The sequence below is a fragment of the Eleutherodactylus coqui genome, chromosome 5 (assembly GCF_035609145.1).
Source record: "Eleutherodactylus coqui strain aEleCoq1 chromosome 5, aEleCoq1.hap1, whole genome shotgun sequence".
NCBI classification, from domain to species: Eukaryota; Metazoa; Chordata; class Amphibia; order Anura; family Eleutherodactylidae; genus Eleutherodactylus; species Eleutherodactylus coqui.
The window spans coordinates 134,560,440-134,704,618 of record NC_089841.1 but is presented as its reverse complement, the minus strand read 5'-3'; the positions used below and the strand labels follow the sequence as shown (position 1 = coordinate 134,704,618).

At 45.8% G+C, this 144,179-nt stretch overlaps 1 protein-coding gene across 1 annotated transcript; it reads left to right on the top strand.

Moving 5' to 3' along the window:
- Positions 1-69,286: 69,286 nt before the first annotated feature.
- On the top strand, positions 69,287-128,018 carry HSPB8 (heat shock protein family B (small) member 8). Its single transcript, XM_066603198.1, has 3 exons — positions 69,287-70,098; positions 97,058-97,121; positions 127,021-128,018. The coding sequence occupies exons 1-3, from the start codon at positions 69,720-69,722 to the stop codon at positions 127,178-127,180; spliced, it is 603 nt and encodes a 200-aa protein (XP_066459295.1). The 5' UTR covers positions 69,287-69,719; the 3' UTR covers positions 127,181-128,018.
- The last annotated feature ends 16,161 nt before the right edge of the window (positions 128,019-144,179 follow it).

Here is a 144,179-nt window from a genome sequence, read left to right as displayed (position 1 = left end):
CTATGTGTTGGATATATTGTATAGGACTAAACAATTATTCAATGTAAACAGTAATATGAACAAATGTTTGTACGGCTATTGGAGCTTTTAATTTTAATTTTGTATCACTGTACAAAGCTAAAAACCATATTGTGTTCTAAAATCTCCTGTAGTGTTTCATTTGTTAATATGTCAACAGCATTGGAAATAAAGCATTCATATGATAAGATATGGGATCTGTCTGATTAATTGTGAACGGAGCAATGTTTAACCAAGCAAGTAACCTTGTTTTGGAGAGGTTCTATATAGTTTACTTTAGATTTTCTAACATAAGGATTAACTTTATTAAGGCCGCCTGCACACGGACAGGTAGGTTTCCGTATGCTGGAGCCTGCAGCAAAATCTGGCTCTGACCGCGGCCGGCGGCCCTGCGGGTCTGGTTTCTCCTGTATTGCAGATGACTGCATCGGCTTGCCATCGGTCTTGCACAATACAGATTTCCTACTGAGTACCTACACTAATATGTCCATTGGCTTCCATTGATGGCTGTCGGGCGTATTAGTGCCTGACAGCCGTCCCAGAAACTATCGCTCCTGTGCTTTTACATAGGTGCATTAGTGGTTCTGTGAATTAGAACAGAGCGGGTCTTGAATTGTTCCAGCCCTCACGCCTCAGTCATTCACAGATGAGGGACTCCTGTTTACACGGCCCAACAGTCACTTGGTTTTTAGGTGAGATAAAAACCAAGTGACTCTACAAATGAGCGATTTGTAAACGGGACGACTATTGCCCAAATTTGCTGTTTCCAATAATAATTCAGGTGTTCAAGGAGAACTTTGCTTCTAGCTGCTCCCTTAACTAGCTGCAAGTAAGGGGGGTAGGCAGAATCTTCCTATTTATCCCAACATGTTCTCATCTCTAATCTTGAAAGGGCAGCTACTGTACCATTGCACTTAGTCATCTCAGACAGGAACACCTTTGAATGAAAATGTAGTAGAAGATTGACCACAATAAAAAGACCACATTTCTTCTAGTCTGCTTTTTATTTTTTCCTTGTTACTTCACTCTTAGGATACATCTATGCTTATTGCTTAACCCAGACGTGCTTAAAGTCACTTATTGTTGATTTTCCAACCACCTTTGCTGAAATTTGTTCCAATTATCTACTACTCATAGTAACATAGTATGTAAGGCCGAAAAAAAGACATATGTCCATCCAGTTCAGCCTATTCCCCCCCCCCCCCCCCCCCTCCAATGTTGATCCAGGGGAATGCAAAAAAAAGCCCCAATAAGGTAGAAGTCCTTCCTGATCCCACTCTGGAAATCAGAATAATCCCTGGATCAGCAATCCTTCTGAAGTAATCAATGACTATAACATATAATATTGTATCGCCCCAGAAAGGCGTTCCGGCCCCTCGTGTACTCTGTTATTGAATTTGTCATCCCCACGTCCTCAAGTAAAGAGTTCCTTTTATTAAAATAATATTTTCTGACATTGTTTCTGATCAGGTTGATGTAGCAATGCAGATGGACCAGTGTTCTTACATCGGATTATTGTATTGTACCTGAAGGAAACTACACTTAGCAAAATGAAACTCAACTGACCATCTTCTATGTAGATACAGGGCCAAAGAATGCTGGGAGATTACTGCACCTCTGGCTCAGTTATGTATTTGTACATGTACTAGATTTATATAGACTAATTTTGTAAGTAAACTCTAAAATTGTGTTCAAAGGGGTAGCCTTTTAATTATGCGCACATTATTCACTATATTAGTAAAGAATGTGGTAGTTGGGAAGATACTCTCTGCCAAGAAACTGATCAAACATTACATTGTCAAATTGATGAATGATTTCCAGTATCTCCAGAACTGTCAATCCACTTAATACATCATTTTTCACATCCATGCCTGGAGGTAAGGGGGGAAAGCTTATTTTTTTCTCTACTATAAAAACAATTACAAAGTGTTAGTGAATTACAGCAGACCTAAAGACTTTAGATGAAGATCAAGTAACAAATAAACTTTGTAGCACCAGTGTGTGATATATGGAAAAAATCTAATATTAGTGACCACCCATATGGGCTTTCATGTCCTGGGTGTCTAGGCTTTATTCTACAGGGCTGTGAAAATACGTTAGCCCTGTAGAATAAAGCTTGTGTGGGGGGAGTGTGACAGCTCCCTGCTATCAGCTATTGTAGGTAGTCAACAGCTTGGAGCTGTTCCATGACGTGATGTTGCTCCACAGACCTTTCCCCAGCTTCTGCACATGCGCCAGCCAGGAAATGGCAGGCACATGCGCAGAAGCTGGGGAGCGCCCAGAAAATTCAAAATCTTCTTGCAAAAGAGAGATAGTCTCCCTGCTCCTTGAGAGACCAGAGCAGTGACCGGAGGCCACGGTGAGCGGTCCCCAGTCACATAATTGGCGTTATCAAATGGATAATGGCTATCATGTAAAAGTTTTAAAAAATTGTTTTAAAAGTTAGGGCTCTATCTCCCCTCACCGATTTGATCAGTGAAGGGAGATGAAACTTCTTATTGGAGGCCTCTGAATTTCTGCCCCAATGCAATCATCCTCCACGAAGTTAAAATCTCATTGCTCCATGGCTACCAAAGGTAGCCAAGAGCCTGGAGCAGCGACCGTAGGCCCCCGGTGAGTGGTCACCAGTCATGTGATCACCCTTATCCAGTGGTATAAAAAGGTAGCGATCTACCTTATTCAGATCGCTACCTATAATGCCTACGTAATTTACAAGAAGTCCCAGGGAATGTTAACCTTCCTGTAGTTCCAGGAGCAGCTCGTTAAGCGTCTTCTGTGTGAGACCACCGCACCTCCGCAAGCTTACAAATCTGAGGTGGTGCGAAGGCTCATAGAGCGCCACTTTTTACTCCCTATCCCTGCCACTGAGGTCAATGCCCCCCCGCCCCCTTCAAAAAAAGTGTCAGGTTTGCATCAAGCATGGGAGGAAGAGGGATACCCGCTTTTACTGCCCCATGTGCCAATCCCAACCAGTTTCTGTAATTACCCCTGTCTTTGGACATACCACACAGTTTTACATTATTACTTTTATCTAATATTTAGGGAATGACAAAAAAAAGGTGGTGAAAAAAATGAAATTATATTTATTTTTCACCTGATTTATAATAATTTTTACAAAAAAATGTGGGGTCATAATGCTCAGTACACACCTGCAAGTCATATGTGTCCTGTAAGAAAAAAAAAGTTTTTAAAATGACACAATTGATTGAGATCAATTCGTTAAGGGGTCTAGTTTTCATAATGGGGTCATTTGTGAGGCTTCTCTATTGTTTTGCTAGCTTAAAGGCTCTACAAGTGTGTAATAAGGATTGAAGCACCTTCAAGAGGGTTATCCATTTTGAGGTTCAAATCCTCATTTTCATGTGCACTATAGAAAAGAAACCAGTCTTTAAAATGACATATTTGCAAAAATATAAAATTTTATTTTTTCTCCTCTAAATTGCATTAAGGGTGGGATCACACGAGCGTGTTTTTGTGTGTACTTAGGTGCGTACATACATGCGCACCCCTAGGTACGAGCAAAAACACGAGTGAACACAGCTGCGTGCTTGTTGTCAATGGAGCCGCGGCTGCTGCCAGCGGCTCCATTGAAAACAATGCGTGCATTCCCTATGGTGCACGCATGTCCTATCTTTGCAGGCAGGCACCTGCAAAGTACAGATATGTGCAAACACCATAGGGAATGCAGAGTTGTAAATACAAGCGTGTTTTTGTGTGTGCGCATGCACACACAAAAACACGCCCGTGTGAACCCACCCTAACTCCTGAAAAAAAAACTGTGAGTTCAAAATAGTCATGACACCCCTTAGTAAATATTGCAATGCGGGAAGGGTCATCATTAGAGATGAGCGAACGTACTCGTCCGAGCTTGATACTCGTTCGAGTATTAGCGTGTTCGAGATGCTCGTTACTCGTGACGAGCACCACGCGATGTTCGAGTTACTTTCAGTTTCATCTCTGAGACGTTAGCGCGCTTTTCTAGCCAATAGAAAGACAGGGAAGGCATTACAACTTCCCCCTGCGACGTTCAAGCCCTATACCACCCCCCTGCAGTGAGTGGCTGGCGAGATCAGGTGTCACCCGAGTATAAAAATCGTCCCCTCCCGCGGCTCGCCACAGATGCGTTCTGACATAGAGGAGGGAAAGTGGTATCTTGGTGGAGCTACTATAGGGAGAGTGTTAGGAGTATTTTAGGCTTCAAGAACCCCAACGGTCCTTCTTAGGGCCACATCTAACCGTGTGCAGTACTGTGGAGGCTGCTTTTTGCAGTGTTGCACTTTTTTTTTTTTTTGGTATATCGGCCGTGCAGAGCATTGCGCCCTGCAGTAATACTCCAGGGCCAGAAGCGCTTAGGCAGGGACAGAAGACATATTGATTGAATATAGGCAGTGGGCCTTTGCAAAAAAATTTGGGGAATAAAAGCTATTTGGGCTGCCTGTCACTGTCCTCAGTGTTCTGGGTCTGTGCTGGGTGTAGTAGTTCTCCAAATTCATACGCAGCCAGCTAAGTGTTACAGCAGGCTTGCGCAAAATTATTTCCTGGCTCTGTCTGGGCTGTGAAATCACCGCTATATTGCAGTTCACAGTGCAACACTCTGCAGTTCTTTGACATACTCCAGGGCCAGAAGCGCTTAGGCAGGGACAGAAGACATATTGATTGAATATAGGCAGTGGGCCTTTGCAAAAAAATTTGGGGAAAAAAATCTATTTGGGCTGCCTGTGACTGTCCTCAGTGTTCTGGGTCAGTGCTGGGTGTAGTAGTTCTCCAAATTCATACGCAGCCAGCTAAGTGTTACAGCAGGCTTGCGCAAAATTATTTCCTGGCTCTGTCTGGGCTGTGAAATCACCGCTGTGTTGCAGTTCACAGTGCAACACTCTGCAGTTCTTTGACATACTCCAGAGCCAGAAGAGCTTAGGCAGGGACAGAAGACATATTGATTGAATATAGGCAGTGGGCCTTTGCAAAAAAATTTGGGGAAAAAAATCTATTTGGGCTGCCTGTGACTGTCTTCAGTGTTCTGGGTCTGTGCTGGGTGTAGTAGTTCTCCAAATTCATACGCAGCCAGCTAAGTGTTACAGCAGGCTTGCGCAAAATTATTTCCTGGCATTCGGTAAGCGAAGTCAGCCTCCAACCACAGGCCAATAAGCGGCACATTTAATTACAGCGTTCTGTTTCTGCATTACTGGTAATACAGCATGCTGAGGGGTAGGGGTAGGCCTAGAGGACGTGGACGCGGCCGAGGACGCGGAGGCCCAAGTCAGGGTGTGGGCACAGGCCGAGCTCCTGATCTAGGTGTATCGCAGCCGACTGCTGCGGGATTAGCAGAGAGGCACGTTTCTGGCGTCCCCACATTCATCGCACAATTAATGGGTCCACGCGGTAGACCTTTATTAGAAAATGAGCAGTGTGAGCAGGTCCTGTCGTGGATGGCAGAAAGTGCTTCCAGCAATCTATCGTCCACCCACAGTTCTGCGCCGTCCACTGCTGGAACTCAGAATCCTCTGGCTGCTGCTCCTCCTTCCTCCCAGCCTCCTCACTCCATTACAATGAGACATTCTGAGGAGCCAGCAGACTCCCAGGAACTGTTCTCGGGCCCCTGCTCAGATTGGGCAGCAGTGGTTCCTCTCCCACCAGAGGAGTTTATCGTGACTGATGCCCAACCATTGGAAAGTTCCCGGGGTCCGGGGGATGAGGCTGGGGACTTCCGGCAACTGTCTCAAGACCTTTCAGTGGGTGAGGAGGACGATGACGATGAGACACAGTTGTCTATCAGTGAGGTAGTAGTAAGGGCAGTAAGTCCGAGGGAGGAGCGTACAGAGGATTCGGAGGAAGAGCAGCAGGACAATGAGGTGACTGACCCCACCTGGTTTGCTACGCCTACTAAGGACAGGTCTTCAGAGGGGGAGGCAAGGGCAGCAGCAGGGCAGGTTGCAAGAGGCAGTGCGGTGTCCAGGGGTAGAGGCAGGGCCAGACCGAATAATCCACCAACTGTTTCCCAAAGCGCCCCCTCACGCCATGCCACCCTGCAGAGGCCGAGGTGCTCAAAGGTCTGGCAGTTTTTCACTGAGAGTGCAGACGACCGACGAACAGTGGTGTGCAACTTTTGTCGCGCCAAGATCAGCCGGGGAGCCACCACCACCAGCCTCACCACCACCAGCATGCGCAGACATATGATGGCCAAGCACCCCACAAGGTGGGACAAAGGCCATTCACCGCCTCCGGTTTGCACCGCTGCCTCTCCCCCTGTGCCCCAACCTGCCACTGAGATCCAACCCCCCTCTCAGGGCACAGGCACTACCGTCTCCTGGCCTGCACCCACACCCTCACCTCCGCTGTCCTTGGCCCCATCCACCAATGTCTGCCAGCGCACCGTCCAGCCGTCGCTAGCGCAAGTGCTTGAGCGCAAGCGCAAGTACGCCGCCACACACCCGCACGCTCAAGCGTTAAACGTGCACATAGCCAAATTTATCAGCCTGGAGATGCTGCCGTATAGGGTTGTGGAAACGGAGTCCTTCAAAAGTATGATGGCGGCGGTGGCCCCGCGCTACTCAGTTCCCAGTCGCCACTACTTTTCCCGATGTGCTGTCCCAGCCCTGCACGACCACGTCTCCCGCAACATTGTACGCGCCCTCACCAACGCAGTTACTGGCAAGGTCCACTTAACAACGGACACGTGGACAAGCACAGGCGGGCAGGGCCACTATATCTCCCTGACGGCACATTGGGTGAATTTAGTGGAGGCTGGGACCGAGTCAGAGCCTGGGACCGCTCACGTCCTACCCACCCCCAGAATTGCGGGCCCCAGCTCGGTGGTGGTATCTGTGGCGGTGTATGCTTCCTCCACTAAAGCACCCTCCTCCTCCAACGCAACCTCTGTCTCGCAATCAAGATGTGTCAGCAGCAGCAGCACGTCGCCAGCAGTCGGTGTCGCGCGGCGTGGCAGCACAGCGGTGGGCAAGCGTCAGCAGGCCGTGCTGAAACTACTCAGCTTAGGAGATAAGAGGCACACGGCCCACGAACTGCTGCAGGGTCTGACAGAGCAGACCGACCGCTGGCTTGCGCCGCTGAGCCTCCAACCGGGCATGGTCGTGTGTGACAACGGCCGTAACCTGGTAGCGGCTCTGCAGCTCGGCAGCCTCACGCACGTGCCATGCCTGGCCCACGTCTTTAATTTGGTGGTTCAGCGCTTTCTAAAAAGCTACCCACGCTTGTCAGACCTGCTCGGAAAGGTGCGCCGTCTCTGCGCACATTTCCGCAAGTCCCACACGGACGCTGCCACCCTGCGCACCCTGCAACATCGGTTTAATCTGCCAGTGCACCGACTGCTGTGTGACGTGCCCACACGGTGGAACTCTACGCTCCACATGTTGGCCAGGCTCTATGAGCAGCATAGAGCTATAGTGGAATACCAACTCCAACATGGGCGGCGCAGTGGGAGTCAGCCTCCTCAATTCTTTTCAGAAGAGTGGGCCTGGTTGGCAGACATCTGCCAGGCCCTTGGAAAGTTTGAGGAGTCTACCCAGGTGGTGAGCGGCGATGCTGCAATCATTAGCGTCAGCATTCCTCTGCTATGCCTCTTGAGAAGTTCCCTGCAAAGCATAAAGGCAGACGCTTTGCGCTCGGAAACAGAGCCGGGGGAAGACAGTATGTCGCTGGATAGTCAGAGCACCCTCCTGTCTATATCTCAGTGCAGTGAGGAGGAGGTGGAGGAGGGGGAGGATGAGGAGGAGGGGGAGGAGACAGCTTGGCCCACTGCTGAGGGTACACATGCTGCTTGCCTGTCATCCTTTCAGCGTGTATGGCCTGAGGAGGAGGAGGAGGAGGAGGATCCTGAAAGTGATCTTCCTAGTGAGGACAGCCATGTGTTGCGTACAGGTACCCTGGCACACATGGCTGACTTCATGTTAGGATGCCTTTCTCGTGACCCTCGCGTTACATGCATTCTGGCCACTACAGATTACTGGGTGTACACACTGCTTGACCCACGGTATAAGGAGAACCTTTCCACTCTCATACCCAAAGAGGAAAGGTGATCGAGAGTGATGCTATACCACAGGACCCTGGCGGACAAACTGATGGTAAAATTCCCATACGACAGCGCTAGTGGCCGAAGGCGCAGTTCCGAGGGCCAGGTAGCAGGGGAGGCGCGGAGATCAGGCAGCATGTACAGCACAGGCAGGGCAACACTCTCTAAGGCCCTTGACTGCTTTATGGCTCCCCAGCAAGACTGTGTCACCGCTCCCCAGTCACTGCTGAGTCGGCGGGAGCACTGTAAAAGGATGGTGAGGGAGTACGTAGCCGATCGCAGGACCGTCCTCGGTGACGCCTCTGCCCCCTACAACTACTGGGTGTCGAAGCTGGACACGTGGCCTGAACTCGCGCTGTATGCCCTGGAGGTGCTTGCTTGTCCTGCGGCTAGCAACTTGCGGGGAGGATGTTTAGTGCGGCTGGGGGAATCATCACAGATAAGCGTACCCGCCTGTCAACCGACAGTGCTGACAGGCTTAAACTCATCAAGATGAACAAAGCCTGGATTTCCCCAGACTTCTCTTCTCCACCAGCGGACAGCAGCGATACCTAAGCAATACGTAGGCTGCACCCGCGGATGGAAGCATCGTTCTCTATCCCTATCAAAAACGGGGACCTTTTTGCTTCATCAATCTGTGTATAATATTCCTCCTCCTGCTCCTCCTCCTGAAACCTCACATAATCACGCCGAACGGGAAATTTTTCTTAGGCCCACAAGGCTCAGTCATATCATTTTTGTAAACAATTTTTATACGTTTCAATGCTCATTAAAGCGTTGAAACTTTCACCTCAACCAATTTTTATTTTAACTGGGCTGCCTCCAGGCCTAGTTACCAATTAAGCCACATTAACCAAAGCGATTAATGGGTTTCACCTGCCCTCTTGGTTGGGCATGGGCAATTTTTCTGATGTACATTAGTACTGTTGGTACACCAATTTTTGGGGGCCCTCGCCTACAGTGTAATCAAATTAATTTTTAGCCCACCTGCATTACAGCTGACGTTACATCAGCTGTGTTGGGCACTGCAATGGGATATATTTATGTACCGCCGGTGGCTTCCTGGCACCCACCCATGCTGTGGGTCCACAGGGAGTTGTAACTGCATGTCTCCACTTCTAAAGAACCCCAGTCTGACTGGGGCATGCAGTGTGGGCCGAAGCCCACCTGCATTAAACATGACATTACCTCAGCTGTGATGGGAAATGCAATGGGATATATTTATGTACCGCCGGTGGCTTCCTGGCACCCACCCATGCTGTGGGTCCACAGGGAGTTCTAACTGCATGTGTCCACTTCTGAAGAACCCCAGTCTGACTGGGGCATGCAGTGTGGGCCGAAGCCCACCTGCATTAAACATGACATTACCTCAGCTGTGATGGGCAATGCAATGGGATATATTTATGTACCGCCGATGGCTTCCTGGCACCCGCCCATGCTGTCGGTCCACAGGGACTTCACAATAGGGAGTTGTACCTGCCTGTGTCTATGAATTAAAAACCCCGGTCAGGTTGGGGCATGCAGTGTGGGCCGAAGCCCACCTGCATTTAATCTGACGTTAGCTCTGCTGTCCAGGGCACTGCAATGGGATACATTTATGTACAGCCAGTGGGTTCCAGGGAGCCACCCATGCTGTGGGTGCACACGGAATTCCCATTGCGGAGTTGTACCTGCCTGTGACTATTTATAAAAAACCGCGGTCTGACTGGGGCATGCAGACACCTTGACAGAATGAATAGTGTGTGGCACATAGGTTCCACATTGCTATGCCCACGTGTGCAGCTCCAGATGGAGGTGGCACAGGATTGGATTTCTCATTGCTTCTGTACAGCATTGTGGACTATCTCCCCGCCCCTTTTAAAGAGGGTCGCTGCCTAGCCGTGCCAACCCTCTGCAGTGTGTGCCTGCTTTTCCTCTGGCAGACGCACTTATAAATAGACATGAGGGTGACGTGGCATGAGGGCAGCTAAAGGCTGGGCAGGGACAGTTTGGTGTGCGCTGTGGACACTGGGTCGTGCGGGGGGGTTGGGCAGCATGTAACCCAGGAGAAGTGGCAGCGGAGTGTCATGCAGGCAGTGATTGTGCTTTGTTGGAGGTAGTGTGGTGCTTAGCTAAAGTATGCATTGCTAATGAGGGCTTTTCAGAAGTAAAAGTTGTTGGGAGGGGGGGGGCACTCTTGCCGCTATTGTGGCTTAATAGTGGGACCTGGGAACTTGAGATGCAGCCCAACATGTAGCCCCTCGCCTGCCCTATCTGTTGCTGTGTCGTTCCCATCACTTTCTTGAATTGCCCAGATTTTCACAAATGAAAACCTTAGCGAGCATCGGCGATATACAAAAATGCTCGGGTCGCCCATTGACTTCAATGGGGTTCGTTACTCGAAACGAACCCTCGAGCATCGCGAAAAGTTCGTCTCAAGTAACGAGCACCCGAGCATTTTGGTGCTCGCTCATCTCTAGTCATCATAATTTTCCACCAGAGCACCATATAAGTACCAATCAAAATACACTGTAACATGTGGATGGTTTATGGCACAGCAGATGACAGATGCAGATCATTGCACAATAAACAATGATATGTACATTATGCAGCATGTTACGTAGCACTCTATAGGACAGTATGTATACTTTAGGCAACCCTGCAGTCCTGGATGTCCTTTTGATGTGCCTGCCTGTAGACTTCTATATGTTCAAGGACTTTCAGAGACAGAGGTCAGATTAGTTAGTTATTTTATTGTTGTGTAGTGAAAAGAACCTTTTGGCATCCCTCTCCCAGAAAGATCTTGGAACTAACTAGAATGCCTCTGTGCATTGCACTGCATGCCACACTTCCTCCTCAACCAGCTCTCAATCCTCTGCTCATAGGACTCATGAACACACCCATCCCCTTTTTAAAGGGCCAGCATGTTCTCGCTAATCCAGTACCTCACCAATTATCTTTCACCTCTGGCTATATTAGGCGAGCTCCCTCCATGTTTTTCGGCTTTGCAATGCTTCTTTCAGGTGTGTGATATCCATCCCAGTATCAGTTCTGACAGTATCGGCCATCGTGTCCTTTGGGGGCCAGGTCTTCTTTTGCCACTGATCTCTCCAAGCATTATAGATTTTTCTAGCAACTCTGCTCGCATTACATGGTCCAAATCTGTGAGTCTGAGCTCGGCCATCTGCCCCTCCAGAGATATATCAGGTCTTATACGATTCAGGACTTCTCTGTAACTCTTGCCGTCCAGGGCATACGCCGCAGCTTTCACCAGCACCACAGCAGTGACCGTTAACGGGCTTTAACCTGATGCACTCACCTTTTTACGGGCGGCTGCATCAGAAGTCTAGCACGGGTTGGATAAACAGCCTCACACATTCTCAAACTGCGGGACCAGAGAAAGCTCCAATCCTCACTGTTTAACCCCTTAAGGACACGGCCTATTTTGGGCTTAAGGACGCAGCGATTTTTGGGGGATTTTCATCTCCATTTTTCAAAAGCCATAACTTTTTTACTTTTGTGTCGAGATGGCCGTATCAGGGCTTGTTTTTTGCGTGGCGAACTGTAGTTTTTGATGGTGTCATTTTTGGGTACATAGACTATATTGTAAAACTTTTATTATTTTTTAATGATAACAGAGAGAGAAAACGCATCAATTCTGCCATAGATTTTTGGGTGTTTTTTTTTACAGCGTTAATCATGAAGTATAAGTGATACGATATATTGTTTCTGCGGGTCGGTACGATTACAACGATACCAAAATTCTTATATTTCTCCGATGCACCCCAGCTGCTGCAGCAGGAGGCTGGCTATGACTGACAGCCGGTTCCCGCTGCGGAATAGCGCGAGATCAGTCATGATCTCGCGCTATTCCTATCACGTAAGGGTATGTCATTTTGCGAGAAGTACCCCGCTCCCATGACGTACCCTTACGTCATGGGGAGGGAAGGGGTTAACCTGGCATGTAAAAGGTTGACAGAGGGAGGGGCTCCTTCTCTCACCCATTGGACCCCCACAATGTGATTGTGGGATCCTGATGGCTTACTATGCCACCCAGATGCTTGAATACAGCCTCCAGGTCTGCTAGATATGGTGGCCTATGTGGCTCAGCCTCTAGCTGAGTTACATATGCTTTATAATACTGAAGTATAGTAGTATTTTATAAGAATGATAACATTTGGGACAATAATAAAAAGTTTAAAAAGTATATGAAAAAAGTAATAAAAGTAAAAACGCTCAAACTTTATTATGTAAAAAAATACATTTTATAGACACACATACCGGTATACTATATAAATATATATACGTATGTCTCACAAATCTGGTATTGCCGTATTTCTAATGACCCTACATGGTGCACGGCATGAAAAAAAAAATACAAAACACCTGGTGAAAATAGCTAATCATGCCTATCTTACCTTACGAAAACCGAAACAGAAAGTGATCAAAATGTCACATGGATCAACAAATGGCACGATTAAAAAGTACAACCTACAAAAAAATCCCCTCTCACAGCACAATTGACAAAAAAAATAAAAATGTAGGGGGTTTTAAATGCAGCAATAATGTTTTTCTGTTTTTTTTGAAAATGTGAAAAAAATTGCAAGAAAACCTAAATACATTTTGCATAGGTGTAATTGTTATGGTGTGCAGAATTAATTTAACATATTATTTATACTGCACAGTGAATGCTGTTAAAAGTTAAAAAAAACTTGCAGATTTTGTTAATCTTGCCTCTAGAAAAAAATTCAATAAAAAGCAATCAAAATGTTATATGATACCAAAAATTGGATAAATGCAGACTAGAGTTTATCACACAAAAAACAAGCCCTTATAGAGCCCTGTCGATTGAAATGTAAAAATGCTACGGCTCTTGTAATGTTGTGACACAAAAGTAAATCTTTAAAAAAATAGTTTTTAGTGTACAAAAAAAGCAAACCATAAAAGAACTGTATAAACATGGTATCGCCACTAGAGATGAGCAAGCATACTCGCTAAGGACAATTGCTTGAGCGAGCATTGTCCTTAGCAAGTATCTCCCCACTCAGAAGAAAAGGTTCGGGTGGCGGCGTGGGTGACAGGTGAGTTGCGGCGGTGAGCAGGGGGGAGCGGGGGGGGGGAGTGAGGGAGAGAGAGATCTCCCCTCCGTTCCTCCCCGCTCTCCCCCGCAGCTCCCCGCCCGCCGCCGGCAGCCGAATCTTTTCTTCCAAGCGGGCAGGTAGTCGCTAAGGGCAACGCTCGATCGAGTAATTGCCCTTAGCGAGTATGCTCGCTCATCTCTAATCACCAGAATCGTGCTGACCCAGTAAATAAGGTTATCACATTTTTTCTTTTGCACACTGAACGCTGTAAAACGAAATCCAAAAAACAAATGGCAGAATTTCTCTTTTTCCCCCAATGCCCCTAAAAAGAAATTAGTAGGACAATAAACAATAAATTATTTGTACCCAAAAATGATGCTATTAAAAAATACAACTTGACCCTCAAAAAAAAGCCTCATATGGCTATGCCAACGAAAAAAATTAAACAGTTATGGATCCTGAAATGCGACAATGAAAAAAACAGCACAAACAGGTCTCATCACTAAGAGGTTAAAGACGTTATACAAAAATTCAAAAACATGTCTGCTTTTATCCAAAAATAGTGCCACCCTTATCAATAGCTTGTGTATAGTATTGCATTTGAACCCCCTTCACTTCAATGGAGTTGAGCTGTAATACCAGGCGTGACCCATGAACAGGTACAGCGCTGTTTCTGAAAGAAGGCAGCCATCTTTTTCTATTCCCATTCAGTCCTGTGTTTAGAACTTTGTTTTTCATTCCAGTTCCTATCATATAGGCAATCTTTTCTTGCTGGCATTTGCTTATTGTATTGTGTTCCCCCTAAATCTCTTACTATAATAAAATGCCAAGGAAACTTGTTATGGAAGAAGAGTTTATAAAGACATAAAAAGACGGTATTTACAGGGCAATATGCGCCGTGGAGCTCAGTGTGTCGCTTTTAGACAATTTACACATACAGTTATACACTTAATCATCTTGTTAGAAGCAATCTTGAGCAAACAGCTTGACAATCCATCAAAACGCAGATTTATTTCCTTTTTTATGGGATATACGTTTTGATAAGTATCAATGCTGTTCTAAATTCAGTTTCAAGTTGTTCCTAGAAATGGCTCATGACAATTCCTTTAGGGCACCAGATCACTGATTAGACTGGAATGCGTTTTCTGCAGATCTTACTTACAGGTCCTTATCTTGACAAGATGTGTTGGTGCTGCTGAGATATAACACACCAGGCTCCTTATTTTCATTTTACTGTATTTGAAAGGTAAAATGCAATCCTGCATATAGTCAACCAACTCTTGAATAGGGAACATGTGTCAGTAATAATAAGATTCTTCATTAGTGAAAATCAGAAAAATAATCTTTGCAGTAGTGGACTCCTATTTAATTGTACTTGTTAGCCTGGCAGCTCTTAGCTTGGGGCTGATGAGCTCAAGGTCAAGAAAGCTTGCTTGGTCACATAAATAGGTTTCTGTGGGAAGTATTACATTGATGACAGATAATGAATGATGTGTCTCATCACTTTTACTTGAGGCCCAATTAGAGGTTAAACGAAGAATATTCAGTTTATTAGGAGTTCACTTGGATAAAGACTTTCCAAAATGTTGGAAAGTACTTGTAAATGGTCAGATATGTAAATGTGTCTACTGTTACCTTATCCCAAGTTTGAATAACGACTGCAATTTCTCCTGAAACCAATTTAATACAATGTTGTGACATGCTAACTAAACTCTTAAATTCTGCAATATATAACGCATCCACAGAGTGCCCACAATAGACCCATACAGCACTGTGCAAAAGTTTTAGGCAACTGCGGAAATAAATGTTACAAAGTAAGAATGCTTCCCAAACTAGAAGTGTCAAATAACAAAATGTAAAGTGAATGAACCAAAGAGAAATGTAAATCGAATCAATATTTGGTGTAACTGCTCTTTGTCTTCACCATCAGTTCTTCTAGGTACACTTGCACACCATTTTTGAAGGGAGGTTGTTCCAAAGATCTTGAAAAAATAACCACTGATTGTTTGTGGGTGTAGTCTTGCTCAAATCCTTCGGTCTCTTCATGTAATCAAAAATTTCCTTGACCGGCACTTTTGACTCACGTGGATAACAACCATATAATTGCAAATAAAGAATCCCGGCACTCACTGCTGCCCTTTCAAATCTTTATTACATATTAGAAATCTTAAACAAGTATAACAAGGAGGTATTTCAGCCCAACCAGCCTTTCTCAACTATCATGTAACATTGTATTCCCATTCCATATATTCTATATATACATATATACAGTCCCTAACCTCCGAACGTCTCTTACTCATGACGTCCCTCAGGAACTGACAAAGTGCAACATTTAAATGTGAAAATCTTCAAATATAACCTCCTCCATAACAATGGTAATTCATCTGCAAAATAAAAGGATATAAAAGCCTTGCTTTTAAATTCGTGCAGCATGTGAAAACAGTGTCCTACAATATATCTATAGCTAGAGGGATGAATATACACTCCTGACTGGACACACAGATCACCAAACACACCAAAAGACAAACCAAACAAAGAAAAGGGGAAACCTGACCCTACACCTACTAAGTAGGGGAACCCTGCCTAAAAGCAGGGCAATTGTCCCAACAAGGACGGCCCCACACAGGAACTAAGGTTAATCCGACTCACCATAAGAGGAAATAGGGAGAGAGGCAGAAAATAAGTAATATAATGAGAGAGACACTCAGGAAGACAGATAGAAAGAAAATTGATGCTTTGGAACTATGGTACTGGAGAAGAATGCTGCGTATACTAAGGTTGGCAATGGTCACCAACAAGATGGTCCTAGAGCGCAACAAACCAAAAATATCGCTAGGGGACAAAATCACCAAAGAGCATCTCTCATACTTTGGACATATAATTCGAGATAATTTTCTGGAAACAACATTGATGCTCGGCACAGTTAGTGAGTCACGAAGAAGAGGGTGACAAAGAACACGCTGGCTCGACGCCATCAAGGTGGATACAAACATGCACATAGAAGAACTGAAAGAAGCGGTCAAGGATAGGAAAACATGGAGAACGGTGATCCATAAAGTGCCAAAATTTGTCCTCAACTGAATGGATCACCATTATATATATATATATATATATATATATATAAAAGAATCTTCCACAATCAGCAGATATTCGAGTGTTGCAGCAGCAAACTTAGCTAGCCACGAGATTTAGATAAGGAAGGGAACAGAGCTGATTCAGACACAGCACAATTCAGACAGCGCCCACTTCAGACACGGGCGCCCACATACCTTAGGCTTAGGATGCTTTTACATGGGACGCATTCTTGGCAGCAGATGCCTGACAGGGCCTTCCTGGCGATAGTTGTTCATATGCTTTTACACAGGAACGAGTAGTGAGTGGAGGGGAACTGGATTGGGGATTGTTCTAGCCCACCCGCCTCCATTCATAGTAGGCAGGCAGTTCATAAGTGAATGACATCCTATTGACATGGAACGATCCATCATTCAGTTTTCTGCATGCAGACACTGTACGACGGACGAGAAGTGAACGATAGCTTGCATTTACACTGACTGATAATCATTCAGATACTCGATAGATTGCAGGAATCTAAATGATAATCTATGTAAAATCACCTTAAGGGCTCCTTTAGACAGACATGTGCAATTGTGCATGCTTCAGCGCAATGCACTTACATCATGAATGAGGCGCTTTTTACTGTATTTTTTTGTGCATACAGGGCATGTTCATATGGGCGAGGGACCCCTGCTCATGGTGATTTCAAAGGCTAAATCTTCTAAGGCCATATTTCCAACGCATATTATGCATGCAATGTACGTGCATGTAATACAAGGTGAACAGAGTCAATGAAAGTACATTCATTTTCATTGATCCATTTACATTTGCATATATACATTGTGTATAATACGCACGTGAAAAAGAACGCAGCATGTTACGTACATACAGCCCAGTTGTTCTCTATGACTTGCGCATTCAATGCCATACATACACAATACATTGCGTATGTGTGGTGTCGCAACTCTGCTATGAGACAGAGCAGGGAATTAAAAATAAAGAAGAAACTAGTCACACTGCGCACACTGGCATAACTATCGGGGATGCGGTTGCATCCGGGCCCAGGAGCCTTACAGGGCCCATATGTCTTCTCTTCTCCATATGGGAAGCCTAGTGCTATGAATAAAGCATTATAGTTGGAGCCTTGTTGTAGGTTTTGCATTAGGGCCCAGGAGCTTCAAGTTACGCCTCTGACTGCGCATGACAGCTTGCGTGAGATACGCTGTGATGCACAGTGAACAATTGCTGCCATACGCAGCGATAGCCAGCTCACCATCGGCTCACACAGCGGTAAAACGCTGCATTTTACATATATGCTCGTGGGAATGAGTCCTAACTGTAAACGTATATTTTCAAATTATGTCTTTAATATGCTGCATTGTTTCTCCCACATAGAGGAGCCCTCATGGACATTTAATTAAACAAATTACATTAAATTAATCACATGTAAAATGACCTTTTTCTTTGAAAGCCTGACTCGTGTGTGGGTGAAAAAAATATTCCCCTTTCATCACATTGATGTGAGTACTGACTGCTATGCAAACAGGAAAAAGTTCCACTCCTCCTGGCAGATAAAAAAGACTATCGTGATATCTTCCATTCACTTCCCAAATCCACTCACAATAGATAATTGCTCAGATTACCTGACTTTTTATTACAGATGAAGGGATGCTGGGCAAATTCCCCAACCAGCGGATAAGCTCTTTGCAATGTGGAGCTAAAATGTACTATGACAAATAACTCGACTATGGTCTGTTTCCTTGATACTATGGCTATTAAGGATACTTTGGAGGATTTAACAATGGATTTATTTAGAAAGTAGCCAGACAGAAACAGTGTTTTGCATTATGAAAGCTCACATCCATTCACTTTAAAAGAGGCTATTCCTCGGTCCCAGTTCCAGAGGGCTTGTAGAATAGTATGAGACTCAGACAAGAGAATAGAAAGATTGAAGGAAATGGAAAATAATCTTTTAAAAGGAGAGAATATGCTGGAGAACTATTGAGGGAAATACAGAAGGATCTATTTGAGAGTAAAGAGAAAAGATCTACTGTGGGACACATCTCTTTTGTTCGGAAGTAGCACCCCTTAAATGTCAAATACATCAGCAGGGAGTGCCGCTATTCTTTCATTGGAATCTTCCTGTAATCCCAGACAGAATCAATGATGTTGAGATCAGGTCTCTGTGGGGGCCAAATCATCACTTCCAGGACTCCTTGTTCTTCTTTATGTTGAAAATAGTGAAGTTAGTACCTAATAACATTGGTTGTATATTTGGGGTTTCCAAAGGCAGAATAAATTTGGAGCCAATCAGATGCCTCCCTGATGGTATTTGCTTGATGGATAAGTATCGGCCTTGAGGACCCATTAACCCCTTTTGTGGCATGCCCGAAAATCTCCGGAGCTTGCTGCACTGACCATGCAGTTAAACCCAGGAAGATTTCCGTGGACAGCTCTAGTGCTGAAATGCTGCCCGGACACACAGTTATTGTGTCACTGTATACATTTGCCACTTTGAATTACCTCAAAAAAATCTCCAGGGCTTGCTGCGCTGACATAGTAATAATAAACCTGTCAGTGAAGGGGTTAATCCGGCCCAATTCTCCAACTCTATTTGCTGAAATGCAGCCCAAACTTGCAAGGAATCTCCACCAAGCATCACTGTTGCCTCTAGAAACTGTGCTTTCACTTTTGGCATTCACACCCAGCTGCCTTTCGTCTGGCGGAGGTGCAGCAACAGTTCGGGGTCCCACCCAACTGTCTCATTTTAGCTTGCTTTGGGGAAGCGACCAAAATGGTCAGTCATGATGACACAACGATCAGTATGACCATCTCTGTTGACTGCCTGCTGGAACATATGCAACAGGGTCTCAGGGAATATATATCCTCTGTAGAATATGTGACCCTAAGAACAGAACACATTTATAAAGGCATATGAACAGGATGCAGCTTCTTTCTTAGTCCTGTGCTCAACTTAAAAGTGGCCTCTGGTTACACTTGCGCCTATGTTGTATATGGCTAGGTCTTGTGATGCAGGCATCCAATGAAACTGCTGCCCACATGCAAGATTGAGGATACTTTTGCTGACATCATCAAGGAACATTGTCTGCTGACTGGCTGCACTTTGACTTCTGTAGCAGGCATTTGGGGAAATCTGATTTTCACACAATTTTACCCCAAAATCATGAAAGACTTTCCCAATACAATTTGGTGAAAATCGGGCCAATTTCTCTGCCCAGCTGATTAAGGCAAGCAACACAACATCAGAAATTTTCAGAACTATAATTATTCCCCCAAAATAGTGCCAAACAGATAGCATGCCTGAAAACAATGGTGGCAGAGAGATAGTTCCAAATAGATACCTCCATAGAGAAATAATGGTCTTCGCGGCGCCCACAAACTGTAATAATTTTCCTCCTAGTTCCACACAGAAATAGTGTCCTCTATCCTTCCAGAGAGTAATACATTTTCTTTTGTTACCCTTTATACAGGGGAGGGCTGGGCCAGGGGCAGAGGGGCTCATCCTTGGAAGTACATTTAGGGCATCTCCTCCGACCCCCACTGACCTGGATCTAACATGGCACAGCATTCACTAGGATTCAGCTGTAAACTGTTTCTGCCTCCACAACGCCAGTGCCACTAGCGGATTATAATACTGACAGTTTTGGCCCATGGCGCCCAAACACATACATCACATGACCTTGAATTTAACTACAGCTGCCTCAGATCCTCTGTGACAGGCCACACTGATATCTGATTTGGGGAAGGAGAGCCAACGTAGGTGGTCCTTCTGGCAGCGGGTCCTCTCCTGTTACAAAAAAGAAGCTGTATGACCTCCCATCTGTTCTTTTCCTCCAACCACAGGCCATCTAGGCTCTATGATGAATAAAGGTATCGCCATTGGAATGCATAAACATTGTGAGTGTATACTATATATATATATATAGATATATAGATATATATAGATATATATAATTCATTTGTATGTTTGTGTATATATATATATATATATATATATATATATATATATATATATATATATATAGTAAGGCTGTGAAGCTAAAAGGCACTTAAACCAGGGTTGAGAAGGTCCTTCACCACAGCCTTAGCTAGCCAACTCCATAGGGAGAGCACAGCAAGGAGTGCTGCTCATGTCCTGCAGGAAGTGCAGTGGCCCAGTGTGGGGCCCATCCATAATGCTTTATGTCTGTCTCTTGTCAGTGTCTTATTTGTGATGTGCATCAGATTCATGTGTATTCAATGTTTGCAGAACTGAAAGGGTTAATGTCTGGTATGTCCTGTCTTGTCTGGAGAAGTATCATTTTGTATGTAACATTTGTAATCATGTAATGTTGCTTGTTATATGGGTTTGCAAGAGGCAGTGCAAGTAGATTAGGAGTAGTTCAGATGGGGTTCAGAAGTAGTTCAGAAGTAGTCCATAGTGGTACAGAAGAAGAACAGAAAGAGAATAGGAGGAGAGCAGACTGGAGTGTGATTTGGTTGGTTGAGTAGTGAAGAGACATGGAGAAGGCTGAGAGATGGTGTTCGGTTTCCGCTTGGGCCTACCTTTCAGGAGCAACTTCCCATCACGACTACCAGCAAGAGTGTGTGTGCCCGGACGTAGAGAAGCTGTGCAATAACCACGTGCTCAGTCCAGAGAAATAGAGGAGCCGCCGGAGAGCGAGAGCAAATAGCGAATGAGTGTCAGGAGAGAGCGAGAGTAAGAGAGTTACTAGAAGAGTCTATTGCTTACAGATAGCTAGGACTGTAGAGTTATGAGTACCCCGTGAATCCTCCCTGCATTATCACTCTGAGAATTGTTTGGATTGTTATCGTTGATTATGTTGATGTAAAGGGACAGAACTAGAGATGAGCGAGCACCAAAATGCTCGGGTGCTCGTTACTCGAGACGAACTTTTCGCGATGCTCGAGGGTTCGTTTCGAATAACAAACCCCATTGAAGTCAATGGGCGACCCGAGCATTTTTGTATATCGCCGATGCTCGCTAAGGTTTTCGTTTGTGAAAATCGGGGCAATACAAGAAAGTGATGGGAACGACACAGCAACGGATAGGGCAGGCGAGGGGCTACATGTTGGGCTGCATCTCAAGTTCCCAGGTCCCACTATAAAGCCACAATAGCGGCAAGAGTGGGCCCCCCCCCAACAACTTTGACTTCTGAAAAGCCCTCATTAGCAATGCATACCTTAGCTAAGCACCACACTACCTCCAACAAAGCACAATCACTGCTGCCTGCATGACACTCCGCTGCCACTTCTCCTGGGTTACATGCTGACCAAACCCCCCCCCCACGACCCAGTGTCCACAGCGCACACCAAACTGTCCCTGCCCAGCCTTCAGCTGCCCTCATGCCACGCCACCCTCATGTCTATTTATAAGTGCGTCTGCCAGAGGAAAAGCAGGCACACACTGCAGAGGGTTGGCACGGCTAGGCAGCGACCCTCTTTAAAAAGGGCGGGGCGATAGCCCACAATGCTGTACAGAAGCAATGAGAAATGCAATCCTGTGCCACCTCCATCTGGAGCTGCACACGTGGGCATAGCAATGGGGAACCTATGTGCCACACACTATTCATTCTGTCAAGGTGTCTGCATGCCCCAGTCAGACCGCGTTTTTTTATAAATAGTCACAGGCAGGTACAACTCCGCAATGGGAATTCCGTGTGCACCCACAGCATGGGTGGCTCCCTGGAACCCACCGGCGGTAGATAAATATATCCCATTGCATTGCCCATCACAGCTGAGGTAATAAATTCATGTTTAATGCAGGTGGGCTTCGGCCCACACTGCATGCCCCAGTCAGACTGGGGTTCTTTAGAAGTGAACACATGTAGTTACAACTCCCTGTGGACCCACAGCATGGGTGGGTGCCAGGAAGCCACCGGCGGTAGATAAATATATCCCATTGCATTGCCCATCACAGCTGAGGTAATAAATTCATGTTTAATGCAGGTGGGCTTCTGCCCACACTGCATGCCCCAGTCAGACTGGGATTCTTTAGAAGTGGACACATGCAGTTACAACTCCCTGTGGACCCACAGCATGGGTGGCTCCCTGGAACCCACCGGCGGTACATAAATATATCCCATTGCATTGCCCAACACAGCTGATGTTACGTGAGCTGTAATGCAGGTGGGCAAAAAATTAATTTGATTACACTGTAGGCGAGGGCCCCCAAAAACTGGTGTACCAACAGTACTAATGTACCTGAGAAAAATTGCCCATGCCCAACCAAGAGGGCAGGTGAAACCCATTAATCGCTTTGGTTAATGTGTGGCTTAATTGGAAACTAGGCCTGGAGGCAGCCCAGTAAAAATAAAAATTGGTTGAGGTGAAAGTTTCAACGCTTTAATGAGCATTGAAACGTATAAAAATTGTTTAGAAAAATTATATGACTGAGCCATGTGGGCCTAAGAAAAATTGCCCGTTCGGCATGATTATGTGAGGTTTCAGGAGGAGGAGCAGGCGGAGGAGGAGGAATATTATACACAGATAGATGAAGCAAAAAGGTCCCTGTTTTGGATGGTGATAGAGAACGATGCTTCCATCCGCGGGTGCAGCCTACGTATTGTTTAGGTATCGCTGCTGTCCGCTGGTGGAGAAGAGAAGTCTGGGGAAATCCAGGCTTTGTTCATCTTGATGAGTGTAAGCCTGTCGGCACTGTCGGTTGACAGGTGTGTACGCTTATCCGTGATGATTCCCCCAGCCACACTAAACATACTCTCTGACAAGACGCTAACCGCAGGACAAGCAAGCACCTCCAGGGCATACAGCGCGAGTTCAGGCCACGTATCCAGCTTCGACACCCAGTAGTTGTAGGGGCAGAGGCGTCACCGAGGATGTTCGTGCGATCGGCTACGTACTCCCTCACCATCCTTTTACAGTACTCCCGCCAACTCAGCCTTGACTGGGGACCGGTGACACAGTCTTGCTGGGGAGCCATAAAGCTGTCAAAGGCCTTAGAGAGTGTTCCCCTGCCTGCGCTGTACATGCTGCCTGAACTCTGCGCCTCCCCTGCTACCTGGGCCGCGGAAATGCGCCTTCGGCCACTAGCGCTGTCGGATGGGAAGTTTACCATCAGTTTGTCCACCAGCGCCCTGTGGTATAGCATCATTCTCGAACCCCTTTCCTCTTCGGGAATGAGAGTGGAAAGGCTCTCCTTATACCGTGGGTCGAGCAGTGTGTACAGCCAGTAATCCGTAGTGGCCAGAATGCGTGTAACGCGAGGGTCACGAGAAAGGCATCCTAACATGAAGTCAGCCATGTGTGCCAGGGTACCTGTATGCAACACATGGCTGTCCTCACTCGGAAGATCACTTTCAGGATCCTCCTCCTCCTCCTCCTCCTCCTCCTCCTCCTCTGGCCATACACGCTGAAAGGATGACAGGCAAGCAGCATCTGTCCCCTCAGCAGTGTGCCAAGCTGTCTCTTCCCCCTCCTCCTCATGCTCCTCCCCCTCCTCCTCAACGCGCTGAGATATAGACATGAGGTTGCTCTGACTATCCAGCGACATACTGTCTTCCCCCGGCTCCGTTTGCGATTCCAAAGCGTCTGCCTTTATGCTTTGCAGGGAACTTCTCAAGAGGCATAGCAGAGGAATGGTGACGCTAATGATTGCAGCATCCCCGCTCAGCATCTGGGTAGACTCCTCAAAGTTTCCAAGGACCTGGCAGATGTCTGCCAACCAGGCCCACTCTTCTGTAAATAATTGAGGAGGCTGACTCCCACTACGCTGCCCATGTTGGAGTTGGTATTCCACAATAGCTCTATGCTGCTCATAGAGCCTGGCCAACATGTGGAGCGTAGAGTTCCACTGTGTGGGCACGTCGCACAGCAATCGGTGCAGTGGCAGATGAAACCGATGTTGCAGTGTCCGCAGGGTGGCAGCGTGCGTGTGGGACTTGCGGAAGTGTGCGCAGAGCTGGCGCACCTTTCCGAGCAGGTCTGACAAGTGTGGGTAGCTTTTCAGAAAGCGCTGAACCACCAAATTAAAGACATGGGCCAGGCATGGCACGTGCGTGAGTCTGCCGAGCTGCAGAGCCGCCACCAGGTTACGGCCGTTGTCACACATGACCATGCCCGGTTGGAGGCTCAGCGGCGCAAGCCAGCGGTCGGTCTGCTCTGTCAGACCCTGCAGCAGTTCGTGGGCCGTCTGACTCTTCTCTCCTAAGCTGAGTAGTTTCAGCACGGCCTGCTGACGCTTGCCCACCGCTGTGCTGCCACGCCGCGTGACACCGACTGCTGGCGACGTGCTGCTGCTGACACATCTTGATTGCGAGACAGAGGTTGCGTAGGAGGAGGAGGAGGAGGAGGAGGGTGGTTTAGTGGAGGAAGCATACACCGCCGTAGATACCACCACCGAGCTGGGGCACGCAATTCGGGGTGTGGGTAGGACGTGAGCGGTCCCAGGCTCTGACTCTGTCCCAGCCTCCACTAAATTCACCCAATGTGCCGTCAGGGAGATATAGTGGCCCTGCCCGCCTGTGCTTGTCCACGTGTCGGTTGTTAAGTGGACCTTGGCAGTAACCGCGTTGGTGAGGGCGCGTACAATGTTGCGTGAGACGTGGTCGTGCAGGCCTGGGACGGCACATCGGGAAAAGTAGTGGCGACTGGAAACCGAGTAGCGCGGGGCCGCCGCCGCCATCATGCTTTTGAAAGCCTCCGTTTCCACAAGCCTATACGGCAGCATCTCCAGGCTGATCAATTTGGCAATGTGCACGTTTAACGCTTGAGCGTGCGGGTGCGTGGCGGCGTACTTGCGCTCGCGCTCAAACAGTGGCGCTAGCGACGTCTGGACGCTGCGCTGAGAGACATTGCTGGATGGGGCCGAGGACAGCGGAGGTGAGGGTGTGGGTGCAGGCCAGGAGACGGTAGTGCCTGTGCCCTGAGAGGGGGGTTGGATGTCAGTGGCAGGTTGGGGCACAGGGGGAGAGGCAGTGGTGCAAACCGGAGGCGGTGAACGGCCTTCGTCCCACCTTGTGGGGTGCTTGGCCATCATATGCCTGCGCATGCTGGTGGTGGTGCCTCCCCAGCTGATCTTGGCGCGACAAAGGTTGCACACCACTGTTCGTCGGTCGTCAGGCGTCTCTGTGAAAAACTGCCACACCGTAGAGCACCTTGACCTCTGCAGGGTGGCATGGCGCGAGGGGGCGCTTTGTGAAACAGTTGGTGGATTATTCGGTCTGGCCCTGCCTCTACCCCTGGCCACCGCACTGGCTCGGCCTGTGCCCACACCCTGACTTGGGCCTCCGCGTCCTCGCCCGCATCCACGTCCTCTAGGCCTACCCCTACCCCTCAGCATGCTATATTACCAGTAGTGCAGAAACAGAACTCTGTAATTAAATGTGCCGCTTATTGGCCTGTGGTTGGAGGCTGACTTCGCTTACGGAACGCCAGGAAATAATTTTGCGCAAGCCTGCTGTAACACTTAGCTGGCTGCGTATGATTTTGTTGTAGAACTACTACACCCAGCACACACAGACCCAGAACACTGAGCACAGTGACAGGCAGGCCAAATAGATTTTTTGCCCAATATTTTTTAGAAAAGGCCCACTGCCTATATTCAATCAATAATATGTCTTCTGTCCCTGCCTCCACATTTCTGTCCCTAGGGTATGTCACAGAACTGCAGAGTGTTGCACTGTTAACTGCAACACAGCGGTGATTTCAGAGCCCAGACAGAGCCAGGAAATAATTTTGCGCAAGCCTGCTGTAACACTTAGCTGGCTGCGTATGATTTTGTTGTAGAACTACTACACCCAGCACACACAGACCCAGAACACTGAGCACAGTGACAGGCAGGCCAAATAGATTTTTTGCCCAATATTTTTTAGAAAAGGCCCACTGCCTATATTCAATCAATAATATGTCTTCTGTCCCTGCCTCCACACTTCTGTCCCTAGGGTATGTCACAGAACTGCAGAGTGTTGCACTGTTAACTGCAACACAGCGGTGATTTCAGAGCCCAGACAGAGCCAGGAAATAATTTGGCGCAAGCCTGCTGTAACACTTAGCTGGCTGCGTATGATTTTGTTGTAGAACTACTACACCCAGCACACACAGACCCAGAACACTGAGCACAGTGACAGGCAGGCCAAATAGATTTTTTGCCCAATATTTTTTAGAAAAGGCCCACTGCCTATATTCAATCAATAATATGTCTTCTGTCCCTGCCTCCACACTTCTGTCCCTAGGGTATGTCACAGAACTGCAGAGTGTTGCACTGTTAACTGCAACACAGCGGTGATTTCAGAGCCCAGACAGAGCCAGGAAATTATTTGGCGCAAGCCTGCTGTAACACTTAGCTGGCTGCGTATGATTTTGTTGTAGAACTACTACACCCAGCACACACAGACCCAGAACACTGAGCACAGTGACAGGCAGGCCAAATAGATTTTTTGCCCAATATTTTTTAGAAAAGGCCCACTGCCTATATTCAATCAATAATATGTTTTCTGTCCCTGCCTCCACACTTCTGTCCCTGGAGTATTACTGCAGGGCGCAATGCTCTGCACGGCGGATATACCAAAAAGAAAAAAATGTGCAACACTGCAAAAAGCAGCCTCCACAGTACTGCACACAGTTAGATGTGGCCCTAAGAAGGACCGTTGGGGTTCTTGAAGCCTAAAATACTCCTAACGCTCTCCCTGCCTAAGCACTTCTGTCCCTGGAGTATTACTGCAGGGCGCAATGCTCTGCACGGCCGATATACCAAAAAAAAAAAAAAAGTGCAACACTGCAAAAAGCAGACTCCACAGTACTGCACACGGTTAGATGTGGCCCTAAGAAGGACCGTTGGGGTTCTTGAAGCCTATAATAACTCCTAACACTCTCCCTATAGCAGCTCCAACACGATAGCACTTTCCCTCAGCTATGTCAGAACGCATCTGTGGCGAGCCGCGGGAGGGGCCGATTTTTATACTCGGGTGACACCTGATCTCGCCAGCCACTCACTGCAGGGAGGTGGTATAGAGCTTGAACGTCACAGGGGGAAGTTGTAATGCCTTCCCTGTCTTTCAATTGGCCAGAAAAGTGCGCTAACGTCTCAGAGATGAAAGTGAAAGTAACTCGAACATCGCGTGGTACTCGTCACGAGTAACGAGCATCTCGAACACGCTAATACTCGAACGAGTATCAAGCTCGGACGAGTACGTTCGCTCATCTCTAGACAGAACCAAACGTTCCTGGTTCTTGCTCAAGAAAAGGTACTCTGTGTGTTTCATCATCAAGCTTCACCACAGAGGATGTAATGTTGGCGTGACCAGAGTTCAGGTAACCCCGGTTCCTGATTTTTTACAGGAACTGCCAGCGGTAACAAGGTCAGGTCCCTAGCTATCCTTAGAGAAGAGACGGTAGAGCCCCGTGACAAGGTTAATATCTCTCTACCTTGCTGTCGGCCTGCTCCTCAGACGCTGCAGACACATGAGAAACAAGACCAGTTAGAGAGAGACAGGTTTTTCCCAGAGGACTGGCATCTAGAAGTGCTATATGTTTCCTGCTGTGAGCAGGTGAAAAAAAACAGCAGTTGGAGACAGATAGATGGTCTATGCCAAGAAGACTGGATTGAGCTTAGTGAGAGCCAGAGTGCTGAGAAGGGACCTCAGTAACTGTCTTGTCTATTCTTAGGCCTCATTCAAACAAGCGTTGTTTTGCATGCACCTATATGTGAGCAAAAAAGCGCATCTATTAGAACCATTGGTTTCCTATGGTGTGTTCACATGTCCGTCTTTTGCAGGCATGCGAATTTGCACACCTGCAAAAGACAGAGCATCCACGTGCTGGGAAGGTCCATGCTGCACAGGAGTAAAGAATCCCCTGCCCCAGCTGTGACAGCTGTGGCAAAGGAACGCGATGTTCTCCCATTGCTTTCAATCAGACACAGCCCTTTCAGAAAGAGCTTCAGTACAGTTCACGGAAACAAGCTGTAAGACGTGCCCAGCCCCGACAGCGGCAGAGAGGTGAGTATAATTTTTTTTATTTTTTTATACAAGCTAGGGATGATTTTCAGGGAAGAGCTTATATTTGAAGCCCTTTCCCAAAAATCACTGCAGACGTTACCGGCATTCCATTGCTTTCAATGGGCATAGAGCTTTGTTCATGCATTTTTTTGCACATCCGTGCAGCATTGTTTTTTGCGTGCATACACGCGTGCAAAAAACGCTTGTGTGAACGAGGCCTTAGTGTGTAGTTAGGGTTCAATAAGTGAGGTAGTGCCCAATGTATAGGTTAGGCTGTTTGCTGTTTTCATAGCTGCAGTCATTGCAAAACTGGATAAATCCATTTCCATTAACATCTATGCAGTTTATTTGGCACTCGGCAGCAGACAATACCCCTATAGAGTCCAGGGAGCTGCTACCTTTAATGTTAAATTACCTCCAAGTATCACAATGTGTGTGTGTAAAAGCGCCTCTATGTGATGGCTTAAACACATGATTGCGTGATTTCAATGGTTTCATTTTCACTATTGGGATTCTCGCGTGTGTATGTTTTTTTTATTATAAATGTAGAAATTATTTTTTTTAAGTTTTAATCTTCTTTTTTAGAAATACATCAATTATGTCTACATTTTTTAAGTCCCCTAAGGGGACTTGAACTTGTGATCATTTGTTTGCGTATATAATATATTGCAATACTTCAATATTGCAGTATATTGTATTTCAGCAGGCCTTCTATAAACATGGCAGCCTTGGGGGCATTCACAAGGCCCTAGTCTGCCATGACACCTGAATGGCATTCATCAATCTTATCACAGGGGGAAGGATAACTATCAGGACTTCCAAACACCAATCAGGCAATGTAAATGCTATTATTTGACAGCAGCATTTAAATGGTTAACAGCCAAGGTCACAGTGAATCCCAATTGTCGCTGTTGTAGCCGGGTGCAAATGAGACAACCATATTAAAAGTAAGCCACTATGTGAACTCTGTTGTGTATTCTCTTCACCCCACCCCCCCACCCCCATTCCACATAGCTCAGGTCATAAAAATAAATGCAAGTGAGCAATGAGTAAGTATTTAGAATATCAGAAGACTCTGCACATATTTGTTGTGACACGGCTTTTCCGCAAACATTTCAAGTGATTCATCTGAGTATGCCAATGATTCCTGTCCAATATTGGTTAGTATTACGTCTGAGGGTTATCACCCCCTGACTGCTATAAATATCATGTGTAGAAATAAATTCTGCTACACTGCTCGGACATGCCCCCAAGACAAAGACACAAATGTTAGCTGCACTGTGGCTCCGTGTTATATTGTTATTTGTTCATGAGTAGAATTATTCTTAGTTGAACTCTTATAATATTTTATAGACTGGGAAACAATGGTGAATCCCTTCAGTAAATGCACTAAGCTGCTCATCCATCACACCCATTCCCCAGCTCAGTTTTATACAATTTGTTACCCTATTGCTGCCTGAGGCTGCTTTCACACGGCTGAGAAACTCAGGTAAGATTTGTGCATTCCGAGAATATGAACCCCATTCTTTTGAATGGAGTCATATACACAAGCAATATTTCTGATCGCTTTCCCCAGAATGCATCACCCTTTGATTTTAATAGGACCTTGAATGTTTTGCATGGCTCTCGCATGCCGTGCAATGTGCATGCGAGTGTGTTGTGAGGTTTCCCATTGAAATCAATGGGAAATATTTCCGATCCTCCATCGCATGTCAAACTCACACAAGAAGATCAGAATTTCACCAATGTGATGCAAGGCGTTTTTGCCTGAAAATCGTCTCGATCCGCAGTTAAAAAGCAGGTTGTAAAGCGCGATATCAGGCTGAGTCTCTTACCTGTGTGTAGGAAACCTGACAGTCAAGATTTCTAGATGCAAGTAAATTTTCTCCTATACACCAGGAAACTAACCCACTCATGGGGAAAGTTTTTTTAAATGTTATATATTTTTTTTAATCATTTTAACATCCCATAAGGGACTTGTACGTGCAATCATATATATATATATATATATATATATATATATATATATATATCCCTTATACAGTGTAATGCATTACAAAGCTATTGCATAATCCTGTATTACAGGCGGTCTATTAACCCCATATACTGGCAGCAGGCCAGTAGTTCTCACATTGTGACTAGAGATGAGCGAGTATACTCGCTAAAGGCATTTGCTCGAGCGAGCATTGCCTTTAGCGAGTATCTTCCCCGCTCGAGACTGCAGGTTCTGGAGCCGGCGCGGGGGAGCCGTGAGTAGCGGCTGTCAGCAGGAGGGAGCGGGGGGGGGGGGGGGGAGAGGGAGAGAGAAATCTCCCCTCCGTTCTACCCCGCTCTCCCCCGCAGCTCCGTGCCCGCTGCCGGCACCCGAACCTGCAGTTTAGAGCGGGCAGGTACTCGCTAAAGGCAATGCTCGCTCGAGCAATTGCCTTTAGCGAGTATACTCGCTTATCTATAATTGCGACGTCCATTTACTTTGCACACTCAGGGCTTAATGAGATGGGTGCATGCGCTAATATGCTCGCCACTACGGAGTGTATTAGCACATGAACTGGGTTTTTTTTTTTACTATTCACACATACACATTCACATATATGCATATTCAGAGAAAAAACACATGGGTGCATGTGCTAATATGCTCACCGCTCTATGTAGCATAATAGCGCATGAACTGGGGTTTATTTTCTCTTCATTTTTACTATTCAAAGTCCAAGCTAGTGCGCGTGAGTTTGAAAAAAAGAATGGGAAGATAATAATTTAAAAAACCACAAATGTGGTATCAACGGATTTGCAGTGCTCCGTTCTATAAAATTCTTATGTTATTTATCCTCCTGCATGGTGAACGCCGTTAAAAAAACCCCAGAAAAACACTGCAAAAAAATTGCTGATTTTGACCACAATGCATCATAAAAAAATTTATAAAAAGCAATCAAAAAGTTGTATGCACCCCAAAATGGTACAAATGAAAACGTCAATTCATTCCTCAAAAATTAAGCCCTTAATACGGCGATGGAAATTTTTTCTTTCTATGAACGTGGTAAAATAGAAAAAAATACAAATTTGGTATTGCTGGAATCATAATCAATGGGGCCAGTTGCAGTGTCATGAAAAAAATATACAGAATCACTTACATAAGTAAAAGTTATTACTACTTAAAGTGACACATGGCAGATTTGAAAAATGGGTCAGGAAGGCCACAACTGACTGCAGGGAGTAGGGGTTAGAAACATGTCACAGGCTTGTTTTAATAGGCAAGCACTCAGGGCAGCCCTTGGGGCTTTCAGAAGTCCCTAGGCTGCTATGACACCTGAACAGCATCCTCAGTGGGATATTCTGGACATGTAAATCCCACTGTCAGAATTGACTGTGGCATTAAAAGGGTTAACAGCCACAATCAGAGTTATCTCCGATCATGGCTGTTTCAGGCGAGTGTAGGCTGTCAAAGACTTACTTTACAGTGAGATAGTATAGGTTCTGACGGACGCGGTGTGGCCTTGCCGTCGGCCCATCAGCTTATGCATCTTGGCCAAAATGCTAAACTAACACCCGCATTTTATTAGTGTGTATCAATATTTCCTTTATGCAGTTTGCTATAGACTTCTGGGGGAGCCCAAGATGTCAGCCAGTTTGGCCCACTGTTGAGATACAGGGCAACCCACTGTTATGTCAGTGTGAGTTGTAATCCTGTATTGTGGGGCGCACCCATCTATTGGCTGGCTTCTGTGGTATCGTTCACATTGCAGATTTAGTTGCATTGCATGCAGTCGCTCCTCCCCAATCTGGCCTAGGTTGAGTGGGTGGCTGCATATAGGTCTGCAGTGGACAGTTTAGCTCCTCTGGCTTATAGTCTGGCTTGCTGCATATTGTTAGGTTCTACAGCCATTGTGTCTACCCTACGGCCATTGTGCAGGCACAAAAGCAGGCGATTGTGCCTGCTCTGCACCTCACCAGGTATTGCATTTTTGGCTCTTTTCCAGTGAAATAGGTTGTTAAAGACAACCGATACCCACCATGTGGGAAGTGGGTTTGCCTCCCAAGCCAGTTGCATACATAGCATATACTGTGAATGTCTATATACGTCCTAAGTGTATGGGGTATATGCAGTTAAGACATAAATAGCTGTATGTGTGTCATAAAGAGGTACACAGAAATATATGATACAGCAAATGAAACACAAAAAACTTTTGAATCAGTGCGATCATTTAAGTGATCAGGGTGGTACTGACCCTTCAGAGTACAAAAGAATCCTGTGCTCTGAAATAACAACGGGCCCCATAGATCCATCAGGAAACAATCCCATTGCAGCTGAATTTGGAGTAAATTCCTTACCCCTAAGGTCAATTTCCAACGGGTTGATTTCCAAATGTTCTTATTAATTAGCATGTTCTGTGTGTACAATGATTACAACACTGCTTCCTCTAAAACCCACCTCTTGCCAAGGACACAGAAGGGTAGAGAGGCAGAGAGACTTAAATGGCGCACTGAGCGCTGAGATTAGCCCTCTCTTTAGTGCCCTGTTTAGGAGGCTCTGCCAACTTAGTGACATGTGGGTGATGAGCCAGTGCTTCACCACCTGATGACTGCGTAGAATATGATGCCAGAGATCGAGAAGCTTTACACCAGTTCAGTCTAAAAACAATGCTTTACTGTATGTACAATAAAGAATAATATAGCAATAACATACAACAGTACTATTTAGATACAATTCAAACAGTTTACTAACATTCAATTAGTGGTATAACTCAGACAGTACCCTGCAAATATTGTGTCCTTGATATTGTGCATGCAATATAGAATTTTCACAATTAGTGGTTTACCCTGGCCAACATGAATAGCTCCAAAGATGCAGTTTGAAAATAGGAGTCTCACAAAAATCATTGTGATTTGGGCTGGCTATTCTGACTCCCATTAAAGTCAATGAGAGTGAAAATTCGGTTCAGTAATTTTCCCTCCAGAAGGTCCCCAATGCAGCCACCCCGCCCCCTCTTAGCCACCCAAATTGCATGGGAATATAGCCACACATTTGGGGAACACTATGCTCCTCCTAAAAATTGGTAAAATAGTATACAGTAGTGTAGGGGTCAATTGTAGCACAGGGGTGTCACTAAAAACAAAAGAAGGCCCACATAAGGGTCTCCTAGGTCAAAAATTGTGCCAAAGAAGATAGCAGGTGTGCTGCTTGTTTTAAAAGCAATTTCACAAATTTTACAGGAAGAAATTCTGCAAGATGAACACAACACTCAAGCACAGGCTTGCTCCAAGGAACAAAAATTTCGCCATGTAAAACAGCAAGTATGCTGTTTATTTAAAAGCAATGTCATAAAATTTACAAGGAGATATTCTGCCAGGTGAAGACTACACACAAGCATAAGCCCACTCAAAGGAAAAGCTGTAGAGCTACCAAACATTTTGCTACACAAGACAGCAGGTGTGCTGCTTGATTTAAAAGCAATGTTATAAAGTTTACAAAGGACAAATTCTACCAGGTGAACAGAACGGTCAAGCACGGGCCTTCTAAAAGGAACAGCTGTGGAGCTGTTTCTTGTGCTAAAAAAAAATTTCATTTTGAGGGAAAGAGAAAACATAGTAGAAGCAGGAGGAGAGCACCAACATCAGCAGCTTCAGCACCTTGAGGGCACAGCACAGCTGTGCTGAACACCCTTTTTGACAGCACACTGGCAGCAGGGCAGGCAAGCACCTTTAAAGCATGTTGTGCAAGCTGTGGCCTCTTGTCCAGCTTAGACACTCAGAAGTCGAAGGAGCCAATGCTCCTTTTGAGTACATCCATATGGGAGCTGACATACTCTTGCACCATCATGGACAACTGCTGCCTGTGACTGTCAGTACTACCCAGTCTGTCTGAAAGTACTGCATTTTGAGGTCCTTCTCCACTGCTGGAATGAGATTGTAGGAAACATCAAGGTCGGTGGCCACCCAGTAATGATCTGATGTTTTGATATGGGCTGTGCAATGGTCCTTCTGCAATCACTGCAGTATAAAAGCACTTATATGCCTCAAAGTGCCTAAAAGTGATGGCCCACATTCCTTGCGGTCAGGCCTAAGAGTGTCCTCTGACTGGTCCTGCCAACCAATTAGAATAGTTTAAGTTAGTGATGGATGGAAGGAACATTGCTTAGCCTTCTCCCCTGCCTCTGGACTAATATTATCCACCTCCTCTTTCTTCTCTTCTTCTTCCGCTGTAATTCTCCCATGGGTGGGAAACATGTTGTAGAAGATCCCCCCCCCCCTCCTTTCTTGTCCAAAATCACCCTCCCTGCAGAGTAATAGCAGAGTGGGAGTTGATCTTAGCCACTGCTATCTTAGCCTCTGCAACATATGCAATGTGGAATTCCACCATGTAGGCACGGCACAGATGAGCCTGGACTATCTCTGCAACTCCGCCAGATGAAAGGAGGCTGGGTGTGAATTCCGTAAGTGTGAGCACAGTTTCCTGGCCTTTTCCAACACTGGATGTAAACCTGTGTAATTGTTTAGGAAGTGCTGCACTACCAGGTTCATTACATTGGCCAGGCAAGGTACATATGTGAGATTGCAGAGGCAAAGAGCTGCCAGCAGGTTGGCCCCATTGTCACACACAACCTTGCCTGGCATCACATTGTACAGGGTCAGCCACATGTTAGCCTGGGCCTACAGAGCCATCAACAGCTCTTTGGGCGTGTTGTTCCACTCCCTTAGACATATGAGTTTTAGGACAGCCAGCATGCTGGCATTTACCACATTCACCGCAGTATGGATGTTGGATTTTGTCACAAATGGATACATGTGCCAATTTGGAGGGTGTTGAACGGTGGTATGAAGAGGTGGAGCAGGAGTAGGAGGAGAGGGGTGAGGAGGGGACAGACAAGAATGAATGTCCGACAACTCTTGGGGTTACCATGAAATGTGGACCCGCTGGAATATGGTGTAGATGTCAATGTCAGTGAAGGTGGTGGTGGTAGTGGCGGCTTAACTTCTGCTCTCAGTTTCCCACTCCTGTCTCTGAAGCCTGTAGCCCAATTTTAAATTGCAGAGAAGAGGCTGAAGTTCGTATGCTACTGCCACTGCACAAAACTGCCCCTCTGTGCTTAGAGCTTATTGCATGGACAGGGAGGGAGATGGAGGAAGAGACAGTTACAGCAGCTGTAGAGGGAGCAGGGTGAGCCTGATTCTCTGCCCTCTGGCCTAGGTGGACTCTCTAAGGCAGTGGGTGGTGGGAGTTGATGTGACTGTTCTTATATGTTGTGTTGAGGTTGTTTATGTTATTGCCACGTTTTAAATGCTTACTACAGATCTTACAGGTGATCACTCTACTGCCATCATGTGCAGTTTCAAAAAAATATCCAGGTCTGATGTTGCTGTGACTAGTAGTATCTGAGGGTGGTGGCACTGTCTTTTTGTGCCCTGTGAGGTGCTATGATGACTCTCTCTGCCTCTTCATGTTAGATCGAGTACTTGATTCTCTTCCATTTTCTCTTCCTCATCCCCCTAAATGCACATTGCCTGTGGAGGGCTGACCACATGCACTGACCCACCCTAATCTTACTCTTTGGAGTAAAAAAAATGGTTGGGCATCAGTGCATTCAGTGTCTTGGTCTTCTTCATTTAGTTGTTTGGAATGACACTGAATGAGCAAACAACTCCTCAGACTAATCCATGTGGGGAATTTGGCATGGGGTGAAGCAGAGGTGGGATGCTCATGTCTGACTGCTGCAGCCTGACTGCTGTGTGCCTACAACTGGGAGGAAGAGTTGATGGTGGTACTTGAGGCATGTTGTGTCATCCACTCTACACCAGTTCTGTGTGCTGCAGACATGATGCACGGGCAGAACCAATTCTAAGGAATGGCAGTGGGCTTGCCTCACCCCCTGCAAAACGCAGAGCTGTTGCTTCAGTGGAAGCTGCTTGAAGTGCCAACTTGGCTTGTCCTCTACCACCACCAACATATCCCCTGCCCCTTACTTTCTTCATGTTTCTTTTTTATTTATTTAGGTTTTTTTGTTAAACTTTTATTGTAGTTTTATTCAACTTATGAGCTAACTTTGTAGTTTGCAGAAAACCACTGCTAGCTGCGTACGGCCTGCAAATAATTCATAGTGGCCCCACTAGTGACTTTGAATGATGTCTAAGGCCACTGACAAGCAATGTGTGTGTTTGCTATGCCCTTGTTTGTTTGTTTTTTTTGTTTTATATTAACAAAAAAAGCACTTCCAAATAAATAAACCGGAATCCCTGGGAGGCCTGATATGTGAGAACAGAAGGCCACAGAGTATAGCTTGTATCTTTGTGAGCTGTCCCAAAAACCCCACTGCTAACTGCATTTGGTCTACAAATAATTGGTCGTGGCCCGAACTTTGAATGATGCTTGAGGCCACAAACAGAGAACTGCAATATTCTCCACTCCAAAGCAATGGGATGAAACTGAAAGGGAGGAGACACAGATTAGATATTAGAAAAAACTTTCTGACACTGAGGGTGATCAATGAGTGGAACAGGTTACCACGGGAGGTGGTGAGTTCTCCTTCAATGGAAGTCTTGAAACGGAGGTTGGACAGACATCTGTCTGGGATGATTTAGTGAATGCTGCATTGAGTAGGGGGTTGGACCCGATGACCCTGGAGGTCCCTTCCAACTCTACCATTCTAGGATTCTATGAAAGCGTATTTTATTTGTCTGCTTTGCTACTATATACGTTGACAGCAGCAGAAATATACCCTCTCCCCCTGTTTATATAGGCATATAAATTTGATGCAGCTTCTTTCTCTGGTCCCTCCAATATAAAGGTGGTATATAAGCTTTCACATCAGCAGCAATATATGCTCTGCAGAATATCTGTCCCTAACAACAGACCAAATGTTATGTAAGCATATAAACATGATGCAAATTCTCTGTCCTGCACTCAACAGTACGATGGCTGCTGGTTACACTGTGCCTATGTTATATATGGCTAGGTCATGTCATGCAGGTGTCCAATGAGACTGCTGCCCATATGCAAGATGGACACATTTGGTGACATCAGCCAGGATCCCTGGCTGCTGATTGGCTGCACGCTGATCTCCGCAGCAGGTATTATGGGAAATTTGATTTTCCCGCAATCTTTGCCAAATATTGGTTCTGAGTAACCCGATTCGATCTTGTGAAAATCGGGACGATTTTATCACTTGGTCAATCAAGATTAGCATTTAACGTCGTAAGTAACCATACTACCCTTTTTAAATTTTAATAGCAATATTAGCTACTGAAGCAACATAAACAACTTTATGTAATAAACAATGAAACACTTTCATAATGTGGTATGTGTGATATCTCAAGTTGCATGTCACTGACTAACTCCAAATAAAGGCTTCCATTTTTTGACCCTTTGTTATGTACAGAAAAGTTTTTCTCCAATGTGTAAATGTGTGAAGTGGTTAAATGGCAGCTGTCATTCTATAGTTTAGTACAGATACTTTTGGCTGTGACTATAATGAGGCCTCCGGGGCAATTAATATGACAGTTTTATCTAATCACAGAACAGGGATTTCACTAATGTTTTGTGATTCAAACCATTTAACCTATAAAGCTCCATTATTCTCTAGCTGGTGATATTTGCCAGTCCCTTGGTTACCTTTTATTTTGTTCTTAGCTCTGAACGATTACAGGTCACAATATAATGAAGTTGCTGTCATTATAAAAGAATGAAGATAGTTTTATTAATTCTCCATGTACAAACAAAAATGAAGCACAAGTCAAAGGGATATTCCCATTGTGAATAGATACAGGTGACTAATGATCTTCACAAGTTAAAAAAAACTATTCTTTGTATAAGGTCACTAGAATTCGAACTGCAAGTTCAACACAATGCATTTTGTATTAATCATGATCATGATGATAAATGACAGATTGGTCTTGCTTTCTTCACATGACTAACTCAATGATACAAGAATAGTACAATGGTACAGTATGGGAGGGTGTTGCTCTGGATATGGGAACACAATGAAGCGTTATTCTACTGCGAGTTCTTTGATATCTTATGAATTCTCCAATATATTACCAATAAATCATTATAGCCCCTAGGGTAGATAATCCATCACCAGGAGAATGTCTTCTTGTTCCTTTATGATATAGTACATTGATAGCTTTATAGCGTTACTAATAGATCCACCTGTTTTAACGAGCCACTTAAGCCAAAAAAACATTTTTCCATCCCTGCACCCCTCATCTGATTGCCTGTCACATTTTGGAGGTCTCCTGTGACCTGCAGTCACTTCCATGTAGTGCAGCTCCCGTCTGATACTTTCCAAGCACCATCCTACTTTTTAGATTTCCCCCTGCTTTCTTTTCCGCTATGTTGTGCTAATAATCCCAAGATGTATCGACACAGCATCACATGACCAACTTGAGCCAGTACCACCGAGGTTTCTTCTGGTGCAATAAATGGGCAATCTGCCACTGGCAGCATTCCATGTTTGGAGTTTAACACTAATAAATGTAAGCTTATGCACATGGGCAGGGAAATGCATGTCACCATTACATACTAAATTGGAAACCACTGGGGAAAACTTTCTTAACTGTAAGCTTAACTAGAGCAACATGTGCCAGGCAGTTGCTGCCAAGGCAAAAAGGGGTGCATCAAAAGGGGCCTAGAGGCATATGATGAGGACATTAACAGATTTGGAATCAGGAAGGGATTTTTTCCCTTAGGGTGCATTCACACGAACGTATATCGGCTCGGTTTTCATGCCGAGCCGATATACGTCGTCCTCGTGTGCAGGGGGGGAGGATGGAAGAGCCAGGAACAGGAACTGAGCTCCCGCCCCCTCTCTGCCTCCTCTCCGCCCCTCTGCACTATTTGCAACGGGGAGAGGCGGGACAGGGGAGGGGCTAATTCGCGGCCCTTAGCCCCACCCGTCCCGCCCTTTCTCATTGCAAATAGTGAAGAGGGGCGGAGAGGAGGCAGAGAAGGGGCGGGAGCTCAGTTCATGCTCCTGGCTCTTCCATCCTCCCCCCCCCCCCTGCACACGAGGACAACGTATATCGGCTCGGCATAAAAACCGAGCCGATATACGTTCGTGGGAATTCACCCTTAAATGGGGAAAATTGGCTGCTACCTCATTAGGGTTTTTAGCCTTCCTCTGGATCAACATTAGGTGGTGGGGGGGGGGGGGGTTATAGGCTAAATTGGATGAATATATGTTTTTCTTCAGCCTAACATAGTATATTAATATGGGAAACACATGCTAACCTAGGCTTCCGTGCATTTATTAAAGTTGTTCCTATAGTTAGTTCTGAGAAGTGTGGGCTGAATGGTTAACCAAAAGTAAGTTGCAATAAGTACATATTTTAGTGAAGGCTTCTGCGCAGGCTGTGTGCTAAAATGCTGTCAGGAATGTGTAAACTTTTGTATACTGAAAGGTATGGTGTGCTGAGTGAGAGTAGCTAACACGCTTCCTCAGGAAGATAGCAAAAGGAATCTGGATGTAGAATCCCAGCAGCTGCCAGTAGCAGTGAAAGTAGGGGGGGGGGGAAGCCTTGCGTGTATACTAAGCGGAACTATTTAGTAGCACATTACGGAATTCTAGCCAGATTGGGCAAATATGGAGGAGGTCTGATTTGACACTTGCCTTGCTGCTGCCACGCTAGAGAGAACAATGTGTTATGTTGTATATTGTAAATAAACATATTGAATTCCAGGGGTTTTGACATACGAGTGTTTTGGGTTAAGGGCTTCGTCATGAAACGAATTACACTTTTAACCAAGGCACCAGTGTATTTAATAATTTCTTTCTACCGTATGCTTAGTGCCCTTTACCTACACTAAATATAGTGGAGACAATATTGCAGTCAATGATGAGACAAGAACAAAGATGCATCACTAAATGCACGTAATGGCGATATACAACAGTGATGGTGTCAAGATCTCAAAAAATGCATGACATGTGACAAATGAGTGAAGGTCGCCTGGTTAGAAAAGGTTTATAGCATCTGACCAAAAAATTAGCATTCAATGCCAAAGATGTAGAAGAACCACGGGCTCTAACTAAAGGGGAGGCATCCCTGAGTGGCAAGGGAAGAACACAAGGTTCAATACTACCGTGTTTCCCGGAAAATAAGACACTGTTTTATAATCATTTTTGCCTCAAAAGAGGCACAGTGTCTTATTTTCAGGGGTGTCTAATAATACTCACCTATTGCTGGCATTCCGATCCTTGCGCTGGCCTCCATCGCTGCTGCACGCTGCCGCGTCCTCCTTCAAGCCAATAGAGCAGTTCTTCCTGGAAGCAGGGCTTGAATACCCTGCCTACAGGAAGCTAATGCTCTGATTGGGTAATAGAGTGCCACGTTAGCCCATGAGAGCTGGTGCTTGATTAAACAATTACATCATTGAATAGCTGGGATTGGTTAATCCAGCGCCGGATTTTATTGGCTGAGGCGGCACTGGATTAACCAATCAGAGCATTAGCTTCCTAGAGACAGGGTATAGAAGCCCCGCTTCCAGGAAGAACTGCTCTGTCAGCTTGAAAGAGGACCCAGCAGCCTGCAGCAGCTACGGAGACCAGCGCAAGGACCGGAAGGCTGGCGGTAGGTCAGTATTGTCTTTTTTTTTAAACACGTAGCCTAGCTAGGGGTTATTTTTGGGTGAGGGCTTATATTTCAAGCCTTCCCCGAAAATCAGGGTAGGTCTTACTATCGGGGAAACACGGTAGCATACCTTGTGTTTTGTATATAATTAATTAAAAAACTAAGCCCCCATAACCTAAACAGGAAAAATAGAAGACACAATAAAGAAAAATAGAATAGAAGTATAGTTCCATGTAGATGGGGGTGATGTGTATCCTCCTCCTTTAATAGATGAACAGAAGTAATTCCAAAGTGATATTCATAGACTCCAATCTTCCCCAGCTCAAACACGATGAAACTGGACCAATAGGTTTCCAATTCCTCAAATAAAGACTTGAAGTTTATTTAACATAGGGAAGCAATGTTATGTTTATTTAACATGGGAAGCAAAATGAGTATTGATGAGCCAGTCTAGGAGCAAAGGAAGATATTAATCTTTGGGCATAAATCCAAAACAGCCTGCGGACTTCATCCACTTCAAATTTATACTTAAAACCTACAATCTCGCCCTCCATCATGCCAAACCAGTCTATTTCACCTCCCTCATCTCCTCACTATCCCACAACCCCAAAAGACTTTTTGACACTTTCTATTCCCTCCTCTGCCCCAAAAAACAGGTCCCCATGATGGACCTCAGTGCCACAGAGCTAGCCACGCATTTCAAAGAAAAAAATTGTACTCGAACCAATGACTAGTGACCCTCTCCCCTCACCCCTCCTCCAGTCCCTCTCCTCAGCTGTCATCACCCACCTCACCACTATCTTCAACCTCTCCCTGTCCTCTGGTATTTTGCCAACTACTGACCTATCCCTAACCTCCCCTTTATCTCCACACTACTTGAACACCTGGTCTATTCCTGCCTTACCAACTTTCTCTCTGACAAATCTCGCCCCCCTCCAGTCCGGTTTCCGCCCCCTCTCCTCAACTATAACACCCTCATAAAAATGTCTAATGACCTGATAATGGCCAAGTCAAGGGGCGACTACTCCCTACTAATCCTCCTTGACCTGTCCGCTGAATTTGACACTGTCGACTATAACCTTCTTCTTGCTATGCTCCACTCTATTGGCCTAAAGGACACTGCTCTCTCCTAGTTCTCCTCCTATCTCTTTTTCAGCATCCCTTTCGCAGGCTCTAACTCCTCTCCTCTTCCTTTCACTGTCAGGTTCCCCAAGGGCTCAGTCCTTGGCCCCCTACTCTTCTCTATCTCCACAGCCCCAATTGGGCTAACCATTCACAGATTTGGCCTCCAACATCACCTCTATACTGATGACACCCAGCTATACATTTCCTCCCGTGACATCTCTACACCTTTCCTCCAAAACAGCTCCAATTGTCTGTCCGCTGTCTATATCACCATGTCCTCCCTTTTTTTCAAACTTAGGCTCTCAAAATTGACCTTCTCATTTTTCCACCCTATACCAATTGACCTCTCTCCAACATCTTCATATCAATAGCTGGAACTACCATATTCCCCAGAAAGCACGCCTGCTGCCTAGGGATCACACTGGACTCTCACTTCTCTTTCACCCCCCGCATCCAATCTCTGGCCTGAACCTGCACCTCAGGAACATTGCAAAAATCTGGCTGTTCCTGACCACAGACACACTAAAGACTCTTGTTGTTGCCCTCTTCCATTCCAGACTCGACTATTGCAACTCTCTACTAATTCCCCACACCAGACTCTCCCCTCTCCAATCCATACTAAATGAGGCAGCTAGACTCATCTTCCTATCCAGCCAGTTCTCAGACACTTCTACACTATGCCAGTCGCTGCACTGGCTGCCCATGTATTAAAGAACTCAATTTAAACTCCACACTCTCCATAGTGCCACACCACCGAACATCACCTCCCTCCTGTCCATACATCCCCCATCCCCCACACTTCCCTCTGCCAACGCAGTCAGACTAGACGTCCCCCTAATACGAACATCACATGCTCGCTTCCAGGACTTCGCCAGAGCAGCACTGACCCTATGGAACACTCTACCCCAAGATATCCGGACAATCCTTGACGCAAAGAATTTCAGACGTGCCCTAAAGACCTACCTCTTCAAAGAAGCATACCAACTCTCCTAATATGGTCCTCGCCCTCAAATGATGCCCTCCTGTACCACCCCACCCTGCCCTGATTGAGCTTCCTCATGCATCAAAGCACTGCGAAATAAGTTGGTGCTAAAGATTACTATTATTATTTTTTATAAAAGCCTGTGAACCCCATTTTCTCATTGAGCCCATGGAGGCTCAATTTTTCTAACCCTTAAAGGCTCCTGCATACGAGCAATAAGCACAAATATGCTCTCTCCTGCGCAACTTATTTTCGCAATGAACTTTGTTTATTACACACGTAACAGTATATATATTTTTTTTCAGTTCACAATAGCTGCACATTTGTGCACAGTTAAAACTCCACTAGCAATACATCATTCTATCATCATTGACCCAGCCCCCCAGGTTTGTGAGAGAGTAGCTGAGGTTGGAGACTTGTCTTCTGATGACGAGAATGTTCTTTTGCCTTGGTTGCTGTCGCACAGATTTGGGCTATCATGTGAGATGTGGAAGTTGTTCCTAGAAGGAGGAGTCGGCAGTTCTGGGTTCATCCTCTGGTTTCGCAGCATGCGCTTCAGGGGCATTTCCATACCCTTTGTGCTGACTTGAGGTGCCATCTGGAAAAGTTCTTTGATTTTTCTCATTTGGCTATCCAGCAGTTGGATAAACTTGTTGGGGAGCTGCGATCCGGACTTACATACAGCAACACTAACATGCATCGGTGTGTATCCGCTGAGGAAAGACTCCTGGTTACCGTGAGGTAATTTGTTTGTTAAGCTTCCATGATTTTTTGTTTTACCTTTTCGGAAAGGACGTTGCAAACTTTCAGCTCCATTGTTTCTGCAGGTTCCTGTCCACTGGGAATTTGTATGCTTCCACGCAGTTCGACATACTATTGGGGCAATACACCATTTCTGGAATTCTCAGGAAGACCTTTGATATCCTTTGACTGCATCTGGTGCCTTTAGTGATGGCTCCACCCTCTCATCTAGATTGGTTGGACATTGCCGAGGGATTCCAGGATATTGCTCAGTTTCTGAACTGTTTTGGGGCGCTGGGCAGGAAACACATCCGTGTTGAAAGCCGTTGCACTCAGGGTCCTGGTATTTGAATTACAAGCAGTACTTCTCGGCAGTGCTGTTAGTGATAGTTACTATCGATTTAGACTGGTAGATATCAAGGCGTATGGAAGTGCTGCCGATGCTTGCATTTTCAGCACTTCCAGAATTGGGCAGAGACTTTTGGCCCGAACAGCTCTCCCTGCAAGAACAACAGGACCTTCCTGGCTCTTCAAGTCCACCTGCACCATTTGTCTTTGTGGTCGACGAGGAATTTGGCCTGACTAATCATGTCCTGGGTCCCTTCACTTGCAGGAACCTGAACACCAGGAAGCAGGTGTTTAATTACAGACTCACACATGCCAGGCGTTTGGTGGAGTGTCCCTTTGGGATTCTCACCAACAAGTGGAGAGTTTTCCATAGTGCACCACAGCTGAAACCTGGCAACGTGTGCCATAATTAGAGCCTGCCTGGTCCCGCACAACTTTGGCTGGGACAACGGTTCTGGTTGGAATGCAGAAGAGACTCTACCTCCATCTCTCCCAGCTGAAGTTGTTGATGACCCCATGCTGCATCACAGACCAGCAGCATTAGCTCACCAAGTCAAGGATATCTTTGCGGCTATTGCCTGACTCGTCAAAGAGCAGTTCCGCGGCAGATTGACTATATGCGATGAAGCAGATGAACTGGTCTCTTCAAACAGCATCATTTTTTGTAAGCCAGCAGTGCTTCATTTTTTGGTGTAGATAGATACCCATAGTTAGGGACTCGCAAGACAATGAGCACCTTTGCCATGGGTTGTGAGTTTAAATTAATTTAGCAATAGTAATACATGCTTGGATTTGAGAAAATTCCCTTATTGCTTTTGAAGCCCAATTCAAGATGTGAGCATTATTGCCAAATTAATAACCAATTCCTTGTTAAAGGTGTGTTTTAAAAATGCCCCTTATTAGTTTCTTTTGAAATTGCTTGCTGGCCCCTTTTGCTAACAGTAACAAACCTTATGTTGTGTGACACAAAATGTGCTAGCCAGTAAAGTCAAATCAAGCGGTGACTTTCACCTCATTGCAAAGGCGAAGGCAAACTGTTTAAACAACCTTTATAGGTAGCAGACATTGTAGGAACCGAGTTTGGAAAACGTAGTGTTTAAAAGCAGCGTTAGACCCTTAAACAACCATTTCTAAGGGGGACAATGTATGCCTACTGCAACAAAAGGGAAACACTTGACTTATTCCTACTGTCAAAATGCACCTGTTAGATTATTTTGTAGAAAGAGCAAATACCATGCATTTTTCACAGAATACATTTTTATATTTGTATATGAAAAAATGTATATTCTATTCATGTATCACACCAAAAATAAGGAACTACAGGAAACTGCATAATATTTACAGATCCCGTCTAAAGGGCTCACTCTCTTGTGGCTCAGTAGGATCGTGCCATTGGCTTCGCCCCTGACTGCAAGAACCAGCCTGTTGGGGGTCATCATGGTGAGAGGGGGGATTTGGGTGTAGGGGCACAGAGGGGATTATTGCACAGCTCAGACCTAGGAAACTGGTCATAGGCTCTATCGTAAAAAGTCTGAGACCCATGGCCAGTTTCATACCCCATGTATTGAGGATAATGTTATGGAGGTGGAGGGGCCTGGACTTAGGGAGGTTGGGGTGGAGGTACAAGCCCTATTCCACCCCCCTGCAGTGAGTGGCTGGTGAGATTAAGTGACCGCCGAGTACTTAAAGCGGTCCCGCCCGCGGCTCGCCTCAGACACACACTGGGAGAGATTAGGGAAAGTGCTGCTGCTGCTATAGGGAGAGTGTTAGTGTATGATCCTGTCCTCAAGAACACCCAACGGTCCTTCTTAGGGCCACATCAGTCAGCCTCCCCAATTCTTTACTGAGGAGTGGGTCTGGATGGCAGACATCTGCCAAGTCCTCGGAAACTTTGAGGAGTCTACCCAGATGGTGAGCGGCGATGCAATCATTAGCGTTACCATCCCGCTGCTATGCCTGCTGAGAAGTTCGCTGCAAGGCATAAAGGCCGACGCTTTGCGGTTGGAACAGGAGACCGTGGATGACAGTATGTCACTTGATAGCCAGACCACCCTCATGTCTATATCTCAGTGCGTATTGGAGGAGGGGGAGGAGGAGCAGGAGGAGGGGGAAGAGACAGCTGGGCACACTGCAGAGGGTACCCATGCTGCTTGCCTCTCATCTGTTCAGCATGTATGGGCTGTGGAGGAGGAGGAGGATCCTGAAAGTCATCTTGCTAGCGAGGACAGCCATGTCTTGCGTACTGGCACCCTGGCACACATGGCTGACTTCATGTTAGGCTGCCTTTCTCGTGACCCTCGCGTTAGACGCATTCTGGCCTACACAGATTACTGGGTGTACACCCTTCTCAACCCACGTTACAAGGAGAACCTTTCCACTCTCATTCCAGAAGAGGAAAGGAGTACGAGGGTGATGCAATACCACAGGGCCCTGGTGGACAAAGTGATGCTAAACTTCCCATCTGACAGCGCTAGCGGCAGAAGGCATAGTTCCGAGGGCCAAGTAGCAGGGGAGTCGCGGAGATCAGGCAGGGGAACACTCTCCAAGGCCTTTGCCAGCTTTATCGCTCCCTAACAAGACTGTGTTACCACTCCCTAGTCAAGGCTGAGTCGGAGGGAGCACTGTAAAAAGATGGTGAGGGAGTACGTAGCCAATCGTATTACTGTCCTCCGTGATGCCTCTGCTCCATAGAACTATAGGGTGTCAAAGCTGGACACGTGGCACAAACTTGCGCTGTATGCCCTCGAGGTGCTGGCTTGCCCTGCCGCTAGCGTCTTGTCAGAGAGGGTGTTTAGTGCAGCTGGGGGAATCATCACGGACAAGCGTACCCGCCTGTCAACTGCCAGTGCTGACATGCTTACACTCATAAAGATGAACAAAGCCTGGATTTCCCCAGACTTCTCTTCTCCACTGGCAGAGAGCAGCGGAACCTAAAGATTCTTTTCGCTGCAACCGCAGATAAAAGCACTCTTCAGAAGAGATGAGCGAGCACCAAAATGCTCGGGTGCTCGTTACTCGGGACGAAATTATCGCGATGCTCGAGGGTTCGTTTCGAATAACGAACCCCATTGAAGTCAATGGGCGACCCGAGCATTTTTGTATTTCGCCGATGCTTGCTAAGGTTTTCATGTGTGAAAATCTGGACAACTCAAGAAAGTGATGGGAACGACACAGCAACGGATAGGGCAGGCGAGGGGCTACATGTTGGGCTGCATCTCAAGTTCACAGGTCCCACTATTAAGCCACAATACCGGCAAGAGTGCCCCCCCCCCCCCCTCCCAACAACTTTTACTTCTGAAAAGCCCTCATTAGCAATGCATACCTTAGCTAAGCACCACACTACCTCCAACAAAGCACAATCACTGCCTGCATGACACTCCGCTGCCACTTCTCCTGGGTTACATGCTGCCCAACCCCCCCCACCATGACCCAGTGTCCACAGCGCACACCAAACTGTCCCTGCCCAGCCTTCAGCTGCCCTCATGCCACGCCACCCTCATGTCTATTTATAAGTGCGTCTGCCACAGGAAAAGCAGGCACACACTGCAGAGGGTTGGCACGGCTAGGCAGCGACCCTCTTTAAGAGGGGTGGGACGATAGCCCACAATGCTGTACAGAAGCAATGAGAAATCCAATCCTGTGCCACCGCCATCAGGAGCTGCACACGTGGGCATAGCAATGGGGAACTTATGTGCCACACACTATTCATTCTGTCAAGGTGTCTGCATGCCCCAGTCAGACCGGGCTTTTTAATTCATAGACACAGGCAGGTACAACTCCCTATTGTGAAGTCCCTGTGGACTGACAGCATGGGTGGCTCCCTGGAACCCACCGGCGGTACATAAAAATATCCCATTGCATTGCCCAACACAGCTGAGGTAGTAATGTCGTGCTTAATGCAGGTGGGCTTCGGCCCACACTGCATGCCCCAGTCAGACTGGGGTTCTTTAGAAGTGGAAACAGATGCATTTATAATTCCCTGTGGACCCACAGCATGGGTGGCTCCCTGGAACCCACCGGCGGTACATAAAAATATCCCATTGCATTGCCCAACACAGCTGAGGTAGTAATGTTGTGCTTAATGCAGGTGGGCTTCGGCCCACACTGCATGCCCCAGTCTGACTGGGGTTCTTTAGAAGTGGAAACAGATGCATTTATAATTCTCTGTGGACCCACAGCATGGGTGGGTGCCGGGAAGCCACCAGCGGTACATAAAAATATCCCATTGCATTGCCCAACACAGCTGAGGTAGTAATGTTGTGCTTAATGCAGGTGGGCTTCGGCCCACACTGCATGCCCCAGTCTGACTGGGGTTCTTTAGAAGTGGAAACAGATGCATTTATAATTCTCTGTGGACCCACAGCATGGGTGGGTGCCAGGAAGCCACCAGCGGTACATAAATATATCCCATTGCAGTGCCCTACTCAGCAGAGCTAACGTCAGATACAATACAGGTGGGCTTCGGCCCACACTGCATGCCCCAGTCTGACTGGTAATATGTACCTTAACAGTAACCTCGTTGGTGGTAATGTGGTGGTGACTGCGGACCTGGTAGCGCGGTTTAATGTAGTTGGTTTTCGGAATGTGGCCAGGATTAAGTGGGCCGTGGCGGGGGGATGGTGGTGGTGCTCTCTTGTTGTGTCGTTAAAGGTGAAATTCTTGGACTGCCACCAGACGGACCAATGCAACGGTATTTGCCGAGAATGTTTTCATTGTTGGAGGAGGAGGGGGATGTTTTGGAGGCACTATGTGTCCTCTACACGTGTCCGTTGTTATATGCACCTTAACAGTAACAGCGTTGGTGGGAAATGGCCTCGCCGCCATCATGTCTTTGTGAAGCCTCTGTTTCCACACCCCAGTGACATACCATTAGCAGCGGTATAGGCAGAGCCCAGAATTATTAACATTTCAGCGGTAGCATTAGGGACAGGCCCCACTAACATATCACTAGCAGCAGTATAGGGGGAGCGCAGTCAAAGTTCCATTTCAGTAATAGTAGCACTCAAGACAGGCCCCAGTAACATTCCCATTGCAGCAGTTTAGGGAGATAACAGTCTCTTTCACATTTCAGTAGCCTTAGTATAGAAAAGGCCCCAGTTACATTTATGTAGCTAAAGTGTAGGCCAACCACACACACCTTTCTGTACCATGAGTGCAGGCGAAGAACATAGAAATTACTATGATTACACTGTAGGTGAGGGCCCAAAAAAATTGGTGTACCAACAGTACTAATGTACCTCAGAAAAAATTGGCCATGCCCAACCAAAATTATATGAGTGAGCCTTGTGGCCCTAAGAAAAATTGCCCGTTCGGCGTGATTACGTGAGGTTTCAGGAGGAGGAGCAGGAGGAGGAGGAGGAGGAATATTATACACAGATTGATGAAGCAGAAATGTCCCCGTTTTGGATGGTGAGAGAGAACGATGCTTCCATCCGCGGGTGCAGCCTACGTATTGCTTAGGTATTGCTGCTGTCCGCTGGTGGAGAAGAGAAGTCTGGGGAAATCCAGGCTTTGTTCATCTTGATGAGTGTTAGCCTGTCGGCACTGTCGGTTGACAGGTGGGTACGCTTATCTGTGATGATTCCCCCAGCCGCACTAAACACGCTCTCTGACAAGACGCTAGCCGCAGGACAAGCAAGCACCTCCAGGGCATACAGCGCGAGTTCAGGCCACGTGTCCAGCTTCGACACCCAGTAGTTGTAGGTGGCAGAGGCGTCAGGGAGGATGGTCGTGCGATCGGCTACGTACTCCCTCACCATCCTTTTACAGTGCTCCTGCCGACTCAGCCTTGACTGGGGAGCGGTGACACAGTCTTGCTGGGGAGCCATAAAGCTGTCCAGGGCCTTAAAGACTGTTGTACTGCCTGTGCTGTATATGCTGCTCGATCTCCGCACCTCCCCTGCTACCTGGCCCTCGGAACTGCGCCTTCTGCCACTAGCGCTGTCGGATGGGAATTTTACCATCAGCTTGTCCGCCAGGGTCCTGTGGTATAGCAACACTCTCGAACCCCTTTCCTCTTCGGGTATGAGAGTGGAAAGGTTCTCCTTATACCGTGGGTCGAGCAGTGTGTACACCCAGTAATCCGTAGTGGCCAGAATGCGTGCAACGCGAGGGTCACGAGAAAGGCATCCTAACATGAAGTCAGCCATGTGTGCCAGGGTACCTGTACGCAACACATGGCTGTCTTCACTAGGAAGATCACTTTCAGGATCCTCCTCCTCCTCCTCCTCCTCCCCCTCCTCCTCAGGCCATACACGCTGAAAGGATGACAGGCAAGCAGCATGGGTACCGTCAGCAGTGGGCCAAGCTGTCTCTTCCCCCTCCTCCTCATCCTCCTTATGCTCCTCCTCCTCCTCCTGAACACGCTGAGATATAGACAGGAGGGTGCTCTGACTATCCAGCGACATACTGTCTTCCCCCGGCTCTGTTTCCGAGCGCAAAGCGTCTGCCTTTATGCTTTGCAGGGAACTTCTCAAGATGCATAGCAGAGGAATGGTGATGCTAATGATTGCAGCATCGCCGCTCACCACCTGGGTAGACTGCTCAAAGTTTCGAAGGACCTGGCAGATGTCTGCCAACCAGGCCGACTCTTCTGAAAATAATTGAGGAGGCTGACTTCCACTGCGCGGCCCATGTTGGAGTTGGTATTCCACTATAGCTCTACGCTGCTCATAGAGCCTGGCCAACATGTGGAGCGTAGAGTTCCACCGTGTGGGCACGTCGCACAGCAGTCGGTGCACTGGCAGATTAAACCGATGTTGCAGGGTGCGCAGGGTGGCAGCGTCCGTGTGGGACTTGCGGAAATGTGCGCAGAGCCGGCGCACCTTTCCAAGCAGGTCTGACAAGCGTGGGTAGCTTTTCAGAAAGCGCTGAACCACCAAATTAAAGACGTGGGCCAGGCATGGCACGTGCGTGAGGCTGCCGAGCTGCAGAGCCGCCACCAGGTTACGGCCGTTGTCACACACGACCATGCCCGGTTGGAGGCTCAGCGGAGCAAGCCAGCGGTCGGTCTGCTCTGTCAGACCCTGCAGCAGTTCGTGGGCTGTGTGCCTCTTATCTCCTAAGCTGAGTAGTTTCAGCACGGCCTGCTGACGCTTGCCCACCGCTGTGCTGCCACGACTCGCGACACCGACTGCTGGCGACGCGCTGCTGCTGCTGACACATCTTGATTGCGAGACAAAGGTTGCGTTGGAGGAGGAGGAGGAGGAGGAGGGTGCTTTAGTGGAGGAAGCATACACCGCCGCAGATACCACCACCGAGCTGGGGCCCGCAATTCTGGGGGTGGGTAGGACGTGAGCGGTCCCAGGCTCTGACTCTGTCCCAGCCTCCACTAAATTCACCCAATGTGCCGTCAGGGAGATGTAGTGGCCCTGCCCACCTGTGCTTGTCCACGTGTCCGTTGTTAAGTGGACTTTGCCAGTAACCGCGTTGGTGAGGGCGCGTACAATGTTGCGGGAGACGTGGTCATGCAGGGCTGGGACGGCACATCGGGAAAAGTAGTGGCGACTGGGAACTGAGTAGCGCGGGGCCGCCGCCGCCATCATACTTTTGAAGGACTCCGTTTCCACAACCCTATACGGCAGCATCTCAAGGCTGATAAATTTGGCTATGTGGACGGTTAACGCTTGAGCGTGCGGGTGCGTGGCAGCATACTTGCGCTTGCGCTCCAACACTTGCGCTAGCGACGGCTGGACGGTGCGGTGCGAGACATTGCTGGATTGGGCCGAGGACAGCGGAGGTGAGGGTGTGGGTGCAGGCCAGGAGACGGTAGTGCCTGTGTCCTCAGAGGGGGGTTGGATCTCAGTGGCAGGTTGGGGCACAGGGGGAGAGGCAGCGGTGCAAACCGGAGGCGGTGAACGGCCTTCGTCCCACCTTGTGGGGTGCTTGGCCATCATATGTCTGCGCATGCTGGTGGGGGTGAGGCTGTTGGTGGTGGCTCCCCGGCTGATCTTGGCCCGACAAAGGTTGCACACCACTGTTGGTCGGTCGTCAGGTGTCTCTGTGAAAAACTGCCAGACCTTAGAGCACCTCGGCCTCTGCAGGGTGGCATGGCGCGAGGGTGCGCTTTGGGAAACAGTTGGTGGATTATTCGGTCTGGCCCTGCCTCTACCCCTGGCCACCGCACTGCCTCTTGCAACCTGCCCTGCTGCTGCCCTTGCCTCCCCCTCTGAAGACCTGTCCTGATAGGCGTTGCAAACCAGGTGGGGTCAGTCACCTCATCGTCCTGCTGCTCTTCCTCAGAATCCTCTGTGCGCTCCTTCCTCGGACTTACTGCCCTTACTACTACCTCACTGCAAGACAACTGTGTCTCATCGTCATCGTCCTCCTCACCCACTGAAAGGTCTTGAGATAGTTGCCGGAAGTCCCCAGCCTCATCCCCCGGACCCCGGGAACTTTCCAATGGTTGGGCATCAGTGACGATAAACTCCTCTGGTGGGAGAGGAACCACTGCTGCCCAATCTGAGCAGGGGCCCGAGAACAGTTCCTGGGAGTCTTCCCGCTCCTCAGAATGTCTCATTTTCATGGAGTGAGGAGGCTGGGAGGAAGGAGGAGCAGCAGACAGAGGATTCGGATTTGCAGCAGTGGACGGCGCAGAACTGTGGGTGGACGATAGGTTGCTTGAAGCACTTTCTGCCATCCATGACAGGACCTGCTCACACTGCTCATTTTCTAATAAAGGTCTCCCGCGTGGACCCATTAATTGTGCGATGAATGTGGGGACGCCAGAAACGTGCCTCTCTCGTAATCGCGCAGCAGTCGGCTGCGATACACCTGGATCAGGAGTTCGGCCTGTGCCCACACCCTAACTTGGCCCTCCGCGTCCTCGGCCGCATCCACGTCCTCTAGGCCTACCCCTACCCCTCAGCATGCTGTATTACCAGTGATTTGATTTCCCAGGCAGGAAATAAATTGTCGCAAGCCTGCTGTTAAACGTAGCTGGCTGCGTATGATTTCTTTACGTTCTCCACCCACCACACACGTACCCAGAACGCTGAGGACTGTCAGAGGCAGGCCAAATAGAATGTTTTCCCTTTTTTTTCAAGGAAAGGCCCACTGCGTATATTCAATCAATAATAAATATGTCTTCTGGCCCTGCAAATGTGTCACAGAACTGCAGGGTTGCAGAGTTATTAACTACAGCAGAGCGGTGATTTCCCAGGCAGGAAATAAATTGGCGCAAGCCTGCTGAACGTAGCTGGCTGCGTATGATTTATTTACGTTCTGCACCCACCACACACGTACCCAGAACGCTGAGGACTGTCAGAGGCAGGCCAAATAGAATGTTTTCCCTTTTTTTTCAAGGAAAGGCCCACTGCATATATTCAATCAATAATAAATATGTCTTCTGGCCCTGCAAATGTGTCACAGAACTGCAGAGTTGCAGAGTTATTAACTACAGCAGAGCGGTGATTTTTCCCAGGCAGGAAATAAATTGGCGCAAGCCTGCTGTTAAACGTAGCTGGCTGCGTATGATTTATTTACGTTCTGCACCCATCACACACGTACCCAGAACGCTGAGGACTGTCAGAGGCAGGCCAAATAGAATGTTTTCCCTTTTTTTTCAAGGAAAGGCCCACTGCGTATATTCAATCAATAATAAATATGTCTTCTGGCCCTGCAAATGTGTCACAGAACTGCAGAGTTGCAGAGTTATTAACTACAGCAGAGCGGTGATTTTTCCCAGGCAGGAAATAAACTGGCGCAAGCCTGCTGTTAAACGTAGCTGGCTGCGTATGATTTCTTTACGTTCTCCACCCACCACACACGTACCCAGAACGCTGAGGACTGTCAGAGGCAGGCCAAATAGAATGTTTTCCCTTTTTTTTCAAGGAAAGGCCCACTGCGTATATTCAATCAATAATAAATATGTCTTCTGGCCCTGCAAATGTGTCACAGAACTGCAGGGTTGCAGAGTTATTAACTACAGCAGAGCGGTGATTTCCCAGGCAGGAAATAAATTGGCGCAAGCCTGCTGAACGTAGCTGGCTGCGTATGATTTATTTACGTTCTGCACCCACCACACACGTACCCAGAACGCTGAGGACTGTCAGAGGCAGGCCAAATAGAATGTTTTCCCTTTTTTTTCAAGGAAAGGCCCACTGCATATATTCAATCAATAATAAATATGTCTTCTGGCCCTGCAAATGTGTCACAGAACTGCAGAGTTGCAGAGTTATTAACTACAGCAGAGCGGTGATTTTTCCCAGGCAGGAAATAAACTGGCGCAAGCCTGCTGTTAAACATAGCTGGCTGCGTATGATTTCTTTACGTTCTCCACCCACCACACACGTACCCAGAACGCTGAGGACTGTCAGAGGCAGGCCAAATAGAATGTTTTCCCTTTTTTTCAAGGAAAGGCCCACTGCGTATATTCAATCAATAATAAATATGTCTTCTGGCCCTGCAAATGTGTCACAGAACTGCAGTGTTGCAGAGTTATTAACTACAGCAGAGCGGTGATTTCCCAGGCAGGAAATAAATTGGCGCAAGCCTGCAGGCCAAATAGAATGTTTTCCCTTTTTTTTCAAGGAAAGGCCCACTGCGTATATTCAATCAATAATAAATATGTCTTCTGGCCCTGCAAATGTGTCACAGAACTGCAGGGTTGCAGAGTTATTAACTACAGCAGAGCGGTGATTTCCCAGGCAGGAAATAAATTGGCGCAAGCCTGCTGAACGTAGCTGGCTGCGTATGATTTCTTTACGTTCTCCACCCACCACACACGTACCCAGAACGCTGAGGACTGTCAGAGGCAGGCCAAATAGAATGTTTTCCCTTTTTTTCAAGGAAAGGCCCACTGCGTATATTCAATCAATAATAAATATGTCTTCTGGCCCTGCAAATGTGTCACAGAACTGCAGTGTTGCAGAGTTATTAACTACAGCAGAGCGGTGATTTCCCAGGCAGGAAATAAATTGGCGCAAGCCTGCAGGCCAAATAGAATGTTTTCACTTTTTTTTCAAGGAAAGGCCCACTGCGTATATTCAATCAATAATAAATATGTCTTCCGGCCCTGCAAATGTGTCACAGAACTGCAGGGTTGCAGAGTTATTAACTACAGCAGAGCGGTGATTTTTCCCAGGCAGGAAATAAATTGGCGCAAGCCTGCTGTTAAACGTAGCTGGCTGCGTATGATTTCTTTACGTTCTCCACCCACCACACACGTACCCAGAACGCTGAGGACTGTCAGAGGCAGGCCAAATAGAATGTTTTCCCTTTTTTTTCAAGGAAAGGCCCACTGCGTATATTCAATCAATAATAAATATGTCTTCTGGCCCTGCAAATGTGTCACAGAACTGCAGGGTTGCAGAGTTATTAACTACAGCAGAGCAGTGATTTTTCCCAGGCAGGAAATAAATTGGCGCAAGCCTGCTGTTAAACGTAGCTGGCTGCGTATGATTTCTTTACGTTCTCCACCCACCACACACGTACCCAGAACGCTGAGGACTGTCAGAGGCAGGCCAAATAGAATGTTTCCCTTTTTTTTTAAAGAAAAGGCCCACTGACTATATCAATCAATAATATATGTCTTCTGGCCCTGCCTACACAATTCTGTCCCTGTAGTATTACTGCAGGGCGCAATGCTCTGCACAGCCGATTTAAAAAAAAAAAAAAAATATGCAACACTGCTAACAGCAGCCTGCACAGTACTGTACACGGTTAAATGTGGCCCTAAGAAGGACCGTTGGGGTTCTTGAAGCCTACACTCACTCCTAACACTCTCCCTGCCTAACCACCACTTCTGTCCCTGTAGTATTACTGCAGGGCGCAATGCTCTACACAGCCGATTTTGAAAAAAAAAAAAAGGGCAACACTGCTAACAGCAGCCTCCACACTACTGCACACGGATAGATGTGGCCCTAAGAAGGACCGTTGGGGTTCTTGAAGCCTACACTCACTCCTAACACTCTCCCTGCCTAACCACCACTTCTGTCCCTGTAGTATTACTGCAGGGCGCAATGCTCTGCACAGCCGATTTTGAAAAAAAAACAAAATGGGCAACACTGCTAACAGCAGCCTCCACACTACTGCACACGGATAGATGTGGCCCTAGAAAGGACCGTTGGGGTTCTTGAAGCCTACACTCACTCCTAACACTCTCCCTACAGCAGCTCCGGCACCAGCAGCACTTTCCCTCAGCTAACTCACAATACATCTGAGGCGAGCCGCGGGAGGGGCCGACTTTTATACTCGGGTGACATCTGATCTCCCCAGCCACTCACAGCAGGGGGGTGGTATAGGGCTTGAACGTCACAGGGGGAAGTTGTAATGCCTTCCCTGTCTTTCAATTGGCCAGAAAAGCTCGCTAACGTCTCAGAGATGAAAGTGAAAGTAACCCGAACACCGCGTGGTGCTCGTTACGAGTAACAAGCATCCCGAACACCCTAATATTCGCCCGAGCATCAAGCTCGGACGAGTACGTTCGCTCATCTCTAACTCTTCTCTATCACCGGAAAAACGGGGCATTTAGCTTTGTCAATCTGTCTCTGATATTAGTCCTCCTCCTGCTACTCCTCCTCCAGAAACAACAAGTCATCGCACTGAACTGCCAATTTTTCTGCAGCCCAAAAGGCTCATCTAACAATGTTTTTACAATTTTTAAAAGTTTCAAAAGTATTGAAACTTTAACATGAACCAAATTTTCACAGGACTGCCTCCAGGCTCTGTTACAAATTAAGCAACAGCGAGCTGTATCTTTCAAAAAATATTTATGGGTTTCACTTGCCCTCTCAGTTGATAAATTTTTCAGAGGTACACTTGTACTCTTGGTACACTAATTTTTCGGGCCCACGCCTACACTCTTATCCAACTAATTTTTCCGGCCTTCGCCTACACTCATGGTACCCCAATGTTTCACAGGTTGGCCTATACTATTACTACAGAAATTTTACTGGGGTCTGCCTGCCTATACTTCTGCTACAAGATTGTTACTGGGGTCTGCCTATACGACTTCCACGTAAATGTTACAGGGGTCTGCCTATACTGCTGCTACAAAAATGTTACAGGGGTCTTCCTATACTTCTGCCACGTAAATGTTACAGGGGTCTGCCTATACTTCTGCCACGTAAATGTTACAGGGGGCTGCCTATACTGCTGCTACAAGAATGTTACTGAGGTCTGCTTATACTGCTGCCACATAAATGTTACAGGGGTCTGCCTATACTTCTGCCACGTAAATGTTACATGGGTCTGCCTATACTGCTGCTCCATACAGGTTACAGGGATCTGCCTATACTGCTGCCACTTAAATGTTACAGGGGTCTGCCTATACTTCTGCTACAAGAATGTTACTGGGGTCTGCCTATACTGCTGCTACAAAAATGTTACTGAGGTCTGCCTATACTTCTGCCACATAATTGTTACAGGGGTCTGCCTATACTTCTACTACAGAAATGATGCTGGGGTCTGCCTATACTGCTGCTACAGAACTGATACTGGGGTCTGCCTATACTGCTGCTACATAAATGTTACTGTGGTCTGCCTATACTTCTGCCACGTAAATGTTACAGAGGTCTGCCTATACTGCTGCTACAAGAATGTTACTGGGGTCTGCCTATACTGCTGCTACATAAATGTTACTGGGGTCTGCCTATACTTCTGCCATGTAAATGTTACAGGGGTCTGCCTATACTGCTGCTACAAGAATGTTACTAGGGTCTGCCTATACTTCTGCCACGTAAATGTTACAGGGGTCTGCCTATACTGCTGCTCCATAAATGTTACAGGGGTCTGCCTATACTGCTACCACTTAAATGTTATAGGGGTCTGCCTATACTGCTGCTACAAGAATGTTACTGGGGTCTGCCTATACTGCTGCTACATAAATGTTACTGGGGTCTGCCTATACTTCTGCCATGTAAATGTTACAGGGGTCTGCCTATACTGCTGCTACAAGAATGTTACTAGGGTCTGCCTATACTTCTGCCACGTAAATGTTACAGGGGTCTGCCTATACTGCTGCTCCATAAATGTTACAGGGGTCTGCCTATACTGCTACCACTTAAATGTTATAGGGGTCTGCCTATACTTCTGCTACAAGAATGTTAGTGGGGTCTGCCTATACTGCTGCCACGTAAATGTTACAGGGGTCTGCCTATACTTCTGCTACAAGAATGTTACTGGGGTCTGCCTATACTGTTGCCACTTAAATGTTACAGGGGTCTGCCTATACTTCTGCCATGTAAATGTTTCAGGGGTCTGCCTTTACTTCTACTACAGAAATGATGCTGGGGTTTGCCTATACTGCTGCTACAAGAATGTTACTGGGGTCTGCCTATACTGCTGCCACGTAAATGTTACAGGGGTCTGCCTATACTTCTGCTACAAGAATGTTACTGGGGTCTGCCTATACTGTTGCCACTTAAATGTTACAGGGGTCTGCCTATACTTCTGCCATGTAAATGTTTCAGGGGTCTGCCTTTACTTCTACTACAGAAATGATGCTGGGGTTTGCCTATACTGCTGCTACAAGAATGTTACTGGGGTCTGCCTATACTGCTGCCACGGTAATGTTACAGGGGTCTGCCTATACTTCTGCCACGTAAATGTTACAGGGGTCTGCCTATACTGCTGCTACAAGAATGTTACTGGGGTCTGCTTATACTTCTGCCAAGTTAATGTTACAGGGGTCTGCCTATACTTCTGCCACGTAAATGTTACTGGGGTCTGCCTATACTGCTGCTACATAAATGTTACAGGGGTCTGCCAATACTTCTGCCACGTAAATGTTACAGGGGTCTGCCTATACTGCTGCTACAGAAATGTTACAGGAGTCTGCCTATACTGTTGCCACTTAAATGTTACAGGGGTCTGCCTATACTTCTACTAAAGAAATGTTACAGGGGTCTGCCTATACTACTGCAACCGAAATGTTACTGGGGTCTGCTTATACCTTTGCTACTGGAATGTTACAGGGGTCTGTTTATACTATGGGTGCACACAAACTTCCCATCGCGTTTTTTTACCTATCTGGCCCCAAAACACTCACTGACTAGGGCATGAATTGTGGTCCCAGGCCAATATGTATTTTCTCTAGTTTTACCACAGTACTCTGTGAAACTCGTTTGGGCCACTGAAGAGGAGGGTTACTGCCTTAATGAAATGTTCACAGCTGTACTAGCATCGGAGTCCGCTCGATGCCCGCGTTTGCTGAGGGTGTGTTCAGTGGCCTATGTCCTCGGCCGAGTGAAAGTCTGCCATGTTTGGGCACTGTAATTTCTTCATGTTTATTACTTTCTTTTGGTTCCTTCTGCTCGCCTATGCTGTGGGTGCACAAAGACTTCCCATTGCGGTGTTTTACCTGTCTGGCACTAAGTCACTGACTGACTTGGGTAGGGTGCAGAGTGCAGATGGCTCTCCCCTTGCGGTGTCGATTGAGCTATCCAACACCAACACAGAATAAATAGTGTGAGGGGACTCGGATTGCCCATTGCTATGTAACTCGCGGCACATTGGGTACCACAGTGTGTTTGCTGGAACCAAGCCGTACCAAGGGCCTGCTCACATACTTCCCACACAGGCTACAGTGGGTCCTGGTCATGGTTTCTTGGCCTTGTAAGGCCACCTCCTCCTCCTGCTTGGGGTCAGGGGATCAGCACTGGGCATCATGTATTTGCCCTCAGTTATCTGATACACTGGTTTGGGCCAAAGAAGAGGAGCGTTACTGCATTAATGAGATGTTCAATGCTGTGCTAGCATCGAAGTCCGCTTCATGCCCGTGATTGCTGAGGGTGTGGGCCGAGGCCTATGTCCCGGGGGAATTGCAACTACGCCAGGTTGGGCCTGTGGAACTTTTTCCTGGCTAATCCAGTCTTTGGAGCAGTGAAAGAAAACGTAACTGATTTAATGAGCCCGTTGCATGTGAACTAGCATCGAAGTCCGCTTCATGCCTACGATTGCTGAAGCTGTTGGCCGAGGCCTATGTCCCGGGGGAACTGCAACTGCGCCAGGTTGGGCCTGTGGAACTTTTTCCTGGCTAATCCAGTCTTTGGAGCAGTGAAAGAAAACGTAACTGATTTACTGAGCCCGTCGCAGATAAACTAGCATCGAAGTCCGCTTCATGCCTACAATTGCTGAAGCTGTTGGCTGAGGCCTATGTCCCGGGGAAACTGCAACTGTTCCAGGTTGGGCCTGTGGAACTTTTTCCTGGCTAATCTTGTCTTTGGAGTGGTGAAAGAAAACGTAACTGATTTAATGAGACCTTCACAGGTGTACTAGCATCGAAGTCCGCTTCATGCCTACGATTGCTAAAGCTGTTGGCCGAGGCCTATGTCCTTGGTGCAGTGTAAGTCTGCCATGTTTGGCCACTCTGATTTCTTTATTGTTCATGACTTGGGTTGCCTAGGACCCACCTATGGTGTGGGTGCACACAGACTTACCATCGCGGTGTTTGACCTGTCTGGCACAAAGACACTGACTGACTTGCGTAGGGGGCAGAGTGCAGATGGCTTTCCCCTTGCGGTGTCGATTGAGCTATCCCACACCAAGACAGAATGAATACTGTGTGGGCACATAGATTCCCCATAGCTATGTAACTCATGCCCATGTTTGCAGCTCCTGACGGAGGTTGGCACTTTATTGGAATGAAAATCGAACGTCAATTTCTCATTGATACTCAACTGTATTGTGGGCTATCGTCCCCCCCCCCTTTTAAAGAGGGTCGTTACCTGGCCCTGCCAACCCTCTGCAGTGTGTGCCTCCTGTTCCTCTTCATGGCAGACGCACTTATAAATAGACATGAGGGTGGTGTGGCTATGAAGCGAGCGTGTGGCATGAGGGCAGCTGAAGGCTGCGCAGGGACACTTTTGTGTGCGTAGTGGACGCTGGGTCGTGTGGGGGATTGGGCAGCATGTAGCCCTGTAGAAGAGGCAGCGGTGTGACCCACAGGCAGTGATTGTGCTTAGTTGGAGGTAGTGTGGTGCTTAACTAAGATGTGCCTTGCTAATAAGGGTTTGTCCGAAGTAAAAATTGTTAGGGGGGGGGGGGCTCACTCTTGCCGCTATTGTGGCTTAATAGTGAGACCTGGGAGCCTGAGATGCAGCCCTGCATGCAGCCCCTGCCCTGCCCTATCCGTTTCTGTGGCGTTTCCATGACTTTCGCATGTTTTCCAGATTTTCACAAGTGAAAACCTAAGCGGAGCTTCGGTCATATACAAAAATGCTCGAGTCGCCCATTAACTTCAATGGGGTTCGTTACTTGAAACGAGCTCTCGAGCATCGCGGAAAGTTCGACTCGAGCAACAAGCACCTGAGCATTTTGGTGCTCGCTCATCTCTAGTCACAATTGCTGCCACAATTGTGTGTATTTTATGTGGTGGCCACAGGCACAATAAATGTGCCACTGTGTGACCATACACGTCCGCCAAGTCCTCCCTTCGCCTGGATTGCATGTAGTCTATTACGCTCTGGTCATCCTGCAATCCCGGAAGGAGGTTGGCAGCAGGGACACATATCTTTCCCTGAGGGTCCCTTGGAATGACCCATGATGTGGAGGGCTGTGATGCCGCCTCTGCACCATCCTGGCACTCAGGGTGATAAGGTGGCAGCTGGCTCAGCAACCTCAGGTTCCTCCTGTAGTTCTTCCAGGAAGTTATCTGAACTCCTTTAGCAATAAACAAGAAACAATATAAGCAATATACGTTTGGAACAATGGCTGGGCTGTTGACAAAGTGATACACAGGTGACACAGATACTTCTACTAGTAATTATTAGGAAAACATAGTACCAGTGTTTTTGGTGGTGCAATGCACCACTTACTAATCTATAATAGGGAAAGGGATTGGAGTTGTAAGCACATGGCTGCTGTTTTAGGACCTGTGATGACGTCACCGTCATTGCAGCTCTAGGGTGTTTGATAGATAATAGATAGCTTTGCTACATGCACATCACACACAAACATAGCTCTTCTGCATGCACATGACACACACACAGCTCTGGTATATGCATGTCATGTACACAGCTCTGCTACATGCAGGTCACACACAAACACAACTTTGCTACATGCATGCCACACAGAAACACAGCTCTGCTACATGCACATCACACACACACACAGCTCTGCTACAGGCATGTCACACACACAGCTTTGCTATACGCACGTCACACACAAACAGCTCTGCTACACGCACGTCACATACGCAGAGCTCTGCTACATGCACGTCACACACACAGCTCTGCTACACACACATCTCACACACACGCAGCACAGTATGTGCGCGTTTCACACCATGTTCTGCTACACTCGTGTGTTATACACACAGCTCGGCACGGCAGAGTCCTGCAGTCACCCAATCCAAGGTTTTTAGTAAAGTGAAGGACCTGTGATGATGTCGCAGTCATGTGATCAAGGCCGGAAGTCAAAGCCCAGGTGACTGATCACATGACGGTGACATCATCACAGGTATTGTCATCACATGGCTGCTCTCAGGCTCTGCATGTTATATGCTGTAATAATAATAATAATAATAATAATCTTTATTTGTATAGCGCCAACATATTCCGCAGCGCTTACATAGACAGGGGAAATACAGAAAGACAAAAGTACAAAAAATTACAGAACCACGGTTACAATCGTAATCAGCTGATGGAAACAATAGGGGTGAGGGTCCTGCTCCAACGAGCTTACATACTACAAGTAATGGGGTGATACAGAAGGTAAAATGGCTGGAGGTGTGCACAGTATCGCGTGCTGGAGAGTGAGGGATGCTATATACAGACAACAGTCAGACATTTAGCTATGCGACGGCAGGATCAATATGACTACAGGAGCAGTTTATGACGGCTAGCAGGGATTGCAGTCAGTAGGTCAGGGAACATGTTATCAGGCGGTGTACAGAAGGGTTTGTTTAGGGAATGCGGTATGCATCCCTGAAGAGGTGCGTCTTTAGAGCACGCCTGAAGTTTTTCGAGTCCTGGATTGCCCGGATGTTCTTTGGTAGTGCGTTCCAGAGGACCGGTGCTGCTCTGGAGAAGTCTTGGAGGCGGGAGTGAGAAGTTCGAATTAGAGGGGTGTGCAGTCTAGTTTTGTTTGCCGAGCGGAGAGCCCGGGCTGGGTGATGGATTGAGATGAGGGAGGCGATATAGGGTGGCGCTGTACTGTGGAGGGCTTTGTGGATGAAGGTAATAAGTTTAAATTGAATTCTGTATTTAACTGGCAGCCAGTGCAGTGACTGGCACAGGGCAGAGGCATCTGAGTAGCGGCTGGACAGTAATATGAGCCTGGCTGCCGCATTCAGGATGGATTGGAGAGGGTAGAGTCTGGTGCAGGGGAGGCCGACCAGCAAGGAGTTGCAATAGTCGAGCCGTGAGTGGATGAGGGCAACAACAAGCGTTTTCAGCGTGTCTATGGTGAGAAAGGAGCGGATTCTTGAGATGTTCTTTAGGTGCAGCCGACATGTTCGGGCCACTGACTGGATGTAGGGAGTAAATGAGAGATCTGAGTCGAATATGACCCCAAGGCAGCGGGCATGTTGTCTAGGAGTTATGGTGACGCCACACACTGAGATGGAGATGTCAGGAGGAGGTCGGTTGGTGGAAGGAGGAAACACCAGTAAGTCAGTTTTAGAGAGGTTTAGTTTTAGGTAGAGAGAGGACATGGTGTTAGAGACAGCAGACAGACAGTTGGTGATGTTTTGGAGGAAAGGTGCAGAGATGTCACGGGAAGAGGTGTATAACTGGGTGTCATCAGCATAGAGGTGGTAATGGAGGCCAAAGCTCCTGATGGTTTGTCCAACAGGGGCTGTGTAGAGAGAGAAAAGGAGGGGGCCAAGGACCGAGCCTTGGGGGACCCCAACAGCAAGGGGAAGAGAAGGAGAGGTAGAGCCAGCAAAGGAGACACTGAAAAAGCGGTCAGATAGGTAGGAGGAGAACCAGGAGAGAGCAGTGTCCTTTAGGCCGATGTCCTGTAGAACCTGCGATAATATCACCAGGGTGTGATCATGGGCGAAGCATGAGAAGCACTCACTCACGGACAACTGGTCATTAGCACTTTGACTAGTAATTATTAGGACATTATAGTTACCAGTGTTTCTGGTGGCACTTCACACACACAGCAGCTTGATTACCACACATCACACACATAGTTTGCCGGCTCCCACAGCAGTGACATCACCACAGGTCCTTTAGCCTATTGGATCTCCGTGGTGGTGGTAGGTCAATGTGTTCTGTGAGGACTGCTGAGTTGTGTAGGAAATTATAGAACTAGTGTTTCTGGTGGCACAATGTGCCACACAGCTCAGCTACATAGTACATGCATACACACAGCTCTACTACACCCCACACATCACGCAGACAGCTTGGATCCTCCTATAGCAGTGACATCACCACAGGTCCTTCAGCCCACTGAATCTCTGTGGTGGCGGTAGGTCGGTGTCTTCTGTCAGAACTGCTGAGTTGTGTCTTCTGAAATAATAACGGCTTAGTTGTATTCTCATTTTGTTATTTTTGTCCTCCCCCTTCCAAGAGCTCTAACTGTGTTGTTCTTCTGTCCGTCAGACTCTGTGTTTTATATATGTTGTAGGACCTTCGATGGCGTCACCAGGGGGTGGAGCGATGACGTTACCATGGGTGGAACATAAGAATCACTCACACACATACATACAGACAAGTGGTCATTAGTAGTTTGATTATGTAAAGAAGACCAAGCAAGTATCATGCAGCTTATGCGGATGCAATTTAGTGAATGCGTTACACTTATGTGGCTTTTTTTAAACCTTAAGCAATGGGACTTTCTATGACACATTAAGGGCCAGCATACTGTGTATTGGGACAAATAATGTAACCATATAAACTATTTAACAAGTCACAAGGATAAGCAACGGAAACTGGAACAAGTGGAACTATATATTACTATGAGGATAAACACTGTTTTTAAACAATACTATTATTACACAAACAGCTACATCAAAGAAGTGCTGTATTTTACATTGTCAACTAAAACACTTGCTCAAAAGGAAAACACTTACGGGTCCATCTCTACCACATGCTTCATAAAATGCAGAAGGCACTGGTATTAGTACGGCTTTTTAGATGGGACTCTAGAGGCGTTCCTCTGCTAGACAAGGGACTCTTGACGATACTGGTCAAGGGCCGTCCACCAACTTGTCTTGACTTCAGCCAGTATATGGTTACATAAAATAAAGATAGTAGTAGATAATATACTACTAAGGCATGCTAGCTAGCCCCCTTTAAAAAGAGTGCTGGACATATGAGCAATGTAAGCAATGTTGCAATTACAGGTGGCTCAATAATTTAATGCTTTTGCATGAGGCAACACTAAATTATAGCCACACAGTTACAAAGTAAAGCATACAAAAAAAGGAGTGCCAGGCTAGGCTTATAAATATATGTTTGCCTTGCACATGTCCGGCTGGAGTCAGAAGTAGTCGGTATAAAACCAATAATGCCCTCAGACGCTAGGTCAGGAGGATCTGAGTTTACTCACACGGTAGAGGGGAGGTAGATCAGCTGGTGGCTAAAAAACACTCTCATCAGAAGTAGATAAACATGTTTCATAGACACAAACATGACAAATGTAACCCAAAATGTTTAACTTACAATACTGTTTGATTTGCTGGGAAGTGGCTGCTGTCCAACGCTCCCCAAAAATACCCGAGCCACCTCCTGCCAACAGCTGTCCCTATAGAGCTTCTCTTTGTACTGGGCACAGAAGGTGTCCCAGAGTGCCGGCTTCTGCTTAACCAAATGGATGAGCCTCTCCATTTCCACTCTGCACACTGAGACGTTTCAATGCAGTCTCCAAAATGTCTGCCGTGCCTTTCCTGCAATTATCAGCAAACTTTACAGGTGGTTGCGTAATTTCACTGTTTTCCATGCATGCTCGTTCTTAGTTTGTGCACATTTACAAGCCCCCGTAGACTCCTATGGGGCCTTTGGTGTGCAATTAGTTGGTTTAGTGCATTGGGAGTTGGGGGGGCAAATTGCAAAATATACCAATATTTATGCAGCAACGCATAAATGCCTCCCCACTAGTTATTGTAGGTATTAATCAAGCTTACGATTAAACTGGCTGGTCGAGTATGTGTTGACAATAGATTCAATGTGTTGGAATTCTGAGCCCTTTGGTAAACTCAAAAAATAACACAATGGGGGTACCCCCTCGCCTTGAATCATTTTATAAGGGCTCCTGCCTCACTCATAAAGTCCTCTTTGGCGCTGCAATTCCTCTGAAGCCTTAAAAAGTGTCCCACTGATACTGCACTTTTCAAGTGTTTGGGATGAAAATAGAATAATGGAATAAGTTGTTGGCAGCAGTCTTCTCACACAACAGGGTGGTAGGAATTCTGTCCCCATTAACCATCAACATAATGTCCAAGAAGTCTACTGTGTTGGTCAAAATCTGCAGGGTTAGAAAGATAGACCAGGGGTTATCAGTGTGAGATTGAACAAACTCACAACACTGCTCCTCAGTACCACGCCAAATCAGAAAAATATCATCAATATACCGTAGCTAATGAATGGTATGTCGACAATAGGCATGGGATGGGTACATACACGTCACCTCCCACAACCCATAAAAGAGGTTGGCTTGGGAGAGATCACAGCAGCACCCATCGCCGAGCCCAAGATCTGCTTATAGAAGACGTGCTCAAAGATGAAGTAGTTATGCTTCAAGATATAACTCTAACAAAAAGGAATCATGAAGATAGTTGGACCATACAGTCAAAGAAATTTTGGACTGCTGGGAACAAATGCAGTGATAAGGTGGATTGTGAGGATCTTTTTGGTAGGCATTCCAGCTCTAACTTCTTCCTGTTGGTGTTATTGAGTTTCACCTTAGAGCACCCATGTGCGTACCAAATCATTCCATGTTGTAATTCGGTAATAGAGGTGCACGGCACTGGCTTCATAGTACTACCGGTAGTTAGGGTGTCATTTCTGCCCATCCAGCATGTTGTAAGCATCTTCCTTGACTATTGTCTATAATAGGTTTGACCACCTTTTTTGCCTCGACTTACCATACAAATTGCTGCTCTCTGCAAGGGGAGTATGAGGAAATGATTGATTGCGAGCTAGTGTACATTTATGTGCTTTTGCCTTTGATTGACAATGGCCATTCACCGTAACTACATAAAGCGAGCATATGGGAACAAATGGGAACCTTTTATTATTGTTTATGTTATGGTTTATTTCTTTCCCTTAAGTTTCGCACAACATTTTTATTGATCATTGACTGCAGTAGATTTGAATGTTCCTTTGCTTTATCGATCATACTAGCATTCATAGCAATTGCATACCGATTCACTCCATATTCAAATTGGGTACTACATGTATATTGGCACTGGCTTCCGCACCAAATAGGTAGGTCCTAATTTCCGCCCATACAGCATGTCAAATGGGGCATCTCTGGGCGATTTGGCTCTCGGTCCTGTGACATGTGGAATCAGAGGATACACAGGTGATTCCTGTTCTTCTGGTATAGGAACACTATTTAAATGGGCTAAATATCCAGAGCCATCACATTCCTGACGAAGCCATGGGTACTGGCAATACTTATGGGGTTCTTCTCACTCCTCTCTACTAGCATGAGTCTTCAGCACCTTCGGTAAGATCCCCCCTCCTCTTGATGCATTATGTTCAACTTAGCTTCCATCATTTGTATATTTTTTTGGCAATGGGGGATAATTCCTTCTATTTTGACAAGCATTTTTCACTCTGGGGTCTATTGGGATCTCTGCTCTCGGTATTCGGGCATTATTTATTGCACTGGAATTCTGCAAGTTTATCAACTTATTGCTGTTATTATATAGCAAAATGTCCCATTTAGGTTCAAATAAATTTTATTGAATACAGGTCTGACAGCATTTGATTTCTGAGTCAATCATTGAATCATTAAATATTTCAGTCTTTCACTGAGCCTGGGAATAGTGAGAGTAAGGCAAGTTTTGGCGTCGTCGTCACCCTTGTATGGTTGACATGATTGTAGGGGGTTGTCACCTCTTTCCATAGGGTTGCCACCGGTCAGTAGTCCCACCAAATGTGAATCATTGTGCCTCTGCTCCCATCACACCTCCAGCATAAGGGTGAGGACTGGGAAAAGATCCTCTGGAGCTGGTCAAGGGTCCTGTACCACCTTGAGACTATCTTATAATTGAGGTCTTGGATCCTGCCGGCTGAGGAGAGTTTGTGTGTTAAGGCCCACACCTTGGACCAGTCCTCCTCCGCGAGATTTTCGCCTAATTCTTGTTCCCAAGACTCCTTGTAATTCAGGGCCTCATCCTCCGTCTCCCAATCCAGCAACATCCTGTACAGTCTGGAGATCATTTGTCTCTGGTTTGTATTTGAGAGGCAGAGTTGCTTGAACGCTGTAAGTGGCGCTGTCAGGTTTCCTTTTGGCGTCAGCAAGCTCACGAAACCCCTTAGCTGCAGGTATTGGAGCCAGGAACCTGGCTGTGGTGGATTCTGTCCTAGAATTTCTGTCATGGGCTTTAGACCCGCCTGTGTCACGATGTCTCTCAGTCTGGGGGGCGGTTCAGCTGGGAGGGACAGAAGCCCCTGTTGGCGTAAGGTGATTTCGAATAGGGGGTTTGCTGTGAGCGGCGTTAGTGGGCCTGGTACTGTGACCAGTCCAAATCTAGGTACGAAGCCTTCCCACGTCTTGATTAATTGGAGGCCGGGGGGGGATATGTTGGGGATGGAGTTAATCCATTTGGGAGGGATCCAGAGGGCTCCATCTAGGCCGTCAATTTCGCCTGCATGCTCTATTTCTACCCAGAGCCTTGAGCTCCTATTTTTGAGGAAAATGTCCCATTTAAACCATATAGCTGCATGTCCACATTTTGTATAAGAAAGTCTGAGGGGATTGGAGAGGTAATTGTCTTTATTGCATTCATTATGCAGTTTTAAGGCCTCCTGCCCACCGACGGAGTGGGATACGTCCGAGTGTTTTTCCGCAGTCTTCATTAATACTATATTAATGGAGACCTCCTGCCGCGGAAAAACGCGGAAAATAGAACATGGCGCGATTTTTTTTCCTGCTGCGTAAATGCACGGCAGATTCCCGCATATGATGACTGAGCCATTAGTTTTAATAGAACCTAATAGCTGCTTTATTCCGCCGCGGATTTACGCCGTGGGGAACACAGCAAAAATTCATCCGTGGGAATTTGCCCTAAGTGTTTTTAACTTGATGTGTTCATATATGATTGTGTAATAAAGCATATTTTTGATATATATTTTGGCATTTCTTACACACTTTCTGTGTTTATGTAGTAATGAAATCAGAGCATGGCATCATCTAAGGTACAGTCATACAAATGTGTTCAGACACGTCCCTGCAAAACAGAAAAAAGGGAGGATGACAGAGAAGGGGGAGGAAAAAAAGGAGAGTGCTAAAGGAGGGACCAGCAAGAGAAGGACGTCTAAAATTGGACACCCTGAATAACATGTCCAGTCTCTTCTGGGAGTCATCAGCTGTTACAAAAGCAGATTCTTAGAGGGTGTTTCATAGGCTCCAAATACCCAGCTGACAGGCCACAGGCTGCAAGCATGAACAGGATATAAATAGGAGCCATTCACTGCAGCACAGAAGTTTACAGAACTTTCTCGGCTGATGGTAGTGATGTTTATTATAGCTGGTGCAGGGCATTTGCAGACTGAAGCCAGAGGATCAAGACGCTGCTCTCACTCCCAATGACTCTGCTTAATTCTCTGAAGAATTTATAATACTTATAGCTTACCTTGGCTCACTTTCATTCTCTTTACATAACCATCCATTGGAAGTAACTGATCATAGCAGAAAACCCTGCCTGAACACTATTCATTTCGTTTGGAATTATCCTCTCTTATCTTGACATTTTTTAAAGTCTTTGCCCGGATATGGCAGACAGTCAGTTGCCCTTCACTTGTCATTATCCTGCAAGTAGACTTAGCAGAACCAGGGATCCTTTCCGAGAACAAGGCTTGCCGACACGTATGCTGGATGATGATTTTGGATTTCCAGATGACTTAACCATGGACTGGCCAGACTGGGCAAGGCCTAGGCTGACTGCCTCCTGGTCAGGCCCTTTGAGATCAGGCCTGGCACGGACAACTGGTATCTCCCCTCCCGGATACAGTGCTAGATACACTGGTTATCCGGAGGCCCGTAACACTGTTGCCGCACCAAGCCAGCCCTGGAAAGTGTGTGTTAATGTACAAAGTTTCAAGCCAGAGGAACTGACAGTGAAAACCAAAGATGGATTTGTAGAAGTGTCAGGTGAGTGAAAAGTAAATTAACCATGATATAAAAAATATATATATTTTTTAATCATATGGTTGCTGCTGGTCTTATCGTACTCGTTAATACCATAATTTAGATTGACAGAAATAGCTATGGATGACAAGCATACCCGATCAGTTCCTTCATCCTTATACGGTAGGTTGCAGGCACAGGAGTTTGTATTAGAGAGAAGGGATAAAGTACTGAATTATCTAACCTTTGTATCGCATATGCAGTATTTAGTTTGGCCATTCGCCTGCCACAATATTTTCACTACTTATCATCCGATAGATATTTGCCTTTTTATAGTACTGACCTTCAAACATGATCATAAACCTGTAAATGTTTTACTGCAGTTAGCAGTTCAGCTATTGTGATGCACTCAAGAGAATCTTAAAGGTAAAGCGCTGCCACATTTCACAGTCAGTTCAGTGCTTAATGCCTAAAAGAGGTTGTACCAGAATTAAATGTTATCCCCTATCCACTGGATAGGGAATAACTTGGTGATCATGAGGGTCTCGCCGCTTCTCCCTCCCGCTGTGATGTCACAGTGAATGGAGCGCTGGCTGAGCATGTGCGGTCGGCATTTCATTCATTTCAATAGGGCTGATGGAAATACCTGAGCGTTCGCCTATCTCTATAGTCCCATTGAAAATGAATAGGGTGAAAGAACGCTAGTATGACCAACACTTCATTCATTCTCCTCCTCAATGCAGGGGTTGCTGTAATCTGGAAGTGTGAAGGAGGGATCCTCTGTTATCGGGATTGGGGAGGTCTTAGCGGTGAGACCTCCACTGATCTGCACATTATACCCCATCCGCTGGATGGGAGATAATTTATAATTCTGGTACAACCCCCTTAAGGGAAAATTTATGTTTTAGGTTACCCATATACACATTAGACATAGATCTGCCTAACCTGAAGATTCTGGCAGGGGCAGATGATCATCCAATGTATATAGCAGCCTCCTGACTCTCCCATAACAGCAGATGTCTGGGGATGTCAGGCAAGTCAAGCACGCATGTATATGAGGGGATCATCGGAGATAGCTGTCTGCTGACCCAGTGTTCAACTGACAACTATCTCATGTGCATGGCAAGCTTTAGCATTTTTGAGTGTTGCGCACCTGTAATCCTGTAACATGCTACAATAAATACTGTAAAAGTCCATTCTTGCAGAGAGCAGCCATAGCTAAACACTCAATAAGTTTTGCTTACTGGCTGTGTCCATGTATATGGCTGTCAGGATGGACTACATGCATATTGATGAATTTGTATAACAATTTAAGTAAATCTTTTTCCCACCTTTGCCATGGGCCCCAGTGTCAGTTCTCAAGGACCACGTTTTCACAGCATGTATCCTGCAGTGCTAGAGTGCCATATAGTTAGTACAACTTCCATGACCTTAATTTGCTCTAAAGACAGGATGAAAGAACATTTGAAACGTTTGGTTTGGCCAGTTCACCAAACTTCTGCAGAGAGTTCAGTTCCGTCCAAATTAGTTTAACCCAAACCGAAAGTTTACCAAAACTCCTAAAGCTGGTGTAGAACACTGCCCAAGACCCATAAAAGTCCTGTATGACACTCTCAGAGTGTCATACAGGGCTTTTATCGCTCTTAGATATTGCTATAAACCAGTTCAGGACTAGTGTTGAGCAAACCAAACCAGTTGAACACTGTTTGGGGTAGAACTTTTCTAAAAGCTCAGTTCACATCCTTGCCCAACCAAGTTTAACCCCGAACTGGGTTCTACGGTTACAGTTCACTCAAAATTACTAAAGACATTAATTGCATAGTGGATATTTTTGTTGGTTACTGAAAGAAGAATTGACTGTATATATCAGAGACCATGCCACCATGCTACGACAAATGGTTATTAAAATAATGTATGTTATCTCACATGTGACTCTTTAGGCCTTTGCTATCACCAACACAATTACTGCATACTACACTGGTAATTCTGAATTATCTAAAATATTCTGTATTTTATTGCTTTTTATTATTAGCTGTCTCTGTTTATAGATGTATTGAATGGCTACAAGAAGTATAACAACCAGTACATAAGTAGCATATGCTCAAGTGAGGCCTATAGTATTTGAGGAGTTTCTTCATGATTTGTGGTGCGTAGGAAGCTAAAGCGTTACTTGTTAGGGTAGTTTCACACACATTTTTTTTTTAAACTGTCACAGTTTTTGTGGCAGTTTTTTGAGCCAATGAATGACAGAAGTGGATTCAAAAGATATCATAAATAAGAAGGAAAGACTTTGTCTTCTCCTACCTGCTGGATCCACTTCCAACTTTGGCTCAAAATCTCTATACAAAACTGCCACGGAAAATGCAGCATAAAAAAAATGCTTTGTGAAACCATCCTTCTAGTTGTTTGGTACATATTGTTCCAAATTATAGAGAAAACTCTTAGGCCTCTTTCACACAAGCTGTAAACTGTCAGATCCACGAAGGAGTTTTCCAACATGGATCCAACAGTTAAAACCAAAGCAGAACTGCAAGGCTCGGCCTCAGAGTTCTGCTACAAACGTTGATACGAATCCGCATACAAATTTAGCATCTATCAATGAGGCAAATTCGCGTGCAGGACGCCAACACATTTTTCTCAAACATTTCAAGACATGTCAACTCTTTTTTTCTGTGACACTGATATCGTAATTTGCACATGGAAACATCTGCATTGTATGAATTATGGTGCATCTTTTCATAGCATCCAGTTCAATGCTAAAATGATGTGAATTTCACCATGCATTTTTCGTGGAATCCAAACCCAAAACAGCTGCGAAATTCTGCCATAGGAATGAGGCCTTAGCTTTGAAAAATCAATTTCAATGACTCAAGGACATATAGTACTGCAACTGTACCTTCTAATAAGCTCACCTCATATTAGTTATTAATCATTTCTTAGCAATCACATTAAGATAGTCATCTTTAATTTATTTTTAAATAGATTATTCCATGTAAAACAGTTTAAAACAAAATGAGCTTTGATAAGTATTAAATGAGATATTTTTATACTTGAGGAACTGTCCTATCTGCATAATTGTTCCTCATATAGAAGGCACTAGTCCAATAAGAAACCTGGCAATCAGCTGATGTCTCAGGGAAAAAAATGGTATCAATGCAAATAAATGTCTGGCTATGTAAAGCCAGAATCACGTTTTGCAGAGCTCTCGGTCTTAGCTGTACGAGGGAAGTCCCTCTATTATTCTCAAATGCCCAAATAGGTCACGTGGAAAGAAGTTGTCCTGCTTGGACAAACACTTTAAGTCATATAAAAGTATCAAAACTCAAGAGCTACAGATACAAAATTATGAAACCTAATATAAGCATGGTTTCTCACAAGCATATGCGAGGCACAGTTATGCATCCATAATACAGATGAGTGTCCCGGCCCGACCGTGGGTATCCGGCCCCAAATTCTAAGCACCATAGATTCCTGACGGTGCAGATTTTCTGCAGATATGCTTGATCTGCCTTGTGTGGGTATTATTGTATCTTGACCCAACTGGAAACTAGAGGTTTGACAGCAGGAACACCCCTGTCACAACCTAGCTTCCGATTGGGTCAAGCCTTGAAGGTCCTAGCAGCATGGGGATTTACTTCATGCTGGGATGGAGGGTTACGCTTAGGGCTGGTTTCAGTATTAACCCTAACACTGAAACTAACCCTCCATGCCAGCCACACTGTCACCCAGCGCTGTCCCCAGAGTTTGATTGCAGTGTCCCCGCTGCCCTGCAGCCTCCGCGTCCTACTCCCTCCATCTCTTACTCACTTTCACCCAGCGCTATGCTAGCGCCGCCGCAGGTCCCCGCTACCTCAGTGTCCTCCGCCGCTAGCCAGTGCAGGGGGTTCACCGAGGAAGCCGCTCTGCCACCGCTCCCTCACTGTCCAGCGCCGCTGCCCAGTGGAGGGAGGCCGCTGGGGAAAGCGCTCTGCTGCCGCTGCTCCCTCACGGTCCAGCGCCGCTATACAGTGCAGAGAGGCTGGCGGGAAAGCTGCTCTGCTGCTGCTCCCTCACTGTCCCCTGCCGCTGCCCAGTGCAGGCAGGCCGGCGAGAAGCTACTCTGCCGCTGCAGGTCCCTCACTGTCCGGGGCCGCAGCCCACTGCAGGGAGTCCGTCCCAGGAAAGCCGCTGGAGCGCCGGGGAGGCCGCTGCTATTGAGTGCCAGGACCTAAGAGGGGGGCGTGGCCGGCCTGTTAAGCAGTCTGTAACTTGTCACCACCCACACTTCCGGTGGCGACAAGATACAAAAATACCCCTTGTGTGACCCTACCCTAACGACTCCTTAAAGAGTTTCCCCACTTTGATTATTCTGTTTACTGCATTATGGAAGTTTATCTTTTTCAGCATTCTCCTATTTTAGCCAGAATAGAGAGCTCTTACAAAAGTCAGTCTTTAACTCTGGAGGACCGTAGTGCATTGTACAATGTTTTATGGCTTGCTGCAAAGGATGAGAACACTTAAGAAGATGAATCATCTAGACTGAAATCTTATCCATTTAAGGACTATGAGACAGGTCCTTAGGTGTATGGTATACAAGGAAAAATGCTAGAAATCACAAAAAGGCCCTTATATCACATCCCTAAACTAAAATATAAACTTTATTAATAACTTAGGTACTAACTACGAACTATGTAAAAACACAACTGCCTCAGACAATATTAATTAACTCCACCAAACTGGTCTGAGACTAAACAAAAAAGTGTTTGTTTAAGATTTGCATACAATTCATTTGGAGTATCTAAGGAAATAAACCCAGTATAACAGACAGGAGTCTGAAAAGAGACAGAATTTATCATGATGCTGATTACATTATAAAATATATGGATGAAACTCCACCCCCCACCACCCATCCCCAACATGTTTCCCACCTAAACAGGCGTCATCAGGGGATTGGGGTCAGACTGTAGTCATTTCGTATCTATTTCTGTATATTTATGTAATGAGGTTGGACCCCACTAGGGACATTCACTCATTGGCTAAACGTGTACCCAGTTTTCAGTCATACAGGACCAGCTCTAGTTTTGCAGGAGGTACCCAACAAAACAAGTATTGTTTTTTTGTTTCCATAGTAAGTCTCCTTTAGGGCTAATGCCCACGGACGAATTTTTGCTCTGTTTCCCACGGCGGAAATCCACAGCGGAATTCCGCAGCTATTAGGTTCTATTGAGCCTAATAGCTTTCCTGCTGCCAATGCTCACATGCGGAATTCTGCCACGAATTTCCGCTGCAGGAAAAAAATCGCGGCGTGTTCTATTTCACCGTGGATTTCCACAGCGGGGGGTCTCCATTAATATAGTATTAATGGAGACCACGGAAATTCGCTGCGGGATTCCGCGATCACCCGCGTTTTAAAACGCGGTGCTCCCGCAGTGGAAAACCACGGCAGCATTCCGCAACGCTCGTGGGCATAAGCCCCTAAAGTGATTGTAACATCAGAAAATGACTTATGGTATAAATCAGTTTTTTATATTAAACATATTTTGAAGATTTTTTTATGCCTTTTTTTTAATTTTCAATGTAGCGATTCTATACTTTTAAAACATCCTAAAATCCTACAGTTTTCACACTGACAATAAGTCTAATAATAGTCTGATATTTCCTGTTGCATAGAAAAAAGGTAGGATTACACTGAAAGGCAACACCTAGATGTGGATAACACAGGATCCACTATTCACAACAGGTAATGGTCACAGCTCACCTCCTCCCCTTCCTGCACGATGACCTCTGAACATGGCGCAGAGCATGCCTATCTCCCATAGAAGTCAATGGGATAGCACCTGTCCATTGTGTGAATGGCCCATTAGGCTGCTGTAAAGCATGTATATAGAAGCTGCAATCTCTGCAGCAAAGGTAAGATGGTTGGCCCCGTAGTCATGTACAGAATTTAAAAAAAAGATGTTTCACTATCTGTTCACTAATTGATAGATAATATATATATATAATTTAAATGTTTATTTAACAGTTATAATGCATTGTTTCCTTAATGAGTAAAAGAGAGTAGGGCATGGAAATCCTAAGAAAAGCAAATTCCTTGTATCCTTTTCATTAGGCCACCATTTTTTTTATGGTGGCAGTCAGTAGTAAGATGATGAATGCATAGAAAGAGTGGCTAGGCCAGGTCTGAATGGTACTGCTTGTAAAGGAAGCACTATACCTGTATAGTATATAGTCATTATAACAATAGATAGCGAAGGTCGAACAAGGGGTTAAAATAAACTAAAGGTTTACTTCAATGGTTGAGAAAACATGACAGTGCTAATGACAAATAAGATGTTGAACATTTGATTACTACTTCCAGATCCCCGTAACTACAGAGTTTCTTATACAAGAGATGATGAGATTGCAGAATACGATCTATGTACTGTAGTTGGAGGAGTTCCTTACAGGACATTTTACATCTTCACGTAAATAATAGAGTTTCGAGATCCTTAAATACTTAGGACAATGAATAAAGTCTGATTATTATGAGGTTTATGTGCATTCTAGGGATATTAAAAGCAAGGCTGTTCAAAATGTAGGACACTAAGCTTTATCTTATAGGACTGTAGATACTATTGCGGAGACCATAAAGGTAATCAGCTTGTTTTTTACTTCCACATTAGAAAATTAAAAATAATTCTTAAAAAAAAAAGAGCAAAAGAAAGTTGACTCTTGTGGGCTGTTAAGTGGCTACATTTATATCCACTCGCATATCTCCATTATACAGGGTTACTATAAAAGAAATAGACACTATCAGCGTTTTATAGAAGCCAAAGCATGACTGATACAGCCAAAATACTTGCATAGTTTTTAGTATGTGTCTTTCCGTTTATATGACTTAGGCCGGATTCGCATGGGCCAGTGAGATATTGTTCTGCGAAACGCAGATGATATAACACTCTTAAAACCACGATTTTAACTGCGAGTGTGATGCTTTTTGCAAGAAAATCAGATTATATAATGATGTGCATGAAAATTGCATGTTGTTACATTAGGAAAAATATAAAAATTGCATTGCACTCACATGAAACTCACATGTACACGCCATTTTGACTTGTTCATAGCAAATAATGAGCGATTTTTCTGCGATATCACTGAAAAATAGGACATGCTGCAGAGAAAAAAGAAATGCATATGTAAATAGACCAATTCCATGTGAGTTTTTTGCGTCTCGCAACGTGCAGAACTTGCATGGGGAATAAAAAGAAATCGCCAGTCTAAATATGAACTAAGAATCCCCACGGGGAGTCCCCTCATCACTGAACACAGCCATTGAATGACATCTGAGCGTGGCCTCTAATTGGTCACAGCGCTCAGCCAATCAGAGGCAGTGCTTTCTGGCGCCGAAACGCTAGGTGGTGTATTATTTTTTTTTTCTCTCAGCTTGGGCTTATTTTCAGGGAAGGGCTTATATTTCAAGCCCCTCCCCGAAAATCACTGCAGGGGATGCCTGCAGCTCATTGCTTTCAAGGGGCCAGCTGCAGCGCTGGTCCCATTGAAAGCAATGCAGTAGCATTGCGGTCCTCTGCCACAACTGTGGCAGGGGACTCTTTAACTCACGTGGGGTGTCCCATCATCACTGAACACTGTGACAGTGCTGTCACAGTGTCCAGTGATGAGGGGACTTTCCTGGAGCAGCTACGCTTCTACAAGCACAGCTCCGCCAGGGAACGGAGCATATTCACGGACCTTCGGTCACACGCATTTTGCTTATCCGTGGAGCGCATTTTTTTTTGCGTGCATAGGTGTGCGCAATAAAAAAAAGTGCTCGTCTGACTGAGCCCTAATGGAGAAACTGTCTATTTTTATAGTAATCCTGTAGTATCATATGAAGGCCTCTTTCTCACGAGCGTATATCGACTAGCCGTTTTCACGGCCGGCTTATATACGGTGTGATCTGATGCATTTGATTCCAGTGCATCAGATCAAATGGCTGTATTCCTGAGACATAAAAGCGCGCGGCCAGCCAATACAGTGCCGAGTGTTTTCACGTCAGACCCAAAAGATAGTCCTGGAACTATCTTTTGGGCGGTAATACATTGGCTACTGCATGGGCATCAATGGGAGCCCATAGCAGCAGCCAGAGGTGGGAGGCAGTTTAGTAGCATGGCTGCTAAACTTTCTCCCTCTGCTCTCCTCCCCCTGTGCAGGCTCACCTCTGCTCTCCTCCCCGCTGGCTCTTTGCATTGGGAGGGGGCAGGACGGGAACAGAGCTAAGCCTAGCCCGTCCCACCTTCTCCCATTGCTGGCTGCGGACAAGGGGCAGGATGTTGGCAGAGCTAAGCTCCTACCCTCTTAGCTCCGCCCCGCCCCTTCCTATTGCAAAAAACGAGCGGGGAGGAGAGCAGAGGTGAGCCTGCGATGGGGAGGGAGGGAAAAGGGGTGACAGCATGGTAGTTTTGGCGTATATGCGTTGGGACCCATGCCGTCTGAATGGGTGCACAAATGTTTGATTTGTGCACCCTTTCACCAGTTTTATCTGTCCCAACGTAGCATATATCGGCCAGCCATGAAAACGGCGGCCAATATACGCTCGTGTTGTTGAAGAGGCCCAATACAGAGACGGCGAGGGAAGAGTCCTGTACATAAGGGGTACATTAAACAATGTCAAAATGACTTTCGCCAACATATATGCCCCTAATGTAGACCAAGTGTCCTGGCTACTACAGCAATTAAACATTTTAAAACAATTCGCAGAGGGGCAGATAGTCCTGGCAGGGGACTTTAATGTTACGTTCAATCCGTCCTTGGACTCCTCCTCTGGTAGATCTCAGATCTCCCAAAAGAGGCTGAGAAAACTAAGCAAATGCTTACAGGAGCTAGGAGTGATAGACTCCTGGCGTACTTTGAACCCCTCTACCAGGGACTACTCGCATTTCTCGTCAATCCACAAGTCATACCAGAGACTTGACTATGTCTTGGTCTCCTCCGACCTCCTCACCTCTATGATCCATGCCGAAATTGACTCCGTGACAATTTCTGACCATGCCCCCGTTCATTTGATTTTAAGAGATCCACACCCAGTTGCGAGGGAGTGGAGGTGGACTCTCAATGCGTCACTACTAGATCCCATTGAAGAGAGAGATCAACTCTCCAAAGCTTTGGAGGAATACTTTAATATCAACTCCTCTGGTGACCCAAAAATCCCAATTGTGTGGGAGGCGCATAAGGCGTTCATCCGGGGTCTTTTAATAGCCTTGGGCGCCCGCGTCAAAAAACGCGCACAAAAAGAAATAGACGAGAAGCTCTCGCAGATAGCAAAGGTGGAGCTAGCTGCAAAATTTTCCCAGTCGAAACAAAACCTAGACAACCTCATCTCTTTAAGGGCAGACCTGAAACACATGTTGGAATCTAAATTTAACAAAAAACAACTTCATTTAAAACATCTGGTCTACGCCCAAGGTAACAGAGGAAGTAGATTTATGTCCACATTAATCAAAAAAGCACAGACAAAAAATCATATTAACGCCATAAAAACCTCTACCAACGAAACTTGTACTTCGACTCCAGAGATAGCAAAGGAGTTCCAGAGGTACTACTCCAAACTCTATAATTTGAGAGACCCCCTCACCTCCGACCTACCCCTGGACCCATCGGTCGCGATAAATAATTTCCTTAACCAACTGGACATCCCTAGAATTAACCCTACAGACGCCTCGACCCTGTTGGCTCCGGTTACTGAGTCGGAGGTTGAGGAATTAATTGTGTCATGCCCACCCAACAATATACGCTCGTGGGAAAGAAGCCGAATATATATATTCAAATAGGAATAAGACAGCGACAGGTATACATAAATTTTGTTGTCTCTAGCCTGGTCATAAAGATAATGCCATAGGGGAAGAGCTGCTGCCAGAAAGCCTTGCAAGAAATTATAGTCAGGAAGAACAAAAGTTCCAACATGTTCGATTCTCTTTTAGGCCTCGGTCAGACGGGCGTTTTTTCGCGCGATTTGCGTATCGCATAACGGATGCGCATCCGCAAATCGCATGACCGGGGCCGACGATTCTCTGAAAATTCTGCACCTAGCAGCGTTTTCAGAGAAACGGGCCTGATCAAAGGAGCGCTGTTCGCCCATTGAATTCAATGGAGCCGGCTGTATTGTGTAGTATTCAGCAGGCGGGGATTTAAAATCCCCGCCTGCTGAATGGGCTACCTCTGATTGGTCACAGCCCTGAATTCATGAATGGGTGAGTGAGAGCTGCCTCTGATTGGTGAGGGCTGTGACCAATCAGAGGTAGCCCATTCAGCAGGTGGGGATTTTAAATCCCCGCCTGCTGAATACTACACAGAGCAGTTCAGGAGAACTGCCGGCCGCTGCGGCTGAACTCCAGGTGCAGGGAAAAGGTGAGTATAATTTTTTTTTTTTTACACATTTCAGGATGGTTTTCAGGGAAGGGCTTATATTTTTAAGCCCTTCCCGAAAATTCATCCCGCGCTCGCCGACAGCCCTTTGCTTTTGCCGGCTACATTGAATTCAATGGGCGAACATCGTTCTTCTCTGCCACAGCTGTTACAGCTGTGGCAGAGGAGAACGATCTTTATAGTATATGTTCTCAATGGGGTCGACGCTGCTGCCGCCGGCCCCATTGAGCGCATATATAGAACACAAGGAATCGCAGAACGTGCCGTTGTGTTCTATAATTTATCGCACATCAGCATAAAAAGCGGACATGTGACCGATCCCATTGCGAAGCATTGGGTGTATATATGCGCAGATCGCATGCGCAAATCGTCTGACTGAGGCCTTAATGTGCTGGAAGATGGAAGATGCCGTGTCTTGTCATGCTGCAGATTGGTCGAGAAGCATCATGTGGTACTGTTAATGACTCTTTAGGCAATTTACTTAATATTCTTAGTTCATTTTAGTGTTTAATAATCTGTGTTATAAGGATAAAGGGTTATCCAAGTTTGAAAAAACTTGCTGACAATGTGTCAAAATATAGACTATACTCACCTCTCTTCTGCCCTAGGAAAAGAATGTCCCAATCCCACAGCAATCCTGATCTCTGCTGACAGTGGAAGTCAGATGACTGCTGCAGCCAATCATAGGCCACAGCATTGCTGCCAATTCTCCTGGCATCAGCGCTCACATCCCTGGCACCATGATGCCAGGAGTTCAGAACGGTGACGTTGTGGCTTCTGATTGGCTTCAGTGGTCGCCTGACTTCCACTGTCGGCAGAGACTGGGATTGTTGCGGGAGCCATTATACTCTTTCCGTTTCTTTTGTTATTTGATGCATGACTAGTAGAGATGAGCGAGCACCAAAATGCTCGGGTGCTCGTTACTCGAGCTGAACTTCCCGCGATGCTCGATGGTTCGTTTCGAGTAACGAACCCCATTAAAGTCAATGGGCGACTCGAGCATTTTTGTATATCGCCGATGCTCGCTAAGGTTTTCATTTGTGAAAATCTGGGAAATTCAAGAAAGTGATGGGAACGACACAGAAACGGATAGGGCAGGCGAGGGGCTACATGTTGGGCTGCATCTCAAGTTCCCAGGTCCCACTATTAAGCCACAATAGCGGCAAGAGTGGGCCCCCCCCCAACAATTTTTACTTCTGAAAAACCCTCATTAGCAATGCATACCTTAGCTAAGCACCACACTACCTCCAACAAAGCACAATCACTGCCTGCATGAAACTCCGCTGCCACTTCTCCTGGGTTACATGCTGCCCAACCCCCCCCCCCCCCCTCGCACAACCCTGCGTCCGCAGCGCACACCAAAGTGTCCCTGTGCAGCCTTCAGCTGCCCTCATGCCACACGCTGGCCTCATAGCCACACCACCCTCATGTCTATTTATAAGTGCGTCTGCCATGAGGAGGAACCGGAGGCACACTCTGCAGAGGGTTGGCAGGGCCAGGCAGCGGCCCTCTTTAAAAGGGGCGGGGCGATAGCCCACAATGCTGTACAGAAGCAATGAGAACTCCAATCCTGTGCCACCTCCGTCAGGAGCTGCAAACGTGGGCATAGCAATGGGGAATCCATGTGCCACACAGTATTCATTCTGTCAAGGTGTCGCATAGCTCAATCCACACTGCAAGGGGAAAGCCGTCAGCGCTCTGCCCCCTACCCAAGTCAGTCAGTGCCTTTGTGCCAGACAGGTCAAACACCGCAATCGGAACTAAGTTTGCACCAGCAGCATAGGTGGGTCCTAGGAAACCCAAAACATGAACAAAAAATTGATCTGAGCGGCCAAACATGGCAGACTTGCACCGCGCCCACGGCATAGGCCTCGGCCCACAGATTCAGCAATCCTACGCTGGAAGCGGACTTTCACTGCACCCAGGACATAGGCCTCTGCACAAACCCTCAGCAATCGCGTGCCTACAGTGGACTCCAATGCTAGCGTAGCTGTGCACGTCTCATTAGCGCTGTATTGCTCTTGTAGTTTGTCCCAATGCAGTGCCCCGGATAGTAGAGCTAACGTCAGATTAAATACAGGTGGGCTTCGGCCCACACTGCATGCCCCAGTCAGACTGGGGTTCTTTATAAGTAGATACAGGCAGGTACAACTCCGTGTGGACCGACAGCATGGGTGAGTCCCAGGAAGCCACCGGCGTTACATAAATAAATCCCATTGCATTGTCAGATTAAATACAGGTGGGCTTCGGCCCACACTGCATGCCCCAGTCTGACCGGGGTTTTTAATACATAGACACAGGCAGGTACAAATCCCCTATGTGAAGTCCCTGTGGACCCAAAGCATGGGTGGCTCCCTGGAACCCACCGGCCTTAAGGCCAGTGGTAGGCCTTAAGTATTTTGCTTCAATTTTTTAAAATGGTGAGGTGAAAAACCAGACAGACACCGTATGCAGCGTATATATTGTATACTCTTTCCCTCTGGCGGGATGACGGCGATCATGTAACGGACACAGCAGAGCCAGGAAACAATTATGCGCAAGCCTGCTGTAACGCTTAGCTGGATATTAATGAGCGACTACTACCCCCAGCAGACACGCAGTAAACTGAAGACGGTCACAGGCAGCCCAAATATAGTATTTTTTCCCAATTTTGGGGGAAAAGCCCACTGCCTATATAGCCTGTATATGGATTTCCCTGTTGGAGGATGACTGTGGTTATTGAAAGCACAATGCAGCCAGAACAAAATTATGTGCAAGGCTGGGTATTAATTAGCGACTACTACCCCCAGCAGACACGCAGTAAACTGAAGACGGTCACAGGCAGCCCAAATATAGTATTTTTTCCCAATTTTTGGGGAAAAGCCCATTGCCTATATAGCCTGCATATGGATTTCCCTATTGGAGGATGACTGTGGCTATTGAAAGCACAGTGCAGCCAGAACAAAATTATGCGCAAGGCTGGGTATTAATTAGCGACTACTACCCCCAGCAGACACGCAGTAAACTGAAGACGGTCACAGGCAGCCCAAATATAGTATTTTTTCCCAATTTTGAGGAAAAAGCCCACTGCCTATATAGCCTACATATGGATTTCCCTGTTGGAGGATGACTGGTTATTGAAAGCACAGTGCAGCCAGAACAAAATTATGCGCAAGGCTGCAGTAACACCTAGCTGAGTAATAAGTGAGTGACTACTACCCTCAGCAGACACGCAGTAAACTGAACACGGTCACAGGCAGGCCAAAGATTTTTTTTTCCAATTTTTTTGAAAAAGCCCACTGCCTATATAGCCAGTATACCTCTTTCCCTGTACCACTGTCCCTGCCTCACCAGTACTGCCCCTATACTCAGTAAAATGACTGCAGACTGAGGACGCTATGGTCTGCATGCCCGATATACAAAAAAAAAAATTTGCAAAGCTGCTAAAAGCAGCCTCAACAGTACTGCACACGGTCAGATGTGGCCCTAAGAAGGACCGTTGGGGTTCTTGAAGACGAATATAACAGCCTAACACTCTCCCTATAGCAGCTACAGCAAGACGGCACTTTCCCTAATGTCTCTCAGCGTGCATCTGTGGCGAGCCGCGGGCGGCCCCAGTTTATATACTCGGGTGGCACCTGATCTCCCCAGCCACTCACTGCAGGGGGGTGGGATAGGGCTGGAACTTCACAGGAGGAAGTTGTAATGCCTTCCATGTCTTTCTATTGGCCAGAAAACGGCGCAAACTTTTCTGGGAAGAAAATGAAAGTGACTCGAACACCGCGTGGTGCTCTTCTCGAGTAACGAGCATCTCGAGTACCCTAATACTCGAACGAGTATCAAGCTCGGACGAGTACGCTCGCTCATCTCTACTAAACAACCTAAAAGCAATTAATAAAAAAGTCTAAAAGTGATATTTAAGCAAAAAAAAAAAATAGTGTTTGCCATCTCTGTTGTCTTACTCATACAGAAAAGTTTTGTATTTTTCTCAACATAGATGACGGTTCCATATTTAAGAAAAATCTTTCTATTTAGTTCTGTTCCAAAATTACTACAATGTGAAATGATAGCGTACCTGCTAGACATCTGAAGAACAATACAATTGTAGGCCTTGGTCACACGAGTGTTTTTTTAGAGCATTAATAGACACGCTGAAAAAAATTGCATGACGCACGTGTAAGAAATGCGTGACTCAAGCTAAAATCGCACATAAATAGTGCGGCCCCATTGGAAGCAATGGGAGAGGATTGCTATCCCCTTCTGCAGCTGTCACATTCCTTGGATGTGAAACCCCTGGATACTGTCCAGAATTTCTTTAAAGTCTGGCACCTGCCATTTTTATAAATCTCAGCAACAGTTCACAGTATTTCGTACTGTACAATTCACCCATACACAAAATAACTAGAGATGAGCGAGCGTACTCGCTAAGGCAAACTACTCGAGCGAAAAGTACCTTATGCGAGTACCTGCTCGCTCGTCTCTAAAGATTCGGGTGCCGGCGGGGGAGAGCGGTGAGTTGCAGGAGTGAGCACGGAGGAGCAGGGGGGAGAGAGTGAGAGAGAGATCTCCCCCCCCCCATTCCTCCCCGCTCTCCCCCGCCGCTCCCCGCCAGCACCCGAATCTTTAGAGACGAGTGGGCAGGTACTCGCATAAGGCACTACTCGCTCAAGTAGTTTGCCTTAGCGAGTATGCTCGCTCATCTTTAAAAATAACACCTTGCCATCTAGCCACTTACTAAACATCAACTTTGTCCGTCTCTATTTGGCCTAAAGCCATAATTTATTACATTAGCAAAACTCAAGTCTATTACGTGTACCTACTCTTTTTTTCTCAGATGGGGTGGCAGAACTCCCAGGAATATGCCCTCCTGTGCAATATTCAGCCCCACAATTCGCACTTTTAAAGTTTGGATTTTGGTGCGTAATTGAAAATAGCTGAATTCTGCCGTCAATGCCACCTCAAAATCCACAGTTAGCAGTGCAGATTTTGGTGCGAAATTCAGAAAAGGCAAATCCCACCCCGCATGAAAGGTCCCTTAGGTTGCTCCTCAGCCCTGGTTCAACAGCACTATAAGTGGCATGCCCACTACTTTTCCAAAAGTCTGTTAGGTGCCTCCTGATTACTAAGAGGGACCCTTTCTCCCTGAAACATCATTAGAGAGCCCTCTGGCAGCCATATCTGTTACTAATTTAGCACAGTACATACAGACAAGGAGAGTGAATATCTTCAGAGCCGCAAATGACCCTTCTGACATCTTCAGTAACAGCTGCATGTGCATGAGAATAGATTAAGGAGCAGCTGATAGGGAGGGTCAAGAGAGAGCATCGAATAACAACTCGGTTCATTCTTATAATTAATATGCATTAACAAATGTAAATCACTTATTGCCATATCATTGACTCATACTTGCTATTTTTTTAATCCAATTAAAGAAATAAGGTTCAAAAGGGCGTCAGAAAATAACAGATGATTTCCAGCAGTGATTGCATGTACTCAAAAATTTAATTGCTGGCTCTAAAGTACCAAGTATTAACATAAAATGATTTATGCCTTACAAAAAAGCTAATAACTTATTTAACATATCTGTCCCTGAATATGCTATAAGGTCAGGCAGATGGGCACCCTCTACAGGACAAATGCCGATTAGTTTTAATATGTACAAATCAAAATTTCCCTGTAAAACAGGATTTATATCATTATTTATATAGCCGCACATGACATGTAAAATGAAAAGTTCAGCAATAGAGATGAGCGAGCCGGCGGGTGGGGAGTAGCGGGAGAGAGCGGGGAGGAACGGAGGGGAGATTTCTCTCTTCCCCTCCCCCCCCCCCCCCCACCCCGCTCCCCCCTGCTCTATTCAGCAACTTTTTAATATACTTTATTCCAATTCCTCATCACTTCCATATTATCTCTGTTTGCAGACAGTGAATGGAAGCACATGCTATAGGGAGAGTGAAGCAAATACTTCTCACAAGTGATTGTCACTTCAGCAGATGTGGATCCACTGCACCTTTAGGCCTCCTTCACACGGCCATATGCATTTTTACGTTTGTCCATACATACCATAATCACATAAATTTTTTCATGAAGTCTATTTCCATTGAAGTCTATGGGAGCTTTCTGCGTATCTCGTCAAAAGATAGGGCAAGACCTGCTTTCAAAACTGTCAACCAAAAACGGTCGCATTTGTGCTATTTTTCTCAGTGTGATTTTTTTACGCACCCCAAAATCGTTCATCTGAATTGAAATCCAATGCTTCGGATGGTCGCAGTTTTTGGGTGATTTTTTTCATGCTGCTAAATACCTGCGTAAATACGCTCCTGTGAATAAGGCCTTAGAGCCAGATTTATACAAACGTATTTGTGCAGCATTTTGCGCAGTCAAAATTTGTGTGCAGAATAAGCAGTCAATAGAACCCATTGGTTTCAATGGGTTTGTTCACATAAGCGTATTTTGCGTGTACATTTCATTTTGCGCAAAACATATGTAGCATGCTCTAATTTCCTGCACATATTGAACTAATTAACATAAATACCCATTTCAATGATCGGGAGCATGCTTGCGGGTTTTTTCATGCACACAAAAAGTGCATTAAAACATGCACATGCGCACAAATGCATAATGCCCATCGCTCAAATATGTGACGCAAATGCACTTACGCCTGGTAACACCAGCCTTATTCATTCGACTTAGTGCTAAATTTCACCCCACCAATGGGGATCTGTTCTTCACTGCTGAAACCACAGACTGCTAGCCTAGAAATAATCTCAGTTTAGAGGCAGATGATTCAACGTGATCAGGTTTTCCATAACATGGTACCAGAGGGCTTAGACAGAGATGTAGTTGAAGAATCGAGCTGAGGTCAGTACTGGTGAAGTTTTTTATCACGATTAGAGATGAGCGAACGTGTTCTTAACGAACACTTACGCTCCCGGACACCGGCTTTGCCGAGGACTTCAGTGTCCGCGCGTAAAGCTTCGGGGGGCGCCGGGGGGTGGGGAGAGGCGCGGCGGCGCGGGCGGCAGCAGCGGGGAACAGGGGGGAGCCCTCTCTCTCTCCCTCTCCCCCCCCACTCCCCGCCGCACCCCCCCCCCCGCGCTGCCACGGCGACCCCCGAACTTTTTTCGCCCGAGCACGGAATTGCTCACAAAGTTCGGTGTTCGGGCGAAAAGGGGCGGAGCCGATCACGTTCGCTCATCTCTAATCACGATGAATCAGGCCAAGGATACAGAATAGTTGTACAGTAGTAAATAAGTCAAAATCGGTAGAGGAAAAGTTGGAAACCAAGCAGACATGCAGGAGTGAAAAAACCAGAAGAAGAGACAGAAATGCTATAACATCTTTACACACTAGTAAACTGATTGCTCAGGCATCCTTAGGTGGGAGAAGTGACCTTAAAGAGCACCTGTCACCAGATTTTAGGCCAGTTAACCAATAGTAGCGCGACCATTGGGCAGCATCTATTATTTCCATGCTGCTTTAGCCATTGACAGGTTCCTTATAAAGATGGGAAGACCTATCAGGATTGTCTGCAGGAATGGAAATCTGAATGCTTGGACTGGGCCTTTAGGAGGCGGCCAAGTGCACATGCTCACTCTTCGGGCAATAGAGACAGCTGATGCTGGATGAAGGAGGACACGGTATCTGCTTGAGTGACAGGAGCAAGGGAGTGGAAGCTGTGGCTGCTGGAGGAGGAAGGTGAGGAGAGTTGGCGGCCATAGACCTATAACGTGACTTGAGCTTTTGCTACACTTGTATCAAGCCTAGATAATCTCTAAATAGCTTGGACCCAATTATACTAAAGCCCCTAGTATGGAGCCACACAGTCTCCATGTGCTGCTGTTTAGGCTTTAGCAGTTGTCAAATGTACAGTACAGATCTCCAAACATACAGTATCAGATGACGCATGGCACACGGCAATTTTTATTTCTGTAGGCTTAGTACGAAAAAGCCTCTGTGAATTAAGAGGCATTCAGAAGTACAGTAGAGGACCCAGACACTGCAGAGCCCCGCTACAGTGTTTGCATGAGGCCTTACAATGACTCATTGCAATAAACTATCAGACTTGTTCCTCCGATGTATTGTGCTTACAGAGGACTGTGCAGACTGGATAGAATTATAGCAAATCCTTAGCTGTGAGAAGTATTAGCTCTGTGCAGCTTTTAGCCTCAATGTAAAAGTTCCTCCAGATCTCTTCCTCCCGGCCAGCACACAATGTGCTCTGCACACTGGGCTTCTCCTTCCTCCTCTGGTCACCTGATACATGTTTTCCATCACTGTCTGCAGGTGTCTGCTAAAAAATGAATCCGTTCAAAACGGATCTGTCATAGACTTTAATGCAAAAAAAAAGCGGAAGGCGCTTTCCATTTGGTTTTTGAATGGAAAAAAGGACTGCAAGCTGCGCTTTTTTTCTGCTCCAAAAATTGGAAAGCAAACAGGGCAGAATGTATTTCTGCAGGAAAGTAGCACATATTGAACTAATTAACTTAATTGCCCATTTCAATGAATGGGAGCACCCAAAAAGTACAGTAAAACACGCAGGTGTGCAAAAACCAACGTCCATTTCAAAACTACACCTTGTAAATGTGCGCGGACATGTGTTTATGCCCATGTGACACTGGCCTTATGGTAGTCAGAGCAAATAAGTGAAATAATCCTAGAATATAGTAACATAGTATGTTAGGCTGAAGAGAGATAATGTCCATCTGGTTTAGCCTGTCTTAACCCCCCCTTGTTGGTCCAGAGGAAGGCAAAAAAAAAACTAACAAGCCAATTTAGCTCATTTGGAGGAAAACAATTCCTTCCTGACTCCATAATGGCAGTCAGAGTAATAACTGGATCCAACGTTTCAGATCAACAACCCCTAATGTCTATAACCTGTAATATCCTTCCACTCTAGAAAGACATCTAGTCCCCTCTAAAGCTCCTCTATGGATTTTGATATCATTACATCCTCAGCCACGTGTCAGGACAGTGTCCGGGATATGGGGGTCCCTGAGATATCCCGCAACCCCTGTCCCTGCCTACTTGCCCCCCTGGGCTAACCCCCAGGGCGACAACTGGGCGGCGGTCCCTACCCTCACTAGGGAAGCGGGACACGGGAAGACAAACAGACACTGAAGACAAACAACGGTAGAATGGTCAGACAATCCGGGTCGGCAACAGGAGGGTACGCAGTACAGGGGGGTCAGGCAAAAACGTAGTCAAGGTCCAAAAGCAGAGGTCAGGAAAGCCGGGGTCACAAACAGGAGTCAAAAGAATACGCGGGTGCAGCTGGAAGACCAAACTAACACTGGCAAGGGCTGAAAGGAAAACACACCTTTTTAAATGCTGTCAGCGCTCCCGCCCCAGAAGCCGATAGGGGCGGGGAGCCTGACAGCAGCAGGGCTAATCAGGGAGGTGCTGGGGACACACCCCCAGTCTGCAGCACAGACAGTTACTAGGGAAGCCAGCCTGGTAGTCAAGTGCCTAGAGAAGCACCTGCTGCCTCCCTAGCAACCCGGCGGCGACCAGTCTGACAGCGGCCCGGGGAGATCACAAGAACCGGGGCTCCCCTACGCCGCACTCCTGTAACCCGGGTGGCCGGACCGGTGGTGCGGGCACGGCGGCCCCGAGAGTTGCTGGTTCTGACAGTACCCCCCCTTCTACGGGGGGACACCGGACCCCCATGGCCAGGTGCGGGCTTAAGCGGGAAAGCCCTGTGGAATGCCTGGACTAGGCGTGGCGCATGAACGTCCCTGGCAGGGACCCACGTCCTATCCTCAGGGCCAAATCCTCTCCAGTGGACCAGGTACTGCAGCACACCTCTAACCCGTCGGGCATCCACCAGCCTTTCTACTTCATACTCCAGTTCCCCCTGTACCAGAGAAGGAGGAGGCGGGTTCTGGGTGGGTAGAACTGGAGTCACATACTTCTTAAGTAAGCTTTTGTGAAAAACCTTGTGGACCTTCCAGGGGTCAGGAAGTGCCAACTTATATGACACCGGGTTGATGACCTGAGAAACAGTAAATGGGCCAATGAACCGAGGAGCAAGTTTCAGGGAGGGAACCTTGAGTCTCAGATTCTTGGAAGACAACAAAACTTGCTCCCCGACTACAAAAGGTGCAGAGATGGTACATCTTTTATTTGCGTATTTACGCAGTTTCTCTTGGGAACCCTGAAGGTTCTTACGAACCTGGGCCCAAACTGTGCACAGTTCCTCAGAGGATATGTCGGCGGCCGGATTGTTCGAGACCACAGGAGTGGAAAGCGAGAACCGGGGATGAAACCCATAGTTACAAAAAAAAGGTGACAATTGGGTCGACGAGTTAACATGGTTGTTGATCGCAAATTCGGCGAGAGGTAAGTAGTTGGCCCACTGATACTGGTTATCAGAGACAAACAGTCGCAGATACTGGATAAGTTCTTGGTTCATTCGTTCCGTTTGTCCGTTACTCTCGGGATGGAAAGCGGAGGAGAAGGACAAATTTACGTTTAGATTTTTACAGAAGGCTCGCCAGAAGCGAGCGACGAACTGAACCCCTCTATCTGACACAATGTCCTCGGGGATCCCATGTAACCGAACAATCTCCTTGATGAACATTTCAGACAGAAGTTTGGCGTTAGGCAACTTGCAAAGCGGAACAAAATGTGACATTTTAGAGAAACGGTCTACTATTACCCAGATGACCGTATTCCCCAGCGAGGATGGCAGATCAGTAATAAAATCCATGGACAAATGGGACCATGGCCTGGACGGAATGGGCAAGGGAAGAAGAGGACCCTCAGGACGTCTCCTGAGATTCTTCCCCCTTGCGCAAACCGGGCACGCGGACACAAATACCCGTACCTCCTTGGCCATGTGTGGCCACCAATAGAGTCTGGATACTAACTCCAGCGTACCCCTGATGCCGGGGTGTCCAGCTAGGACAGAAGCGTGTGTCTCCTCTAACACTTTCAATCTCAGTGACAATGGGACAAATAATTTGCCTTCCGGAAGGGCTTCAGGAGCAGATTGTTGAGCGGCGTGAATGAGAGGTGAAAGGTCGGAGGAGACAGCAGCGAGGACCACCCCAGGGGAGAGAATGCTCTCAGGCTCCGGCTCGGCAGGTTCCGGAGAACCAAAGCTCCTAGACAGGGCATCAGCCTTGACATTCTTAGAACCGGGTCTATAGGTAACAACAAAATTGAACCGAGAGAAGAACAAGGCCCAGCGGGCTTGCCGAGCATTTAACCTCTTAGCGGAATCTAGATAGGTGAGGTTTTTATGGTCTGTGAGTACCGTGATCTGGTGATGGGCACCTTCCAAAAAATGTCTCCACTCTTCGAAAGCCCACTTAATCGCCAGCAATTCCCGGTTGCCTATATCATAGTTCCGTTCGGTGGAAGAAAACTTCCTAGAAAAATAGGCACATGGTCTGAGGTTGGTGAGAGTGGAGGGACCTTGGGACAGTACCGCTCCCACACCAAACTCAGAGGCATCTACTTCCACCAAAAAAGGGCTGGACAGATCTGGTTGTACTAGGACAGGTGCAGAAGAGAACGCCGCCTTTAGGGTATCGAAGGCCCTCAGAGCCTCAGAAGACCAGGTCCTCACATCTGCCCCCTTTCTGGTGAGGTCCGTTAGAGGTTTAGCCACCACGGAGAAGTCTTTGATGAATTTGCGATAGTAGTTGGCGAAGCCGAGGAAGCGTTGAAGGGCTTTCAATGACCCTGGCTGGGCCCACTCCGTGATGGCTTTCACCTTTTCAGGATCCATCTGGAAGTCGCATGGCGTGATGATATACCCCAAAAATGATATCTTTTGTACCCCGAACACACATTTCTCGAGTTTAGCAAACAGCTTGTTATGTCTGAGTCGAGCTAGTACAGTCTGAACGTGAGTATGGTGACTTGGCAAGTCGGAGGAAAAAATCAAAATGTCGTCTAGATATACAACCACGAACACCCCCATGATATCCTGAAACACTGAGTTCATGTACCCCTGAAAAATGGCGGGGGCGTTACACAATCCAAAAGGCATAACTAGGTATTCAAAATGCCCGAGGGGCGTATTGAAGGCGGTTTTCCACTCATCCCCCTCCCGAATGCGGATGAGGTTGTATGCTCCCCTGAGATCAAGTTTAGAAAACCATCGGGCACCAGCGACCTGGTTGAGGAGGTCAGGAATGAGTGGAAGGGCATACTGGTTTCGTACTGTGATTTTGTTTAGCTCTCTATAGTCAATACAGGGCCGGAGGCCCCCATCCTTCTTCTCAACGAAGAAAAACCCGGCACCCACCGGGGATTCTGAGGGCCGGATGTGCCCCTTGGCCAGGCTGTCCTGGATATAGTCCCTCATGGATTCTCTCTCAGGAACCGTAACGTTATAAATGCGGCCCTTAGGAAGTTTGGCCCCAGGAATCAAGTCTATTTTACAGTCCCATTCCCTATGAGGGGGCAGAGCTTCAGATAATTGTTTGGAGAACACGTCAGAAAACTCGGAGAGGTAATCTGGTAGGGGGGTCCCCTCGCAGGTGGAGATTCCCACCTTCACCGCACAAAGGTGGTTGGCACAGCGGGGACCCCACTTTACCAGTTCCAACGTGTCCCAATTTACTACCGGGTTGTGCTCCCGGAGCCAGGGGAGGCCTAGGACGACGTCCACAGACAAATCTCTCATCACTAGAAAGGTGCAGGTTTCCACGTGTAAGGCTCCTATCGTAAACCTTACTTCAGGGGTAACCAGATGAACCACCCCTGCTTGCAATGGGGTGGAGTCCACTCCTGAAACCAGAATCGGGGTCTCTAAACGTAAAAAAACCCCGGACAGTTGAGCAACGAAATTAAAGTTAACGAAATTCGCCGCAGCCCCAGAATCAACAAAGGCTTGCCCAGTACGGTGGAAAGCATGAAATTCTAGGGTGCAAGGCAATAACATTTTGGATAACACAGGGAGTACCTTAGCTCCTAGACAGTCCTCCCGACAACTGCCTAGGAGCGGGAGTTTTCCTGCCGTGGCTTCTTAGTGCAGGTGGCAATGCGGTGACCCGGCTCCCCACAGTAGAAGCAAAGATTCTTCTTCAGGCGATATTCCCGTCGCTGCTTGGGGTTCATGGCTCCCAGTTCCATGGGCTCGGTGGTGGGAAGTGAGAGAGTCAGGTCAGTAGAAGAAGTGGGCGTGGGGAGTGGAGTGGCCCGAGCGGCGTGTCGGCCCCTCAAACGTCGGTCGGCCCGAATAGCAAGCGTCATGGCTTGCTCCAGGGTTCTAGGCTCTGGGTGGGCCACAAGTAGGTCCTTGAGACCCTCAGACAGACCGGTCAAAAATAAGTCTTTTAGGGCGGCATCGTTCCACCCGGATTCCGTACAATGTTGACGGAATTGGGAACAGTAGTCCTCCGCCATTTTACAACCCTGGCGCAGGGCCAGAAGTTTGGAGACTGCGTAGCCCGCCCGGTCGGGTTCGTCATAAATTTGACCCAGGGCGGAAAAAAAGGCGTCAAGGGATAGTCGGGCTGGAGAGCCTGCTGGTAGCGAGAAAGCCCAATCTTGGGGGTCCCCCCTCAGGCGGGTAATTACAATTCCCACTTTCTGATATTCAGTACCAGAGGAGTGGGGTCGGAGATCAAAGTAGAGCTTGCAGCTCTCTCTAAATGCAAAGAACTGACCTCTCTCTCCAGAGAAGCAGTCCGGCAGCGTGGCTCGGGGTTCTGACATAGTCCCGGGAGCGGAAGGGGGCTGCATGGGACCTGCAGCCGCCACTTGTTCCTGTAGCTGCATGCGGGCGGTTAGGTCCTGGACCAGGTTAGTAAGGACCTGGACCTGGTTCGCTAACGCAGCCACGGCCTCCATCGAGGGATTCAAAGTAGCCGGGCGGATGCACGAGTCTGACCTACCTTCGGCCAGTGTTACTGTCAGGACAGTGTCCGGGATATGGGGGTCCCTGATATATCCCGCAACCCCTGTCCCTGCCTACTTGCCCCCCTGGGCTAACCCCCAGGGCGACAACTGGGCGGCGGTCCCTACCCTCACTAGGGAAGCGGGACACGGGAAGACAAACAGACACTGAAGACAAACAACGGTAGAACGGTCAGACAATCCGGGTCGGCAACAGGAGGGTACGCAGTACAGGGGGGTCAGGCAAAAACGTAGTCAAGGTCCAAAAGCAGAGGTCAAGAAAGCCGGGGTCACAAACAGGAGTCAAAAGAATACGCGGGTGCAGCTGGAAGACCAAACTAACACTGGCAAGGCCTGAGAGGAAAACACACCTATTTAAATGCTGTCAGCGCTCCCGCCCCAGAAGCTGATTGGGGCGGGGAGCCTGACAGCAGCAGGGCTAATCAGGGCGGTGCTGGGGGCACGCCCCCAGTCTCACTGCACAGACAGTTACCAGGGAAGCCAGCCTGGTAGTCAAGCGACTAGAAGCACCAGCTGCCTCCCTAGCAACCCGGCGGCGACCAGTCTTACAGCGGCCCGGGGAGATCACAAGAACCGGGGTACCTCTGCGCCGTGCTCCTGTACCCCGGGTGGCCGGACCGGTGGTGCGGGCACGGCGGCCCCGAGAGTTGCCGGTTCTGACAACATGGCCAAAATACGTGAACCTGAGTCCGATCATCTTACCCAGTATTAGTGTACCTTAACGCCACCGGAAGCTAGGGGTTTGACAGGAGGCACGCCGCTTTCAGACCACTAGCTCCCGATAGGGTCAAGATGGCAGGTCCTGGTAGCACAGTGTGCCTACATGTCTGCGTTCTCTGCAGCTGAACACTCAGGGTAAAATGTCTGGTTAGTCTTACATTATGAGATGTAAATGCTGCCATATTACCGATGTACCATGGCAGCATTAACAAGCAATAATCTAAGGCTAAAAAATAAACTTACCCTCACCCTAAGTTCCCCAGCTTACAGGTGCCGTCCTCACCGCTACTGGTCTGCCTGCACTCTCAGCTCGGTGTCTGCCGCTCCCCTACTCACTGCTGCCACCCTCAGCGGTTGTGCTCCGGCACTGTCAGATCTGTTGCGGTCGCTCCAACGGTGACAGCTGTGGCCATGAGCACTTCTGCTCCAACGTCGGGAAAGGTGCATGAGGTGGAGGTGGAATGCGGACGGTGTCCGCTCCTTCACTCTGGCAGACGCATAGCAGTGTTTTTTCCCCGGGTCGCCTCGCCTCCCTGCAGCCGCCGCAATGTCAAACTGACATCCGATGGGGGTACCTCTTATAAATCGCCGATGGCGCCTCTGGCCAATTCGCTTCTACAGTCTTTTGCCTCTGTGCTACTACAGTCAGCCGGGTAGGGCCTTGTGCCTCGGTGTGCAGGCAGTGCGTTAGCACCACAGGCCGCTGGAAGTATTTTCCCACAACTTGTAGTGGCTTTCCAAGACCTATTTGGCAGCCTACTGTGCAGCCAATCAGGTACAGGGGGTGTTACCCCCTGTCAATCTTGACTCCACCAGGACTTCCTGGTGGTGTCAAGACACAATAATACCATCTTACCCTCCAATTATATATTGGATGTTATACAATTCAGGACTTCTCTGTTTGTTACTCTCACCATCTAGGGCATACGCAGCAGCTTTCACCAGCACCACAGCTCCAATGCATCAATCCTCCAATCCGCTTTTTTCGCAGTCCAGCTTTCACATCCATACATGGCTATGGGGAAAATGATGGTTTGCACTATCCTGTGTTTAGTTACTATGCTGATATCCCTACTTTTCCAGATTTTGTCCAGATTTAGCATTGCGCTTCACCCCAATGCTATCCTACGTTTTATCTCTGGTATAGATTCTCCAGCCTCGTCAATGACTTACTACACTTTAACCTTTTCCTGCCCTGCACTGTATATTTATGGAGCAGCAAACAGATAGTTAACAAGAGGCACCATATATTTAATTCAAATGTGCAATACTTATGAATGCACTGAAAGTGCAACCCATGCATTAAAATCCTGTGAGTCTGAAAAGTATTGATCAATCCATATATAATATATTGCTATTAACATTGCGTGCACTCACCAAATCCATTAAGCCAGCGCTGATTTGGACATACATTAGAGTTATATATTTAATATTGTCAATAGTTCGATCAAGTCATGTCATTGCATTTTCAATCAAAATAACTCTCTCAGATATGGTATTGACATATGTAATGTCTGATTTACTGGGCACTCATTTTTAATCTCTTTTGATGTTATACATTATTTATATCGTAATTAGGGATGAGCGAACGTGTCCGTTACGGACACATCCGCACCCGGACACCGGCTTTGCCGAACACTGCAGTGTTCGCGCGTAAGTGTCCGGGTGCCGCCGGGGGGCGGGGAGATGCGCGGCGGCGCGGGCGGCAGTAGCGGGGAACAGGGGGGAGCCCTCTCTCTCTCCCTCTCCCCCCCACTCCCCGCCGCACCCCCCCGCGCTGCCACGGCGGCCCCCGAACTTTTTCGCCCGAACACTGAAGTGTTCGCAAAGTTCGGTGTTCGGGCGAAAAAGGGGCGGAGCCGAACGTGTTCGCTCATCTCTAATCGTAATGTGTGTAATTTTTGCATTGTGTAAGCTTTTATATTGCATGTATTTTTCTAATGGGGCAGTTGGGTTATGAATGATTATACTGCATGTATAGATGTAAGGATTTCCATTTTATTTTGTTCACTGTCTTTTTTAACCTTAGGGAATCATGAAGAACAGCAGAAGGAGGGAGGCATAGTTTCCAAGAACTTTACCAAGAAGATTCAGTAAGTACTTGTTACTACAGATGGCAGCCGCTGACCCCTGACTGTGTCCTTTAGATAATGCCAGCTATGATCACTATTTAAAGCTGCTGACACAATTATTGGTGACAATGGTAGAAAAACTATACAAAAATGAAAATATCACCATTCCATTAACCCTTTCCAATCCAATTTGTATCCTGGTTTTCCTAGGATTTTTCTGCCATTATACAACGGCACTATCTGCTGGCTAAAGCCAGTACTGTATGAGGTGACTCGTTGGATAGGCTCCGACAGCAGAGAGGCTGGCAATATACAGTAAGAGAACCCCGACGGACTTCTTCCAACATCGGAGCTGTACAGCCTTAAATCATAATGTCTTCAGAGGTCAGACAGTGGATTGGAAAGGGTTAACACAATGGAAAACTACAAAATCATTTGAATTTCATAGTACATGACCCTGTTTTATAAGTGCTTCTGAGGTCACTTTCTTTACAAGTAGCAGTAATACGATAATAAAACAGGGTAGTAATTTTACCAGTGTTGCTTCACAAGCCTATAGGTAGAATATAGGATGCCATAAAAACATGACTGTATTTTGCCTATACAATAGCTGATACAAGTACCTACCTGTTGGCTGCATAGAAGCCATGCAAACCAACACTTACTCTAACTCGTAAAGGTAGTGATTCTGTAAACAGTATTCTCCATAATTGAGGGTCTTAGTACAATTATGGCACATCCCAGCTCAGACTGCTACTGAGAATGTAATAAAGGGTTTTTTTTAAAATAAGTTTTCATGTAGTAATTGTATCTTGTTACCCATCAACTATTTCTGCATCCAGGGTATTGCTAAAGGCTCATGGGCCCGGGTGCAAAAGTTTATCTTGGGGACTCCCAACTTCTCTTAACCCCTTCCTTAACGCAGAGGCGTAACTTGAAGCTCCCGGGCCCCAATGCAAAACCTGTAACAGGACCCCCAACTATAATGCTTTATTCATAGCACCTGGGTTCCCTATATGGAGAAGAGAGGCCTTATCGGCCCCCTAAGGCTTTTGGGCCCGGGTGCAACCACATCCCCTGCATCCGCTATAGTTACGCCAGTGTCTGCATCATTGTCTGCTTCAATCTCATTCTCAGAAATACCAAGATTTCTGTAACAATGATGATAGACTGGAGAAATGAAAGGTATCCATTTCATAAGGTCATTAACTTGATTTGCTTGATGCTATGACCATTGGACTATTTAGTGTCGAACACGATTGTAGGTGATCCTTGCATTTCAGATTCATTGTCTGCCAAGCGCCTGCATTGGGTAGCACTGGTATTAAAACTCAATAATTTCAGGCTGCAATTTGGAAATGTGGATTGATGTTGCATCACAAAGGTTTCCAGCTGAACCATCAGCAGCCTTCTTTCTGCTGACAAAAGCTTTTTGTAATGACCTAAGGATGTGATGCTCGGGTACTTTTCCACGGCCCATCCTGTATAAAGGCAAACAAAGGTAGAATCTGCATATCCCAAATCACTAACAGTTACAGAATACATTCATACAGAGTATACTGCAGATGAAATCTCACTTTTGGCCTGGGGTTGGGATATGCCGCTCCTGCACTGAGCTCCTCAGTTGTCATGAAGTTAACTGTTAGTTCAGGTAAACTTATGCTTTGTGCATAGGATGAATACAGTAATTTAAAAATGAGTAGTGCATTTGTTCATTTTTATATTTACTCACAAAACATTTCAGAAGAGACGATTTTGAGATATACACTTAACTCATCAGACATAAGCAGTAGTGAGATCCCCCCTCCTCCGGGCTTAGCAGAGCGCGGAAACATCTTATTAATAAGATAGGCATCAGGAGAAAGGTCGGACTTAAAAATAGACTTTGTGTAGTGTGACCACTCCGATAATTGCTGTCATTAGGTTTAAGATATGCAACTTAGATGTAGTCTTCATAAAATTTTAACGAGGGACCTTTCACACAGGACGGAATTACACCGCAGGACCCAACCATGTCCGCAGCTGTGCAATTGGGCTGCTTCACATAGCTAGAAGTAGTCCGTTCACGCAATCTTTACAGCACTATAGCCACAATCTTTTCACACTACTGTAGTGCGCTAAAACAGCACTCGTCTGAACGAGCCCTAACAGTGATTGAAAAAACAAACAAACTAGAACCACATTTAGTTCATTCCATAAAACAAAATGAGGATTCTTGGTTAAAGTGCCAAACGTATTATATAACCCCCCCTTTTCCTGCATATTAATCCCTCAATGATGCGGCCCTTTTTTTTATTTTTGTTTTTTCCTCCCCACTTTTAAAAAAATCATAACTCTTTTGTTTAGCCATCAATGTAGCTGTCAGAGGGATTTTTTTGCCGAACGAGTTCTATTTTTCAATGGTACTATTTAATGTACCATATTTTTAAAAAGTCTTAGTGGAGTGAAATGGTATAAAAAGCACAATTCTGACATCTTTTTTTTGTACTACTTCCAAAAAGTTAAATATCTTTCTTTGGAAAAAAAATAAAATTATTTTCTGCTGCCATCTTCAGACAAACATAACAATTTTTATTTTTCTGTCAACATTGTTGTGTGAGAGCTGTTTTTTTTGCAGAACTTCATGTAGTTTTTTTTTTAGGAAACATGAACTTGTGATGGTTTGATTGTTCCTGCAGTAGGATGAAATACCAAAGTATTTGTAATATCACAGTAAGGGATTATTCACGCGCCCGTATATCAGTCGGGTTTTTACTCCCGGCCGATATACGGTGTCCCTTTCTGCAGGGGGAGGAGGCGGGCCAGGCTGGGAGCAGTACACTCTCCGTTCTCTCTCTGCCCTTCACCACTATTTGCAATGAGATGGTGCGGGACAGGGCGAACTTAGCTCTGCCCCCGTCCCACCCCTCCCATTGTAAACAGTGGCGATGGGCGGAGAGGGGGCGGGAGCTCAGTGCACTGCTCCCGGCCCGCCTCCTCCCCTGCAAAAAGGGACATCGTATATCGTCTGGGCATGAAAACTCGGCCGATATACGGACGTGTGAATAAGCCCAAAGGATGAGGTCTCATCACCGCACAATTAAAGAAAGAAAGACAAAATTACCTGTGGCTGAGCCTTTTTCTAGTCATTGACACAACATAGAACATGTGAAGTATATTAAAAGGCAACTTCAAATCTCAGGCACATCGTCCGGCACATCCGCAATATAGATCTGCAGCGGTCTGCAGTGTTTACAGGCTGGGCACGGGGCCAGATTCCGTTGCGGGATCCTGCATGCAGAATCCGACCCGGCCCTGTACATTCGGCCTTAGTTATATTAGTTACATAATAGTTTTTGTCTAATGCAGTATTCTTACTTATTTTATAGTTCTTTGAGTTATGTCTCAGTTGATCATCATTTCCTTGGTACAGATATAGCAAACATTAACATGACCTTATTAATAATAATAAAATCTTTATTTGTATAGTGCCAACCTATTCCGCAGTGGTTAACATTTAACCCCTTCAGTGGCAGGTTTAGGTAGTCTTCAGCACATTTCAACACTGATTTTTAGGAGATTTTCCGGGCGTGCCACTAAAGGGATTAATACATTATAATAACTTAATTTCAAAGTACTGCAATGCTGTAAATCAAGTCATCACAATGTGGAAGCCATGTTAACAACTGCTACATCTGTAGCTAATACTTCCCAACTAGATTACTGACAGCTGCCCATACAAACAAATAAGATGTAGATTCATTACTTTTTATATTGGTGGCACTTGTTACATTGTAGGAGATACACAACCTGATGCTGTGATGCTAGAATTCCTATTTGATGGATAACAAATATGGCTGAGCAATGCTCATGCTTTACTTTTGAAGGGTTTAGCTTCCCAATTGTGTCTCTTTAGACAATGTGGAGAGCCTCTGTGATTTCTCTAGTCTACTTTCCTAATCGAGCTATAATAAAGTCTATGGGAGACCTATTTAAAAGTCCTTTTATGGATGAAAATTTATAGTTCCATATTGGCCGCTTGCCATGAATGCTGCTGATTCCCTTGTTTTCAGCTCACAGAAACTTCAAGAAACTTCGCGACATACACTTGTGAACTTAGTCCAAACACTGTAGATTAAACAGAAAGTTACAGGGAGGTGTAAGGCAAACACTTTGTCAGCTTATTTATACCCAGCATGTTAGAAGAACTTGTGCTGGAATTGTCTGTGCCTGCAGGTTGTTGCAGATGCTCAGATGACACGGGGCTTTTATTATACAGTATTACAAGCTTTCACGTTATCCGACTTGTTTACCATCTCTAGCCAAGCACCGCTAACATAATGATGTATCCATAACATGTAAACCAGAAATAGTCTGCAAGGGAACAGATTTGATGAAGGTTGTCTGAGTGTATGACATTGTTTTAGTTTTTTGTGTTTTATTCTCTTGTTTTTCTTTTTTTGTTGGAACATTTTCACACATCAAAACTTGAAAGCAGGCAATTACAGATTCATGGCTGTAATGATCCAGGCGCCCGATGTGGAGAATTTCCAGAGACTGCTATTTTTACTTGTCTCTGGATGATATACAAGTTACCTGTTATTTATGCTGATGATATTAAAAGGAACTTGTGCTTTGATTAGTAACAAGAAGGATTATGAAGATCTGCAAAAATCAAGTTAATGAGGCAGTGAGGTCAGAGCAACACAGGCAAATAACAACTATGTCTGTCAGCGTAGAGATTAGTCACATTATGAAGGGTGTGGTGAGATTAGCGAGATTGTATTCCATCTCTTCAGCCAGAGCTCCATGGTGATTGCGTAAGAGGTTATTATCACAGTTTGCAATCATGGCAGATGGCAATGGGATATTATGTCCTATTGGCACTAATTGTAACCTATGGAGGTCACATGAAATTACATAGCCATGTTTTTAAATCCACATTATGGCCACAACACTCCGTGGGAATCTTTATTTGGTTCAGTCATATGGATTTTAAACTACAGCACATTAAAGTGAAGATTTTCAGGTTCAAAATTCTGTGCTGAATAATTTTAAAAAATATCTTTTTAAAGTTAGCAAACTCTGTTTTACTGATATAGAGCTCTGAATCTCCTTCATAGACAGATTGTAAATAAGCTAAAGGGGTTTTTGGTATCAGTGTAGTATGTCTCCACCGGAAGTATGGGTTGGCCGGGTTCACCTACAGGTAACGCCCAGATTACGCCCCAAGCTGCAATGAGATCCCTGCCTGCAGTTTTAAGCGACAGCCACTACACTAGGGTCAGAGCAGCAGCTTCTACTCAAACTTCTGTGTATTGTGGTGCTGACAGTGGATGCCCTACACTGGGGTCAGAGCAGCTGCTTCCACTCTAACTCCTGTGTATTGTGGTGCTGACAGTGGATGCCCTACACTGGGGTCAGAGCAGCTGCTTCCACTCTTAACTCCTGTGTATTGTGGTGCTGACAGTGGGTGACCCCCCCCCCCCCACTGTGGTCAAAGCAGCTACTTCCATGCTAACTGCTGCGTATTGTGGTGCTGGCAGGGGGTGACCATTAAGCTGATGAGCCTGGGTCCCGAGTGGTGAACCACACAGCCAATCAACTATTGATGACTTATCCTCAGAATAGATCATTAATAGTATTTTCCTGGAAATCCCTATTAACATCCTGCCCTCCTGCAGCCACCACTAGAGTAACTGCACTCTGTCCTATTATGCAGCTCAATGTATAACAGTATACAGTGAGCCCACAGGCTTTAAGGGTGGTTACAGATACGCAGTATTTTATATTATGGGTATCATCACACATCAGAGTAAATCCACACCAAAATCTGTGTGGGGTTTTTGATACCGATCTCAGTATGGATTTTCACCAAGGAATTTACTCATTGCATTGCTATAAATTAATTCCACAGTGAATATCCACAGCACTTCTACAACAAGTAGAACATGCTGTGGATTCGAAAGTCTGCAACATAATTATTAGAGATGAGCGAGCATACTCGTCCGAGCTTGATGCTCGTTCGAGTATTAGGGTGCCTGAGATGCTCGTTACTCGAGACTGAGAGCTGCCCCTGATTGGTCCCTGCGCTGAGTCCATCAGAGGCAGCACTCACTCACCAATCATGAATTCATGAATGGGTGTGAGTGAGAGCTGCCTCTGATTGGTCCCTGCGCTGAGCCAATCAGAGGCAGCACTCACCCATTCATGAATTCATGAATGGGTGTGAGCTGCCCCTGATTGGTCCCTGTGCTGAGCCAATCAGAGGCAGCACTCACCCATTCATGAATTCATGAATGGGTGTGAGTGAGAGCTGCCTTTGATTGGTGAGGCTGTGACCAATCAGAGGCAGCTCATTCAGCAGGTGGGGATTTTAAATCCCCGGCTGCTGAATACTACTCAGAGCAGTTCAGGAGAACTGCTGCCGGCCGCGGCTGAACTCCATCTGCCGGGACAAGGTGAGTATATATATATTTTTTATTTTTACACATTTTAGGATGATTTTCAGGTAAGGGCTTATATTTTTAAGCCCTTCCTGAAAATTCATCCCGCGCTCGCCGGCAGCCCATTGCTTTCAATGGAGCCGGCTGTATTGCCGGCTCCATTGAATTCAATGGGCTAACATCGTTCTTCTCTGCCACAGCTGTTACAGCTGTGGCAGAGGAGAACGATCTTTATGCTGACAGTGCGGGGGGGGTCTCACTCTTGCCACTATTGTGGTTTAAAAGTGAGACCTCGGAGCCCGAAATGCAGCCCTGCATGTTGCTCCTCGCCTGCCCTATCCATTTCTGTGTTTTTTACATGACTTTGGTGATTTGCTAAGATTTTCACAAATGAAAACCTTAGCGGAGCTCCTGTCATATACAAAAATGCTCGAGTCGCCCATTGACTTCAATGGGGTTCGTTACTCGAAACGAACACTCGAGCATCACTGAAAGTTTGACTCGAGTAACGAGCACTCGAGCATTTTGGTGCTCGCTCATCTCTAATAATTATCTTCTGCTGTGAAGTTTTTGGACTGTAACAAGGTAATCAAGGTAACACTATCTCACTTCTGATACTGCGGAAATAGCCATATAACGAATGAAAAGCAGATCACTGGGGTGGCCCTTTAAAATTCCATTCACTTATATTGTACTGTATGTTGCTACAGAATTTCAGCTTGTATTCTGCTACCGAAATTCCACAGAAATTCCGCTGTGAATTAAGTCACCCCAAGATACTAATCAGCACAGAATTTTGAACCTATTAAGTTTAAAAAATAAATAATGGTGGTCCAGGGCAGAACTTCACTTTAAAGTTGAACTAATGGGGCACATAATAAAAGAAGAGACTAGAAAATATTTATAACATATTGTAATGTACATCCTTTTATCAGGCATTTCTGACTTTCTTTTACTAGACTTGCCTAGTTTTCTGCACTTTTTGTGTGAATGGCTTGCGAAAGATATGCATGAGGTGAAACAATTTGTGTGTCGAAAGAAGGTGTCAGAATATTCAATACCGATCAAGTACAAGCATATTCTACTGTCACATGCTGAACAACTAGTAAAATGTGCTATACAGCAACTGGTGAAAAAGCGGTGTCATATTTATAGCTTATATGTTCCCTGTCACTTTATAGTGATTGATTATATCAGAAGAATAAATTTGGATACCAAAAAATGTGTAACTTTTGACATTCCTATAGGTTCTTGTGGACCATACATGGTAGTAGTGTATCTTGTCTCCACAGGAACTATGGGTAGAGTAATGGGTTTGTCCTTGTAGAGTAAAGGGGAATGCTCACAGCTTGCGATTGGCTACCTCCGCTGCTGTATCCTAGTACTGCTGTCACTGAATCCGACCCCGCTGGCTCTTTCCCCGCCGGACCTCACTGCTTCTGTCATTGTCTGTGCCACGATACAGTTTCCCAGGCCGAACACGGCTCTGTCAATTTCCCCCCAACTCCCAACTTAGCTGCTTCCATAGTCATCGACCGCTGACTGCAGTGACATACATGGATGTAACCTTCACCGAGGAATCAGGGAGCAAAGGACAAGCTCTGCTGCAGTCCCCTGCTGACACTCATCGCGACCGCCCAACCATCAGTGCTAGCACCTCTCATCCTGTCCGCCCGCAGACCAGAAGCCGGCACCGCTGTCAGTGTCCCAGTCCACTGCCACGTGTTATCCATCAGCTGTGCCAGTTCTCGTCCCCTCTGGCCACAGACCTGAAGCCGGCACAGCCGGCGTTAAGTTAGCCAATCACAAGCTGTGGGCATTGCTTGTAGCTCCAGCTAGACACACCCATTACTCCATCCCTAGTTCAGGTGGAGACAAGATGCACCAGTACCCCCATACATATAGATTTGTCCACCTTTATCTTCCGAAGGACTTGGTTAGAGCCTCCAATTTCTCACAAGACAAGATCAATATAATATCATGACATGCTAGCAAAGCATCTCATAGGTCGCGATGCACATCACAACCACTGGGTGGCAACAACAGAAACATAAAGGTTAGATATCTTCTGACAGAGTATCATGAGATTCATATTTTTACTCAAAGTTGTTTATTTCATGCCATACATCTTGGAATATGTTAAGCTAAGAGGAAAGGTAAAGAAGGACAGATCTGTATGTATACAGAATGTGATTTATACATATAAAATCCCTAGATTCAGTGACGGCACTGGGTAAATGGGATATATCATAGCTGAGGCTGCTCATTTATAGTAAGGCAACTGTCCTTAGCTATAAATAAGCTACTTCAAATGGAGCAGGGAGGCAGACACTTGTGGAGACATAAACAGCTTTTCTAGTCTACTCCTTTTACTTTGTGCTGACACCTAATTACAGTTGTTGGCACAGTCTCAGACTACCACTTTTCCCATATTGCCAGTAGGGAAAAGAAGTTATCTTGATTTATAAAACTTTAATATAAGCTTTAAATTTTGTTAGCAACATCTGATACCTGCTTACTTATCAATGTGATGACTTGAGGACTTCCATTTACTTCATAGGTGTCATGTAATTGGTTGCCATTATATTATAAATAGTTGTATAGACTATGAGAACAAGAGCTGTCATCTGCATAATGCCACTCCCAAATATTCTAATCATAATATATTCTCACAGTATAATTGATGGAGAGATACTAATTAGCATACCCACCCAGATTCTTTACCTTAATCAAGTTGGTTATTACTCTTGATATAAACTCTATATATGCGGTATATAATTACTTAAGTCACTTGTGATGTATGGGTAGGTGTGGCCATGAATCTGTGACCTTCCTTATTACAAAAGTTTAGTATTTGTTCTGATAGTTTTTTTTAGAAATTGCATATTAATGGAAAAACAATAGACAGTAATGGCCTAAAGTGGATGTCCACCCTCTAACAATACTCTGCTTTTTTAACCAAAATAGGCCCAGAATTCTGTGTTAATTTCATAATATAGTTGTTGGAGCTCTGTTTTTCCCATACAGACCTTCTAATCCCCTGCATAGACACACGTTCAAATGATAATGTATGTTACCAATAGTGATAACTATAGTGAATTCCAAGAAGTTACCCCACACTGCTGCATTTTCAGGTCATTGTACTGTTTAAACAGTATACAGCAGGCACCCCCTAGTGGTTGCTGCAGGCATCCCCAAGTTTATCACTTACCTCTATGGAGGGATTTGTAGCTCTGGATCAGAACGAAGCTCCAAGCTGTAAAGATGTATCGAGAAATTAGGCAGCACAGAATTTGGGCCTTAAAATCAATATAGCGGTTAAAGATGGACATTCATTTTAGACATGGCTTACAAGTGTCAATTTTCTCCTACAACACATGACAGCAGATAATAATTTATTCAAAATTTGGCCCAAACAATTTACATGTAAAAATATTTTTCGAGACGCAACTGCTTACAGTTTAACTGCTTACATGCCACAATCAATAGCAACAGCAGCATGTAAGCAGATGACAGAAGGAGAAGATTCCTTCTACCAACGATTGGCACCTCACTATGCGATCTTAAAGTGCCAATGGATTCCCATGGCAGCCAGAAGCCTGCCAACGGCCTCTATGTCTGCCATGTAACTCCACTAGAGATGAGCGAACGTGATCGGCTCCGCCCCTTTTCGCCCGAACACCGAACTTTGCGAGCAATTCCGTGCTCGGGCGAAAAAAGTTCGGGGGTCGCCATGGCAGCGCGGGGGGGTGCGGCGGGGAGTGGGGGGGAGAGGGAGAGAGAGAGGGCTCCCCCCTGTTCCCCGCTGCTGCCGCCCGCGCCGCCGCGCCTCTCCCCGCCCCCCGGCGCCCCCCGAAGCTTTACGCGCGGACACTGAAGTCCTCGGCAAAGCCGGTGTCCGGGAGCGTAAGTGTTCGTTAAGAACACGTTCGCTCATCTCTAAACTCCACCTATTAGGCCCCGCCTCCTGTGAAGTTTAACATGCTGATGTAATAATGCAGTGCATTGCTCTAACGATTGAACGATCAAAACTTCAAGTTCCCTTTAGGGACTAAAAAATTGTGTAAAAAAATTCAATACAGTTTAAATTGAAAGAAAAAAGATCCAGATTAAAAAATATGCATTTTTGCCCACAAAAGACATTTTAAATGGGTAAAATACCAGTTTTTTTTTTTTTTAAAGCAGCACATAATAAGTATTACCATGTTTAGAATGACCTAGATAATGAAAATATTTTGCTATTTATCTCACATGGGGAACGCTGTAAAAATAGTTTAAAAAGTAATGTCAGAATTGTTATTTTTCTTTTGTTTGCCTTCATAAAAATGCAATAAAAAGCAATTTGAAAGTCACATGTACCTTAAACTGGTACCAATAAAAGGTACAGCTCTTCCCACAAAAAAACAAGCCCTCACATTGCTCCGTTACCGGAAAAATAAAAATGCTAACAATCTGAGGGTAGGTTCACACGAGCGTGTTTTTGTGTGTACCTAGGTGCGTACATACGTGCGCACCTAGGTACGAGCAAAAACACACGTGAACACAGCTGCGTGCTTGTTGTCCATGGAGCCGCGGCTGCTGCCGGCAGCTCCATTGAAAACAATGCTCTGCTGGCACCCCTGCAATCTTTTTCAGGGAAGGGCTTTACATATAAGCCATTCCCTGAAAAAGAAACATTTTAGTGTAAGGAAAAAAAAAAAAAGCTTAACCTTCGCCCGCTGCCGTGGCCCCCGTGAGCATGAAGAACACATCTGCCACATGCGGCAGATGTTTCCTTCACCCCCGCTAGTTAAAAGAATTCCCTGCTGCTACATCTGCCACATCTGTTGCAGATGCAGTAGAGGAATTCTTCAATTCTATACCGCAGCTGTCAGACATGTCAGCTGCGGTAGAGAGTCCTGCTCCCGGCATCCCCGTCAATGCCTTTTCAGGGAAGGGCTTTATAAGCCCTTCCCCAAAAAGCCATTTAAAATAGTGTAAAAAAATAAATAAATAAATACTCACCTCCCTTTGGCTGCTGGGGCTCAGCCGCGTCTTCCACTGTCTGTCCCCGGCTCTGTAGATCTCAGCTATCAGTAGGCGGGGATTTAAAATCCCCGCCTGCTGGTAGCTCTGATTGGGATTGGCTGAGCGCTTCAGCCAATTCCAATCAGAGCTACCAGCTGACAAGAATTTTAAATCCCTGCATGCTGATAGCTGAGATCTTCAGAGCCGGGGACAGCAACAGAAGTCGCCGCTGAGCCCCGGCAGCTGTCAATGGCTTTTCAGGGAAGGGCTTCATACGCCCCTCCCAGAAAAGCCATTTGAAAATACTGTACAAAAAAAAAATGAATACTCACCTGCTGGGGCTCGGCCGCTACTTATGCCACTGTCCCTAGCTTTGTAGATCTCGGCTATCAGCATGAAAGGTTTTAAAATCCCCGCCTGTTGGTAGCTCTAACTGGGATTGGCTGAAGTGCTCAGCCAATCCCAATCAGAGCTATTAGCAGGCAGGGATTTTAAATCCCCGCCTGCTGATAGCTGAGATCTACAGAGTCAGGGACAGCCAGGAGAAGACGCAGCTGAGCCTGGCAGCTGAAGGGAGGTGAGTATTTTTTTTTTTTTTTAACACTATTTTAAATGGATTTTCAGGGAAGGGCTTATGAAGCCCTTCCATGAAAAGCCATTGACGGGGATGCTGGCAGCAGGATTCTCTACCGCAGCTGACATGTGTGACACCTGCGGTAGAGAATTGAAGAATTCCTCTGCTGCATCTGCCACAGATTTGGCAGGTGTAGCAGCAGGGAATTCTTTTAACTAGCTGGGGTGAAGGAAACATCTGCCACATGCAGCAGATGTGTTCCCCATTCCAGCGGGGAACACAGTAGTGGCGGAGAGGTAAGTTTTTTTTTGTTTTTTTTCAGGGAATGGCTTATATGTAAAGCCCTTCCCTGAAAAAGAATGCAGGGGACTGGCAGAGCATTGTTTTCAATGGAGCCGCCGACAGCGTGTTTTTATTGTGCAAAAGAAGTAAAAAATTTAAAAAATCTATACAAACTTGGTATCGCAGTAATCATGCTGATCCACATAAGAAATTTATCATGCCATTGAACAGGACCCATTGACTATAATAAATTCTATTCGGTTTGCAGCCGGCCATCCATCATTTTACAGCATGCTGCGCTACTTCATCCAGTTTTAGTAGGAATCAGCGGTAGAAGTTTTGAACAGAACCTGCAACGCTGATGCGAATGAGACCTGTAAAATGTAAAATGTTACTTTGAAAAGCATATCAGTCTTTCCCTAGGCTGTATCATATATTTTGGTGCTAAGTAGTTGCAGTTTTGTTCCACTGGGCTAAATCTTCTATAAAGTGACTATTTGTGCAGTAGTTTTCCTTTAAAGCTTTTCATTGGCACTGAAAAAGTTAACATTGAATAATTTCAATCCATCTGTTTCAATTTCTAGTTACAACAGCAAATAGGGCATCATTCACAAGTGGTGCCATAAAAGAGGAAGATAAAAGTGATTTAAATTCCTAAGAACTTCATGACTACACCATAGGATGCATCTGTTGTACACAGCGATGGGTATAAATCAAGGGATTGGGAGGCCCAGGTCTGTTTAACGCGGGCACACTAAACTATCAGAGAGGAGTAAAGGATGGGTATTCGTAAAAGCCTTCTTCAGGATGCCCACATTTATCAGAAACATGTGTAAAAATGTAGCAGTTAGGAGTCAATGCTCCAGATTTATATGCCTGGCTTAATATAAAATGTGCTGGAGTACTGCAACTTTGGCGGTACATGTGCCAGAAAATCAAAACTGAGCCAATGTAGATGAGTGCCAGCTTCTGTTATCCATTATTGTAAATCTGTTGGGCCATAAGAGGCCACGCCCCTTCTGTGAAGCCCTGCCCACATATTTGAAAAGTGGCTTTTATGGTGTAAGGGTGACTTCACACAGGCGTATGCGTAAAAATGCTCATGTAAGCGCAGTGCTTTTGCACCGTGAAAGTTTCACCCTGAGTCAAGTAGCTATTTAGTCTAATTAGTTCCCAACGTGGTATGTTCCCCACAGAATTGGGGCCTACGGAGCCTTTGGCGCGCAAATGCACACTAAAATAGAGCATGCTGCGTTTTTTTTCACGGAACGCTACACCATGTTCACTCATCCCAACTGCAGTATACCCAATGCTGATTGCTTTTGATTTATTGCATTATTGCCACACTAAGCATTTAGTTTTGACTCGCAGGTTCTGTGCTTTTCATTCTGAATACCAAGTATCTTGTTTTGTTTGGGACAAATATGGAGATATTGAGGTAATTGACCCATTTGGGTTGCCTGTTTTTTTGTGTACATATAAGGGGGCAACACTTACAGTGCTGCCACTTGCAGCCAGAGAGCCATGCCCTCTGGTCCGTTACCCATCTTGGAGGGGAAGCTGAGAGACAGGAGACCGGCACTTAGAAGCGATGGTCTGGTGAACACTGCGGTGCTATGTGGAGGTCCACTCTGCCGGCCAGACCCACAGCTAGGAAAAAGGAGATAGAAAGGGGGTCCAAGGCGCCATCTTACAAGCGCCAGACAGCACCACTTTGTAGAAGCCTGCTAGATGCTATGTGAGGAAAGGGGTACTGACCCTGTGGTACCCCTTTCCTCACATAGCGTCTAGCGAGCGAATCACCACCAAGAAGACCGCCCCCTCCATAGGAAATAATGAAGGGCTAAGCCCTTTCCCAGCTTACCAGTCCTGCAAGGTCGCTAGCAGGCCTGCCGGACGCTGTAAATTGGTTTGTAGATGTATGATTAAGAGCAGAGGGCAACAGACTCAAAAAACAAATCACTACACACTTGCCTTCTTTCATGAAAATGACAAGTGGGGTAGCAATTTTTTCTTTCACCGCATTCACAAATTAACTGACGTAACACGTTCAAACCTGCCAAGACAGTGACCTACAACGAAAAGCTTTGATAAGACAGGACAGTCAACAGACGTTTTAATATAACTAGGGATTAGGGATGATTTTTGACTCACCTTTGTAATTGCAAGCTTTGGGCACAGAGGCCCCCTTCATCAGGCAGGTTCACAAAAGAAGAAATGAAGGAAAACCACACTAAATTATAGTAAATTAAGACATTTTCCAAGAGGTGAAACATCATTAAGATAAGCTGGAGTAATACAAGTCTAGGTTTTGGAAGGGCTTAAGGGCTCATGTCCACGGGGAAAATATGATTTAGGATCCGCAGCGGATTACATGCACGCGGATCCGCACCCCATAGGGATGCATTGACCACCCGCGGGTACATAAATACCCGCGGATCGTCAATAAAAGTGATTTTAAAAAAAATGGAGCATGAAAAAATCTGGACCATGCTCCATTTTCATGCGGGTCTCCCGCGGGGACGGCTCCCGCGGGCTTCTATTGAAGCCTATGGAAGCCGTCCGGATCCGCGGGAGACCTAAAATAGGAATTTAAAGCATTTACTCACCCGCAGCGGGCCGGGAAGCTCTTCTCTTCCTCACGGCTGCATCTCCCTTGCTTCGGCTCGGCTGATGTGCCCGGCGCATGCGCGCGGCACGTCGACGACGTGCCGGCGACGTGCCGCCGGCGTCAGGAATTCATCCGCCGGCCGAAAATGAAGATCCGGCCGTGAGGAAGAGCAGAGCGTCCCCGCCCGCTACGGATAGGTAAATGCTTTTAAATTGCTATTTTCGGCGCTCATGTCCGCGGGGCAGGAGGGACCCGCTGCAGATTCTCCATTGAGAATCTGCAACGGATCTGATTTTCCCCGTGGACATGAGGCCTAAAGGTGAATACTTAAGGTAGCTTTATACAGGATGACTGTCGGGCGCATAGGTGCCCGACAGCATTCTCAGCAATTATCACTCTTGTGTTTATACACAGGAGCAATAGTTGTTCTGTGAATGAAGGCGGAGCGGACAAGGATCTCTTCCGGCCACCTGGCACCATTCACAGTAAAGAGACAGTCACTTAAATATTGAGCAACACTTGTTTACACAGAGCAACAGTCACTTTAGGTGACCTAAAAACCAAGTGACACGTGAACAATTTGCTGCTCAGTGCCCAGTCGCCAGCCATGTGTACACGGGGTCACTGTCGTCCAGATTGAAAAGTTGTAAACAATCTGAATTCCCATTTTTTCTGTCTCTATTATTCTTAAAAAGACTTTTCAGTATTAAAGGGGTTGTCTCGCGGCAGCAAGTGGGGTTCAGCACTTCTGTTTGGCCATATTAATGCACTTTGTAATATACATCGTGCATTAAATATGAGCCATACAGAAGTTATTCACTTACCTGCTCCGTTGCTGGCGTCCCCGTCTCCATGGCTCCATCTAATTTCGGGGTCTTCTTGTTTTTTTAGACGCGCTTGCGCAGAAGGGTCTTCTCCTTCTGGTCGGTCCGGGCACGAGCGGCGTTCTGGCTCCGCCCCCTTCTACGCGTCATCGCGTAGCTCTGCTCCGTCACGTGTGCCGATTCCAGCCAATCAGGAGGCTGGAATCGGCAATGGAACGCACAGAGCCCATGGTGCACCATGGGGGAAGACCTGCGGTGCACCATGGGAGAAAACCGCAGTGCATCCCAGGGAAAGCACCGGCGGCCATCTTGGGAGAAGAATTTTATAAGTTCATCTTTCAGCACATCGGTGAGTAGCAAGCGGTTTAAAAACCGCTTTAAAATGCTATTTTATGCCGGGGGTGACAGGGGGAATGAGCTAATGTAAAATTTTGATGTTTTGCCTCGGGACAACCCCTTTAAGACTCTCAAATCTGTCACACTGTGTCCTGCTTCACAGAAATGTATTCCATGTATCAGACTTCTTCGTTATTGTATGTCTGTACAAATTCATCCCGGATTGTAGTTTTTGCTTCCTTTCTCCAATGTAGATTCCTTTAGAGCACAGGTGTAACTTGAAGGTTCTGGGCCCCAATGCAAAACCTGTAACAGGGCCCCCAACTATAATGCTGTATTCTTTCTAATATGCTTACTATATGGAGAAGAGAGGCCTTACGGGCCCCCTAAGGCTCCTGGGCCGGGGGGCAACTGCATCCCCTATAGTTACGCCCCTGCTTCAGAGCACCTTGTATTATGTGCACCATATTAGAGCATGTACAGAGGAAAGTAATTTTGTAATTGTGTGTTGAGTATGGTAGGATGTGGGTACAGATCTTGTATCTCTTAGTGTTACTATGGAAAGAGTCAGTCTCTGATTGTGATTGGAGGTCACTTCCTGAGATTCGGTGGCTGTTTGAGGTAAATCTGGCAATGGTTCTTTCAGTATATTGTCAAAGCCTACAAATAATTTAAGAGAAATTCCAGCACTCCATGTGGATCAGGTATAAAATGCGGCTGTACTGCATCAAAGAAATTTTAAAATTCATCAAGCAGAGAAGCATTTATGCTTTTCAAATATAAGTTTCTAATCATAGCAGTAGAGAGAGTCGGAAAGACATCAATCTAATATCACCGCCTGAATCAACTCGTCCATCACAAGAGAATGACAAAACATTGATCAAAGATATATATATAAAGAAATCATATAAGGAGACATATAAAGAAAAAAAAACATATAAACATTTTTTGAAGGAAAGCAAAACAACGACATGTCATACAAGTGATGTATTATGATTATGATCACACCACATTATGCAGGTAATAAGATAGATAACATATGATGAGTTACAATTAGCATAACTATTCACGCTATGTGTTGCAACATTTGTGGCTGAGTTAATTTCCTTTGATGCCTGCAAATATTTACAAACTGTGCATACTTTGAGTTCCAGCCAAAGTACCTTTTGTACTCAAGTTTTTTATCCTTACAATCCTCAAATAGAAGGGTGATGACGAGTGTATCCCAATAGCTTGTGTTTCCTTGGAGACTACCATAATCCAACCTTTGATGATACCTTCAAACTATTTGTCCTGGCGCTAAATTGTTAAACAATTTTGGACATGACCAAATTCCAAGTATATGGTGTAGTTTGCTTTGAATAATCAACTGCTGAAGTTGATAAATCTAAAGGTCTGGTTAGTGTTGAGCAAATCAAAGAATTAGAACCCTGTTTCAGATCAAACTGTGCTAGCAAAGTTCTACCTAAAACAGGTTTCTACTGGTTCAATTCGCTGGACACTAGTCCTAAACATTGGCTTATAACACTGTCTGAGAGCCGTAAAAGCCGTAAAACAGTGTTATACGGGGCTCTAACAGATCTCAGACATTGTAATACACCAGTGTTAGTGGCTTTGATGAACTTTAGGTTCGGTTTGAACTAATTCGGACCGAATCAAACTTTTTGCAAAAGTTCGGTGAACCAGCCGAACTTTTCAAAAGTTTGCTCATCACTAGCCTGGGTGTTCACTTACCATCTGAGTGTTGTTGTATCCAGAATATGGTCATCTTGACAGAATAGTGAACTTTCAAGTCCATTAATCTATTTAAACTTTGCAGGCTTTAAGTTACTGTAAAAAAAATCTGAACTCTCTTACATATCACCCAAATCTGAACCTAATAAATAGGATGACCCTTAAAGTTACAACCTGCACCTCAATAAAGTACATTTATTTTATAAAGTATACACATTTGTAAAACTCCAGAATCTATGTACACTGTAAATTATCCACCTTTCATCCATAAAATCACAGCTGAACTCAAGAAATGAGCCCACCTACCCCTATGTCTACTAGGAGCCTTGTATGGTGCAGAGTGTTAAGGCAGCAGAAATGCAGTCCTAAGCTCTCACATGGTTCAGGTAGAAGGCTCAAGGTTGACCCGGCCTTCCATCCTTCCGAGGTCGGTAAAATAAGTACCTAGCTTGCTGGGGGGGGTAATAAACAAAAAAGTAACCCGAAAGCACTGCAGAATAGGTTGGTGCTATACAAATAACATTGCTTTATAACATTAATTACAATACATTATTACAATAATGCATTACCTCCCACCAAGTCCCTTCCCCAGCTTGGTGGGGGGCAATAGATAAAAAAACTACCTGTTGGCGCTATACAAATAACAAGATTTATTATTGTTCAGGATAACAGAGGACTAGAGATGAGCGAGCATACTCGCTAAGGCAAACTACTCGATCGAGTAGTGCCTTATTCGAGTACCTGCCCGCTCGTCTCTAAAGATTTGGGTGTCGGCAGGGGGCGGGGAGCGGTGGGGGAGAGCGGGGAGGAACGGAGGGGAGATCTCTCTCTGCCCCCCCCCCGCTCCCCCCTTCTCACCGCCGCAACTCACCTGTCACCCGCACCAGCAGCCAAACCTTTAGAGACGAGCGGGCAGGTACTCGAATAAGGCACTACTCGCTCGAGTAGTTTGCCTTATCGAGTATGCTCGCTCATCTCTACAAAGGACACAACCTGGCTAGCCTATTGAACATTAGAATGGGTTGGGTAAAATGCTCAGATTACTCCAATATACACATTTATTCAGCTTTAGCCCACTCATGGTCATTGGCAGCACTCCTGAATACTTGATTCTCTGCCCTCCCTAGCGGAAGTAGAGGTAGCTTGCTGCTCGGAAATCCAGGAGGGAATGTTTTAAGCTACCATTTGTTACCAAACATCCTTCACAGCATCTGAGTCAGTGCAAGCAGATGGACTCCTCTTTGTACTCCTGAAACATGAACACAGCAGTGATCGGAAAAATAGGGATTTTGGTAAAAGACGTGTAATGAATAGTTTAAGCAATGTTATGGACTGTTTCATTAGAAAGGTTGGTTTTTTTTTGTGGGAAGATGTGTGTCTGATGGAAACTAAAAGGGGGAAGGGAATAGCATAGTATATCTAGCACACAGCAGCAAAATAGCTTCCCCGACATGTTTATTACAATAATTGTTTTCCTCCTCTAAAGGACCTTGAGCTCATGCAGATGAGCATTGCGTTGGCTGAGCTGCATTCTTTTGATATCATGTGTCTACTAGCATAGAGCTACTACAAACATTATTTATTCATGGTTTATGCATATAATTGTTCTCCCTTGGCTCTTGTGATCAAAGGTGAAATTAATTTTGCAGCCCTTACATGATTAAGAATGCCTTCTGCTATCCCTTGTTGGGAGCACTCATTACTTTGGACCGAAAGTTGTTATTTTTTAAAGTATTGCTTATTTCAATTTAATGTATGAATGTTTATTAATACATTTCTACAGTGACCCTAAAGGCATCCTTCTTTTAAAGGGATATTCTCATCTTATAAAGTGTGGCATATTGCTAGGATATTGATCCTGAAAATGAACGGGCCACAGTGCTGCTTTTCAATGTTCACTGCTTTTCTTTGCATGACTATGCATGCCATCTGCAGTGCAGGGAACTACAGTGTAGTCTCATTCAAGTGAAGGGGGCTGGCTGCAGTTCACTTCACAGTTGAGCGGCCTAGTGCATTGCAGTGCAAGGAAAATTAGGAGGCATAGCTCTAAATTAGAGCAGTACCCCCTTCATTCTCAGGAGTGATGTGCCATCACTATAGATGAGCGAGTATACTCGCTAAAGGCAATTGCTTGAGCGAGCATTGCCTTTAGCGAGTATCTCCCCCGCTCGAGACGGAAGGTTTGGGTGCCGGCAGCGGGCACGGAGCTGCCGGGGAGAGCGGGGCGGAACGGAGATCTCTGTCTCCCTCTCTCCCCCCCACTCCCTCCTGCTGACAGCCGCTACTCACCGATCCCCCGCGCGGGCACCCGAACCTTCTGTCTCGAGTGGGCAGGTACTCGCTAAAGGCAATGCTTGCTCGAGCAATTGCCTTTAGCGAGTATACTCGCTCATCTCTAGCCATCACCTTATTAATGGGAAGAACCCTTTTTGGATAGTATTTACCTTTAGCATTTGGATACTTTAAAACTATTGAAAAGTTGCCTGCGTTTCCACTTGTCTTGTTTTTTTATAGTGCCATCCTTCACACTTAGTAAAACATTTAGGAAAATGCTAAAACCAGTTCTTAAAGCAACATACAATTCAGTATGAATAAGGCCTGATGTCCACCGGCGGGTCGGATTCCATGAGGGGAATCCCGCATGGAATCCAGCACTGCTCATGGCAAGTGAACCCTGCATATTTGTATTTCCCCGACAGCAGCGTCCGCACGAACCTCTCCCCTTCTGGGTTTGCTGTACTGTACATGGTCCTCACGGCTCACCGTCGGACATGTGCAGTACAGTTTTGTTTTTTTTTCAAAGTTCTGCTTTCCCGCGGATCAGTGGCACATCAGCAGTGTCAGCTGCGGGTGTGCCATAGATCGGACGGCTTCCATTGGCTTCAATGGAAGCAGTCCGTACGGGATTCGCACAGAAATGGAACATGCTGTGATTTGTTTTCTGGACTAGAAGGTCCACAAATGAAATCCGCATTCTTTAATTAATTTGCGCACGCGGATGCATTCCTGTGGGTGGCTTGATTTGCGGATCTCCTGCATGGATTCCGCAAAACAAACCCATCTGTGGACATTAAGCCTAAATCAGTCTAATCAAACTTTAAAAGATTTTCTGAAAGAAATTAAGGGGAATGAGTAATCAGCTGTAACCCTGTCAGGTGGCAAAAGTATTGGAATGGTATTTAAAGGGCTACACTTGTGAAAACACATTTTTCCATCCCTACACCCCTTACCTGATTGCTGGGCACACTTTAAATGTCTCCTATGTATATTATGGTCACTTTTATGCAGTGCGCCCCTTGTCTGATGCTTATCAGACATGATCTTGGTGTTGAGGGTTTTTTTACTTTCACTTTTAATCAATCTCATGATCCATCAGCCCAGCATTAGTTAAAGCTATACCATTTTTTTTGCGGGGGGGGGGGGGGGGGGGAGTTTAATTATACCATTACCCTCTATATTCATTTAAATAAGCTGTGTGAGCTGTGATCTCCTTTATTATAACTGTGTGATAACCCCTCACCTCGGTTCCCATAACTCATGAGCCACAGTTCTCGGTCTCCGCCATGATGCTGTGTTTAAAGGTTGCAGTCCTTTAAACAGGACGCCACAGGCTGCTGCAGCCAATCACACACCTCAATGTTTGAGCTCTGATACCTGGAGCTGGCTTGTTCATTATTTTTGCGCATGGGGAAAAAAATCAGGTTGGATGACCCCCTTTAAATCATTTGGATTATAAGAGAGATCTGAGCCCACAAGGTGGATGTAAGCAATTAAGGATAGAGCAAAACCAGGAACAAATCTACAACCGACCCCTGTATTAAAGGATCACCAAACCTAAGATATAAACATATATAAGAGCAGTTCATAAAGAATTCTGTTCACCTAATTCACACATATTCCAAATATATCCAGCAGTTATCAGCACTGGAGATATGCAAGATAAAGTAGAGGTCACGGGAGCACTGCAGCCAGCAGTACCCAGTATGCAACGGCTGCTTAAGGGAACAATAGGTTTCATTCAACAGCATTGCAAGCTGAGAAAATATAGACATTAGTGTCTCTGTAAATGAAAGGATTTTCTGACACTATCCTGACTCTTTAGTAAATGCGATGTGAACAGTGAATGGGCCAGGAGACCAATTCCAGTTAACATAAAGCCGATAACAGGTTGCAGAAGTTATTTAAACATGCACTCGCCTCTTTATCGCTTTCTATTTCACAGGAAATGACCCCCATGTCTGCACTTTCTAGAGCAGGATTCTATGCAGAGTGCACATACAGGATCGCATTGTAAATTATTCCAGGCACGGAAGTCTATTTTTTACTGTAAGCATTAGATATACACTATAAAGTTCTATGACAAAGTTCATAAAGTTTTAATTATAGACTGATGTCACTTTTATAACACAGGAAGGAAAGATAATTATTGAGACCATAAATGTAGTAAAGTTGGGAGCGGCATCATTTATTGTTTGGGAGTCACAGACATCATTAAAGGAAAAATAGAAGTGAAATTCAAGTTATTTTAAATGAAGTTTATATATATTAGGGTGGCCATTATTTCTCAACTTTCTAAAAGTTTAGCTCCCACTTCCCAATCTTGTTCCAATCAGCAAAAAAAACAATCCGTGCACAATTTTAGCTCAATTGGACAACTGCGAGGCGACCCTCATCGACCATGAGGTTTTGAAATTTTCGCCTGAAAATTCATTTTTTCAGATAATTTTTTATTTAGAATTTACCTGTAAGCACTAGGAATGGAAATTAGTGCAAGTTTTTATTAATTTAATTAGCATTGCTATTGTTCAGTTAAGCTGGCGCTACAGCTGATTTAACATACAATTATGTTATGTGATATGCACATTGCACAATAACGTTGCCTGCAGTATTTTTTTTAGCGTTAACCCTTTCCAATCAAATTTGTATCCTGGTTTTCCTAGGGGGCTTACTCTTTTTCTGAAGTTATACAATGGCGCTATATGCTGGCTAAAGCCAGTACTGCATGAGGTGACACGTTGGATAGGCTCCGACAGCAGAGAGACTGGCAATATACAGTAAGAGAACCCCGACGGATGTCTTCTTACATCGGAGCTGTACAGCCTTAAGTCATAATGTCTTCAGAGGTCAGACAGTGGATTGGAAAGGGTTAAAAGTAACGTCTCTTTTAACGGTGTCCTACTTCTAACATGGTTCCCTATGTATAATGATGTGCACCTTTGGTCTGTGTTATACACAGGGAATGTTATCTGGTTTTATCACTGCACTTAATGAGGTAAAGCTCATTAAGTGCAGTGAATTATTCATAAGGTGGAAGGGGAGGTGCTGTCCAACATTTTGTTTTACAGATCATTGCCTGAGATGGTAAAAAATAACCAACTGCTACTAAATCCTCTCTTAGAAAAAAATAATGTTCAATTTTTTTTAAATAGTTTCTATTAAACAGTTATGGCATATCCATATGATAGTTCATGAATGTGTGGTAGGGTCCAGCACATGGGCAGCCCCAATTTCAGGATTGGTGAGGGAGTCGAGCTGTCACATCTTCACTATTAAAGGGGTTGTCCCGAGGCAGCAAGTGGGTCTATACACTTCTGTATGGCCATAATAATGCACTTTGTAATGTACATTGTGCATTAATTATGAGCCATACAGAAGTTATCAAAAGTTATTCACTTACCTGCTCCGTTGCTAGCGTCCTCGTCTCCATGGTTGCCGTCTAATTTTCGCCGTCTAATGGCCAAATTAGACACACTTGCGCAGTCCAGGTCTTCTTCTCTTCTCAATGGGGCTCCGTGTAGCTCCGTGTAGCTCCGCCCCGTCACGTGCCGATTCCAGCCAATCAGGAGGCTGGAATCGGCAATGGACCGCACAGAAGAGCTGCGGTCCACGGAGGAAGAAGATCCCGGCGGCCATCTTCAACCGGTAAGTATAGAAGTCACCGGAGCGCGGGGATTCAGGTAAGCGCTGTGCTGTTTTTTTTTTAAGTCCCTGCATCGGGGTTGTCTCGCGCCAAACGGGGGGGGGGGGGGGGGTTGAAAAAAAAAAAACCCGTTTCGGCGCGGGACAACCCCTTTAAATATCTATGCCAGATAACCCCAGGTATTAGTCTTTGCCACAAAACAGAAATAATTCATTATTGAAGCCAATGATTGTATTCTATTTACCTATTTTCAGCAAAACATTTTTTTTGTTTTAAACATGTTTTTAAACAAATGCTGGAATTGCCTGGATGTGTCCACATATATTTCTCTAAGAAAGTAGAAAATGGTCGAGATATGGAAGAGTATATTGTTTTTGAATGGAATTAATCACTAATAATGTGTAATGTGTATATTATGTTCCAAATTCAAGGCATTTGAGGGTTGCCTAGCAGTTGTCTGATTAGCCTGAAATTTTCCACAGTCCAGTTTTTTTGCTCATTGGAACAGAATTAGGGGGTGGGAGCAGCAAAAGTTTAACTTTCAGAATATGACCTATAACATATATATATATATATATATATATATATATATATATATATATATATATATATGTGTGTGTGTGTGTGTGTGTGTGTGTGTGTGTGTGTGTGTGTAATAAATGCTCCTTCCTAATGTGATGACCAAACTTCCGGAAAAGTGGTTAATAGCTTATTGGCGGTGTCCACTGTATGTTATCCCAGATGTGTTAACTTTAATCTATTGGCCACTATTATTTCAATATTCCCAAATTTATATACTTTTTTTGTTGTCCTACTTTTAAATAACTAGATATATTTCAAAAATTACTTTCTGTCACCATCTTCTGATAACCATAACTTTTTTTATTTTTTTGTCGATGGGATGGTTGGAATTTTTTGTTTTATGGGACGACCTGTAGGCCTTCGGCACACTAGCCTATCTCGGTCTGTGTGTTGTCCATGTTAATTCCCAGGCAGCACACAGCCCCATTATAGTCTATGGGCCTATGCAGTATTATGTTTTTTCACGCAGACCATCGCATGTCCTATCTGTATCACGGGCGAGACATAGAATATGCTAATGCATGTTTATATGTTGTGTCCATGTAAATCAGGAGTCTATATGCTTTCCTATGTAAGTTGTGCCTGGGCCCCTTAGGCACAACTTGCACACACTGGAAGTGCGCACCTGGCCTTAATACCATTTTGGGGTATATGGGATTATTTTAGCGCTTTTAATCAAAAAGCGCAATTCTCTCTTTGTGTATTTTTTTTCCTTACAGCATTCACCCTGCTGGATAAATAATGCATTATTTTAATTTTTTGGGACTTTTATGGATGTGACAATACTAAATATTTTTCTTGCTTTGGTTTTTTTATGCTAAGAATGGGAAAAGTGTTTTTTTTTTACTTTTATTCATTTTTATTTTCTTGTAATAATTAAAAAAACCCTCAACTTACTTTTACTTTTTGATTAGTCCCCACAGAGGACCAGTGATCATTTGCTCGCTTGCACAATAGACTGCTATACAATACACTATTATACGTCTTTATTGCAATATATTGTAATTTGACAGGCATTCTGTTAAGCTCTGGCATAGCTTTGTGCCAAGTATCTGTAATGCTTTGACATCCCTGGTATCATTGGCACAAAGCAATATCTGCTGCTGCCACTTGTTAGGAATCCAGCTAAAGAAGGACTCAAGAGTCAAATGTGTCTCCATGAGCTGCAAGGGAACATCATTACTGTGCAGCATTAGATAAACAAAACTCAGAGTTACGTGTGCAGAAAGAAACTGGAATACTTTTTCCACAAAAGACTAAACAAGTCATTGATTCATGCTTAGGGCAGCTTTCAAATAGCGTTTACATGTTCATGCTTACTAAACTGCATATCTGGCTATGGATTTTTATTCTGCTTTCATTTTCATTCGGTAGAACACAGAATGAGGGCAAAAATTGTAACTTTTTTACAACTTTCCATTCCTGCACATCACGTTTCATACTTAGCGCCACTTGGACTTAGACCACCCCTGCTACAGTAGCCACTAAGAAACTGAATTGCTGTAGGATGGCAGGCATAAAGTTCTTGTTCTAGAAACACAGATACATTGCATCAAGCCTACCGTAGTAGAGGGCCATGCACGGGTACATACCACAGGGATTGCCTCTTTAGAGACCCTTTTAGAGTCCCTCACTATATAAAACATATAGTTTAAGTGTTGCTTGGGGTGTTCCTTTAAGAAATGATAGCTGATGTTGCTCCTTAAGAGCGTTTCTGGAACTTTAAGGGGTATTCCCATCTTGACAGACCACCTCTTCTATGGAAAGATATGGCACAGGAGGCTGGTGCTTGTGCACTTCTTTCATTTAGATCTGATGGTGGGGATCTCAGGAGCACATGTGCTCTAGCTTTCAGCCCGGTCAACTGCTAATGTTGTGCTCTGCCATTTCTTTCCACAAAAAAAGTGGTCTGTTACCCTGGTAACGAGCTGTAAACAATCAGAGGGCAGAGGAATCAGCAGCTGCAATATAAATATCTGGAGAACGGAGCATTTAGGAAATAAGCATCTTATGGGTGAATGTATTGTTTTGCAGTTTTGAACACATTGAAATAGCATTCCTAGATGGGAATACCCCTTTAAATTCATATGACCTTAGCATAGGCCATCAATATCAGATCAGTGGGGTCCGATTTCTGGCAACACTACTGATCAGCTGTTTGAAGGAGCTACGATGCTTAAGCGAGCACTGTAACTTCTTCTTGGACCAGTGACATCACTTTCACTGGTCACATGGCCTTTCTGCAACTCAGTTCCATTCAATTGAGTGGGATTGAGCTATAATACCAGACAGCGCCACAACTCAATGTAGGGAGCTGTGCCTGGTATCCAATGAAAAGGCCACAGCACTCACATGAGTGCTGCAATCCTTTAAAACAGCTAATCACTGGGGGTGCTGCGAGTTGGATTGCCACCAAACTGACATTGATGACCTATCATAAGGATAGGTCATTGATATTTAAGTCCCGGAACACCCTTTTAAGTGCAATCTCAAGCATAATACCTGCCAAATAAGCATATATCTAGCTTACATACATATTAATGATAGAATTATACAGGAGATTAAATGTTTTATCTGCATTGCCATATGGAAGTACAAGATAAGAGATTAATTTGTGCCATTCCCATATACTGTACTGTACCCTGTAAAAAGTGAGCCACATTTCACTGCCCATCTGTAATAAGCTCTCCATAATCACTGCCTCTTTACTATCACTGACAGCCTATGCCAAGAATATGCCATAAAACTTTGTAATATGGACTCATCAATCAATTATCCTCGTATGAAACTGGCAGTCAGCAGACAAAGAATAGGAACAGATGATACTGTAGGATTTACTGAAGTTGCTACCACAGAGATAGGATCATGATTCATATGTTTAAGTGGAAATTGTACCTCTGAGTGAAAATAAGTACTATCGGCAGTAGAGATAATACGTACACTTCTTCGTACACTTCTATTTGAGTAGTTAGAGGTTTTTACTTTGTTAATATAATGATAGAAACCAAAGCCTAGTATTTATATAGTCTGGGCTCTGTACGTGCTCTGTATGGGTATGTTGAGCTCCTGAAACCTCATATCTGTCCTTGATATTGAGTCTTGGGTTCTTAGAAAATATTAAATATATGATGAATGTTTGAAAAAGAAAATACAACTTACTGTAAGCTTCACAATGGAAGTATTTTAAAGATATCCAGGAATTAAAGTTATTTTTTTCAGGCTATTTCCGACCTATTCTCTGGAAAAGTCGACAATAATGGATTGGTTGGGGTCCACCTTGGCTGTTCAGGCACCCACTGTGCCAAAAACCAGTGTAGAAAGCAGAAGCAGATAGTTTGGACCACTCTGTAGTGGCTGGTGATGGTATTGCAGGCGCAGCTCCTAGTAAAATCAGTGAGAACTGCACCTCCAATGACCAGAGCTGGCCAGTACACAGTGGTCAGAGCTATCTGCATCCGTGCCGTACACTGTTTTTTGGTGCCAACAGCAGGTGCCCAAACAGCTGATTGGGCAAAGGTCCTGAGCAGCAGACCACAGCCAGTCAGCTATTGATAACCTATTCCAATGATAGATTTGGCAGTGAGCCATCAGCAATCTCAGAGTGGAACCAGTGTGGCATATCTACATCAGTCTGGTACACATGATTTTGCCTTGGGTGCTGTTGTATGCCTCTTTCTGGTCACTGCTGAAGGTCCTTTAGGTGCCGTCTGTTGGAAATCCCTCTGGGTCTCCTGTCATTGCAGATGTTCACTCAGAAGTGATCTGTTGAGAATCCCTCTGTGTTTCCTGTTTCTGTAGAAATCACCTTAGGTTATAGAAGTTATTTTGTAGGATTCTGGCAGTGCTCATGCTGTTCTGCCTCACACAAAGGAGCAGATACAGGTCCTCATTCTGGGTTGATGCCTTTCTATGACCCTGTCCAGCTCTCCTCTTGTAACAGATTAAAAGTGACCTGGGGTTATACTGTGATGCTTAAAGGAATTACCCTACAAAAATATTGTCTACAGTTACATCCAGCCCATAATTGTGAATATGTGTTGTATTTACACATATTAAAATATGTTTCTGTCACCAGATATTCCAGGACTAATGTTAGAATAATGCTACCTGATGCTTCTATTCTGCTGCCACCTCAGTAAATATTCCAAGGTGGTCACACCTACTCAGTCTTGCTTGTCTTGGTACAACTCTTTTAACTGTTCCTTTTCTTTTTCTTTTTTGAGATATATGTATATATATGTATATATATATATATATATATATATATATATATATATATGTGATGACAATAATAATAAAACATACAAATATTCAGAGTGGAGATATAGCTGGCTATTAAGTATGATATCCATGACTCATTATTTTCTTGAAAAAGGTTTGGTATGGTGTTAGCCAGTAGAGCAAAGTGTGATTGTTCTCAGTAAGAGAAACCAAGTAATCTTGTAGATATGATACCTTTAAATGGCTAACAAAAATACATGATGTTATAGCGAGTTTTCAAATCTACTCAGGGTTCTTCCTTAGGCAAAAAGAAGATTACTTGGTTTCATTTACTGAGAGCAATCATTATTTTCTTGATTAGGGTGCATTCAGACGAGCGTGGTCTACACACTGCTACAGCAACGTGTAAACCATGCTTCTATAGCAACCAAGAGGTCGCACTGAGCTTTTTTTTACCAGCACAGAATCTGCGCTGGTAAAAAAGATAGGACAGTGAGTGCCGACTCGCCTGTCAGCTCCGTGCCGCTGTCCATGGTGCTGACCATAGGCTCCAATGGGAGCCGCGGCAGCACTCTGCTCGCAGCACGGACATGTGAACGGGCTGCTCCACGGAGCAGCTCATTCACCGCAGAATTCCTGCATGTCAGCAGCGTGGTTTACACTTTGCTGTAGCAGCGTGTAAACCACGCTGGTCTGAATGCACCCTTATGTGCTATCTTTGCATTTTTATGGTCATTATCTCTTTATTATAAAAAAATGTTTTAGTGAGGAAAGCAGTGAAGATGGAGTACATGAATAGTTTTCATGATAATGTTAATTTATTATTGCTATAAGTAAAGCAAATTGACTTTTGGGCATAAGAAAAGGTATAGGTGGTTAAATGTGTCAAAAAGTGTCAAAATTTAAATGAAAACAATATAGTCCTTTCAATGTATGCACTATAGCACACTATAAAAAAAACAATGCACTTGTCCATTAGTGAACCAAATCTTTATGACTGGTTAGATACAACAGTTGTTAAACACTTATGTGTACAGTCTCCATAAAAAAGGATTTCCTGTTAGCAGGAGTTTTCTGCTGTTAGTTTTCTATGTCTCTAGTTAACAGCTAAGACAAGATTCAAAATGTGAATTGCAATTGGAATTCAACAATATTTTTGCATTTTGCTTATCACATTACTTTGATAACATAAGTTTCACTGACTATACATATTATGGTCCATGATCAAAATAATTAATTGTAAATATAAATATTGACAGTGATCTGTATATTTCGTATGTCTTTACAGCTCTGTTTTTACATAACTCGTCTTTGCCATTTCAAGCATAGTAAATAATAATTGAGGAGTATGTATCATGAATTGTTTGCAATGACATTACTAACAGCATATATCTTTCTTTTTAGATTGCCCCCAGAAGTGGATCCCGTGACAGTGTTTGCCTCTCTTTCTCCAGAAGGTCTACTTATAATTGAAGCACCACTGGTCCCTTCCTACAATCAGCAAGGAGATGATACTTACACCTATGAGCTTCCTCTTGACCCCCAAGACGTTAATGTTTCATAATCGAAAGCCAAGTAAAGCCTCCTCTGGAGAATCTCACTTGAATTCCACACAAAGCTGCATTAGTGACCCAGAAGAGTACATTGTATCTTGTATGTTGTGCTTTATGTATAATTAAGCCTTCTTAGAGTTTCACTCTAGACATAGGCATACAATATTTCTGGAACCATTAAATGCACTTGATATGCCTTGGATGCAGTGACAGCTGAATGGCTACATGTCCAATACTGATTTTTAGATAATGATGTATAACATTTTACATAGCTGTGCCATCAACAGTTGTTTTACAAGGAAGGCCTGCAAATAAAATGCAAATATGTAATTCTGTTTATTTTCTATCACTCTGTGCGAACCCCCACAATAAGCAAAGCAAATAGTATCTTGAAAAATCTACTATATTCGACTATATCTACTATATATAATGATAGCAGCATCAATAGATACAGTTTAACATATTACAGAACAGTAGTTGTCAGTATTGGACATCACATATAGAGGTGAGATTTCTCAATCTATTTGGAGCAATGTCTATATTTCCAGTTTACATGAATCACAAGTCACTAACAGTTACACTACAAAACATGTGTCATTTAAAGATGCCTTTGACTCCTAATGAAAACAGTAGACCAACATGCAACGCTGATTCATATTCTTGAGGTCTTACATGTTCTTTGATTTGCGTCTAAGCTTTTCCATTGTGCACTGTGGGAGAAAAGTAAAATTGGCTTACTTACCTGGGGTGTGATGTAACTCTAGGTTTGTATGTATATTGAAGAATTTAGAGGGTGTTTTTCATTTGATTGTCTTGCTAAAAATATGGGTATTAAATATTTATAAACAAGTATGGTGTACATGTATTTTTATTCACTTATATTCATGTGATTGCCATCAGCACAATGCTTCTTTATAGGATTAGGAGTAGAGATGAGCGAACACCAAAATGTTCGGGTGTTCGTTATTCGTAACGAACTTCCCGTGATGCTCGAGGGTTCGTTTCGAACAACGAACCCCATTGAAGTCAATGGGCGACCAGAACATTTTTGTATTTCGCCGATGCTCGCTAAGGTTTTCATGTGTGAAAATCTGGGCAATTCAGGAAAGTGATGGGAATGACACAGTGACGGATAGGGCAGGCGAGGGGCTACATGTTGGGCTGCATCCTAAGTTCACAGGTCCCACTATTAAGCCACAATAGCGGCAAGAGTGGGCCCCCCCCCCTCCCAACAACTTTTACTTCTGAAAAGCGCTCATTAGCATGGCATACCTTTGCTAAGCACCACACTACCTCCAACAAAGCACAATCACTGCCTGCATGACACTCCACTGCCACTTCTCCTGAGTTACATGCTGCCCAACCGCACCCCCTCCCCCCCACAGCGCACACCAAAGTGTCCCTGCGCAGCCTTCAGCTGCCCTCATGCCACACCACGCTCATGTCTATTTAGAATTGCGTCTGCCATGACGAGGGACCGCAGGCATACACTGCAGAGGTTGGCACGGCTAGGCAGCGACCCTCTTTAAAAGTGGCGGAGCGATAGCCCACAATGCTGTACAGAAGCAATGAGAAATAGAATCCTGTGCCACCGCCATCAGGAGCTGCACACGTGGGCATAGCAATGGGGAACCTATGTGCCACACACTATTCATTCTGTCAAGGTGTCTGCATGCCCCAGTCAGACCGGGCTTTTTAATTCATAGACACAGGCAGGTACAACTCCCTATTGTGAAGTCCCTGTCGACCCACAGCATGGGTGGCTCCCTGGAACCCACCGGCGGTACACAGAAATATCCCATTGCATTGCCCAACACAGCTGAGGTAGTAATGTCGTGCTTAATGCAGGTGGGCTTCGGCCCACACTGCATGCCCCAGTCAGACTGGGGTTCTTTACAAGTGGACACATGTAGGTTTAACTCCCTGTGGACCCACTGCCTGGGTGGGTGCCAGGAAGCCACCGGCGGTACATAGAAATATCCCATTGCATTGCCCAACACAGCTGAGGTAGTAATGTCGTGCGTAATACAGGTGGGCTTCGGCCCACACTGCATGCCCCAGTCAGACGGGTTCTTTAGAAGTGTACAGATGTATTAAAAACTCAGTGTGCACCTACAGCATGGGTGGCTCCCTGGAACCCACCGGCGGTACACAAAAATATCCCATTGCATTGCCCAACACAGCTGAGGTAGTAATGTCGTGCGTAATACAGGTGGGCTTCGGCCCACACTGCATGCCCCAGTCAGACTGGGATTCTTTACAAGTGGACACATGTAGGTTTAACTCCCTGTGGACCCACTGCCTGGGTGGGTGCCAGGAAGCCACCGGCGGTACATAGAAATATCCCATTGCATTGCCCAACACAGCTGAGGTAGTAATGTCGTGCGTAATACAGGTGGGCTTCGGCCCACACTGCATGCCCCAGTCAGACGGGTTCTTTAGAAGTGTACAGATGTATTAAAAACTCAGTGTGCACCTACAGCATGGGTGGCTCCCTGGAACCCACCGGCGGTACACAAAAATATCCCATTGCATTGCCCAACACAGCTGAGGTAGTAATGTCGTGCGTAATACAGGTGGGCTTCGGCCCACACTGCATGCCCCAGTCAGACTGGGATTCTTTACAAGTGGACACATGTAGGTTTAACTCCCTGTGGACCCACTGCCTGGGTGGGTGCCAGGAAGCCACCGGCGGTACATAGAAATATCCCATTGCATTGCCCAACACAGCTGAGGTAGTAATGTCGTGCGTAATACAGGTGGGCTTCGGCCCACACTGCATGCCCCAGTCAGACTGGGATTCTTTACAAGTGGACACATGTAGGTTTAACTCCCTGTGGACCCACTGCCTGGGTGGGTGCCAGGAAGCCACCGGCGGTACATAGAAATATCCCATTGCATTGCCCAACACAGCTGAGGTAACGTCAGCTGTAATGCAGGTGGGCTAAAAATTAATTTGATTACACTGTAGGCGAGGGCCCACAAAAATTGCTGTATCAACAGTACTAATGTACATCCCAAAAATTGGCCATGGCCAGCCAAGAGGGCAGGTGAAACCCATTAATCGCTTTGGTTAATGTGGCTTAAGTGGTAACTAGGCCTGGAGGCAGCCCAGTGTAACGAAAAATTGGTTCAAGTTAAAGTTCCAATGCTTTTAAGCGCATTGAAACTTATAAAAATTGTTCTGAAAAATTATTTGAGTGAGCCTTGTGGCCCTAAGAAAAATTGCCCGTTCAGCGTGATTACGTGAGGTTTCAGGAGGTGGAGCAGGAGGAGGAGGAGGAGGAATATTAGACACAGATTGATGAAGCAGAAATGTCCCCGTTTTGGATGGTGAGAGAGAACGTAGCTTCCATCCGCGGGTGCAGCCTACGTATTGCTTACGTATCGCTGCTGTCCGCTGGTGGAGAACAGAAGTCTGGGGAAATCCAGCCTTTGTTCATCTTGATGAGTGTTAGCCTGTCGGCACTGTCGGTTGACAAGCGGCTACGCTTATCTGTGATGATTCCCCCAGCCGCACTAAACACCCTCTCCGACAACACGCTAGCCGCAGGACAAGCAAGCACCTCAAGGGCATACAGGGCTAGTTCAGGCCACGTGTCCAGCTTCGACACCCAGTAGTTGTAGGGGGCAGAGGCGTCACCAAGGATGGTCGTGCGATCCGCTACGTACTCCCTCACCATCCTTTTGCAGTGCTCCCGCCGACTCAGCCGTGACTGGGGAGCGGTGACACAGTCTTGGTGGGGAGCCATAAAGCTGGCCAGGCCCTTAAAGACTGTTGCACTGCCTGGGATGTACATGCTGCTCGATCTACGCACATCCCCTGCAACATGGCCCTCGGAACTGCGCCTTCTGCCACTAGCGCTGTCGGCTGGGAATTTTACCATCAGCTTGTCCGCAAGGGTCCTGTGGTATAGCAACACTCTCGAACCCCTTTCCTCTTCGGGAATCAGAGTGGGCAGGTTCTCCTTATACCGTGGATCGAGCAGTGTGTACACCCAGTAATCCGTAGTGGCCAGAATGCGTGCAACGCGAGGGTCACGAGAAAGGCATCCTAACATGAAGTCAGCCATGTGTGCCAGGGTACCTGTACGCAACACATGGCTGTCTTCACTAGGAAGATCACTTTCAGGATCCTCCTCCTCCTCCTCCTCCTCAGGCCATACACGCTGAAAGGATGACAGGCAATCAGCCGGTGTACCGTCAGCAGCGGGCCAAGCTGTCTCTTCCCCCTCCTCCTCATCCTCCTCATGCTCCTCCTCCTCCTCCTGTACGCGCTGAGAAATAGACAGGAGGGTGCCCTGACTATCCAGCGGCATACTGTCTTCCCCCGCCCCCGTTTCCGAGCGCAAAGCAGCTGCCTTTATGGTTTGCAGGGAATTTCTCAAGATGCATAGCAGAGGAATGGTGACGCTAATGATTGTAGCATCGCCGCTCACCACCTGGGTAGACTCCTCAAAATTACCAAGGACATGGCAGATGTCTGCCAACCAGGCCCACTCTTCTGAAAGGAATTGAGGAGGCTGACTCCCACTGCGCCGCCCATGTTGGAGTTGGTATTCAACTATAGCTCTACGCTGTTCATAGAGCCTGGCCAACATGTGGAGCGTAGAGTTCCACCGTGTGGGCACGTCGCACAGCAGTCGGTGCACTGGCAGCTTAAAGTGATGTTGCAGGGTGCGCAGGGTGGCAGCGTCCGTGTGGGACTTGCGGAAATGTGCGCAGAGCCGGCGCGCCTTTACGAGCAGGTCTGACAAGCGTGGGTAGCTTTTCAGAAACCGCTGAACCACCAAATTAAAGACGTGGGCCAGGCATGGCACGTGCGTGAGGCTGCCGAGCTGCAGAGCCGCCACCAGGTTACGGCCGTTGTCACACACGACCATGCCCGGTTGGAGGCTCAGCGGCGCAAGCCAGCGGTCGGTCTGCTGTGTCAGACCCTGCAGCAGTTCGTGGGCCGTGTGCCTCTTATCGCCTAAGCTGAGTAGTTTCAGCACGGCCTGCTGACGCTTGCCCACCGCTGTGCTGCCACACCGCGCGACACCGACTGCTGGCGACATGCTGCTGCTAACACATCTTGATTGTGAGACAGAGGAGGAGGAGGAGGAGGAGGGTGCTTTAGTGGAGGAAGCATACACCTCCGCAGATACCAGCACCGAGCTGGGGCCCGCAATTCTGGGGGTGGGTAGGACGTGAGCGGTCCCAGGCTCTGACTCTGTCCCAGCCTCCACTAAATTCACCCAATGTGCCGTCAGGGAGATGTAGTGGCCCTGCCCGCCTGTGCTTGTCCACGTGTCCGTAGTTAAGTGGACCGTGGCAGTAACCGCGTTGGTGAGGGCGCGCACAATGTTGCGGGAGACGTGGTCGTGCAGGGCTGGGACGGCACATCGGGAAAAGTAGTGGCGACTGGGAACTGAGTAGCGCGGGGCCGCCGCCTCCATGATACTTTTGAAGGACTCCGTTTCCACAACCCTATACGGCAGCATCTCAAGGCTGATGAATTTTGCGATGCGGACGGTTAACGTTTGAGCGTGCGGGTGCGTGGCGGCGTACTTGCGCTTGCGCTCGAACACTTGCGCAAGCGACGGCTGAACGGTGCGCTGAACTACACTGCTGGATGGGGCCGAGGACAGCGGAGATGAGGGTGTGGGTGCAGGCCATGAGGCGGTAGTGCCTGTGTCCTGAGAGGGGGGTTGCATCTCAGTGGCAGGTTGGGGCACAGGGGGAGAGGCAGGGGTGCAAACCGGAGGCGGTGAACGGCCTTTGTCCCACCTTGCGGGGTGCTTGGCCATCATATGTCTGCGCATGGTGGTGGTGGTGAGGCTGTTGGTGTTGGCTCCCCGGCTGAGCTTTGCGCGACAAAGGTTGCACACCACTGTTCGTCGGTCGTCAGGCGTCTCTGTGAAAAACTGCCAGACCTTAGAGCACCTCGGCCTCTGCAGGGTGGCATGGCGCGAGGGGGCGCTTTGGGAAACACTTGGTGGATTATTCGGTCTGGCCCTGCCTCTACCCCTGGCCACTGCACTGCCTCTTGCAACCTGCCCTGCTGATGCCCTTGACTCCCCCTCTGAAGACCTGTCCTCCTGAGTAAGCGTTGCACACCAGGTGGGGTCAGTCACCTCATCGTCCTGCTGCTCTTCCTCCGAATCCTCTGTGCGCTGCTCCCTGGGACTTACTGCCCTTACTACTACCTCACTGCAAGACAACTGTGTCTGATCGTCATCGTCCTCCTCACCCACAGAAAGTTGTTGAGACAGTTGGCGGAAGTCCCCAGCCTCTTCCCCCGGACCCCGGGAACTTTCGAATGGTTGGGCATCAGTGACGATAAACTCCTCTGGTGGGAGAGGAACCGCTGCTGCCCAATCTAAGCAGGGGCCCGAGAACAGTTCCTGGGAGTGTTCCCGCTCCTGAGCAGGTGTCATTGTAGTGGAGTGAGGAGGCTGGGAGGAAGGAGGAGCAGCAGACAGAGGATTCGGATTGGCAGCAGTGGACGGCGCAGAACTGCGGGTAGACGATAGGTTGCTCGAAGCACTTTCTGCCATCCAGGACAGGACCTGCTCACACTGCTCATTTTCTAATAACCGTCTCCCGCGTGGACCCATTAATTGGGCGATGAATGTGGGGACGCCAGAAACGTGCCTCTCTCCTAATCGCGCAGCAGACAGCTGCGACACACCTGGATCAGGAGCTTGGCCTGTTCCCACACCCTCACTTGGCCCTCCGCGTCCTCGTCCTCGGCCACGTCCACGTCCACGTCCTCTAGGCTTACCCCTACCCCTCAGCATGCTGTATTACCAGTGATTAGATTTCCCAGGCAGGAAATAAATTGGCGCAAGACTGCAGGCCAAATATAATTTTTGCCCTTTTTGGAAAACGAAAGGCCCCACTGCCTCTAGTGAATGAATTATCTAAGTTTAATAACTGTGCTGTGTCCCTGCTTATGTGTCACAGAACGTGAGGGTAGCAGAGTTATTAACTGTGGCAGAGCAGGTATTTTTTTTTCCCAATTAAGGAAAGCAAATGGCGAACCCAGCAGTAAAGCGTAGCTGGCTGCGTATGATTTAGCAATGTTTTTCACGCAGCTCACACGTCTCCACAGGCGTAAGGACGGACAGAGGCTGGACAAATAGATTTGTTTTCAGTTTTTTCCCACCAACAGGCAGCACTGCGTATATTCAATGAACCTGAGAAGTTTAATAACTGTGCTGTGTCCCTGCTTATGTGTCACAGAACGTGAGGGTAGCAGAGTTATTATAACTCTTGGAGAGCAGGTATTTTTTTTTCCCAATTAAGGAAAGCAAATGGCGAACCCAGCAGTAAAGCGTAGCTGGCTGCGTATGATTTAGCAATGTTTTTCACGCAGCTCACACGTCTCCACAGGCGTAAGGACGGACAGAGGCTGGACAAATAGATTTGTTTTCAGTTTTTTCCCACCAACAGGCAGCACTGCGTATATTCAATGAACCTGAGAAGTTTAATAACTGTGCTGTGTCCCTGCTTATGTGTCACAGAACGTGAGGGTAGCAGAGTTATTATAACTCTTGGAGAGCAGGTATTTTTTTTTCCCAATTAAGGAAAGCAAATGGCGAACCCAGCAGTAAAGCGTAGCTGGCTGCGTATGATTTAGCAATGTTTTTCACGCAGCTCACACGTCTCCACAGGCGTAAGGACGGACAGAGGCTGGACAAATAGATTTGTTTTCAGTTTTTTCCCACCAACAGGCAGCACTGCGTATATTCAATGAACCTGAGAAGTTTAATAACTGTGCTGTGTCCCTGCTTATGTGTCACAGAACGTGAGGGTAGCAGAGTTATTATAACTCTTGGAGAGCAGGTATTTTTTTTTCCCAATTAAGGAAAGCAAATGGCGAACCCAGCAGTAAAGCGTAGCTGGCTGCGTATGATTTAGCAATGTTTTTCACGCAGCTCACACGTCTCCACAGGCGTAAGGACGGACAGAGGCTGGACAAATAGATTTGTTTTCAGTTTTTTCCCACCAACAGGCAGCACTGCGTATATTCAATGAACCTGAGAAGTTTAATAACTGTGCTGTGTCCCTGCTTATGTGTCACAGAACGTGAGGGTAGCAGAGTTATTATAACTCTTGGAGAGCAGGTATTTTTTTTTCCCAATTAAGGAAAGCAAATGGCGAACCCAGCAGTAAAGCGTAGCTGGCTGCGTATGATTTAGCAATGTTTTTCACGCAGCTCACACGTCTCCACAGGCGTAAGGACGGACAGAGGCTGGACAAATAGATTTGTTTTCAGTTTTTTCCCACCAACAGGCAGCACTGCGTATATTCAATGAACCTGAGAAGTTTAATAACTGTGCTGTGTCCCTGCTTATGTGTCACAGAACGTGAGGGTAGCAGAGTTATTATAACTCTTGGAGAACAGGTATTTTTTTTTCCCAATTAAGGAAAGCAAATGGCGAACCCAGCAGTAAAGCGTAGCTGGCTGCGTATGATTTAGCAATGTTTTTCACGCAGCTCACACGTGTCCACCGCCCGTAAGGACGGACAGAGGCTGGACAAATAGATTTGTTTTCAGTTTTTTCCCACCAACAGGCAGCACTGCGTATATTCTATGAATAATAACTGTGTTGTGGCCCTGCCTATACAATTCTTTCCCTGCAGTATCAATGGAGGGTGGAATGCTCTGCAGAGGCGATTTTGAGAAGCCCAAAAAAAATGCAGCACAGCCAACAGCAGCCTGGACAGTACTGCACACGGATAAATATGGCCCTAGAAAGGACCGTTGAGGTTCTTGAAGGCTACACTCACTCCTAACACTCTCCCTGCCTATGCAGCACTTCTGTCCCTAATGCCAGGTGCAACGGTCTGCAGAGGCGATTTTGAGAAAAAAAAAATCCCACTGCTAACAGCAGCCAACACACAGCTATCAGTGGCCCTAATAAGGACCTTTGGGGGGTCTTGAAGCCTACACTAACTACCAATTCTTTCCCTACAGCAGCTCCGGTATAAACAGCACTGTCCCTCATCTAACTCACACCGCATCTGAGGCGAGCCGCGGGAGGGGCCGACTTTTATATTAGGCGAACACCTGATCTCGCCAGCCACTCACAGCAGGGGGGTGGTATAGGGCTTAAACGTTGCAGGGGGAAGTTGTAATGCCTTCCCTGTCTTTCAATTGGCCAGAAAAGCGCGCTAACGTCTCAGGGAAGGAAGTGAAAGTAACCAGAACACCGCATGGTGTTCGTCACGAATAACGAACATCCCGAACACCCTAATATTCGCACGAATATCAAGCTCGGACGAACGCGTTCGCTCATCTCTAATTAGGAGTAAAGCAGATTCAATGTTTTTTCTGTTCTCGATTTACTCGGTGCTCAGTTGGCACTGCATCCTCTCTCTGCACACTTGTCAGCAAGCGTCATAAATAGCTGTTAAAGAGGTTTTCCAGGATATTAAAAATGAAGGGAAATTGAATACTCAGCCATCTCAGCGACTCCCCGTCCAGTGCTGCAGCCCTGGTGCCCACTGCATGGGGTCCAGAAGAAGTAGCAGGTGGTCACATGTCGTTCATTGTGCACAGGACCCCTCAGCCACTGACAACCTTCAGCAGATTCATGTGCACAATCAACAGCATGTGACCACCTGCCACTTCTTCCGGACCCCGTGCAGTGGGCACCAAGGCTGCAGCACTGTACGGGGAGCCACCAGGATAGGTTAGTATTCGATTTCTCTTCATTTTAACACTTTATAATATTTTTAATGTCCCGGAAAACCCCTCTAAGCTCATTTAATGATAATGATCTAATGTTGCCCCCATTTTATTTGCAGAATTGGTTTAAAGTTTACGCTAAATTGTCAATTAAAAAACGATTTGAAAAAAAAATTAGGGGCACCTGTGAAGAACATTCATGAAGTGCAGGATGTAAAAAGTTTCTAAATATAGAAAGTTCTAAGTGCTTGGACCCTCTAGAGGAAACACTGTAATTCTATGTGCCAACTCTCAATCTATGCTGAAAATGTTTACGTCTATTTTTCCTTAAATTCTTCATTCAAGAGTTTACAACGAGTAAAGTTGCATTTGGATGGAACGCTATTAGAGATGAGCGAACCTACTCGGCCACGCCCCTTTTTCGCCCGAGCGCCGCGATTTTCGAGTACTTCCGTACTAGGGCGAAAAGATTCGGGGGGCACCATGGGTGAGTGAGGGGGAGAGGGAGAGAGAGAGGGCTCCCCCTATTCCCCGCTGCTATCCCCCACTCTGCCACGCCTCCCCCCGCCCCCCGAATCTTTTCACCCGAGTACGGAAGTACTCGAAAATCGCGGTGCTCGATCGAGTAATTACTCGAAACGAGTAGGTTCGCTCATCTCTAAACGCTATCATTCAAAATTATCATTCAAATAAACGTAAGTGAATGGTAATCATTCAGTCTAAATGCAAGTCAACGACTTACACGACAAATGAGAATTGTTTGCTTTATCTTCATCTTTCAGTTTCTGCAGGACTTAAAATCATCGTTGGCTCGTTCACTTGTCGTGCAGTTTAAACACTTTTTTTCAGTGCTTCACATAGGGAATGCAAATACTGAATGAGAAGTGAATGATTCTGTACACAATTTCTGCATCAACGGATGTTATATTTATCCAACCTGGTATGTGCAGTTATCATAATGTTATAGGCAACCAATCCCACCACACCCTTTGCCATAAGGTATTAGTTTATCTTGACACCACCAGGAACTCCTGGGGGAGTCAGGACTGACAGGGGGGTGACGCCCCCTGTTTGTGATTGGCTGCACATCTGGTAACCATGTATGTCCTGGAAACGGACTGGCTTTGGTGAGCGTGAGAACGGACTGGCTTTGGTGAGCGTGGGAGAGGACAGGCTAGCTGTGAGAGGGGAAGCGGCGGTGAGTGAGCAGACACGATGCGGCGGAGGCGCATGGGCCAGAACTGACAGACAGCTGCTAGGACACAGCACTGAGGCAACGGCGGTGGTGTGGAAGCAGCAGCTGAGGCACTATTGCGATTGGTAAGTGGGGAAGCTTGTCAGGGACCACATAGTTGCTGCGGCCGGCACGTAGGCGACAGCCGGGTGCCGGGAAAAAAAACAGCGCTGAGGAGAAGAAGGGGTCGGAGGCGCGCATGGGGAGGGGGGGGGGTGCTCAGGTGACAGTTATCGCAGCAGCGTCCCCATTGATGTGTGCCAGCGCTGCAGCCTTAGGCTGAGGGTTTGTGGTATTCTTAGCCTTACATTATTACATGTTAATGATGCCATGTTACTGCGCTAACATGGCAGCATTTTTACACCCCATAATGTAAGGCTAAGAAGACCACAAAACCCTCAGCCTAAGGCTGCAGCACTGGCACACATCAATGCACACTGTGCTGCTAGGACCTGCCTGCCTTCAACCTATCAGGAGATGAGGGTGTGAGGGGGGCGTTTCTTCTGTCAAACCCCTAGCTTCCGGTGGCGTCAAGATACACTAATACCTTGCCATAAGCTGAAACCTACAGTTGGAACCCGCTTTTGCCAGAGTTCTGGTGAAACTAGTTGGGAGAGCTGTTTTTTTTTTTAGCACAGAGCCTCATGTAGTCCCTTCTGCTATGCTTATGTCAGACTCAGTTTATCTGGCAGCATTTATCACACATATCACCAGTTCATGCAGGGATCTAATCACTTGCTGAATCTTTAGTATATAGCAGTATGCTGCTGCATGGTAGCACCATTAGCAGCAAGTGTTACAGTCAGGATCCTGATATTTGTGCATAACTAGCAAGGCATAATATTGTTTCTTTTAGGCTGGTTTTGTCTAATACATTACACCTATTCACACTATATTGAGACTTTGATCTCTTTAATTCATTTCTACCACAATATATTTTATTACATATCAATAAAAGTTACTTTTTAAGGGGACCCAACTGTGGGTTTAAGCTTATGGCAAAGGCTGTGGTGGGATTGGTTACAATTTAACCCAAGTGGGCCTTGAGTCCCCAACATTTTCGTTCACATAATGTTATAGGCAAAGCAGCATAATTCTTATTGTATTGATATTTATTAGCTGCTTTACTAGGTCTTACATTGTCACAGAATATAGAGATCTCTAGACCAGTATAATGTTAATACAGCAATGTTGATAAAATAAGAAAAAAGTTATGGTTCTTGGAAACTGGAAACAAAAAGTGAAGATTAAAAAAAAATGAAAAATTTCATGTCTGGAAGGGGTTAAACAAATATGAATCTTAATTGGAAATCTACACAAACATTGATATCCTATTTTATATGATCCCTGCATATGTGCAGAAAATACAAGAAAAAAAAAACCTTTCTCAATTAATAGGTAGTAGATATAAAATATTATTAGCATTTTACAGAGTAACAGAAAGTTTAAAAGTTTGAACTAGAATTACTGTTTTTTGAGGATAGAGGGGGGCTGTTGTGTTTGTAAAATATTCCTCAAAATGCTTCTAAATGTAAAATGAATATCTAGAATAGATCTTCTAGAGGACCAGCAGGGAAATGTTACACACTGTGGTTTAGTATCTTGTTTATCAAAAGTAAGCAGGAAGTAAAAACTAAGATTTTTTATTTGGCACCAATAAAATAGTCACTTTATTTCAGAAAAAAAAGTTAGGAAATCGCAAATAACACCAAAATGAATGAGTACTGACTATCATTTTATTGTATATGTGTTACCTCTCCGCCAACAAGGCAACAGAGAGTTCCTGGATCATAGGCTTCTAATGAGTCTATTCATCAAGCCCTAAGCCCGGGTCCCGCGATACTCTACGCTTACTGCTATTGACCTCAATACGGGTATCACCATAATCCGTGCAAGGCACCACCTCCATGCATCATGAATGAGTATACAAATTTTAGATGCTCTCTCAAGATATACATAGATGCTCAGAGCCTTTGAACTCTGAAACTTTTCATTACATTTTGTCCATGTAACCACACCATGCTCTTCCAACGCAGCATTAAATGATACTTTTTATTTATCTTCTTCTCCAAATTAAAATAGCTGTTTGTGTTCATTGCAATCTTATCATGGAGTGCTAATGACTTCTTTGTCAATTATATTACTTTTTATGGGTATATGGCAATTATTCTGGGTGTTTATGGAGTAATAATATATTACGTTTTATCGTTTTCTATCTCCTTTAATACAGAGTTTTTGAGTGCAGAATTTTAAGGTGAATGCCTGAGGGTCATAACATGTAGACTTTAGCTACAGCAGAAAGTTAACCTACTGCTGCCTGCAGACATTTTCTTAAATTAGTTTGTGTTCTACTCAACGCAAAGCAGTTTATATTTACAAGGGTTGTCTGACATAAAAAAGGAAACTCATTTTCAAATACCCTATTAGTGAATTGTCAGAAGAAGGCAGTTTCCATTCTTGACTTTCATCTAAAGAGCACCTCTCTGAGGAGCCATGTCATGTATTACATGGACAGCTTACTGATTTCAAGGGGAGTATCTTCATGCTTCATTTCCTTGCGGGGAAATTAAACACTTGCTGGTGGCTTCGCCCACAAATTAGGTAGTCTAAAGACTGCGTCATCCACCTTGTATCACCAAAAACGGAACATAGAACCGGTTGATCAGAGGATAAGCATAGAAGAACAACTGCAAGGAAAATACCCCCTTTACATCCAGTCCTGGGACAAAATTTAACTCTGGTGTACACTGGTGTATTCATTGCATATACAACAGAAATATTTCTCTTTTTTGGTGTCTTTTTATCTAAAGACCTATAGTAGGTTCTCATTAATCCCTTAGGGACCTAGTGCGGGAAAATAAACGCGCTTAGTCTTAGGCTTTAATTGCGGCCAAAAACAAAAATATGGCGCAAGATTAAAGCCTCTGCAATCAAGCAGGTGCTGTCAGACACTGCTGAGAACCTGGAGGAGAATGGAGAAGCATTTTTAAACCACTGCTGCCTTCTCCTTCCCAGGCTACATAGCGCTTAATGAGTGCTATTTATTAAAGAGTGAAATGGGAAGTATTACTTCAACTATGTGACCCGGTGATCACCTGACTGCTAGGAGCTCCCTGTCACGGCAGAGCTGCAGTGTCCTAGCAGACCCTGATCAGCCATGCTAGTGACTAGCGTCACTACAGGTGTGTGACTAGCGCCTTCCCCTGTAACTGGGATTCCTATGGATGCCCCAGCTACAGTGGAAAAGTATGAACTAGAAAAACAAAAATGTGAATGACCCCTAGAGGTCTTATATGACATCATGGGGGACATAGATGGTAAAAAAATATCATTAAAAAATGAGTTTAAAAAAGTTACAGAATAAAATAAAAATATATGTATAAAAAAGAAAATAACCCACCACCGACGCCAACCAAAGCGTATGTGCCCTGTAATCCAAAACTATAAAAATGATATCTGAATGTTTGAAACAAAATGAGGAACCCATTCCCATGCTTTATTTTAGCATTAATAGAGTAATTTTAAAAATAAACTATACATTTTTTTTTTTAAAAACCAACAGTTTTTTAACGTTTTACCCCCAATAAAACTAAACAACTGGAAAAAAAAGCCAGTAAAAAAGAAATATCAAAATGGCCCTATATGTCACGGAAAAAAAACACAGCAAAATAATTTTGGTAGCTGAAGAAAAAAAAAATAGGCCAATAAAACCACCACATGGGTAAAATCCCTAAAAGTGTCTGGTCCTTTAGGACTAAAACAGCCTGGTCCTTAAGGGGTTTCTGTAATGAAATATTTGTAAGCATTTTACCTGTATATAAGAAAATTGAAAAAACACATCTAAGTCGTTGGATTTCCCCTTCTCTGTAAAGTTGGTAAACGTTTTATTGAGTCATGTTTGGTTGCGTACCAATGTATTTGCTCTCCAGTCCACAATAAAAAGTCTTTCTGGATATATGAAGAGCGCATATCACTGCATAACTAGGCAAATGTACAATTTTACATGGGAAAACTGAATGACAACGTATAAGGCAACTGTAAAAATAGCCATATTCGTGAACACTCAACTATCTTTAAAGGGAACTTGCCAGGTCCTATGATGACCATAAAGTAGAGAAGTTTATAGGCTCACAGGACAGGGGCTACTGATTCTGGAGTGTGCTTTTGATACTCTCCTGCTTCCTCATTTCCTCGCTCTATGGCAACCTGTCACCTACCTAAAGCACGAAAAACTAACCTTTGGTGCTGTGAGGGCATGTCTATGGGAGAGTGTTTACACAGGATTCTGAAAAGAGTCAGATTTTTGGGCACCATGTGAAACAGGAAGCAGGTGAGTATGAAAAACCGGGGTGACATATTCCTTTTAAGTGAAGAGATGAGTCCGAGGCATGCACTTAGCAGCAGCTTCCCGAGCAAACAGGGAGGAAATGGGTAGGCGGCCCCTGTCCTATGAGCCCATAAATTTTATTTAAAATGCTCAAAGGACATGACGGGCGTCCTTTAAACAGATATACTGCAACTAAAAGAATGCTTAAATAGAATTTCTCCTAATTTGACATAATAATATAATTAAGTGCTGACCAATTACTTCAGGAGAAAATGTTCCTAAGGCTTTATTTCCATGAGCGCATATACGCTGCGTTTTCACACCCAGGCGCATATATGCTACCCATGTGAAACATTGGTTTCCAATGCAGCCATTCACACAGGCAAATATACAGCGTGAAACATAGAACATATACATGGCCGGCGCATATACGCTCAGCCAAAACATAGTTCTGGAACTATCTTTTGGCCAATATACGCTGGTGGGTCCTATAGACTCCTATGGGAGCAGGGAAAGAGAAGGGAGGAGGAGGCATTTTGCAGTGCCAACGCTCCGAAAAGCTTGCAGGTGCCTCTATATAGGTACTGGAAGGCATCCTGAGGATTCTGACAGAGTGAGGGTTTTCTGGGATGTGGCGTATTTTTTCACTAAAAACAATGCTCGCGGTCATGTGAATGAAAAAGAAAACGATGGCTGTGATCACGGAAAAAACACCCATTATGCGCTTGTGGGAAAGAGCCCTTATTGTCAAAAGTAAGTTCAGAGCTTAGTCAGGCCGACTTCATACAAGAGTATTGGTATTTGCTCACATTTGCGCTGCATTTTTGTGAAATGGGAGTTGAGTTTTTGTGCGCACACGGTATTTTTACTTTACTTTTTGCGCATGCCAATCATGCACATTTTGCTTGCAAGATATGCCACAACACTTTCAGCCATTGAAATGGGCAATTAGTTTCATGACTTCAAAATATTCTCTTTTCCTGTGAAAAATAGAACATGCGGCATGGTTTTTTGCGTGACCGAAATGCGTACGCAAAATATGTGCACGTCAATGAACCTATTAAAATCAATGGGTTCTACTTTTTGCGTATCGTGTGAGTCCGGTATCCAATGCACTTTACAAATAGCTTCACCCAAGCTATATTTTCCCAACAAGCAGTTAATCCATTGAAAACTATGGAGGGAATTACTTCGGGCATTCAGTTCCTAACTTTTGGAACATTGATTTGCAATAGCCGAAGGCAGCAGAAACGCTAATTATAAACTTGATTACTTGCATTAACTATCCTTGTCAAAATAGCAATGTTTAAATTTTACTGCAAATAATACCCAGAGGGCTAACTAAATCTTCTGAGTGTTATAGATGTTTGTCACAAGCCAATTTTACAATGTACAAAAACTGTGTTAAAATTAACAAGCAATGATTCAGTCACCATTCAATTAGGTTGGCAGTGGAAAATAAAGGCATTGCATTCTGATTAAAGTGTTCCTCTGGGTTAAGACATCTCAGACCGATATACTCTATGAAGTAGCTGCATTATATTAAATAACCTAATATCCTCTATTTGATGGCGGTTTCACACATAGCAGGGAATTCACAAACCCTTTTACCCTAGATTTCAAAAATTTACAACTTTTGCACCTTTTTGCACCCTGCTCGCTACTTTACCAAAAGTGGGTGGGTCTAATAAAAGGAGGCAAGGCCTCACAGGGCCGTCGGATATACTATACTTCATGCCAGAAACGGATTTCAGTCTGGTGCGCAGACAA

What these genes read in the sequence shown, in the direction of transcription:
- HSPB8 (XM_066603198.1), top strand. Translation starts at nt 69,720, where the DNA reads ATGGCAGACAGTCAGTTGCCCTTCACTTGTCATTATCCTGCAAGTAGA. An exon ending in TGGATTTGTAGAAGTGTCAG is followed by an intron (nt 70,099 to 97,057) that starts GTGAGTGAAAAG and finishes TTTTAACCTTAG; the next exon opens with GGAATCATGAAGAACAGCAG. An exon ending in AACTTTACCAAGAAGATTCA is followed by an intron (nt 97,122 to 127,020) that starts GTAAGTACTTGT and finishes CTTTCTTTTTAG; the next exon opens with ATTGCCCCCAGAAGTGGATC.